Here is a 123,000-nt window from a genome sequence, read left to right on the forward strand (position 1 = left end):
TTGATCTGTGAGTGCCTTGGGTGGGGCCTGGATGAGGCTGGTTGACCTATTTGGAAATGTCTTTTGTGTGAAATGTATCATTGGGCATGTGGTGGTATTATTGATATGAGAAAATGCTAAGTAACTGATTTACTATCTGAAAAGGGATTTACTATCGGGGAAAGGGAGGGAGGAAGAGACTGAACATAAACTGCACCTATGAATGAGGACAATGGGGGAGGGGGAGGGGGCGGAGGGTGGGCTGGGAACCTGGTGGAGGGGGGAAGAAATGAGGAACCTTTGTGACAATATGAACAATAAAGATTGATTTAAAAAAATAAATAAGTAAATAAATAAATAAATAAAAAAATAAATAAATAAATAAAAGTAACTGACAGGGATACATATATACAAGGAGAAGAGGTGGAAGTTGTAGTCAATTTTCCCAAAGGCCAATGATAACTAGAAGGATTCTACTTTGCATGTGGATCTGAGGGTGAGCATTAAGGCATTATCTCCCTTCTATGCCATGGATCAGGTATACTCTCTCAAGAGTGCAAGTGCTGAATTGGCCAAAATTGGGGAGGAGCAGTTTAGAATGAAAGGGGACAGAAAACAATGAAGGGAGGAGAGGAAAGTAGCATGTGGTTAAGTGTCTGCCTTGGGCCAGTTACTGGAGTAGCATTTTAGAGATGTATTCTCATTGACTCCTTGCAAAGAACCTATGAGGTTAGTTGAGTTCTCATGTCTACAGAGTTTCAGAGATACCAAGTAACTTGTCCTACATCATTCAGTTGGTGAGGGATGGACCTAGGAGTGTGACATGGATCTGTCTCACTTCCACATCCATGCTCTTTCCCAGCCACAGTGAAAAGGCCAGGGAAACCTGAGCTATGCACTGTGGCCTGCACAGAAGAGTCAGGTGAAATGGTGAAAGGTCCCATCATCACCACCCTGACTAGATATCATTTCACACCTATAGATTGACTACAATCTAAAAGTCAGATAACAACAACTGTTGGTGAAGATGTAGACAAACTGGAACCTTCATACACTGCTGGTAAGAATGTAAAATTATGTTTGGAAAACAATCTGGCAGTTCCTCTCAAACTTAAACATAGTTACATGTGACCCAGCCATTTCACTACCAAGTATATACCTAAAAGAATAAATATATACACCCATGCAAAAAGTATGCACATAAATGTTTATACCAATTTTATTCATAGTAACCAAAAGTGGAAACAACTCAGATGTCAATCAACTGATGAATGGATAAACAAAATGAGGTATATTTATACAGTGGAATATTATTTGGCAATAGATAGGAATTAAGACTTGATACACACTGTAACATAGATGAACCTGGAAAACATTATGCTAAGTGATACCAAAAACATGTTGTATTATTCTATTCGTATAAATCACAAAAAAATACTCACTAATGTACATAATAATACATGCATCTATATTTTTACATGTTTTCACTGGGATAGAGAAAAATTAGCACAGAAGGGTAAATATCTGGTTTATTCTAGGAGGGAGAGGAAGGTGCGCATTGGGAAATGGTTATTAACGTTTGTTTATATATCTCTACATTGTTTCATTTGTGACAACAATTGTGCATTACTTTCATAAATAAGAAGGATAATTGAAAATTATAAATAAGAAAGAGCACAGTAGGGCGGTATCTATGGCAATGAATCCATGCTTCAGATGCATGGTTCTTTGTGTTCCCGTTTAGTTCCATGTTCAGAGTTATGGGCTGACTGTCTAGACATGAACGCCCACCAATATACTGAGGAAGTTGCATAGAAATGGGAATTAGCTGTGGATGTGGAACTCTCAATAGCTGCTCAAAAGAAAACACAATAAAAATAGTTTTGTAACACTTGTGATAAGACAACTGTACAAAGATTGATCACTTGACGTCATTAAATCAAGCGCCCTTTGTGTGAGTTTCTGAGGACAAAGAAGTCCAGAGGTATTTTATGTGCAACATGGAAATTGAGATAAGAAATCAGCAAAGATAAGATTTTAGTACTTTGATGGATTTTACTTATCCTCCCTAATTCCTAACCCAAATCCCAAGCATTTGCTTCAATCTGGAAGAGACTTGGAGCTAAAAGCCTTTTTTTTTTTTTTCTTTTAATGAATTGCACTTTATGTTTGCTGTTTTCCTGGGCTCTCACAAATGTCGGCAGTATCAGAGCTTGAAAGATAGTGTGGGATTGTGGTTAAAGGCGCACAATGCCTCGTTTCAAACCTCAGCTCTGCCACTTACTGGCGTGGACAACTCACTCAGCCTTCACATGTGTCCAGTTTCCCATCCATAAGGTAAGCATGACAATGCAAAGCAACCCACAGGACAGTTGATGGCAGTAAGTGTACTAATATAAGTAAAGCATGTAAAATTGTGTCTGCCATCAAACCATATATTTTGTGCCTTAACAACTTCTTGCCACTTTGGTACAGTTTTCAAAAACTGTTTATGCCCTGGCTGGTTTTGCTCGATGGATAGAGCATCAGACTGCGGACTGAAGGGTTCCAGGTTCGATTCCAGTCAAGGGCACATGCCCGGGTTGCAGGCTCGATCCCCACTGTGGGGTGTACAGGAGGCAGCCAATCAATGATTCTCTCATCACTGATGTTTCCATCTCTCTCTCCTTCTCCCTTTCTCTCTGAAATCAATAAAAATGTATTTTTTTAAATAACTGTTTATAATGTGCTATTTTCTCTCCTCCACTCACACACATGCACTGATTGCCTCTTGCCTGCCAGGCATAGTGCTAGGCATTCAGAATAATAAACAAATGAATAAATTTCAAAGTCGGTGTTAAATTGCACATTTCCAACTGTACATATAATAACCTTCTTAATCACTGTATGTGTTCAAAGCAGAAAACAAACAGAAGGTATTACTTTATAATTAGTGGTCAAAGAATACACAAGTGAGGAATAGGACAGCACTAACACTAATATGAGTCTCGCCACAGGGCTTAACACTCCAACTCAGCATCTGTGGTGTGACTGTAAATTATTGAGGCTAGATCCACAATCCGGAGCAGAAACTTGATCCTGTTACCAAAAGAGTGTGGTGAGTTACCCCAATGTTTGGTCAAGTTCTGAGCACTGTGTTCGCAGGTAATAGCCAAATTCACACTGGCCACTTGCACGGGTCTGAGAGAAAGCAAGGCTGACCTAGCAAGAACTAGAAAGTGGGTCAAACAACAAAAAAAAAAAGCTAAATCATATGACCCTCTTTCTACATCTTTTCCTCCTGGGTTTCATAAAACAAGGGGAGAACAAAGAAAGAGATGGTCGTGGGAAAGCCCACTGACCACTGGGAATGCTATGGCAGCAGCAGCATTTTTTGTGGCTCAATGATTTCTCAGAACCAGCGACTTGACAGCAATGCAGCAGCAGACCCCGTACAGTAAAATGCTTAGTGTACCTGAAAGTGCTGGTGGTCATTCCAGTAAGTCACCTGCTTATTCATTCTGCAGATATAACCCTTTCTATGTGCCTGATGGTGTGCTAAGAACTGGGATCACAAAGACTTTCTTTTCATTCAGAGCAAAAATCAGGTACAAATCTTCGAAGTTTATAAAGCTTCAATCAGAAGAAAAAAAAAATAAAGTCTTAACAAAACAAAAATACAACTTGGTGGTGCTTTTATGTGGGCAACCATTGGCCTAATATGTCATTATGTCAATTGACCGTGGTCAAGTGCTAATTTCTCAGGAGCCGGTGCAACGCAGAAGGCTCTGAAAGCCAGTAGAAAAGTGAACTTTCCTAGCGTTGCTCCTGAAGGAACACTAGTCAAAATGATGTTTAGAAATGGTATTCCAATTGAGAATTAAAAGGAAAACATAATACCTACCTGGAAATACTGCCATAATGATGTGCATCTTTCTACTATTTACAATGCAAAGTTCAGATTTAGGTAACATATTTCTCAGGAGAACACCCCTCTCAGCAACTCATCTGAAGACATTCTTGTATGCTAGACTTCTCTTGGGGTCCCAGAGTCATATTATCACAAGACAACTATAAAATCTTTACAGCAGCAAGAATCTATTAACCAGTAGGTAAATCGTGCATGCAGTAAAAATTCTGTGTGACAGAATTCAGAAGCCAGGACAGAGTGAGTCATCTTGTTGCTTGGCTGCTGGTGTGAGTTTCTTAAATCAGAGAAGCCTTTTATGAGTATATTCCCACCTGTTCGCTCACCTCCTCCCAGAAAAAAAATAATAATAATAATACATCAACAACTTAGAAATTAAATCGATGCAACCAGTTTAAAATTTTTCACTCAAAATACAAAAATTAAAACAAAAGAGAAGTCATATTGATTTGAGGACTTAAAGAATCCAGCTAAAGAAGTCATGTTTATTTGAGGACTTAAAGAATCCACATGGCAGATGTGGCTCAGTGGTTGAGCACTGATCTACTCACCAAGAGGTCAAGGCATATGTCCAGGTTGCAGACTCAATCCCCAGTAGGGGACATGCAAGAGGCAACCAATTAATGATGTTCCACTCTCATTAATGTTTCTATCTCTCTATACCTCTCCCTTCCCTTCTCTCTAAAAATTAAGAACATTTTTTTTAATCCAAATATAATCCTTGAATTGAAAAAAAAAAAAAAAAGACATGAAAATTGAGGAATTTGGGACATGGAAGGAAAAAATAATTCAAAATGGTTACAAGACTTTGTTGAGTGAGAAGGAATTGGGGTCTCTTTTTCAATAATTGCATTGTCATAGCTCATGCCCTATCTTAACAAAGCTGGGCATTATCAACAACCTCTAGGTATTAATCAAGATCCTACACTGACATGCCCAGCTAGGTTGGTGTAATAAAAGATGCAGGAGGGCCAAAACCGGTTTGGCTCAGTGGATACAGCATTGGCCTGTGGACTGAAAGGTCCCAGGTTTGATTCCGGTCAAGGAGGCAGCTGATCGATGATTCTCTCTCATCAATGTTTCTAACTCTGTATCCCTCTCTCTTCCTCTCCATAAAAAAAAATAAAAAATAAAAAAATGAAATATATATATATTTTTTTAAATGCAGGAGGAAGGAAAGATACTGTTCCACCTTCAATTTTTCCATTGATTATAACTCTAAAATAAGGAACCCCTCAGGCTTGATGCTCTCCATCCCATCTGAGAGCATGCTGACAGGTGCTTTTCAAGCCCTTGAACACAAGAATCCATTTTCTCTCACTGCTACTGAGCAATCTCTCTTACCCCTGATAGAAGGAAAGAAGATCTACCTCCCTGAGGGCTCACAATCAGTAAGCTCTATAGCTAAACCCAACTCTGTCTAATAGAAGAAGCTCAGCCACACCCTCTTCTCCATGACTCCTAGGGTATGGAGAGAAGAGATCTGTTGGTGATTACCCCTTCCCAGGCCCCTATGTGAGGTGTGCACTTCCTTAGAGATATGAGGTCACTCCAAAGAAATGATAAGTGGTCTCACTTGTATTCCTCTTATTCATAAGTGTTGGGAACAAATAGTTTCAAAGGAAATTAACATGCTTAGGAAGAAGAGGCACTCAACCGAGAGCCATGCCTAACATCCAACCTCTACCTCTGCTTCAAACATGCCCTTACAGGGAGTTCCATGGCCACAGTGATGCAATGGTGCAGGGCGACCCAGCCCATGGGATGGGATGCCTAACCTAATCCACTGAACAAACACTCATTTACACTTCTGCCAGAGATATGACAGTCAGATGCCAATAGCCTGTAGTAGCTCATGATCAACTCTCCCCCTGACAGATGCCCTAAGAATGAATGAATTGCTTCACTGGTTATTGCCTCAGTCTCTCCAACTGCAAAACAGTGACAGTAACGCTTCTCCTTGTTCTCTGCCTCGATATAGTCATTATAAGGAACAGGCTGAGCTCACGAAAGAGAGATTGTAATATTTACACTAAAGGTTGTAATATTTATATTAAACATTAGACTTCATTTCTTCACTTTTGTCCTAAGAAAGTGTTACTTACTAGCTATGCATTATTCTATAACCAAAAAGAAAAAGAAAACTTTGTAGTCCTTGCCAAGGAAAATTAATGGAAGCTCACTTCACGAGCTACACAGTGGTCATGAGAAAAGCCTAGTTAGGCACTAGCTACACAGCTAAATGCCTAATCAGGGACCCAACAAAAGCTTCAGATCAATTCTTCATCAACTGTGCTCTCAAGTTTTATGTGGAAACAAAGGTCATAAACATGGCTACAATTTTTGCAAAGAGACAGAGAAGAAAGAACTTTCTTTCCTTGAGGGCAGACAATGTGCCTTTCTCAGCCTTGAGTTTTCAGGGCCTGAATTCAATAGCGGTTGCTCAATCAATATTTGTTGATACTTGTGCTGAGTGGCCCAATGCAGGCTTCCAAGTGCCTGATCCTCCCCTTCAGGGGAAAGATGTAAATCCGGATACAGAATTAGGGTGGTCTTGAATAATTCATATAAATATAGACCATTTGGAAAGTCCTTCAGAAAAGAGACTTCTATTCCCATGTTTAGAAACTTCCTGTATTCAGTCTAAATCTCGCCTGTCCCTCTTATTCCAGCATTAATGGAATCAGAAAACATGGCAATGAAGTCATCACTCCGATTCTCCTTATCAAGACAAAAATATTGACATATTTTAAAAGTTCAAATTTAACTGACTTAATATGCACTTCTGAATTACAGATGGGTGTATCTTCCTAGGTAAAAAATTTAAACAAATAACTGCTAGTGTCCTTAATTAGGTCATTCTATGACCACTCTCGCTAAGCGCAGTGCTTCCGAATTTCTTTCTCTCCAATTTGTGGTTCAGACTGTACTTTTAGCCTTGAAAGGCAATAGATGGCTTGCTTATTCTCTAACTTCACAAAAACCTCAAGACTGTAGTTAAGAGAAAGCAAGTCCTGTGGACTCCAGCTAGAGACCCATCCAGTTCTGATGGGTAGCAGAACCTGGTGGACTGAGGTCAAACTGCACTGCTGTTGTTCTTTTGCTTGTATTTCCCTCCTGAGAGTTAAAGAAGCAGTTTGCAGAGGGAGAGCCTCACAGCACTCACCCAGACTTCCAATGTGTTTACTCTGCTTTCGATAGCATTGATTCCTACAGCACACACATTAAAGAACACTTTGCCATTTAGTGGCTTCATTCTTTCCATGAGCTGATGGCTGCTTAGGAATGTATTTACCGCCACCTTGTGGGACAGAAACAAACTTATTTGTGAAAGGCCTGTTCTGTACAATGTTTTTTGGTCACAGTTGAAATATCTTCCTGGTTTTTGATCATTTTTTCTTCTCTAGACTCAGTGCAGATCCTGCTACTGGAGAACCTCGTACCTGGAAGGAGGGTGGGGAGGTAAACAAACCCTGCTTGCTTCGTGTGCTGTCTTTCTCCGTCAAAGGCAGCTATGACATAAAGAGAGCAAAAACTTCCATTCCCTGGAAAGCTCCTAAACCTCAATGACAGTGCCAGGAATTGAACCATAATCCCAGATAATTATATTTACAAGAAAGAGCCTACCCATAATCTCTCCAAAAAATAATGTTATTCACATGTGTTTTATATAGAAATCCACATACATTGGCTTAGCCATGTTTGCATTCTGATCTAAGACTAGAAAATTAGCCTGACCTAACAGAAGTGTTTAAAATTGCCTGCCCTACAATATATCACATAAATGCAAGGCATGGTCTGGTGTGCTTTTTCATTACATGTTCCTGTTGCCAAGACATTTCTATAGCTGTATATATCTCTGTAGATGGCTCAGAGGGAAGGGCTGAGAAGTAAAACTATACCCATGTTTGGATAAACATATCTATCTGTTTTACCTCAGAGTGAACTATCTCATCGTGGGAAAGTTTATGTCTGTTAAATATACACCAAAAAATTTAAGGGTTTGATTATAAGGAATGTCTGTTTTTAAAAAATACATAAATTTTTCACTTGGAAAAGGCTTAGTTTTTTTTGTGTGTGGTTTTTTGTGTTTTTTTTTTTCCAGTTCTTCTTAGCAGCTACTATTTCTAATACCTGAGTAGATAACTCACAATTCTGCAACTTTGGCCTGATCCACCACAATGGTGACTAAAATTATACATGGACATTAAATCTGAACAGAAAAAATGTAGGAAGCAGCTTGAATCATCTTGCAACAGTTTCTTCTTTCATGAAACTTACTTTTTTTATTTTTTATTTTATTTTTTTACTGGAAAAGAGAATTGATTCTAACTAGAGTTGTGATTTTCACAACACAATTCCCTTTCCATGGCCTAAGAGATTCTGGGATTGAAAGTTCAGGAGAGGAGGGAGGGAGGCTCCCTCAGGAATGCGCAGGAATGTGGTAACAGTAATGTATGAATATTGGGAGGGAGAAATGTTACACAAGGCAGGACCCAGAAAGGGAGCCAAGCTGAATGCTTTTTCCCAGTGTTGCTCAAGAGCCCCGTAAATGCCAGGGTCAGGTTTTCAGAGAATTGTCAAAGATAGAAGGGGACATAGCAGGTCAAACGTCGCAGAAGTGAAAACAGCAATGCAAGGAAAATAAAGTTGAAAGTCAATTGAAAAAATGAAATATATTCTTAATACTATATTTTAGTATTAAGGTCCTATTTTTTTTATTTCTAATTCCTCAAAAAGAGCGGGGGGGGGGGGGGGATTAAATCCAACTGGAAGTAAAAAAAAGACCCATAACTCTTTCTGAGAAAGGAAGGGAAATTAGTCACCAAATATTATTCACAAGGTTATGCTGTTCACCAGAGCGGCCAGTCTCCCAGGATTAGGAAAGAATTGTACTTTCTTGCTCCCAGGTGGTTGGGTGAGGCATGTGACTAGTTTGGGTCAGTGAGTAGAGAGCAGCAATGGCATCTGCTACTTTCAGGATAGAACACTGAATTGTTGATGCCATACCATAAGATGGCTAGTCCCTATGGCACAGTGACCTGTAATTCAATATGGTGGCTGCTTTGCCATCCTGGGTCCCTGGGAGAATGCCATGAGCACAGCCCCTTGGTCTATCTGCACTAAACATGCAATGAGAAGAACATGTCATGTAGGTGAGAAACAAACTGTTATGGGTTGGGCCACCAACATTTTTGGAGATGTTTGTTACTGCAGCATGACAAAGCCAATCCTGGCTGATACATACCTGCAGTTAGAGGCAGTGTCCTTGTCTCTGAAGTAAACAGAAGTGTGTGACATGGTCCTTATGTTTAAGCAATGAGTGCCTGAAGCTTATAGTGGAAAGGTAAGGAGGTTATTGGCTGGTGTGAAAAAATATGTATTCGATTTCAAAGCAGTTTTCAGTCTTCTCAAAAGAAGATTGAATTCATCTTCCAGGCTATTGTTACTTTAGAAAACATACTTACACACACACACATACACACACACACACACACAAATGTGCCCTTTGGTCACACTAATGCAAATAATAAACACTCCCAATGGTTGTTTGGGAAGAAAAAAAAAAACCCTCTTATTTAACTCACCTTTTCTAGAAGAGGAAGTTAAGCTTTGATTTGGAAATGTCGGTTGTCACAGAGTTGAGTCAGAGTTGTGACTCAGAGGCTTTCTTGATTTCCTGAGTGACAGAAATTTAATTCCCACTTTTTATCTCATCCAACCATGTTCTAGAGGTGGAGGTGAGCCCACGACTGTTCCCTAAGGACAGGAGTGAAGACCCTAGGGAGTGTCTGCGTCCCTAGGCTTGTAAGAGAACCACTTCTAGCAGCCACATGACTCACTTTCTCTGTTGTTCTTCACTTCAGTTATTCCCAGGCCTAAATAAGAGCCTATCAAACTTGCTTCCCAGTGAGAGTTTAGGTCTATGCTCCCCACAAGGGAGACCCTCAAAGGGGGACTGAGAGGTGATATAAGGCCCCTCAAAAGCCACAGATAGATACTATGCCACGCTCATTTTTTTCAATACACACTACACATAAAATACACATTCATAGAAATGTCACTGAATTTACTGTATCTTTGTGCCATTTTGTATCTTCACAAGTAACAGACATTGAAAGTACAAGCCACAAGCACATGAGATTCATTAAATGGCCTGACATTTAAAAGGAGTGCTTGGCCCAACTGATGTGGCTTAGTAGTGGTTCCATTCCCCAATAGGGGGCATGCAGGAGGCAGCCAATTGATGACTCTCTCTCTTTGATGTTTCTATCTCTTCTCCCTCTCCTTTTCTCTCTGAAATCAATAAAAATGTTTGGGTTTTTTTTTTAATAAATAAAAGGAATTCCACTCTACGATCACCGAGGAACCACTAATTTTAAACAATCAATTCCTGTTTCGTTTTCTAAGAAGCCTGGAACTCATAGCACAGTCAGTGTCCTGGATGCAGGAGAGGGTGAAACCTCCTCCATAGAGCCCCACTCCTGCTTCATGCACAGCTGCCGTTCTGCTACCCCTATCAATACAAGCCAGCCCATCTTTGAATTTCCTGTTCTCATACTGCTTAATACCGACATATACATACACTCAGGGCCCTCCCTACACATTCATCCCAGAGCTAGATTGTGAGGTGATCAGAAATGAGCCATATTTGAAAGACCATAGATAGACCTGCCCATGACAGGTAAGGCGCCACTTCAGTCTGATCCTTATTTCATGGAATTCAACACCGAAAGGCAATGCCTTCGGTCCTAACTCCCAACAGGTCACGTGTAAGTGAACAAAGGCAAGATGCTGGCCTTCCACACTGAGTGAATGTGTTTGGAGCTTGGCACTAGCCAATTTCTGCTCTATTTTTCTAACCCAGTTTGTAAAACAGACCCTCCACTTGACCCAGGGTATAATAATATCTATAGCCAAAACTGCCCATCAGAGGAAGGTTCAAGGATTTCAGATCTAAGCAACCTATCATTTCGTTGGTTTTCTAAATTCACTGCTTGCTGTGTTGAGTGTCTTTCTCATAAGAGGCACTACATTTGACTCCTAAAAGTGTCTTTATTATACACAACAATGCCTGTGAAGATATTACTGTACCCATTTGAAAAAAAATGAGGCTTAAAGAGGTTAAGTAAACTGCCCCCTGCATATCCCCTATCAGGGATCGAATCTACAACCCAGGCAGATGTCCTGATGGGGAAAGGAGTCTCACAGGATGATGCCCAACCAACTGAGCCACACTGACCAGGTCTAGGGTGTTCCTTTTTTAAAGCCAACCACTTTACTATATCATCACACCTTGCATATGCATTACAGTCAATTAATCCATTATTACTGCTATAGAACACTCTTCATTGTTGTCCTATATTCATCTTATATATGTAAATAAACAAAGCATTAAGTCTTTCAATATTGACTTCTGTATTTACATGTATTTATTTTATGAATGTTTCATTTGGTACATTTTTTTGTATTTTTAGTGATGAAGTCAATTTTTAAAATCAACAGTCTCTGTTTATCTTCAAAGATGCCAGACAGCCCCCACACACTTGTCGTTCCTCATGTGCTGAGATAGTTTGGTACTCAGTTGTTCATGGTGACATTGGTACTCCACCACAGTGTGCACAGCTTTACCTTCCCATCCATTGGAATCGTCAAGTTTAGTAGATTTTCAGTTTAAAATAAATGTTGATATTCTGCCCTTTTAAAAACAGTTATTTGCTTTGAATGAATCAGGTAATTCATTTATTTTATTCTTACCCAAATAATTTTTAAAAATATAATCCACTTAATATTTGTGATAAAATCTGATAATCATGTTTTTAGTTTCTTTTATTTTGTTAAATCTTCGCCCAAGGATGTTTATTTGTTTCAGAGAGTGAAAGAGAGAAACACTGATGGGATCTGTAACCTAGGTATGTGCCCTGGCCCAGAATCAAATCAAACCGGCAACCTTTGGTGTTCAGGATGATGCTCCAACCAATTGAGACACATGGCTAGGGCTGCTAATGCATTGTTTAATGTAGTCCCCACTGAGAAGTAAAATATCACTCAGTATATGAACAAATAATTACAGCCAAATTTCATGTTCAAAGTATTTGGTTAGGAACCAATAATAAGATACTAACCATCACCTTAAGCTTAAATAGATACCTTAATTTTATAGATTAAAATTCTATAGTAATAAATGCATATTATATGAATATAGGTCAAGTTTTTTACTTTCTTAAATTTCTCTCTTGAAACTTTCTAAATTTAAGATATTTGTTAAAGTATGTTAAAACATGCTATTTTTCTCTTCTCTTGCAAATTATATTCAAATATATCATGTAAAAGAAAAAGTGCACAGACCATAATAGATGCCTCAATGAATTTTCATAAAAGGAAGACATCCATATAACTGGCACACAGATCAAAAAACAGAGAAAGACTAGCACCCCAAAGACCTCATCCTGGCCCTCCCAGTCACAATCTTTCAAGAGTAACCACTAGGCTGGTTTAACCCCATAGTTTAGTTTTATCACTTTTTAAACTGCATAAAAACAAAATGATATAGTATGTAGTCTTTGTAACTAATGCCTTCCTTCAATTTCTGAAGTTTGTCCCTGTGGTTGCATGTAGCTGCATTTTTTTAATTCTCATTGCTGAATGGTAGTCAATTGTAGGGATATACAATAGTATAATTTCTTTATCCACTATACGTTGCATGGGACTTGTGTACACTAAAACATTATTCCTTATTTATCTGAAATTCACATTTATCTGAGGCTCTTATGTTTTGTCTGGCTACCCTAATCTTTGCCACCACTTACCATTGTCAGTAGAAGTGCCTATTTTATTTAAAAAACAAAAACAAACAAACAAACCAAAACCATTTGCTACCCTTGTAGAGTTGATCTATAAAATAAGTGACAATTTAACAGTCATTCAGTTCATCAAAATACCAAGAACAAGAAACTGGTTTATTCAAGATTACCTCCTCCTCCAGGGGGGGAAAAAAGTCCACTTTATGTAATTAAGAATGTCTTTCAGCTATGTACATTTATTAAATCAACTGGAACATGGCCAAGTCTTCACTTTATTTTTGATGTATAAACAGCCTCAGTTGTGTTGACAGTTCGCTTACAAACACAGAAGTTGTAGTTATAACAGTGTTTATTATTTCTATGAAGTCCTTTTATTCTTCAAAGCATATTACAAATTATAAGTTAATTAAGCTCTACAATGGCCCTCCACACCCTCCACAGGAGAGAAGGGAATGACTGTGCTTATTTTAACACTTCCAATCTCAAATTCAACTGGTCACAGAGTAAATTTCGCCCTAAAACCAAAGATCTTAGCTCCATGTTCCAAACACTAAGCTTATGTCAATCAAAGGGAAACATTAATATTCTAGCTAACAAAAATGATTGCCATTCTGCTTTCCCATCTTGAAACAGGAAAGAGTTGATCAGGAAATGCTGATTTACCAAACAGTGCTTATCTTCGTTCTTAGATATGAGCCTCATCAGCAAAGTTCTGACTTGTTTTGGGGGTTATAGATAGATAGATAGATAGATAGATAGATAGATAGATACAATTAATTCAGAAAGGAAAGGAAAAGGAGAAATAGAAACAATCAATGATGAAAGAGAATCATTGATTGGCGCTGCCTCCTGCACACCCCCTATTGGGGATGGAGCCAGCAACCCAGGCATGTGTCCTTGGCCAGAATCGAACCTGTGACTCCTCAGTCTGCAGGCTAATGCTTTATTCACTGAGCCAAGCCAGCTAGGGCTTGGCTTGTTTTTTTTTCTAAAAATGGGTATTCATCAAGAATACAAAGGTCAGCGACAGAAAGGGGGAAGAGGACAATGTAGATTTTGGAAAATCCAGTGCGGTTCAGAGGAAATTCTAAGATTATTCTGTTATTATCTCCCAGTGTCATTACTGAACAAGCACCGAAATTTACTGAGCTAGAACAATAAAAAAATTTTAAAAAGTTGTCTCAATTTCTCTCTTGACTTTTCCAGCCACAAAAATCTTGGCATAAGGGAACATTTGTCATAAAATGACTATTGTTCTATCCAGATCCTCAATGAAAGTGAGACTCTGAGGTCCTGTTGGGAACAGCTGGGATAATTCTGGGGGAAACATTTTCATTTAATTCCATATTTGTCTGCAAGTATTAGCCAATAATTTATGAAACTTTCCTTGACAACTAGTATTTAAAGAAGCAGAAATTGTGTGTTTTTCAGAGCAATTTTTCCCCTGAATTATTCCTTTAGTTCCTCCTGAAAATATCTCCATCAAATTGCTTAAACATTTTTGTCTCTTTTTGTGCACTTCTTTTCTAATGGATGAAGAAAATGCTAATTGAAAGCATAAAATGCACTTATAACTATGATGGGTGGCTATGTACTAACAAACAAAAGTGTGAGATCTAGAAAACATACTATTTATTGGTGATGATAAAAGATAAAGTTTAGTTCACAAGTGCAAGAAGTTAAACAAAATACATTATTTAATTTGAGTGTGCCCAAGATATACTATTGGAAGCACAAATCCTTAATAGGTAAGAAAGAAAGCTGGAAAACAGTCACAAAGGAGAGATTTTTCAAATGAGTATCTTTCTACAATAATCAACTATGAACCAATATGAACATAGAAAAATAAGTTTATCTCACTAAATAGAGTTGTTTAGCTGAAAAGGGAATTTTTTAAAGAGGTGAATTAGTCCATGAAAGGTTTAGAAGTTTCCTATTTACCCCACAAACCTGGTCATCTTCCCAAGACCCCTTCCCCTGCCATCTTCCTCATCTCATGACATAAACTTAGGAATCATTATTAACTCTTCCTCACTCGTCTTTTTATTTGCTATCTCCAAATATATGGTTAATTCATCCACTCCTTCTCATCCTGACTGACATCACCTCTTGTTCAGACCCACAAGGATGGGGCAGTAGGCTCATGGGTGTTCTACCTGATTCACTCCTGCCATCTACAGTCCATTCTCCAGGCAGCAGACAGGGGAAGTCTTTTTTTAGTCTCTTTATAATTAAGGTATTACATATATGTCCTTATCCTCCCATAACACCCTTTCAGTCCCCCATTCACGCCTTCACCCCTGTGGTCTGTGTGCATTGGTTAGGCTTATATGCATGCATACAGGTCCTTTGGTTGATCTCTCCTCCTTACCCCCACCTTCCCCTACCTTCCTTTTGAGATTTAACAGCCTGATTGATACTTCTCTGTCTCTGGATCTGTTTTTGTTCATCAGTTTATATTGTTCATTATATTCTATAAATGAGTGAGAAAATGTGATATTTACCTTTCTCTGACTGGCTTATTTCACTTAGCATAATGCTCTCCAGTTCCATCCATGCTGTTGCAAATGGTAAGGACTCCTTTTTTATCGCAGCACAGTATTCCATTGTGTAGATGTGCCACAGTTTTCTGATCCACTCATCTGCTTGGATAGGCACTTAGGCTGTTTCCAAATCTTAACTATGGTGAATTGTGCTGCTATGAACATAGGGGTGCATATATCCTTTCTGATTGATATTTCCAGTTTCTTGGGATATATTTCTAAAAGTGTGATCACTGGGTCAAATGGGAGTTCCATTTTTAGTTTTTTGAGGAAACTCAATACTGTTCTCCACAGTGGCTGCACCAGTCTGCATTCCCACCAGCAGTGCATGAGGGTTCCTTTTTCTCCAGCACTTGTTTGTTGATTTGTTGGTATAGCCATTCTGACAGGTGTGAGTAACTCTTATTTCTAAGTTATATCACTTCCTATTTTTTTAATTAAAAAAACACACTCTTCAATCAAACTTCTTAGTACGGCCCATAAGGAACTGCAACTTGCATCATCTGGGCACATAAAAACTGTTCAAGAAATAATTGTTAAACAAACAATTTAAAAAACAAACAAACAAAAAACACTTTTAAGGGAATCTCCCAAGGAAAGAAGTAGCCCCAGCAAAGTATTATAACAGTGAAGGAAGGACAGTGGGGCAAGAAAGATGATGGTTCAAGCAGTCAGGACTCCACAGTAGCAGTTGGTTGGTCTTTGTGAACCCTCTCCAAAGAAGCCCCTAAAACTCTTCTACCGTTGACGATGCATCTGCTTGCTTCCCCCATCTCACCTTCCAGCTTCCATACAGTCTCATTATTTCAAGGCAACCACTGAGGAAGCCAGAGTCTCCTGGGGTCTTGTCAGCCAGTTCCCTGAGTACCGGGGTCTCTCTCTGCTGGTTGGCATCCAGCAAAGAGGTTCCTTGGTCCGTGGGGACGGCAACCACTGGGCAGGGCAAGGCTCCTGCTGGTGATAGCATGATCCTTCACAGGGCTGCAAGTAGATGAGGTAGAGTCAAGTGGGTCTTGAAAATTATAAAAACTTGGCCCATAAAAAACATAAAGAAGAGTCATAGAAGAATGGGATGATAAAGAACAGAATCAAGAGATGTCAAGCTGACTTTTCGCTCAGCTACACCTTCACCAATTCACACTGAAACAGGATTAGACAGTACCAGAACCACATCATCTATTATTTGTCACCTATTATTTATAATACACTTCCCATTTCTGACTGCATGTTTAATTATTCTCAATTATCTCTTTGTTTCAGCTGAAAGATCCCTTCAAGTAAGTCACTACAGATAGATATCTGAATTGGGAAAACACCAATTTCAGTTAAATTTTGGGCAGTATCGGGTCAACAATAAACTTCACAGAATGGTGCCTTGACAAGGTTTATTTCTATGTGAGTATACTATGTATTTTTTAATGCCATCCAAGCAGCAGAAATATGACATATAGATAGGACTAATAAACATAACTTGAGCAATGGGGAAGTGTATAACAATTATATAATTTATTCATTGACTACTACAGAAAGGCCTATTTCAGTTAAGAAAACAAAAGCTGAACAGCAGGATCATTAGAACTAATGGAAAATTCCAAAACTAAAGAAAGACATTGCAGGAAGAACTGATTGATAATCCCTAGTGCCAATTTGAAAATGTGTTTTCAATTCCAGGATGATCTCATAGAGACTACGTAAGACCAACAACAAAATGAAGTAAATAGTTTTCAAGGTGATACTAATAAGGTATGACATTGCCAGATATATTTTAAGTACTGTCAGAGAAAAGGACAATCTAATGATATTTATTTAAAATCAAATGTTGCAACTTGAAATAATTGTATAACTATTATATTGAAATAGCAGGAATCATAGGGTTTAATCACCTTATTTCCTTTTCCTACTGTTCCTTTAAATGTGTTAAAGGGCTATTTCTTCCCATGACAGAAGAAAGATGAAAACTTGGTCAACCCCTTTATTTTTCTCGTCCCTTTTCCTTAATACAAACAATGTGCGTTTGAAGTCACACAGTACAGCCCCAGTTTCAGACTTGAAATGCCCAGCATCATGTAACAGATAAAGCTTGCATCTTGTTTTAAATTGTAAAGAATATTTCACAGTCCCCAAGTCTGGTCTAGTACAGAGAGGAAGCTCACCATTGGGCACATTCTCTCTTTCCCCCATCTTGATCTTCCATTCCTCTTCCCTGTTAGTCATGCTCTCTGGCCCTTCCAGGGTTGGAGTAGAAGGAAGAGAAGAGGAAAGGAGGCAGGGACTCTCTTCCTTGACTGCTACTGTCCTGTTGTGTGACTGTGGTGACCTCTAGACTTGACAGGTGCTTAAAAGCTGACTTTCTCTTGAATGCTTTGGTGGGTTCTTCAGACACCCTTCCCTTCTAGTGCTAGGGACTACATCCTTTGACCTGGGCAAATGATTCTCTGGTGCACCTGCTGGCTGCAGCCTTTTCCTGCAGCAAGTAGACTTCCAGGGGCACTCCTCTAGTGTCTTTCTTTCTCTCATGAGAAAGCCTGGCCCCTAGGAAACACTTGTGTGTCTACAAACTCTGGGGCACAGGCTGATGATCCTAAGGGAGCAGGAAGCCCTCCTGTGGTCCACCATCACAGCGGCAGGCCAGCCGGTCACTCATCCTATAGATTTCTAAGTTTCAGTCCATCACCACTGCACTCTATCTACTGAACTGCAAGGGTTGCATAGTAAGTTCTCTAGTGCCCCTGGGCTTTAGGTAAGAGGCAGCACAGCTCTCCCCCACAGTTGAAGAGGACTTGCAGAACATAGACAGATGGCTCCAAAAATCCTCTCGTCTAATCTCCAGAGTCTGCCTGTCATAACCTCAATGAGGGTGAGAAAGACAGAGAAATAATGAGACTGGGTTTTGCCCATATCCTTGAACGATTCTGCAATCTGGTCTCCATCCTCGCTTCAGGATGATTGATGTGGAAATATATAAAATATATTAATAAATATATATATTATATGTAGTATAATATGGACTGAACATTAACCCAGGATTTCCATTTTAATAACCTGTTGCATTAATTTCTTTTAAGCATCCACTGCCAAGGCTGGTTTGACTTGATAGGTGAGTCAGCTACTAAATATGCCTGGAAGGAAATATGCTACAATAACGTACGGGTCTAGTAATAATTAATGTCGTTTTCAACATTCGTTTAAAATCTTGCTTGGCGTTGGCTTGTATTGACATAACCTTCAAACACGTGGTATCTACAGAACGTGTGAAGTGCAATTAACAAGTTTTGCTTGAAAAAGTTTGTGTTTGGTTTGGTTTTTGTTGCAAAACTAGGGCTAAGAAGATGGCGGATGAAGAGCATATTTGGCACTGCATGCTTTACGAGTTCCAATTAGGAAGAAAAGCAAGTGAGGCTGCAAAAAACATCTGTAGTGCTCTTGGTCAAGATGCAGTTAGCGCCAGAAAATGCCAGCGTTGGTTTGAGAAATTTCGCGAGGGAAATTTTTCGTTAGATGACAAGAGTGGTCGAGGCCGTGTGTCCAATTTTGATCAAGAAGCTCTTCAAGCTCTTTTGGTGCAAAATCCTCAAATTACCCAACAAGAGCTTGCGACAACTTTAAATTGTTCACAAAAAACAATTCCCAATCAATTGCGTGCACTTGGCAAAGTCCAAAAGTTTGGAAAATGGGTTCCTCATGAGTTGACCCACAACAACCATAATCAAAGAGTCACAATTTGCAGTTCGCTCCTCTCTCGTCAAAACCGTTTGCCGTTTTTAGAGCAAATTGTTACCGGAGATGAACAATGGGTGCTGTATGTTAATTTGAAAAGGCGGCCTCAATGGCTGGACAAAAATGAGGCTCCGCAGCCCACGCCAAAACCTGACTTGCATGCAAAAAAAGTGATGTTGTGTGTTTGGTGGCATTTTAAAGGAATTCTTCATTATGAACTTTTACCATCTAACCAAACCATTACAAGTGCAGTGTATAGTGCCCAATTGGAAAGGTTAGCCCAAGCTTTAAGAGAAAAAGAACCCGTGCTGATTAATCGGAAGGGCGTAATTCTTCACCACGATAACGCACGACCGCATACTGCAAGAATCCCTCCTGAAAAACTGCGCCAGTTGGAATGGGAAGTTCTCCCTCAACCTGCATATTCTCCTGATATTGCCCCTTCCAATTACCATTTGTTTTGTTCTTTGCAAAACTTTCTTCTTGGAAAAAAATTTAATAATGAAGAATGCCTCAAAAATGCATTGACCGAATTTTTTGCATCAAAATCACAAGAATTTTACAACAGAGGGATTAAAATGCTTCCTGAGCATTGGGCACAAGTAGTAGAAAACAACGGCAACTATATTGTTGATTAAATTTTGTGACTGTTGCTAATGCAAACAAAAGGATAGCATTAGCAACAGTCACAAAAACTGGGAAACAGTAAATATTCTTATAGCCCTGATACCCTCCTCAGGAGGCAAATGGAAATTCTAGTTTATCTGAGACCCGACTTACGTTTCTAAGAATAAGACTCTTTAAACATTTGGTGCTCATGTAATTTATCATCCACCCTAGCAGTTCTGGCATTAAAGCTATGCCAATAATCATTATGCTGGGACAGAAATTTACACACCTTCTTCTCCTTCTCTCCTTCCTGACAAAGTCTGTGCAGACAGGTCACGTCCCCACAAGCCATACACAAGCATGAACACATGCCCACACTTGTCTTAGCTGCCATTTTGGTGCTTTAGTTTCCACTGGGGATTTGCCCAATAAATTCGATTTTAAAAAGTATTAGAAAACGACATTAATTATTACTAGACCTAATAGAACAAGATTCCATAGGCCATCAAAATGTCAGCATATGTCTACTTGAGGCAAAAGGAGAAACTAGATTCTTAAACCACTCCCAACTCTAAAATGCTATAATCATGAACATGTAATTAATAAAACGCTGTTGAAGAGCTCAGGAGGCCTCTCTGTAACAGCACCATGTACATCCCGATTCTATTCTTGACTGCTCTTTTCCCCTAACACTGGCAGCTTCCCCAGTATCTTTCTCACCCACCTCTTTGCTGACCCTGAAGACAAGTTCACAAGCTGTGTCAGAATACTAAACATCTGAGCAAACAAAAGGATAGCATTAGCAACAGTCACAAAAACTGGGAAACAGTAAATATTCTTATAGCCCTGATACCCTCCTCAGGAGGCAAATGGAAATTCTAGTTTATCTGAGACCCGACTTACGTTTCTAAGAATAAGACTCTTTAAACATTTGGTGCTCATGTAATTTATCATCCACCCTAGCAGTTCTGGCATTAAAGCTATGCCAATAATCATTATGCTGGGACAGAAATTTACACACCTTCTTCTCCTTCTCTCCTTCCTGACAAAGTCTGTGCAGACAGGTCACGTCCCCACAAGCCATACACAAGCATGAACACATGCCCACACTTGTCTTAGCTGCCATTTTGGTGCTTTAGTTTCCACTGGGGATTTGCCCAATGAGAAGACTGATCACTTAGAGCATCTCTGTATAGGTCAAGTCTTGCCCTTAAAAAAAAACAGTTCCTGAATTTTTAGTATCTCCCATGGTTTAGAATTTAAATGGTGACACTGTAGAGCAAATAGTGAACCTTCTCAGTGTTTTTAAGTCATTTTACAGAATCTCCAAAGCATGCAAGTATTCATCATTCTTCATATGAAAACCCTCTATCCAATGAAAAAGAACAAAGGAAAAGAACCAAAGCCTAGTCCTTTAATGAAGCATCTGCCATGAAAATATGGGTGCAAGTGGTTTTACAGTCTGCATAATTCACTGCCAAACTCAATAAGAAAACTCATGACTAAAAATGTCAATGTGAAAACCCTCACTGAATTTTTACACAGAACCACATGATTATAGGATTCCTTCCTCTTTGGAAAATATTAACTCTTTCTAATTGATCTTTTTCTTCTAATGTAGAGAATTAGCGCTGTTTTAAGTCTTCCACTTTTAGCTGTTAGAACTTTTATTAAAGAATTTAAGCCTGTGCTATTAACTCTGGCTACAGAACATCAGCCTAAGAGATGGCAAGCAGAATATGCTTTATGTAATATCTCTAGTACATCAGAAAAAAACAGTTCAAACACAATACCCACCATAGTTAGCTCATTCATTTCCTAAGCCTTATCACACTTTGACAATCACCTCAAAAAAAGCTGTGGTGTTATATTCTTCATCATTATTTTCTTAAAATAAATATTCCATGAATCATCTATTCCAGATGACCTCTAGCATCAAGTTACTTTTTGCAATGCAATGTATGAATATCATTTAACTTTCAAATTAAATTGGAGCGTTTTGATGAAGGGACTTAAATAGGAAATGTTTTGTCCTTTGAAAATGAAGATAGTTTATTAATATCAGTGGCTTACACTATTAGTATAAAATAGTGTGAATATTTCATATATGCAGATTATCAAATAAATTAGCCTAATCACCATTCCATATTAAAGTAGCAAAAGGTTGCCAAAAAATAAAGTCATTTCCTCACTTATTTTCTTCCTTATCCTTTGTCTTTCAACTCTGCACATACCTTCCTGTAACTTTGTTCTCCAGCATTAAGTTCCATTTCTTTCTCACACATGAGAAGAAAAAGTACCTTTACACTTAATTTCAACTAAAAAATTTACATTATACTTTACAATTTACAGAACATTGTTCATGGGAGTTTGCCTCACTTAAAATAGTTGTTTGTGAAGGTCAACAACAGTTGAATATTGGCAGTTTCTTATGGCTCAAGGTAGTAGATCTCATTGGTTCCTCACCATCTTGTGAGAAAGGTATTATTATTATTATTCCTGTTTTATTGTTAAGCTGAAATTCAAAAGATTAAGAAATTGGCACAAAATCTTTCAATTAGAGCATGATTAATATATCTTCTGATTCCAAATTTTTTTCCTACCATCATATGTTAAATGCAATACATAGCTCAAGGCCTTTATAAGATGTCTTGTGTAGGATATTCAGGAGCTAAACAATTTATTTTTCCTCTACCCTCTGAGGTGTACTAAGGAGAAGATTCGAGCTCAAGAATGACTGAGATTGCCTTTATGTTTCAAAGGCAATTTATAAGGACAAGGGAAAGAGAAGTAGAGGAATATGTATAAAAGGCCCTATTGTAATCTTGATTGGCTGGGCCTCTCAATCCCTCCTTTATGGGTGCAATGAACACATGAAACTACATGGTTTCCCAGACCATCTGCTTTCCCTTTAATTTAAAGTGTTTCCATTTTTTACTTGTATGCATGCATATAAGCATAACCAGTGGACACAGACACTAGGGGGTGGCAGGGGAGAGGTCAATGGAGGAGAAAGGAGACATATGTAATACTTTAAACTATAAAGAATTTTTTTAAAGGACATGTAGAAATAGATTTATAGCAGTTGCAATTTAGCTTTACAATTTCTTATAAAATAGAACTTTATAATAACACAAAACAAATAAATAACTAAAGTATTTCCCTTTTCCATAATGGATTTTTTTTTCTGATATAAAATGGGGGTCAGTTCTTCATAGAAAGAAAGAAGGAAAAAAAGCCAGCATCCTCTGATTCATAAACTGGATCGAGCCACTGCAAGTTTCGTTCAATTGGGGGCGAGGGGGTGGGGGAGGGCATGTGACAGGGGGTAGGGGCAGCTGGAGGAAGGTCAAGGGGAAAAAAGGAGATATATGTACTACTGCATGTAATACTTTAAACAATTATATATATATATATATATATATATATATATATATATATATATATATATATATATATTACAAAAGATATTCTCACAGATCCTGACCCACACAAATCGCTGGTCCTATCAACACACCAGTGGTTACCGAGTAGAACCAGTATTGATAACCTGGAAGGCAGACTTCCCTGCATTTTTAGGCTGTTTCCCAAGAATTCAGACTCACAGGTAGCTAGAAGCACATAAAATCTGAGCATTCAGGGATTGAGAAATAGCAGATCTGAATCAATGTGACACCTTCATCTAACCTCCTCCAAACTCTAAACCTCCTCCATGACATCTCCTGTAACAGAAATTCATGAAGTGAAATGAAACCTCAGGTACATCTTGTCTAGCCTAACAAAAGGCATCCTTGACTAACCTGGCATTGTATGAATTATAGAGATTCCATGAAGAGATCCATACTCTGAAGAAATTCTAAAAGTGGCTTAAGCTTTCACATCTGGACAGCACATCTTGGAAATGCAACGTGAGAGAATGTTCCCAAGGAGATGGAAGCATATTTATGATCCCACCTTATAGGTGAGGAAATCTGGAGAGCAAAGACCTGAATTCTCTTTGTAAACTAAATTGGTAAAATATGTTATCTAGCAGGGAATGGTGGTATATACACACACTCATGAAACCTTGGACTTTCTAGGATTGTTAACGTGATAGACTCAAGATTCAGAGAAAGCTGATGAGGGAGACTGTAAGCACAATGCATTGTGTTTCTAATTTTTATTTTTTAAAATATGCTTGTTCTGAGTTTTTTCAGACCTGTCTAAATTTCTCTTTGCGTCTGGAGCCTGGGGATGAGTACCAAATGTTGGTGGCTGGCTAAGGGACTCTCTCCATGGAGGATGTTTTCCTGTTTCTTATTTAAGGCACTAGTAATTCATCTGAACTGTCTTTTCAGACATAGAAGAACCAGATTCTAAAATTCTCTCTTTTCCTTCCTGTCCCCTCCCCACCCTTTCAGGAGAAATGGAAAACATTTTTCCTGTCATCCTAACCCTCTTGCATTTTTGAATTGCATTTTCTGTTAAGCTTCAGGCAGCTTGAGCTCTGAGGTATCTGAATGGCAGGAAGTGATTTACTAAAATTCATCCCCAGAGAACAAAGATTGGAACACAATAGTGATTTTGTTAATAATATGAAAAGAGATTTTCTACATATAAATCACATTGGCATATGTTTCTAGGTTCAATGTCCATAAGGTTCCAATTTAGGCTAGAAAAGGGGGAGGGGGGGAAATCACATGCAACAATCTCATATTGTAGTTTTGATATGGAGCTAGTGAATTACATTCAACAAAACCATTCGCTTCTAGGGGGGAAAAACTAATACAGTAATTGACTAAAAATATTCTTATGGCAATTGTTAAAATATTTTCAGAGAGAAAAAAATCATGAGAAAAAAAAAAACATAAGAATTCTTCCATAAAACAGAAGTCTTAGATTCATGCTAACTTGTAGTGAGTTCGACATTTAATAGGGCATTTCTCATTAGTTGCTTTACCAAAATCTCCCTTGGGCCAAATGTCTGCAGAGAATGCATTCTTGCTTTTCAGTCAAATAAGTGTGGAAAAGGGGGATGGGGAGGGTGGGATGGTGAAGATAGTCTGGCACTGAAATTCCTTCAAATTTTTTCTGAAAAATTCTTTTTCCCCCCTTTATTGATTAAGTTATTACATGTGTGTCCTTATCCTCTCATTGGCCCCCATCCCCCACTCATGCCCTCACCCCACTGGTATCTGTGTCCATTGGTTAGGCTTATATGAATGGTTGATTTTTCCCCTTTATTCCCACCCTCCCCTACCTTCCCTCTGAGGTTTGACGATCTGATCAATGTAGCAACTCTGAAGGTAGGAGAGCTGAGTTCATTCATTCATTTACTTAGACACATATAACATGTATCGGGAGCCTAGTAAATGTTGGAGATCACTAGAGGCCAGCTTGCCTTTAAGAAATTCAGTCTAAGGAGAAGATTTGACTTTGGGTGGTGAGCACACGTTACAATATAGTAGAAACCCACACCTGAAACCTATATATTCATGTTGACCAATGTCATCCCAATCAATTTAATAAATAAACAAAAATAGATGATAGATAGATAGATAGACAGACAGACAGACAGACAGACAGACAGACATCCAGTCTAGTGGAGGAAAACAGCCTGTAAACACTTAGAGTATAATGTGTGAGTACTAGCTCCAGAACCAAGCACTCCACAAACAACTCTGTGCATGACTGTCCTTGTCACTTCTGGGGATAATGGGATGAATCTCTGCACACAGGAAGCACGGGAATCTAACATGAACACTTTGTGGGCATTATATTAAGCCTCTCCTCGGCAATCCAGCTGGGTATCATTGTTCTATTTCATAAATAAGAAACACAGAGCCTCACCTAGTACACTGCTTGTGTGGATGGTAAATTGGTACAACCACTAGGGAAAACAGTATGGCATTACCTCAAAAACTTAAAAGTAGAACCACCGTATGACCCAGCAATTCCACTTCTGGGTATTTATCCGAAGGATAAAATTATTATCTTGAAGCAATATCTGCACCCCATGATCACTGAAGCATTATTCACAATAGCCAAGACATGGAAACAACCTAAGGGTCCATCCACCAAAAAATGGACAAAGAAGATGTGAGATATATATCAGGGAATATTATTCAGTCATTAAAAAGAAAGAAATCTTGCCTTTTGCAAAGCTATGGATGGACCTTGCAGGTATTAAGCTAAGTGGAATAGTCAGAGAACTACAAATACAATAGTTACATCTTACCTCTATGTGAATCTTTAAAAAAAAAAAAAAAAAAAAAAGCAAACTACAGCAGCAGAGAGAAGAATGATGGTTGCCAGGGGCGTGGAGTTGGGTGAATGCAGAGATGTTGGTCAAACAGTACAAACTTTTAGTTATATAATGAATAAATTCCAGGGATCTAAAGTATAATATGACAACTACAGTTAACAATACTGTATTATATATTTGCAAGTTGCTAAAAGAGTACATCTTAAATGTTCTCACCACCAAAAAAAAAAAAAAATAGTAATTATGTTAAATGATGGAGGTGTTAACTAACCTTATTGTGGTAATCATTTTACAACTTTATACATGTATCAAATCTCATGTTGTACACCTTAAATCTACAGAGTGCTATATATCAATTATATCTCAATAAAGCTGGGGAGGGGCAATCATAGATAATACATAAAAACAGCCATTCTAGCTAATAAAAGAATAATATGCAAGTTGACCATATTTCTGCTACTTCCTCAAGCCATGCCCACCAGCCAATCAGGAGTGGGTATGCAAATTAACACAACCAAGATGGCTGTGGCCATGGAGCGAGCAGGAAGCTTGGATTTTCCTGGCGATGGAGGAAGCCAAACTTCCTGGGTGGCCCTGGCCTCTGCTCAATGCTTCAAAGTTTCAATTATAGAAGATAAATGAAGCCCAGATACCAGGGCCTCCCCTTGGGTCATCAGGGGGCAGGGAGGGTGGCGGGCCTGCAAACCATCGCAGGCCCCTCTCGCAGGCTGCCCAATGCTCCAAGGGAATCCCCACCCTGATCAATGGGTTTCTCAGAACAACCTCTGTGCAGAGGTGAACACCCTGAGTAAAAACTACTCACAGTCTTGACATCAACATTGCTGACACCTCACGCTTTCAATAGGCATCCCATTTGGCAGTGGTGTCTCGACAGGTGAGGACATCAACACTGATGCTCAAAACACAGACCCAAAGCATCAATACCAGGTTCAGGGTCATCAGGGAAAAACACACAAAACAGTAGTCTTATGGGAAGACAGCAGTCCTGGGCACCAGGGAAGGGAGGAAATAGCAGGTGATAACACTCTGAGCATTTATGAAGTTATTCAAAGGGACCTCTCAGAAGTTATTTAGGAAGAATTTGAGAATCTGGAGTTTCTAGAGTTTGTAGAGGCAGAACCAGAGATATACTATTTTGTGACTGATTTTCATCTTAATTTTATCCCTAATCCAGTGTGACTTCAGAAATACAAGTAATGCTGAACAACAGGGTTATAAAAGCAGAGTTTAAAAAAAACATTTTTATATTTCCCACCATTTCCCCATGCATGAAGAATTATCTATATTCAATCACCCCTCACAATGCAGAAGTTTCTGATTTTTTTTTCCTGGTGTTGCTCAGTGGTTGATCATCGATCTATGAACCAGGAAGTGAGAGTTTGATTCCTGGTCAGGGCATATGTCTGGGTTGTGGACTGAATCCCCAGTAGGGGGCGTGCAGGAGGCAACCGATCAATGATTCTCATCATTGATGTTTCTTTTTCTCTCTCACTCTCCCTTTCTCTCTGAAATCAATAAAAATATTTCTAAATAAATAAATACAATTACAGCACAGTTCCCTTTTCAGCCCCTGGCAATGAGATTCTCACAGCAACTGCTTGTCTCTCAACCTCTCTTGTGGTCATTTGGGCCTCTTTTGCTTTAAGACAGGAAAGAAGAATCTTGTGGGATCTTACTTTTTAATTAATACTCATAGTGATCAAAAAAGACAGTTTTCTTGGAGAATTCAAGGTAAACCTGAGACACAATAGCGGGCACTGTTCCTACAGCTAATTGGGGGAACCTGGATGGTGCCCAGGTTTGAATCACAAAGAAGTAATTATTCTTTTCCCCTCACAGATAACTTTAGAAGCAGTCCCTGACATTCATGAACTTTTCCCACCGGCTTGAGAAATGCAGAAATGTGGCTCTGCCTGCCTTGCCTAGAGGAAGATCTGTTTCCCCAAAACTGAGTGCATTCCTTTAACCCCATTTTTTAAAAAGTTGAAAGTTTAGCTCAAGATTTGCTTTTGGGAGTAGAGGAGTGGAATTTTATCAGATTGCTGGGAAAGTAATGGTATCTGCCAAAGAATCGTATTGCTTTCCTTTTCTTTAAAAGAAAGAAAAATGTATGCTGATTTTGCAGCAGGAAGCCTGCCCCTATGACAAATTAATCAAGATGAAATGCAGTGGCTTGGCCCTTCTGGAAATTTAGTTCTAAGGTTTTGAAAAATCTAGGGAAAACAAGAAATCTTATTGTTAAAGGAGAGAGTAAGTTAGAACAGTGGCAGCGACCCATTTATAAGAAAAGCTCATTTGCAAACAGAAGAAAGTTTTAAAACAGGTTGCCTGTAAAACAGCCATTTGAAATACCTACAGGGAGATCATCTAAAGTAGGGGTGTCGAACTCAATCAGAGAAGGGGCCAAAATCTAAAATCCAGCCTAAATCGCGGGCCGAATGGTTTACTGAACAGTCATAAACTGTCATTGTGATGGAAACACAGTGGAGTGCAGTGATGACAGCGCGGTGCGGGCCACATTGCAAGGCCTGGCGGGACGGATTTGGCCCGCGGGCCTTGTGTTTGACACATGTGACCTAAAGCCTGGAGAGAAAGAAAAGGCACAAGAATAAAGGCCCCCTGGCAGGAATGAAGACAGCGCAAGGAGCAAAGGGTCCTGTGCGGGTTTTACCCTCAGCTTCATTTCACCCCAATGTCAGACGGAAGGGACACAGGGGCCTGTAGCTGAGATAGTAAACAGAATCCCTACATCAGACCAGGATTAAAAACCTAGAGAGAAAAAGTAGAAGCAGAAGAGAATCGGAAACGAGAAAGCCAGGTCAAGAATACAAGCGATGAGAACCAGGTCACCAAGCCAAGATCAGGAATACTGAACGTCAGAGGGAAAGGACAGAAAACCACCAAGTCCAAGCCACTGACTAAAAGAGGACGAGCCCAAAGAGACCAAGGAGTGACTTAACACTAGGTTTCCAGACTTTTCCAAGAAACCCTAATGATAGAACAGAGTAGATTCATATTCACAAAGATTCTGGATGCATGGTGGGGGCAGCATTTGTAAATATCAGATAACTTAACAAATTAATGGAAAATGTGCATTTTGCCCTATAGGTAGCTTTTTTCTTTTCTGTGTAAAGTTAATATAACATCAGTTTCTCACCACTGAGTACTAGTAAAATAGACTGCTTAAGAGGGCACATCAGAATCAACATAGGAATATGGAGTATCATTTTCTCTCTCAAAAGTAAGTCTTTGCCCTGGCCAGTTTGGCTCAGTGGATAGAACATCGGCCTGCAGACTCAAGGGTACCAGATTCAATTCTGGTCAAGGGCATGTACCTTGGTTGTGGGCACATCTCTCATCGATGTTTCTAACTCTCTATCTCTCTCCCTTCCTCTCTGTAAAAAATTAATAAATATATATATATTTTTTTTTTAAAGTAAGTCTTTTATTAAGTGCAGGAGTAAACAAGATTTCATATTGCATCAGAAAAAAAGTCAATAAGCAATCATTTAATGCCCACAGTATACACAGCACTTAGGAGATTATAACTTAGAATTCATGATATAATGAATTCTTTATGAGGTTTTGTTTTACTTTTTGCTTCCTCCCTCCTCACACTAGAGTTCCACCAGGTAGTTCTCCTCATTCTTCATCAATAGGTAAATTGCAAGAAGAAGAAAAACCTAACTGGAAAAAACCTACATAACCAAGAACTGGGATGAAAGGCAATATGTGGCATTTAGCTCCTTGTGTTCCAAATTGAGAAACATCTGTTCTTGCCATTGTGTCCATCTGATTTGTCTTCTAGAACTGCAAGTCCCATCCATCTCTTTTACTTAAATCAGAGAAAATGGGGCAAAGTCTGGGCAGGAGATAAAGGGGACCTGTGATTGGACTGTATACCATTTCCAAATTCTCATCTCAAGAACAAATTAAGTCCAGGTGGGAATAATTTAAACTATTTATTTATATCATACTTTAAAATATGGAGCCAGCTGGAAAGAGGGCAGCGTGAAGTCAGCATGCCCCCTAATGTCACCTTCCAAAGCTGTATAACAATGTGAGCAGACAAGGCAATATGAATTGCTATAACTCTTAGGGAAGGCAATCTGCCACTCTCTATTAAAAAGTAAAATGTGCCTGCACTGAACTAAGTAACTCCGCTTGGAGTAATGCAGCAGTCCATAAAGATATACGTGCTCGTGCTTTGATTGCTGATTATTTGTAATGGTTTACATATTGGGAAAAGAAAAGCAAACTAAAGACCCATGCATTGTGTTTAGATTGATGGGAAGCGATGCTTTTTAAGAAAAATCCACTACAAGTAAGAAGGTATCTAACTTGCATTTTTCATTTAACACCCCCAAGGCAAAATGGGCGTCAATAGATATTAAGTATAATGGACCTTTTTAAAATGTTTAATAAGCTTGCTGATGAATCACTCACATTAGCTGTTACATTTTAAAAATCATCATTAGTTTTCACAACAGCCACTGTTTTATGACTCATGTAATTATCTAAGCATTGTTTCTGAAACATTTGAAATAACTGAGCTCTATAAAGTGTCTATGTGTGTGTAGAAAAGTCTAGTTTATTAGCCCTAGAAAGATTCTTGCCTTTTTCACCTTCCATGCCACCAGCTTGAGAACAAAGCTGAAATGCACTTGTTTTTTAGATTCTCCTTAGCCTTGAAAATCTACCTACACAGAACCTTATGGTTTAGAGCTTACATTTCATTCTCAAAAATAAATCCATATTTCTGATCTCATATTTCTTCTAAGATGAGATATGGGTATGCACTTCTTGTATAGTGTCTATAGACATCTTGTGTGATGTCTATTATAAATAAATTGTGATACCTAATTAATATGAAATATTGCAAAGATTTATTTTTTAAATGTTTGATCTATATTTATCATCCTGAAAAGAAACCTACATTATACAAAATGAGAAATTTGCTGAACGTCTTTAGCAAAGAAAAATAAGCCTCAAAACAATATAAGTTCCAATATAATATATAATCTGTACATTGTAGTCCTAGTTTAAAAAAAAATGTGTGTGTAGGTGTGTGTGTGTGTGTGTGTGTGTGTGTGTGTGAGAGAGAGAGAGAGAAAAAGAAAGAAATGGAAACATTTATTCTAGGTCATTAAGGGGGTAGGTATCATGAAATTTTTCTTTATATGTTTTAGATTGTTTAAATAGCCATAATGATCATAAATTACCCTTGTTAATAACAACAGAATCAAGAGGAAATAAAAGTAAAAAAGGAAATTGGATGAGGGGGAAGTATAGATGGTACTAATAGGTTCTTTCAGTTTTAAACGCTAATAATTTATTTCTAATAACCTAAATTGTTTCCTTGTTTTAGTCCTCCCTCCCCATTTGGTTAATTCTTTCTACCTTCAATTCACCTTCCAGGGAATATTTTTGATAAATTAGAGTTATCTAATTTAACTAGCAGTTATAGTTTTATAAATTGTTTCTATATATAGTCAGAAATAATCATAAGGTTTTTTTTACTGTTAGGGTTTTGTTTTTTTGTGTTTTTTTTGTATTTTTGTTTGTTTTTGCTTAATCCCTTCACCTAATTCACCCAGTCTTCCAAACTGCCCCCTCCCCCAACAACTGTCAGTCTGTTCTCTTATCTATGTCTGTTTCTATTTTGTTTGTTTTGTTTTGTTCTTTAGATTCCACACAGAAGTGAAATCATAGCACAGTTTTGACTGCTGATGCTAATTTTTGAGCTAACTCAAATCATCCCATTGTCCCTAGTGCTTCCCACTTTGCAATGCTGCCATCATCCCCTTATACAATTGTATTTTTTGTTCAGGTTCACCACTCCAACTTCCAGTTGGGGTAGGAAAGTTCTCATACAATCACACATCCCTGTCCCCATAAAGTGTTCAGACTCTGACAACTCAGGATGCATGTCAGGGGATTCAGGAAATATCCCATGGCCCCATTAACCTCCACCCTACAGTAGCCATAACTAGTTTCCAGGGAAGTGCATGAGGAGGAGCACCCTAAGCCCCCACAGTTGGGTTACAGAAACCACCGAAGAGCTATCCCACCACCAATACATAACTGTTATAAAAAGTGGCTTGAGATAAATGTGGTGACCTGACCTACGCTCCATTTACTCATTAAAATGAGTTCTTCCATTTGATAAGCAACCACCCTAACAACTCAAGTTTGGAAAGTGCTTGCTAGTCCACTTCTTCTCTTTGGTAACGAGACGCTGGCTTGAGTTTTTACTTCAACTTTCCATGGACAGCAAACATCTTGAGCTGTTTCTATACTACGGAAGGGATGATGTTGGTTTTGATTTCCTGCCTCATACTTTGTGACATTCCCCAAGAATATGTGTGAATATTCACAACTGACAAATTTGGCATATATAAAATCCTTGCCCATGTGTAGTTCATACTTTCCTCTCCTCTGCAATGGGAGCTGTCAAAAACAAATTAAGTAATTAAATAATGTTGCTGCAGCTGTGTGTATCCTTCATTACATTATATGACTGTAGCTAAAGGATGACTCTCTCCTGCCTAGCTGTTAAAATATTTATAATGGAAAGTGTGCTGTCAGGGCATGTTCTACTGTTGCCAGAAAAAACAAAAAAGTAAATGAAAATGACGTTGATGGCATGGCATGACTGCGCAGAGCTCGTGTGTGTGTGTGTGTGTGTGTGTGTGTGTGTGTGTGCGTGGTACATGCTCTGTTGTAAAAGTTACTCTGCTTACCTGGTTTTTTAAATTAAGTTTTTAAAAGGCCATAAAAATAGAAACAGAGGATTTGTCAATTTTCTAATGATTCAATAAATAAAATATCCTTAGAACAAACAGTAGGATTTACTGACTATAATTTATCATTTTTTTTAATTAGTACTCTCCATTGAAAAAATTGTATAACTAAATAACAACTATTTATCCAAGAAAATAACACCTTCAAGAAAATAACATCACCAAGGTGAGTGTTTGGTTACCTTTTGTTGTTGATGTATGTATGAAAGAAAAGAGTAAAGAACAAAAAAGGAATTAAAAATGGTTGATCATTCTAGAATGTCTTGGTTTAAAAATCTCACTTTAGCCTTTGGACACCGGTATCCTCAAAATCCTTAATTTTAGCTATATTAATAAGAATGAGGGAAGAAAACTTATCATTTCAAAGTTTGTGCCTACTTCGTTAGGGAAATATTTCTTTCTTAAAGTAGGTAATTTTCAACACATTGGAATCCATATGTTTAATGGAAATGCCAGGCAAAGACATCTGAATAAAAGAGAAGTTGTTATATATGTATCATATATAAACCTTATATTAAATGTTTAACATAATACACTAGTAGCTTATTTTAAAAAATATATTATATTTAGAATGTTAGAGCTTCAACTGAAAGCAACAAAAATTTAAGCCAAACAAAGAATTAAAGGACAACAAAGAAACACAAAGATACACCAAGAAACAGGGCAGAGCCGAAACCGGTTTGGCTTAATGGACAGAGGGTCAGCCTGCGGACTGAAAGGTCCCAGGTTCGATTCTGGTCAAGGGCATGTATCATGGTTGTGGGCACATCCCCAGTAGGGGGTGTGCAAGAGGCAGCTGGTCGATGTTTCTCTCTCATCGATGTTTCTAACTCTCTATCCCTCTCTCTTCCTCTCTGTAAAAAATTAATAAATTTTTTTTTAAGAAAAGAAAAAGAAATAGGGCAGAGCCAAATGAGTATAAACAAAAAAATCTCTAAGACCAATAAGACATTCAAGAACAGGAATTTCTTTTGTTGTCATGGAGGAGTCATATTCTCATTATAAACATTTAGAAGTAATAAGTGAATCTTAGCCAAATGAACAACAAAAAATTTAACAGATACCTATTCTGAGGGGAAAAAGAAAATCCTCATGTGCCAGATAAACAGAGAAATCAAGAGTAGAGAGGTGACCCAACAGAACTTCCCACCTCAATCACAGGTACTTGAGGTTCAGGACCAGATTCTAATGCCTCTGTGAGGACAGAACATAGAGTGTCTGCAAAGGTCCAGAGAGCTGTAATTGAATGTCCCATGCAAAGCATGGAGCCATGAAAAATTATGTCCTCCATGAAAAAACTAATATACTCCTCCTACCTGATTGTGGAAGCACTTAATAACCTCGTCACCTCTCCAGGTCCTTGGGTTAAAAATAAATCACCTGTGAGAAATCAAAACTCCCAGTACCCTTTACCATAGGTATAGAGTTTAAGTGTGTAACACTTCCATGATTAAGATACCACAAACCATGAAGTTGATATAAAATGTATTCTGAAAGTACTCTTAGCATTTAAGAAAATGTGAAACTGCTCTTTGGAGATACTTTAAAAAGGAAGGAGGAGCAAGGACTTGAGAAACTTACAAGGGAGCTGGGGTGGGACTGGGGGAGCCCCATTGTTGAAAATCATTTATAAACCCAATAAGAAATCAAGATACTGTAAAAAAAAAAAAAAAAAAAAAAAAAAAAAAAAAAAAAAAAATTCAGAAAATTCAATCAACAGGAAAATTCTCACTCCCAAAATCTGGGTTATGCACAGTATAAAAGAGACTACATGTAAATTTATTTTAAATTACTGAGATAGATGGTGAAGTAGGTAAATGTAGTACTTGAATCCTCGCACAACCACGTCAAAATTACAACTCAAGTACAAGCATTACCATCATTCAAAACCACTTGAAACCTACCTGAACACAAGTCCTACAACTAAGAATATAAAGAAGCAGCCACATTGAAACTGGTAGGAGGAGCAAAGACAGGGAATGGGCTGGTCCTACACTCATGTGGGGTGGATAAAAATTGAAGGGATATATGGGCTATGGAGATCCCCTTTGAGAAGCAAGGGGTTCAAGCCTCACTCCAGGACCTCCAGTCTGGGGTTCCATGGCCAGGAAGTGAAGTCCCCATACTTCTTGTTGTAAAAACTAGTGGGAATTGTGGCTGAGTGAGACAGAGGGAAGCTTAAGTCCCTGGTGTTTTTCTTGAAGGGCTTGCCCTCACACTCATTCACTTTGAGCTTGAGCACTAGGGCAGCAGTTCAAAGGGTGCCAGAGACATATGAGGAGGAACTGAATTGTCTGGCATCAAGATGAGAAGTGGAGAAGCAACTTTCTCCCAGACAGAAGTACCAGCAGAGACCATTGTTCCTTTTAACTCTGCACTCCCCCCACCCCCACCCAAGCCACCAGGAGGGTGCAATATTCAAGTCTCCATCAACTTGGCTACCAATGTTCACCCCTCCCTGGTGATTCCCTGAGATCCCCATCCCACCCAGTTCTGGGGACTCACCCAAGCTATTTCCAGTGGTTTTTCCATATGAATGCCTGTCTTGGCTCATGCTTCAGACTTCCCTAAAATCTCTCAAACAAGCAGCTTCTGGCCTTTGCATGCCCATACCTCTTGCTAAATAGCCCCAGGCCAAGCACTAGCTACAGCTAGCTTTGGTTCGCAGCTTAGCCTCTTCTGGGCACCTCCAAGCCCAACACAAGTTGCAGCCATCTGCAGATCACTTTATAGCTCATGCAGGGTGGCCCCAGGCAGCAGCTGACCTTGGCCTGCCCCTCCTGGGAGGCCCCAGAGCCAGCATGCCTTGTGGACAGCTATAGCCCATGTAGAAGTACCAACCACCTCCACAGAGACCCACTCCAAGGGCAGGCTCGTCCATCTCTATCACAATAGTCTTTCCCTCTGACCTTCTTCCTTTCTCCAAACCTTCTCTATTTCCTCAGACCTTTAAAACTCAACCTTTTCCATCGCTCAGCCCGCAGCCCTGTTGCTAAGGAAGAATCATACTGTGGGAGAGAGTCAGGACGGACAGGAGAGAACAGGAGGCATCCTACCTCTGCTAAGACATCTGTGGAGACAGCTGAGGACAGACATTGGCAACTCTGGAATGGGAGCTGCTGGGAAGAAGAATGCATCCCAGCTCCCACTCTGCCACATTAAATGTTTCAAGGATTAGCAAACATGTCCAACCCATTGTTCAAGTAATTCTGGATATCCAAATCTACACTAGTTGATGAGTTCATTCAGGCCAGTGTTTTGTGGACTTGATACAAAATTCACATGTGATTTTTTGTCAGGGAAGAAAAACAATAGTCCTTATGCAGCACCCTAGTCAACATTTCCCAATGGCAGTAAACCAATTCTGTAACTCTGCTAATTCCTTAACATAAAATCATAATTGTCAAAACCAAATCACAGTCCCAGAATTCTTTCTTTCCAGATAATATCAAATATTGGTTATATGTACTGTAATATCCAGCCTATGCACTTATTTGCAATCCTAGAAATCAAAGCATAGATGCACTGCTCCCTCTACTGGCTTTGCAACTGCAGTTAAGGATGAGTTCAGGAAGCCCCTTAGCTAGATTCCTTTCTCCAATGAATGAAAAATATAACAGTGCAAGTTTCTTAAAGTAAACTTTAACCAAAGATTTACAAAACCTTTAGCAAGCATCACATTAAAGAGTTAACATAAACATGTTTAAATGTTTATAAATAAACGTTATTCTTTATTTTTGTTGACCTTTGCTGGAACTATTGAAATTTTCTGATCTTGACTACCCTGAGAATTAATGACTAGAAAGGAATTTTTAAAAGGAAAATAATAATGAAGCCATTTTAGATGTTTTAAAGCAACATTTTCATGCATTTCCTATTATCTCTCTTCTCAGTACTTGGAGAACCTTTGCCACCCATTCTTCCATAATTGAAATGCAATAAAGCATATAGTGTCCTTATACGTCTATTTTCTCTGAACTTCCAGAAGAAAATACAGCTATATAGATTTTATTAGGTAAAATTGAAAACCATGTGGTATTTCTTGGTTCTTGAAAATTAATAAAAATAATGGCAATGATCTATACCAGCAGTTGAAATAACCTTACTAGAGCCAATTGTTACTCAGATGGCTGGCTTAATGGCTCTATTTCCTCCTCACTAATAAGCTAGCAAATGGTACAAATTTGACATTCTTGAATCTCTCTTCCAAGTTCCCAATTCCATCCTGAACTGTTTATTAAACCAAATTCACTCTTTTGGTTATTTGATAAGTATTTATAATGTAAGGATAAAGAGAGTTGGAGTCCTATATTAACATCAGACAAAATAGATGTTAAGACAGAGAAGATTTTTTGATGCTCAACATACAAAAATAAATTAAAATTTTAATTTTTGATAGTATCAAAAGAATAAAATACTTAAGAATAAATTTAATAAAATAAGTGTAAGAATTACACACTGAAAACTACAAAGCATCATTTAACAAACTTAAAGAAGACCTAAAATAATTGAAACACATCCTACTAGTATATTCATGTAGGATGGGATAGGGACACAGAACATCAGGAAAGGTATAATAAAAGTATCACTACAAGAGAGTACTCATTTAAGTTTTCCTTCCCTAGGTTGAGGGGAATTGGGAAATAGGACATTCCAAGTGGAGGAGGCAATAACAGAAAAGCATCATTTGTTCGAGGAGTTGTGATCAGCTCAGTGTGACAGGAAGGCATCCAAGGTGAAAGGCAGTCAGAAAGAGGCTAGCAGTGCAGGAGCCAGATCACAGAAGGCCTAGTCTTCCCCCACGAGGAAGGCAGCTGAATCTTCTGGCAAATGTCAATCCCCCTCCCCTCTCTAACAGAGGCATTTTCTTTGGTTAGTTTTCTTTCCAAAAACCACAAACCAAAACAGAGGAAGGATTGAACCTTTGAGACTGCCTATTTCTGAAGTGTTCTAGTAATTTTAATGCTGAATGACAGACATTCATTGGTCACTCACGGCAGAGCGCTCAGAGGCTGTAGGACAATTATGAGTGGCAGGTATCCTGGACACGTGCATCTGCGCTGTGTCTATACCCAACGTCCCTTGCTTGCTCCCAGCATGCACTGTCCCCACACTTCGAACCAGAAGGGCTGAAGCAAGATGGCCACTCCTGGAGGAGGGCCCTCAATTACCCACAACAAGCATCTGCGCACAAGCCCTCATCATAGGTGATTATGGCCACGCGTTAATCTAGCGGTTCCTCCTAATTAATGGCCTGGAGGATTGAAGAAGCCAGAAGCAACCACAACACTCCCAGTTTTTGGAAAAGCCCAGCTGGCTGAGTGTCAGCCTCCGTTAGAACAAACCTTGGTGTGTTGTTTAACCGCATCACCCTTTCCTGGAATCCAGCCCTTTGGCTGACACTCTCCTGTGGAGACAGAGTGTCCCTCTTGTGGCTCCAAAATGCCATTTAGGCTTTTCTTCTGCCTCAGCATTCCTCATTCTCTCAGCTTCTTCCGGCCCCTTCTTCTCTGGAAAATACTGTCTTTCCTCATTCATTTCTTTTTCTCCACAGTTGGTTTATTTTTTTCTTTTCCTTCCAGAGATCTGATGGCCCTTTCTTTCCTATTCTTGATTTCTCTCTTTCCTCCATTCTTCCTCCCTCTTTTCCCCATTCCCTGTCTTTTTAATTGACCTAGACAAAAATAAATTAATCATATTGTATTACATGACACGCTCAGCAGATTCCATGCATAGCTGTCTTTGATTTGGTTCCTTTCATTTCTTTCTAACTACTTGTTTTAATAATGCGATAAGCACCAATGACTTTGACAACCATTGAAACTAAAAAGGGGGGAGAGGGGGTCACAACAATATCCTCCAGCAAACCATTGGTAGCACCAGACCTCACTCAGGGTAGTTACCATGCTGAATCCCGGCCATCCTTCCTTCCTTTCTTTTTATACAGATTAATTGTGTCGATATGTAGTTCTGAAAAAATTATTTGTACTCTTTTAAGTCTATGAAAAGGTATTAACTTTGTTTTTACTTTGTTTTACCTATATTTTTACAGTTTTTTTATTTTTTGTCTTGAAATAAATTCAAACTTTTAGAAATGTTTCAAGAATAATACATACATTGAACTCTCATATAACCTCCCTTTTTATTATATTTTTATATAAAGAAAGTTATTTATCCATATCATTTGAAAATGGGGTGCATATCTCTTTACTCCTTAATACATCACTGTGTATTTTCTAAGAATAAGTAACCACAAGTAAGAAAATTTAATATTAATACCATACATATATGCTTATATCTTATCAATAGTCCATTTTTAAGTTGTTTCAATTGTCACAATAATATCATTTATAGCAATTTTTTTCAAGTCCAGAATTTGGTCCAATATTGCATGTTGCATTCCATTGTTGTGTCTCTTTAGTCTTCTTTAATCTGAAATTCAGTCTTATTTTCACCCTATGACCTTAACATTCATGTAATATTTTGTTAGTGGTCCTGAATTTAGGTTCTCCTGATACTTGCTTTTGATTGCATCAAGGTTATACATTTTTGGCAAGAATATCACAGAAGCAATAGCATGTACTGTGTCCTCAGTAAATCATACCCAGAGGTGCGCTGTTGGTGACATTATCTTTGGTCCCTTGCTAATAGTGCTGCTCAGCTTGTACAGATTATATCTTTGCATATAATTTCACTTAATATTACATTGCTAAGATTTATCCATATTGTTGCCCCTCACCCCTCTCTACCTCATCCCCCATTTATCTTTCTCTCTCCCACACCCACTCACAGAACACACACATCCATCTACACACCCACATACACATATTTTCTTATCTTTTTTACTTACCTGTTTCATTTTCCAGCCACATTCTTACTTGAAATCAATTTGGACGTACACAACTCCTTGTTCCATTATTACAGACCAAATCTCCAAAGATTTGTAATTAGCATGCCAAAAATATGTGACTTAAACAAACAAAAATAGGTGACTTAACAAACAAGCATATACCAAAAAGATTTTTTTTTAAAGGGCTGAGGGGGGGGGGGGGGAGGATGCTTCACTATTCACTCAGCTAACCAACCTGTCAACATTTATTAACTGAGTAACTATTATTTTACTAGAACCATGATTGACTAGATGGGGACATATAAAGTACAAAACTATAAAGGCTTTTGAAGCGTGATGCTTCCCCAACCAGCAGTGTACCTACCCTTGGACACTAGCCTCAGAACTCAGCTCAAATTTCACCTCCTCTGTAAAGCTACCCCTGCCTGCTCCTGCTCAAGCACATTTCTAAATACCTACTGTTTTCCAAACACAGTATTAGAAGATGTCTTCACAGTAGTTCTGGAAAGAAGGTGTTACCACCTTCATTTGTTCAATGAGTAGACAAAGACCCAATTTTTTAAAGGACTTTGCTGTCACTCAGCTGTTTCAAGGCATAGCCAGAATTGGTGACCAGGCTTGACTTCAAAGTTGAGTAGTCCTCTCACTATTCCAAAATGAATCCTAAGAAAGATAGTGCTTTTTCTTTAAAACTCTGATAACATCTTACTTATAGTTCAATTTCAGTAGTTATTGCCTAAGATTGATTTTGACTATTCAAACATACGAAGTAATACAGTCCCCAGAAGTCAGTAAAGTAACTGCAAATACTGTCAATCCTCATTATTCACAGGTTCCATATTTGAGAATTTGCTAAAATTTGTCATCCCAAAACCAATATTAGGGGCACTTTTGAGGACATGAGTATGTGCAGAGAGTGAAAACTTTGAATCACCCAACCGCACAAGCTGAGGTCCAACAAGGCAACACTCTGCCTTCTTATTTCAGTTCTCAAACTATTAAAAAAAAAAAGTGTCCTCTACGTGGTCTGTTTAGTGCCATATTTTTCACAACTTTGTGCTTCTTTTGTGATTTCACTATTTGAAATGACTCCCAAACCCTTAAACACTATTGTTGGGATTATAAATTGGTGCAGCCAATATGGAAAACAGTACAGATGTTCCTAAAAACATTAAGTAAAGGGCTAGCAAGTGGTCCAGCAATTCTTATTGTGGGTATTTATATGAAAATACTAATTCAAAAAGATGTGTACATCCCTATGCTCATTGCAGAATTATTTACAATAGCCAAGATATGAAAACAAACTAAGTGTTCAACAACAAATGAGTGAATAAAGAAGATGTGGAATATATATACAATTGAATACTACTCAATCATTAAAAGATGAAATATTGCTATTTCCAACAATATGGATGGACCAGGAAGGTATTATGCTAAGTGCAATAAAACAGATGAAAAAGAATAAAAACCTTATAATTTCACTTATGTGTGGAAACAGACTGCCATATAATAAGGAGAAAAAAGGAAATGAACAAACAAAACAAAAACAAATTCATGGACACAAACATCAGATTTGTGGTTACCAGAGAGATGAGGAGTAGGCTAGAGGGAAAAATGGTTAACGGGGTCAAATGTATAGTGACAGGTGGAAACTAGACTTTTGGTGGTGAGCACATAATAATATATAGAGTTACTGGATTATAATGTTGTACACCTGAAAGTTATACAAAGTTATTAACCAACGTTACCTCAATTTAAAAAAAAAATGTTTTTAGTTAAATAAAATTATTTCCAACCATTATACTGAAGTGCTGTCTAGTATTCCTAGGTGCATGAAGGCTGTGATGTGCCTTACTGAGAAAATGTGTGCCCTTGATAAGTTTTTTTTTAATATATTTTATTGATTTTTCACAAAGAGGAGGAGAGAGGGATAGAGAGCTAGAAACGTCGATGAGAGAGAAACATCAACCAACTGTCTCTTGCACACCCCCTACCGGGGATGTGCCCGCAACCAATGTAAATGCCCTTGACCGGAATTGAACCTGGGACCTTTCAGTCCGCAGACCGACGCTCTACCACTGAGCCAAACTGGTTTCCGCAAGAGCTCCAACCTTTGATAAGTTTTAGCATGAGTTATAGTGCTGTTGGTTGTGAGTACAATGTGAATAAATCAGTAATATATAATAGGTGTTCTTAAATGAAAACATCCATAAAATAAGGTTATGTACTAACTCATTTACAAAATCATTGTGACCACAGACTGGTAGGAACCAAAGCCTGTATTTTCCCCTAGGAACAATGTTTCAGTATTGCTAATGCAGTGTTCCCACTGTCTTTGTAAAACATAACTATTGTGAATAGCAAGAATCAACTTCGTCAGTGGTAGAGAAGTGTATGATGAAAGAATAAAGAACCGAAGACATCTGGTTGGAAAAAATGACATTAACAAATGAAAAGCTGCTTCATGAATACACATGAAGACAAACATATACAAAGATAATTTTATGTTGATACTAGAGGCCCAGTACAAAAAATTCATGCACTCAGGGGGGGTCCCTCAGCCTGATTTGCACCTTCTCACAGTCCAGGAGCCCTCGAGGGATGTCCACCTACAGATCCTACAGGGAATGGGCCTAAGCCAGCAGTCAGACATCCTTAGTGCTGCCATAGAGGCAGGAGAGACTCCCACCACTACTGCTGCACTCACTAGCAGTGAGCTGAGCTTCTGGCTGAGCAGCACTCCTCTTGTGGGAGCGCAATGACCACTAGGGGGCAGCTCCTGCATTGAGCATCTGCCCCCTGGTGGTCAATACACATCATAGTGAGCAACTGAGTGGCCTTAGCATATCATTAGCATATTATACTTTGATTGGTTGAATGGCCAAGTGGATGACCAGACACTTAGCATAGTAGGCTTTTATTATATAGGATAATAAAAAGGTGCCAGATTATGTAATTTAAGCAGAAACAGATTGCCATATAATAAGGAGAACATACAGAAAGGATAGGTGATAAATGTATATTTTTTATTTAATGGAAAGCAAATGTTCTGTGATAATTTTTTTCCAAATGAATGAATATTATTATGCAAATTCAGCATATCTGACTGCCCTGAATTTAGCACTCCATAATAACTTGACTCTTTGTATCTCATTGAGCACATCAAAAATCTGCATGTCTTATATTGGCAAAAAATATAGAATAGTACCACATTTTTTAACCATAGGAGTTTTCAAGAGATCATTACAACTCTTTTCCAAATTTTTTATTAAAACTTTTATTATCAAATAACACAGTATTATTGTGTCCACTTTTAAATAAAAATGCACTGGAATATTTATCTGTGAGCTCTTCATAAAGCAAGGAAGAAGAATTTGTTTAATCTTCTGACTGACTTTACTAGTATACAACAGTTTCTACTCTGTTGCATGATGGGAAGGGGCCTGACCTGCCAGTTCTTTATCCATATGATTGTGGTAAAAGCAGACATAACATTATGGCTCAACAGAACAAAGATGAGCATACAAAGTACATGGTTTAAATCATTCCAGAGCTTTTGGACACAGATCTCTTTTTTCAAGACACGAATCTCATGTAACCATAATCATGATTGGTGGTGGAGAATTTTAAAAACAGAATCTCCCCTAAACCCTCCAGACTTAGTTATACCACAGCTAAATCAGGTGATTCCAACACATGATTCACATCCCACAAAAAAATGGAATGTTTACAAAAGCAAGGCTCCCAAAGGACAAAGTAGCTTTTTCTCAAAAATCCATCCAAATTTTAAAACAATCTTTCTATGTTTTGACATAAGTACCATGATTCCTATTCTAAAATAAAAGGTTCATATAAACACACAATTTTCACATCTAATTTTCAGGGTTCTGACATACATTAAATGCAACTTTGCCTTAGTAGATTAGGTCATGAATCAAGTCTATTACTATAGAGATGTGTACATACATATAATTTTTTTATTATGGAAATTTTTAATTATATGCAAAAATGTCAGGAGAAATAGTATAACAAACTCCTATGTACCAATCACCCAGCTCCAAAATTAATAGAGATATTAGGGATTATGCTTTCAAATACAAAGAAAAGATTACATACCATCCTGCCTTGTCCTACCTACACCTGCAGCAAACAATAAACATCACCATCCACACTGCATGCTTTGCAGGACATGAGCTATTTGATCTGCAAACATATTTAATTCCAACTTAAGATGACCTAGCTAGTAGCTGCTCAGAACAATTCTTCTAACTCCCTTGTATAATATAATTGATGCTAAAAATTCATGTTGACTATTTAAAAATCTGATTTTTAAGTGTTTTATTTTACTATTACAAAGCTAATACATTTTGATTTTGTAAAATTGGCAAATATAATCATAAATTTGCATATAGATAGATATTTTATGATATTATAAAATAATTGCTTATTTTCTTTATTGTGATAATAGCCTTTGGATAAGTAGGAATATTACTTTATTTTTAGAAGACACATAATGAAGTATTTGAGGGAGAAATATTATAATGTCTGCAATTTGCTTTCAAATGGTTCAGTAACATTGTGTGTGTCTGTGTGTGTCTGTGTGTATATGTGTGTGTGTGTGTGTGTGTGTGTGTGTGTGTGTGTGTGTGTAGATCCTGGGTTGGCAAACTATTTTCTGCAAAGAGTCAGCTAGTAAATATTTTACACTTTGCAAACCAAAAGACAAAAATCAAAAATATTCTTTAGATAGCTGTATAACCAGTTAAAATGTTGTTGTTTAAAAATTTTTAAACTCTTCTTAATTGGGTCTGTACAATAACAGGTGATGGGGCGCTGGCCAGGTAGCTCAGTTGGATAGAGCATCTTCCCAAAATGCCAAGTCAAGGGTTTGATCACCACCTGGTTAGGGCATATATAAGAATCAGCCAATGAATGCATAAATAAGTGGAACAACAAATCAATGTTTCTCTCTCTCTTTCCTCCAAATAATTTTTAAAAAATAAAATTTTTATAAAAAACAGGTGATGGCCCAGATTTGGCCTTGGTGATAATTTGCCAACTACCAATGTAAACAAATGGATAGACGGACCATCCTCATCCCAGTTCTGTGGGAAATTAACCAAAGTTGCTTTGGATATTTTCCTTTAATTCTACTGCCCTCTAGTGTGGAGGGGAAAAAATTCTGTACTCCATAAAAGAGAGAGAGAGAGAGAGAGAGAGAGAGAGAGAGAGAGAGAGAGAGAGAGAGAGAGAAATGTACTATTTGCTTATTTACCTGGATTCAAAGTCTGTTTTGCTGCAGAATAAACTTTTGAAAACTCTATCTACTATGATATTCTTGCTTTACTTTGGATGAAGTAAAAATTGTAATAAAAACGATATTTTTATCAGTATTCACCTGGAGACTATTATGCTAAGTGAAATAAGCCAGAGATATCACATGATCTCACTTATTTGTGGAATTTAACAAAATAAACTGATGAATAAAATAGGATCAGTGACATGGAAACATGGAATCTCAGAGAGAAGTGGGGGGTGATTAAGAAGAAATTGATCAAAGAACTTTTATGTATATATGCATTGCCCATAGACACAGACAATAGGGTGATAAAGACCTGGGGGCTGGAGGTGGGAATTGAGTGGAGGAGAACAATAGGGGGAAGTAAAGGGTGACATCTATAATATTTGCAAAGATAAATATTTTTTTAATACTTCAAAAAGTAAACTGTGTATCACATTACTCTGAAAATAAGCTAGGTGATAAGGCTTGGCTTTCCCAGGAACCCTCTCACAAAGGATTCCTCCAGCTGCTCCTTTCTCTACAGTTGAGTACTCGGGTCTTTGGCAGTGTGACAGGTTAGTAAGAGGGGGGCAAAAAGAGATAAAGGAGAAAGTCAAAGGAAAGAGGAAGAGAATAAGACAGGTGTGTCTGTGTGGATGAAAGAAAAAAATAATAGACCAAAAAAGTGGAGTACAGAACAAGAAAAAAAAGTGAAGAAGAAAACCACTCAATGTTAGAATAGGAAATCTAGGAGTCAAGAAAGAGAAAAAACAAGTTGGGGGATGTCAAGGATCCAAGATAAAAAGAGGAAAGGAAAGAAATGAGAAGGCAATGAGTTGTGCTGGTCAGTTGGTTGTACATTGATTCACCTGAGGAGGAACCACCAGGCCAGGCCTACACACCTTGGGCAGTTTGCTCAACCCTTCCAGCCCCCACATCCCACTCCACCCACACAGCCACTGCTCCTCACCCTATTGTATTCTTTCCCTGATGCTCATTGTCTCCTTTTTCACAGGATAATTGGCTTAATCCGTTATATAAAAATGTAAGCTCCAAGAGGACAGAGAATTTTGCTTTTTTTCCCGTTTTGTGCACTGGTGTATTCCAAATGTCCAGAGCAATATCTTGGACATATATGACATGCATTTAATAAATATTTATTTAATAAATGAAGAAATGGTGAGGGTACCTCTAGAAATAGATGTATTTGCAATGTTTGTTTTGGTGTGTGGTAGGGTCACCGAAGAGGGATCACACGAGGCCAAACGGAGTAAAAAATTATAAGTTTGCTAGAGGCCTGGTGCACGGAATAAGTGGGGATCCCCTCATATCGACTTGCACCCTCTCACAATCCGGGACCCCTTGGGGGATGTCCCACTGGCAGGGTGTCTTTCTTTCTTTCTATTGCCTTTTCTGTTTTCCATCTCAAATGATGTTCTACTCAATCTTCAACATTACTCACCAGATATTTTACAATGAATATCCAATGACAGTCTAAAATACTTCAAATAATGCAAAGGCAGCAAAACAAAAATGCCCAAATTTTAACATGATCTCACCTCCATGATTACATTTCCAAAGACAGGCTGAAATCCTTTGGTCAATTGACGTAGGAAGACATTAAAATTTAACATTTTCTCCTCAGATTTGCTGTATCAGAGGAATCTTCTTCTCAAGTACATAATCCTGAAAGCAGATAGACAGTGGATTGTGGATCCAGTAGCACAAAAAGAACTTTTAGGAACAAGCCAGAGGTTTGAGGCACCGTCAACAAGCAATGCTTCCAATGGAGGAGCCATTAAAATTGTGCCCAGTGACTGACAAGCACTCTGGTATCTCCTTCTTGAATGCTATCACTCTGCTTCTCACCTAAATTTATTCTATATTTTCCACTCCCCAGCTCTGTGCTCAGGAAGATGCTAGGACTGTCTATGCATCTTCAGGCCATTCCCAGCACTATTGGTGCAACAGGTACCAGCTGCCACATTGAGGCTCTAAAGTTACCATAAAGAACAATCAGTTCAGGAGAACCATGATGGCCGTGTTGTCAAACACCTGAACTCCCACAACCACACCAAAGTTATAACTAAAATACAGAACAACCATCATACAGAACAACCATGTTACAGAACAACCATCATCCAGAACTGGCTGAATGGAAGTCCTATAGCTAGAGAAGTAAAGAAGAAAGCACACTGAGACTGGGAGGAGAGGCAGGAGCATGGAATGGGAGGGAGATTTTTTAATTGGGAGGGATATTGCCTCTGCAGAGGGCACCTGGAGGAGCAAGTGGTCCCAGCCCCCCACCAGACGCCCAGCCCAGGGTCCCAGAGCTGGGAAAAGAAGTTCCTATGGGCAATAAGAACTACAAGCTGTAAAAACCAGTGTGGATTGGGGCTCAGTGACATCAAGGCTGCTGGAGACCCAGCTGCTCCTCTTAAAAGGGAAAGAAAGGAAAGGAAAACCAGACTAACAAGAAAAAACAACCACCATGCAATAACGCATCACATCAGTGAGAGAAATCTAAATGAAAAGTAACTTAAACAGTGGCTTAGAATTCTAACTTATACCAGTATAGCATTTTCAACCAAAAACAATGAATTTCTATATAAATGAAAGAGCAGCCGAAGCCAGTTTGGCTCAGTGGTAGAGCTTCGGTCTGCAGACTGAAAGGTCCCGGGTTTGATTCCGGTCAAGGGCATGTACATTGGTTGCGGGCACATCCCCAGTAGGGAGTGTGCAGGAGGCAGCTGGTCGATGTTTCTCTCTCATCGACGTTTCTAGCTCTGTCTCTCTCCCTTCCTCTCTGTAAAAAAATCAATAAAATATATTTTAAAAAAAGAAAGAAAGAAAGAAAGAAAGAAAGAAAGAAAGAAAGAAAGAAAGAAAGAAAGAAAGAAAGAAAGAAAGAACGAGCAAAGGAAAGCAGTTTTAGGCTTCCAATGATTTCAAACTGTGGGGAGGTATATCTATGAGAGGAAACTAATGAAGTAAGGTTTGCTTGCAGATTCCTCTTGTATCTCTGGGATAATAAGACTATTTCCAGTAAAAAGAAAAATTACACTATGCTTTTAGGTTAAAAAGGGGGGAGGGAAGCTTTTCCTTCATTTTCTTCTTCTTGATTGTTTTCAAAATATTTTTTTTCTGTCAAAGAGGCATAATTTGGAGTAATATATTCTGCTCTTCTTCACAGAAAAAGGGGTCGCAAAGAAAGGATTGAGGATAAGGGTTTCACTCCCCACAAATTGAATACATTTTCTTTGTATAACATTCACTTCCCTCTTTGTTTTTCACTTTATCTAAACTGATGAACATTTCCTATCACCAATCCAGAAACTTGCATGGGAGGAACATTTGAGGAGTATTCCTTCAAAGTCCTTTTTTGCTCTAAAATTTCATGTTGCTAATACTGTTTTATGTGCTTCTGTTTCCACTTCTCTCAGAATCCCAGGAATTTAAAAGCTAATAGAAGACTGGAGTGAATGCTTTGTGCAGATAAAAACTTGACAAATTAAAAAAAAAGGGGGGGGGGGCTTTTCTCCTGTGCCAGGTTATCCAGGAACTCATCTGACCTGAAGTTCCATCTGTTTACCTGAATTTGTCTGCCTGGACTGTGATATTCCTATGTGGAGGGGGGTGGGGGGGGCGCGAAATACAAGGAGTGACACAGCCCAGGAACACGCTGCACCAATAATAATTTTATAACGAGCTACCCAGATTGTTTTTACTTCATGAGTCTGCCTGCAAATTCAGGTTTCTCTGGTTCATCTCCTTTGTGTTAGTATTTATTTATTAAAGTGAAATGATCACATCTTCATTCCTTTCATACCAGGATTAAAACTCAAAGTTACATTGAATTGTCTTCACTTTATGTTGTTCTCCAGGTATCTGGGTTCATCAGAACTCAAATATTTCCCTGAGACTCATTAGCTCACTCTCTCTACCACACTCCCAAGCAGAGAGAGAAAGAGAACTCTGTGTCCCCACCCCTACATAAAAAGCCATTTTCTCTTTGCAAGCAAATGCTGAATTTTTCAGCTGGCATGTCCTAGATTATTCTAAAAAGAGCAGCAGCATGAGAAATATAAGAACAGATCATTCAAAGACTCCCTGACAATGCACAGCACACAATTACAAATGCAGGAGTAGGCGGAACATCTGTATTCTGAGTCATTCCAATTTTCTACAAGGGAGAAGGCCTTAACCCTCCTTCTGCATAAGCTTTTATAGTTTATAAGCAGACTCGAGAACTGGTTCACTGTGTGCTGCCTTTCTTTTTTTTTTTTTTTTTAATTCTCACCTGAGGCTATTTTCCATTGATTTTTGGAGGGAGGGGGAGAGATAAAGAAAGAAACATCAATGTGAGAGAGATGCATCATAGATTGGTTGCCTTCCACAGGTGCCCCGACCAGGACTGGGAACCATGCCTGTAACTGAGGTATTTGCCCTTGACCAGAATTGAACCTGGGACCCTTCAGTACTTAGGCCAACACCCTATCCAGTGAGCCAAGCCAGCTAGGGCAGGTGTGCTCTATCTTGAGACCGCAATAGACTCCCTTCTCTACTCTCACACAAACTCAATGTATTTTGAAGTCATCTTGAATATGAATTGCCTGCAGCCAAGAGTTTTAAAGTACATATTTTAAGTAATGAATGTCTATGCAAAAGCAATGTGTGTGTGTGTGTGTGTGTGTGTGTGTGTGTGTGTGTGTTTGAGGAAAAAGAAGTAAATAACCTTAAAAATCCTTTATTGGTTTATGACCTTAGTTCTTTCAGGCCTGGAATGATACAAATTTAAGAGATATTCCCTTTTGTTGGAAAAGATCCTAGGAAAAGTGAAAAGGGAAGAAGATATTTTTTCTAGAAAACAGTAAAAACAGCTCTTACAAAAAGAGAGCTGGTTGATTAATGAGTAACAAAAAAATGCTGACAAAAGAACAGTAAGACATTGATGAGTAAAATCAAGAGCTCACAGCAGTTAAGGCAGATCCAAGTTCACCAATGGGTTTTTAGGAGTTACTGTTTCTTCTTGTGTAATTCCAATTCCACTGTTTATACAGAGACATGTCAACATATCTGTTGACTTAGCAAAACACAGATTTTCATTCCTCCCACTTTCCCCCCCTACCAACCATGGTACACAGTCTGACATTTAGGCTCATGGGCTTTGGTGTTGAGTCATAGGTTCAAATATTGCTCTTTATAGCTGTGTGTCTCAAGACAAGCTTTTTACCCTTAGTCCCAGTTTCTGCACCTGTATGATGGGGATGGTATATCTGTCAATCTGTGTCAAAGGGCATTTTTAAGTAATGACGAAATAATGCAGGTAACCACCACACAACAGCTCTTGGCACACAAAACATGCTCAGTGACTGCTGGGGTGGAGTGGGATGGCAGGCTCACACTTATGAACACCTGGTACAGAAACTAAAGCTCTCAGGGTATGGACACTAAAACCTCAAACTCTAAGGTGACAACATCATCATGTGAAATTTGTACAATATTTCTTTGGGTAGAAAAATATAACAAAGCCTGAAAAGAACTAAGGATGGCAGAAATACCCACTCTGAAAACTTAAGACACACGTAACTGCTTGTGAAAGAAAAGATGACATATTAAGGTCAGGACTCCTTGAATTGATCCTACCTGGTAATTCCAGAAATTCAAATGCCCTGCCCTGAATCTGATTTTGTCCAAGTGTCCTGAGAGGAACTCTTGGGAATGGTGTAATTGTTTCTGTTATTTTGCCTAAGGGTAGAAATGGGGAAAGAAGGGAGTATCTGGAAAGTAATTTTAGGAAGGACGTATGCTAGGACTGCAGTAGGAGAAATGCATCTCTGAGGATAGAAAGCATTTCATTACTCACACTTCCTCTCACCCTCCCTTCCACCAATTTCTCTCAGAACAACATGGGCCAGGGCACTGTACATCCTTCAAACTTGACCAGAAATGATCTCACTCTAAGATAAGATAATGAAACTGTATCCTTTTAGTATTACTTACTTTAGGAACTGGCACTGGAATTCTTCTTGCACAGGATCTATCCTCATTGGGAAAAGACCTGGGTAAGGACCACTTGGGAAAGGGGAATACCTGTGGGGTCATGGGTGTTAGCTGGCACCATGGATTCTACAAAATCACCCAGTGTAGGATGAATTGCCTGTGGCACTCCTGAGGAAGAGGAGGAAGAAGAGTCAGGAGGGAGAAAGAGAGAAGAAAGAAGAGCACACGAAATGCTGGGTGGCTGTGTTGTGATGGAGGAGACAACTCCTCAACTTCTCACCAAAAACCCCTAAACCCATGAAGATTAGAAGTGGATTGCAAGTATGTGTGGGGTTTGTGTCTGAGTTGACAGGTTACAAAACAGAGGAGATATATATATACATACATACACACACACAGACCAAGGAGCTAGAGAGCAATGCAATCAAACATGCATCTACTAAAGGCTCCAAATACCATAAGCAGATACAGAAAGGTGGAGGGAAAAAACAAACCCAGAGAAGATGCTAAGGATGAAAGTGGCCTGCTGAGCATAGGAAACTGCCTGTGCTCAGGCATGCATGCAACCACACACACCAACACTCGTTATAAATATTGGCTGAACTCTTACAATGTGTCAGGCACTGTACTAGGCTGTGGAACACCGTGGTGAGCAAAGCCAAAGTGTAGAAGAGACAGACATGGATCAAGTGCACAAATATTTGTAAAGGTGCAATTGTGAGGAGTGCTATGAAGAAGGAGTACACGGTATTTTAAGAGAATATAAGAGAGCCCTAACCAGTCTGGCTCAGTGGATAGAGCATCAGCCGGAGAACCGAAAGTCCCCGATTCAATTCCGGTCAAGGGCATGTACCTCAATTGCAGGCACCTCCCCAGCGCTGGCCCTCCCTGGTCAGGGCTCATACAGGAGACAACCGAACAATGTATTTCTCTCACTTTCCCTCTCTCTTCTACTCTCCCTAAAAATCAATGGAAAAATATCCTCAGGTGAGGATTAAAAATACTAATAATGAGGAGGAGGAAGAAGAGGAGGAAGAGAGATTGGCCCAGGCAGAGAGACCAGAGCTTCCCCAATAAGTGATGCCTGAGCTCAGCCCTGAGAGATGAGAAAGGAAAAAAAAAACAACACACAGACAAAACACACACACACACACACACACACACACACACACACACAAAAGAAGAGAAAAGCAGAAAGAATGTGTGTAACAGCCCGGGATGACAGGTTTGAGGACTGAACGGAGGCAAAGTGTGGCTAAGGCAGACAGCCTGGGGAGAATGGGCAACATGAAGGTGGAAGGCAGGGAGGAACCAGGCTTCTTAGAGACTGTGGACCCCAAGATGGAATCAGTCATTATCTCAACAGCAGCAGGAAGTCATTGAAGGGAGACTGACAGGAACCCCATCCCCACTCCCCCGCCGCCAAATGCCTGAAAATGGTAAATGAAACCGCTATTTACACTTGATCCCCACATTTCTAGGCATCTCCATTGACTATCCATCTGGCTTAGCCTGAGTAACTAAGCCCAAAATCAGGGGAAAAACAACCCACAACAAACCAACATTTAACTGTTAACTCAGTTATTTTATTTAAATATCAGTATTTTAAAATGAATTTTTCATCAGCATACAAGAAAACACACACACACACACACACACACACACACCAATTCAGACCCACCATTGAAACACAAATGCCCAGTGTATACTAGTAAATTCATATTAGTTCAGTATTTAATCTTTAGCTACTTAAAAAAAATACTGGATTAGGAGTCAAATAGCCTGAGATGTAATTCTGACTCAGCCACTTGCTAGTCACATGATCTTGGATAAGTCTCCAAACTTTAGTCTCATGTATAAAAAGGGGTAACAACTTTTGCCCAACAGACCCTACAGAATTAAAATGAGAGCCTTGCCCAGCTGGCCTGGTTCAGTGGTTGAGCATCAACCTATGAACCTGAAGGTTACTCTTCGATTCCTGGTCAGGGCACATGCCCAGGTTGTGGGCTCAATCTCCAGTGTGAGGCATGCAGGAGGCAGTCAGTCAATGACTCTCTCTCATCATTGATGTTTTTCTCTCTCTCTCCCTCTCCTTTCTTCTCTGAAATAAATAAAAATATTTTTTAAATGAGGTGAGGAAAAAATAGAGTGAGAACCTTTTATAAGAGAGCAAACAGCAAATAAAGATATTATTATTAACTTTCCTCTAAATTGCAAAGGAAAAGACACAACATATTCCATTCAGCTAATGTTTCTTTTAACATCACATATCTGTTTTTGAAATATTGTTACAAAATAATGCTTTATCTTGAAGTCATTGCCCTCTAATCCTATCTAATAAAAGAATAATATGCAAATTGACCATCACTCCAACACACAAGATGGCCGCTACAAGATGGCCAATAGGGGACGGCAGTTGGGAGGGACCAGGCCAGCAGGGGAGGGCAGTTAGGGATGACCAGGCTTGCAAGGGAGGGCAGTTGGGGGCAATCAAGCCTGCAGGAGAGAGCAGTTAGGGATGACCAGGCAAGCAGAGGAGGGAAGTTGGGGGCAACTGGTCCTGCAGGGAAGGGCAGTTGGGGGGAACTCAGGCCTGCAGGGGAGAGCAGTTAGGGTGACCAGGCCTGCAGGGGAGGGCAGTTAGGAGCAAACAGGCTGGCAGGGGAGCAGTTAGGCATCTATCAGGCTGGCAGGGAAGTGGTTAGGGGGTGATCAGGCTGGCAGGCAGAAGTGGTTGGGGCAATCAGGAAGGCAGCCAGATGAGCAGTTTGGAGCCAGCAGTCCTGGATTCTAAGAGGGATGTCCGACTACCCGGTTAGGCCCGATCCCGGTAGGGGCAATCGGACATCGCTCATGGGGTCCCAGATTGGAGAGGGTGCAGTTTGGGCTGAGGGATATACACCTCCATGCACAAATTTTGTGCACCAGGCCTCTAGTCCATTATAAAACTACTTTTTGTGTAAATGAAACCACCCAGAGGGAGATTCCTTTAAAAAAAAAAAAATTTTTTTTGTTTCATTTATTTTAGCACAGATAAAAGATTCAGTTCAAGTATTATCACCAAAGTTTTATATTTACTTTTTAAAGGAAAAGGATATATGAATATACTCAATTCATAAAAAGAGAAGATAATGTTAAAACAATATGAAGTGCTATTTTTCACCCATCACATTAGCAAAATGTAAACTCTTGTAGAAACAACCTGTTGAACAGATTTTTGGGAAACAAACATTCTCATTCACTACTGGTGAGTACAAAATGGAGAAAAATTGGGCTATATCGAGCAAAACTACATGTGCATTTCCCCTTTGGCCTAGAAACCCCACTTGCAGGAATTTACCCTAAAAATACACCTCTGGCAATATAAGAAAGCACAAGCATAAGGTTATTCATTGCAGCATTATTTATAATTGCAAATATTGAAACATTCTAAAGGCCCATACATAAGACTTTGGTTGAATAAATTATGATACATTTATTTAATAAAGTATTAAACAGCTGGAAAACTAAAAAACAAAAAACATTTCCATGAAATTACAAATTGATTTCCAGAATATATTATTAAGTGGGGGGAAACAAGATACTACAGATTATATGTAGCATGCTAGATTTTGTATATATTTACATAACTATATAAATATATATATATATATATTTATATTTACAAAACACAGAAAAGATAAACATAAGACAAATGAATCTGATTACCTAAGGGGGTTGGGGAAATGGAATAGAAGACATAGAAAGGGGAACTGTTTGAATATAATGTTCTATATAGCTTTGGATTTTGAACCATGTTAGCATTTTACATATTCAAAAAATTAAATTAAATCAACATTGGGGGTAGGGGTGGAAAGACCTACAATTGCAAAGAAAAAAAGTATCCAAAAAAAACCCTTTTGAACGTAAAGTATTCTGACTATATACTTTCAGTGGAATATATTCTAAGGACAAAAAATACCTTGAACTTTACTTGGTAGGCTTGTTTTGGGTAGTAATGTGGTAAGGCAATTGTGAAACTTTTGTGTATATTGCAGGATTGAGCAAATGAGTAGATACAGTGACGTTTTGAGGAAGCAGAGTTCATTGAGAGAGGACAAAGACACAAATATGGAATGGTGCAAGGAAAGGAAGAATCCTCTCTTACTGAACTGGGTATCAGTTAGAGCTATCATTATGAATTAATGGTTTTTTAAAATATGTTTCCTAGCTCTGTCCATTGAGAGAACCTAAGAGCAATTTTAGCCTAGAACAATGAGTACACATGGAACCCAGGTTCCACTTTCCAAACAGTATTGGGAAAATGCCTATTTTAAGGTAAACCTGGGACATCTTGTGCCAGAAATTAGGGAAGTGCTTAAAACTGAGGAAGATCTGTCAAGGAGATGTAAGAACCGGTTAAGGGGCTGCCACTTGCCAAATTTGAAACAATTTGAGCATCAAAATAGATACTGACCGGAATGGATAACACACTTAATAAAACAGAATCCATGAACTCACAATGGCCCTAGAGAGAAACTTTAAAGAAAAAGGGAGATGCCCTAACTGAGAGTCCCAGGTTCGATTCCGGTTAAGGGCATGTACCGTGGTTGCAGGCACATCCCCAGTAGGGGGTGTGCAGGAGGCAGCTAATAGATGTTTCTCTCTCATGGATGTTTCTAACTCTTTATCCCTCTCCCTTCCTCTCTGTAAAAAATCAATTTTTTTTTAATGGGAGAAAGTTAAAGTCCTCCTTTATATAAGAATGCCAAATAATAAACACAGGAGGGATGATAAAAATAGAAAATCACCATTTCACAACTAAATAGCAATATTTGATTTCAGGAGTTAATCATTAATGGATGCTAAAACCATTGGGAGAAATATGGGGGAACAAAATATTCACACAGCCCAAAGTATCACAAGTTATTTATTAATTTCAAATGAAAAAATGAGTGTTTATAATGGAGAAATATGGTAGATATTTTCTTAACCAAGTGAACAAACTTATCATTAAAAAGCACTATCACCTCATATGTCCTCTGCTGTGCTACACTGAGATGTGTGATACAACATCACCTATTTAGTATTCCTGTCCCCCCCGCCCCCCAAAAAAAGATGTTTAATGAAGTCAAACCATAGGGAACAATCAACTGCAAAAGAATGGGCCCAGACTCTTCCAAAATGTCAACATCATGAATGGGAAAAAATTGGCAAGCTGTGCTACATTAAAGAACACTAAAAAAAAAAAAAGCAATGTATTAATTTTGTTCAAATTTTCAGTAAAAGTGTTAAATTTAAAAATATACCATTATTGGAACAATTGCAGAACTGCATGTTAGAAAATAACACTGTGTCATGTCCAAATGTCCTGAGTGTGATAATTATAATACATTTGTGGTTATGTAGGAAAATATTCTGTTTTGAGAGATATACACTAAAGGTTGGGGGTGTAGCTATCTAGATGTCTGCAACTCTCAAGTGTTTCAGCCAAAAAATACACACATGCACAAAGGAAGAAATGTGACAAAATGTTTAAATTGGTGAATTACATAAATAGTATATGGATGTTCATTGTATATTTCTTGAAATTTTTCTGTAGGTCTGATGTTTTTCCAAATACAACATGGGCGGGGGGAGGAGAAGAGGGAGCTGTTTACCAGTATACAGTCACTTCAAGAAGACAGCATAGACAATCTGACAAGCAGCCAATATAGCTGTTGGGTGAATCCTCACCAAGAGTGCAAGCTCCAGCAGAAAGGTTCCAGGAGATACTGCAGATAGCCAATTTGGGCAACATTATTCATTCATTCATTCATTCATTTCAGGGTGCCTGGTTGAATTTGCATTTCAGATAAACAACAAACAGTTTTTTAATATGTATTCCACTGAGAGGCACTATGGTCTGTTCCATACCCATGGACAAGGGACAACAGGACAGTTTAAGATTAGAGCCATTTATATTCCTACTTACTATTTTTATTTAATCAAATTCCACTCTATTTTTTTAAATATATTTTATTAATTTTTCACAGAGAGGGAGAGGAATAGATAGCTAGAAACATCGATGAGAAAGAATCATCGACCAGCTGCCTCCTGCACACCCCCTACCGGGGATGTGCCCGCAACCAATGTACATGCCCTTGACCAGAATCGAACCCGGGACCTTCCAGTCCGCAGACCGACGCTCTCCACTGAGCCAAACCGGTTTCAGCCCACTCTATTTTTTTAATCTTTATTTTTCAAAGTATTACAGATGTTCCATTTCTCCCCCCATTGACCTCTTTTAGTCTGCATCCCACATCTCTCCCAAGCCCCCATCCCAAGGACAGTTGGCAATACCTAGGAAATTTTTTTTTTGGGGGGGTGGTATTATAAGTGAGAAGGATGGGATATAGAATAAAATTTAGGTCCCTTTTAGGGAGGACAAAGGTTGAGAACGAATAGCAGCCAACAACATTCATTCCACATCTATTAGGTTTTATATCAAACTTAAAAATGTACGCAACCTAACTGATTCAAGGAAGTATTCTAACTCAATTATTTGAGAATTTGGTGGGGTCGGGGAGAGATTGGGGAGAAGAAAGCCATTATGAGGATTTTGAAAACTTTAGGCAGATATGAAAGGGAAGAAGGGAAGAACATTTTAAAGCTTCTGAGTTTATTTTTCATATATATATATATATATATATATATGTGTGTGTGTGTGTGTGTGTGTGTGTGTGTGTGTGTGTATATATATATATATATATATATATATATATATATATAAAAGTCAAATATATATATAGAAGCCAAGTGATGTGAACGACAGAACCAGAATGACTGGTCGCTATGATGCGCACTGCAGCAGCCAACTGTCCCATTGGGGTCCTGATCAGGCCCCCCTAACTTCCCTCTGCTCCTCCCCCTATCAGCCCCCATCAGGGCGAGCCAGCCCCCATCAGGGCGAGCCAGCCCCAATTGGGCAGGCTGGCTGGACCTCATTCGTGCATGAATTCGTGCACGGGGCCTCTAGTCCTATTATAAAATTAGACCTCTGTCAGAGTACTAATACACCGTAAGAAGAGAGGGGAATCAAATGTTAATGACAAACTACTGCTGTGGAGCCTAGTTTGTCCTCCTGGATAAAAATCTAACCTGTAATAAACCTAACCAAAGGAACCTCACAGGATAATCTGATCACAAGTTCCTAATTGAGCAGGTCATGTAGTTAATCACATCCCAGGCCCATAAAGGGTTTATCTTTGCCTTAAGCAAGCCCTGTTCATTGTTTTTATGCATCTATAATAGATTAACACACTTGAAAAGCCTCTTTCTTAGACCCCTGTGAAGCATAACCACCCTGAAGAGAGAACATATTCTTATTAACTATTCTGTAATCCAATCGTAGAGATTTCCATACCTTACTTTTCTTCCACATTAATGTACTAATCTTCTTTACCCTCCCTCTTTAATTCCAAATGTATAAAAGGAACTGCAAACTGTCATCCTGGGAAGCATTTTTCTCACTCTGAGAAGAGCTTGCATCCAGATGTGTCCTCTGCTTGGTTCAAATAAACTGTTACAAAAATTCTCCAAAAGTTTGGATGTTCTTGCACTGACATCCTGAATCTTTCATTCACTCCACAAATATTTCTAGAGAGTCTACCATGAGCCAGGTAACGTTCTAGGTCCTAGAGAATATACTGAGAAAATTGGCAAGTCTCTGCCCTTGTTGAACTTTTCTTATGGAGTAATACAGGCGAGAAACAAATAATTATGACAAATACAGACCAAGTGAGGGGAAGGCAGAGGAGAGGGCAATAGACAAGCAACTTAAATGTGTTAAGAATTGCTCTCATTGAGAATGTGAGCAAAGGTTTGAAGGAGATGGAGGTGCGACCAATACAGACACCGAAGGGAGGGAAAGCTTTCTAGGCAGAGGAAATAGCCGGTGCAAAGCCCTGGCATGATGAAGGAAGTGCAAAAAGGCTAGTATAGCTTGGGTGGGGTGAGTCAGAGGAATAAAGAGTGTGATCAGAAATAAAAGGAGGGGCTTTTTTAGCCACTTTAAGAACTTTGGCTTTTACTCCCAGAGAACTGAAGAGCCACTGAGGGATTTTGAGTGGGAAACAGTAATCTGGCTCAGATTTGAACATGACTTTTCTGGCTACGGGGTAGATGAGGAGGGCAGGGGAGAAAGCTGATGATTGCAACAATGCATCAGAGCCATGGGGGTCACTAACATCAGATTGGGAGCAGTAGAAGTGGTGAGGAGTCAATGGACTATGGACATAGTTAAAGGGGGAGCCAATATAATTCACTTAAAAAGTGAATAAAAAGCACTAAGGGAAAAAAACTGGCTCACAAAGCTATGAACACAACCTCTGCACTTCTGATTCCATGCCCTACAGGAAAAACAGCACTGGCACAGTGTTAGTTAAAGGTTAACTTGTCAAGAGGTGCCACCATGTTAAGCTTCTGGTTCAAAAGAGAAGACACGTTATAACATATGGAGCAATATTAATGTCCTCTGAACCAAACAGGCCCAAATTTCTGCTCCAAGTTGTTGAAAAAATGTCTAGACTGTGACTCAACCATACAAAGAATCGGAGAAACTCAATTCCCCCCAGTAATATTAAATAAAAACAAAAATTCTTTAACCAAACTTTTCATCTTAATTATAGGAGTCCCACAACCAATTTAAATTGCCATTGCAGTATAATATAGGCAGAGGTATATTAATTGTCAATAACCTTTGGTTAATATTGCATCTTTAGAGAGCCTCATTCATCCTGAAGATGACGCTTGTTAAAGAACAAAATTCAACTGAATAAATCTGAAGGTCTAATTGGTTTATTAATTGATTCATCATTCATTCAGCATCCCATGTAGAAGGGCACTACAAGGAGTTGTGGTAGGTAGGATAAGAAAGGGAAAAGAGTGGATTATTTCAGGCAATCTCATCTTCCCTTAGGGAAGGGCAAAGGGGTCTTACTGGGCATATTACCTCCTTAGTGCTAATCAGGAAACTTCAAATTGAATTAAAATTCCTCTCCTGGAAGAGGCTGAAACTGTAATTAGTTTAGGTATTAAGCCTTGGTGGGGCTTACCACAGTGACTGCATTTTGGGGCTGCTGTTTCTTTTTAACAAACTTAAAGCAAGTTTAGAATAAAAGTTAGGTTTTTGAAGATGCACTGAAGAAAATGCAAGCAAAAAAATATTTTAAAAATCCTTAAAAAGATGTATCTTCTATTGCTCCTCTAGAACTTTTCCTAAACCAGATCTTGTGTGCAAGAATTACTCCACTGGGTGAGGCATCGCTACTGTCCCTTAATAAATGAAGTCATGTATTACCAAGCTCCCTTTGGATTATATTAAAGGCACTGTCTGCCTGTCAACAGATTACTGGCTTGATTCCCATGCGTTTTTCAGAACCAAAGCATGGATTAAATGACTTAAAGCCCCAGACCAGTTCCTGGCAGTAGCCAGCACGTATGAGTTCATAATCACTTTAAGACCAATGCCTCACAGGATCTCGTGGATTTAAGTTTAAATGTTTTTAAAGCAGAGCAATCAAAACAATTACATTTTTCTCAACGCTCTGGGGGTGTTTGCTATTTCCGGGTGTGCAATTTCCGTTCAAAAAATTCGAGTACATCTCTTGGGGCATCTTTTCGGATTACACATATTCTTTAAAAAAAACACCGTTGTGTATTGTTTTTGTTTAAGTAGAACTAATACGTACCCAATCTAAGAAAAAAAAGCAAAGCATTTCCCCTGACCGTACTGAGAGCTAGCTGGGTGAACAGCAGATGCTTAAACAGGATAGGCATTTGGATAAGGCCGGCAGCTAAGACCTCCGGAGACGTGACATCACTTGGAATGACCGGGAAAACATCAAGACCCAGCAGCCAGGAGCCTCCAGGGGCCTGGAGCCTCCCGGGGCCAGCCGAGCTTCGAGACTACCCGGTCCTTCCTAAGCTCCCGCGGTAGAGAGGAGACCAGGGGCGAGGAGGGACGGCACGTTCTCCCGAGAGTCAGCGCGCGGCAGCGGCTACGGGGCGGAAGTGGGCGGGGCGCGCGGCGGCGGTGGCGGAAGTGGGCGGGGCGCCGCGGAGGCGGGAGAGGCGGGGCTGGAGGCGGGCGGGCCTTCGGAAGGGCGCGCGTTTCCGGCGTGAGCGGCGGTGCTCTCCGGCGGGGGCGGCCCCCGTCTCCCAATCGCGCACAATGAGCCAGCGCTGAGCGCCGGAAGTGGGGCCGAAAGAAAACACAGAGAGGGAGCCCAGCCAGGGCCGAAGGAGGCGGGGGAGCGCCGCCGCCGCGGAGGTGGTGAGTGTTCCGAGCGCCTTCTCTTCGCGTCCCTCCCGGACTCGCCTCCGGGGTGAACCTCCGCCAGGTTCTCCGGCGCCCAGACTGGAGGGCGCGCTCCGCCCCGGAGTTACGTTGGCGGCTTCATCCTCCGCTGGCCTCGGTCCCGGTTGCCAGGCCAGCGGGGACTGAGCGCTCAGGTTCGAGCCCGTCCCTTCGCCTTCTGTCAGACCCTGCAGCGGGGGCCGAAGGAGAAGGGGTTTCGGTGGAAGCGCTCGGCCTCGGCCCCCTGGCCGACCTGGGGGACCTCGGAACCCATCGGGAAGGTAGGTCACTTCCTGCTTCCTGGGACCCGCGGTGGCTTCGTGGCCGGGAGGAGTGGGGGGACGCTTCCCCGTTCTCCGCCTCCGGCCCCAGAGGGTGGAAACTGAGGCAGATGGGGGGGGGGGGAAGGGACGGGGGGCGATCAGATGGGGATCGTAGAGGGGGAAAGTGCAATTTGTGACCAAAACACAAACTTGTTTGGGGTGGAGAAGCAGGTCGGGGAAGAGTAGCTGGAGTTGTGTCTTGGTTGGAAGCCCAGCCCCTTTGACTGGAGCGGAGCCTCGGAGGGGCCTCCGTCACCCCAGCGATCGAAGCCATCGTTCTAAAGAGGGGCGGGGAGGTGAGCCGTGGTCCCGGGGCGCGGAGGAGGGACGGAAACGTGGAGTTTTAAAGACTTGTTTCGGGAGTTTTCTAACAGTGTGGGCTTGGGATAAAGGGTTTTGTTTTTGTTGTTTTAAGAAAAGCGCTTTTGTCCTATAGGTAAAGTTTGATATGAGTAACATTTTTTAAAAATATATTTTATTGATTTTTTTTTTTTTTTTTTTTTTTTTTTTACAGAGAGGGATAGAGAGTTAGAAACATCGATGAGAGAGAATCATCGATCAGCTGCCTCTTCCACACCCCCCCACCGGGGATGTGCCCGAAACACATCCCCATGTACATGCCCTTGACCGGAATCAAGAACCTGGGACCTTCCAGTCCACAGGCCGTCGCTCTAGCCATTGAGCCAAACCGGTTTCGGCTGAGTAACATTTTTTAATACCACAGTTCTCAAGACTATATAGGCAGCTTCCCTTAGTCACAGGTTTAACCTTCATGTTACATAGTAGGTACTAATTTTCATGATGAATATCATAGGATAAGCCTCCTAACTTCTAGTGTAATACACTGGTTATTGGAATGTGGTGGAAATTAGGTGGGTCTCTTATGGGCTTTTGAGCATCCGTGCAATATATGGGGTATTTTGTACTCTAGGCATGATATCTTGTTATAGTTTGATTTTCCCCAAAAAATGCTTTCTTTCCAGGTGCAAAGTAAGAAAAGTGAAGTGGAAGACCATGGGAGATGCAGCCAAACCTTATTTTGTGAAGCGTGCTAAGGACCGGGGAGCTGCGGAAGATGAGGATTTCAGAAGGGGTCACCCTCAACAAGATTATTTAGTAACGGATGATTGTGCTAAAGGCCATAGCAATAAAATGGAAAAAGGCCTTCCCAAGAGAAAAGTAACGCCGGGGAACTATGGGAACACTCCTAGAAAAGGACCGTATGCCGTTTCCAGCAATCCTTACGCATTTAAAAACCCAATTTACAGTCCACCCCTTTGGGTAAACGACAACCACAGAGATCAGAGTAAGAGATGGCTGTCAGATGAACTCGCTGGTAATTCGGAGAGTTGGCGAGAATACAAACTAGGACCTAGAATTCCTGTGATGAACCGACCGAGAAGAGAGCCCTTTCAAGAAAGTGAAGATGGATATCGGTGGCAAGACGGAAGAGGCTGCAGAACTGTAAGGCGGCTGTTTCATAAAGACCCAACAAGCCCGGAAACCATGTCAGAAGTGGAAGCAGGAAGCCACGGTAATGTGTTGCAATTTGTCGAGCTAACAACCCAAAGTCAGCGAAGTCTTTTCTTTTTCATCCAAATGAGTTTTGTTATTTTCAGCAATGCAGTTCAAGTTTTTCATAGTTTCTGCTTATTTAATATAATTATTTTAAGGATCGCAGTTGTGATATGTGTATATATTGGTCCCTTTAAAAGTTTCCTTTGCCATAATGCTCATTTTACTTTAGTCAACATATTTCCTGTTGGTGCTTTTTACATAAGAGGGTAGTCATATCCTCCGGGAGACTATATCATAATTTCTGGGTAGGTATGTATATAATTTCTAAATCATGTATCACAGTTTTGTATTTGAATAATGTAAATGACAGACTGATATAAAAGCACAATATAGACTCATATATTTCCTGCCACAGAGGGATTGGAGGGTAGTCCAAGATTTATTTATTTTTTTCCTCAAAAGTGAGCATTAGCCCTGGCTGGTTTGGCTCAGTGGATAGAGCATTGGCCTGCAGACTCAAGGGTCCCAGGTTTGATGCTGGTCAAGGGCATGTATCTTGGTTGTGGGCACATCCCCACTAGTGGATGTGCAGGAGGCAGCTGATTGATGTCTCTCTCTCTCCCTCTCCCTTCCTCTCTGTAAAAAAATCAATAAAATATTTTTTAAACAAAGTGAGTTTTATAAACATATTGAGACTTAATAAGTTTAGAAGTAAGAAATACACATAAAAGCTTTTAGTTTCAAACCAGAAGCCTATTCTGAGTGCCCTACGTGTTAGATAATGCCCCAAAGTAATTATACAGTTTTCTAAAAGGTGAGTAGGTTTTGTCCATGTATCTATGATATCTGTAAACAAGAAAACTTTTTATTTAAGGGATAGTAATTACTAAAATGAAGTAAAGCCATACATTTGTAGAAAAAAAATAAAACTAATATTTAGTCTGAAAATGCAAAGTATGCTCAGAAAATTATTCGTTGAAAAATGGGCTATTAGGTTTGTTGACTTCAATGTTAATGTTAATCCTCACCAAGGATATTTTTCCCATTGATTTTAAAGATAGTAGGAAGAGGAGAGACAGAAACATTGATGCAAAAGAGATACATCGATTGGTTGCTTCCCACATGAGCCCTACCACGCTCAGGCCAGGGATCAAGCCTGCAACCAAGACGCATGCCCTTGACTGGAATAGAACCTGAATCCCTTCCATCTGAAGGCCAACTCTAACTACTGAGCAAATTGGCCGGGCTGCCTTTTTTTTTTTTTTTTTTTTTTTTTTTTTTTTTTTTTAAAGCAACTTAGTTATGTTCTTTTTCCCCTTCCTTCCCCTTTTTTTTCCCCTTCCCCTTTTGAATAAGTTATGACCTACTAATTTTACCACCAAATTTATTCCTGTTAATTTTCCTACTGAAATCTGTCTTTATATTCCCAGTCTGTAGTTCTTCCTCATCTCTACTACCAAATCTACTAGCTAAACACTCTGCTCCATCATCACTACTTGTTTGCTTCCTATTAAAAAATATGTACTCTACTATGCCAATTTCTTCCTAAAAAGTTAAAGCACTTCCTGACTGGCTATAAAATAATGAAAGAAATGGAGTGCTGGGCCTATGGCGTAAGGGAGAGGCAGTTGACAGTTTTTAAATAGACTGATCAAGATAGCCCTCACTGAGGTAGTGAGAGGGCCACCACTGGGAATTTTTGAGGAAAATGTCCTCCACTCCCACCCCTATGAAAAGGCTATGACAGAGCATGTACATTCCAGGAAGAGCAAGGAAGCCAGTTGTGGCTGAAGGAAAGGGCCATATAGAGTGAGTTGGAAACTAGCTAGCACATTCAGAAGTCTTAGTAGGAAAAACATCGTGTTCTATCTTTAGAGGGTCTTATGAAAGTATAAAATGGGAGAAAATATGTTATTTTATATTTTTTTTAATAGGAAGAGCAAAAGAAAATGCTTTGAATCAAATAGCCAAAACAGAAAGAGGTATTAGGAATCAAATGGATGGGAGAGATCCAACCTTAGCCTCGGAAACCTTGAAGCTGTAAAGAACTTGAAGGAATTGTCTGTGATGTTATACCAAAGGTAGAATCACAGTTTTACAAAGCAGGAAGTTGTGGCTCAGAGGAGTTAAAATTATCCAGACATGTTTATGTAGAATGGTAGATGAGGAAATGAAACTGAAATCGTGTACTGTGCTGCTCTGGCTGCTAACTCAGCATCGCTGGACCGGAAATCTGGCAGAGGCAAACTGAACACGCATTGATGATTTCTGGACTTGCAATTTGTGTTTTTCTTTTTAAAAGTTTGTGTGATTTTAAGTATTTGTGTATTACTGTGTCTGTGGGACATGGACATTTTAATTTAGTTAGCCAGTAGTTGGCTTTTTAGAAAAGAAAATTTGATGTTGAGCAGCATTATGAAAAGAAAGACTTATAGATCAATAGTTTGCAACCAGAAAGATATTAAAAGGGATTATTTACATACCAAAAACCTCTTAGATTGTATTTGTGTTTCATTTTAAAATAAGTTGGTTTGATTTTAAGAGGTTTTGAACAGGAAATATGTCTTCACTGTCTTTTTATTGAAAGCTCCCGTGTTTTCTTTCTGTGAAATGCAGGTGTATTCTTTCACAAATGCTAATTAAAGGTCTTTTCAGTCTCTATTTCTTGAAAATCTTCATACAGGAAATATTAAACTTCGGTATAACATTGCTCACTATAGAGAGAAATTTAAACTTTGTATTACACTCAAAGATTCCTAAAAAGGATTTCATTAAAGGAATTTAAATTTTCCTGAAATCAAAATTGTCTTGATAAGGAAGGGTCTTATTAAATGATGTGAGAAAATGTAGTGAAATTATCTCGAGTTGCTTTGTTTTTAATACTATTTTTCAGTTCTCCATTACCACTCACATTTCATCTCTCAAATATCCTATGTTGCCAATTTATCATATTTGGGACAGTTCCATTAATAATCTTAGCTGGAAAGCATCCACTCAAATATACATGTTCTTTGTGAATGGAATAATGGTTCATATGCAAGTAAAATATGGGAAACTTAGAATACTGTATATAGAGAATTCATTCATATTACCAAAAAACTTGGGATAAGCCAGGTAGTCTAAGTAATTATGGAAATTTTTTTTAGCAAAACCTAGCTTTGCTTTCCTGATTCCCAACAGCTAGATTTTATTTGATCATTTTTACTATGCAGGCCTGTGAGGTTCATAAGGTTACATTACCTTATCAGTACTGGTCTGTTCCAGTTATGAATGAATTTGCTTCAAGAAGAGATTTTAATTAGTTCTTTTTAGAACTATTGTATATTGTTACAAGGCTGAATTTTAGGATTTCACCTATGCTTTAATCTGTTTCAAATCCCTTTCCTTTGACTTAGTTATGTGTCTCTGCACAAGTCACATTTTCCTGGACCAGCATTTCCCTACTCCACATGTGTCAAACACAAGGCCCGCGGGCCAAATCCGTCCCGCCAGGCCTTGCAATGTGGCCCGCACCGCGCTGTCATCACTGCACTCCGCTGCGTTTCCATCACAATGACAGTTCAGTAAACCATTCGGCCTGCGATTTAGGCTGGATTTTAGATTTTGGCCCCTTCTCTGATTGAGTTCGACACCCCTACCCTACTCTGTACAATAGGAGTAATTTTTAGCATCCATGACAGGATCAATGTAGGGATTAAATGAGGCAATGCCATATAAACTGCTTTTTATTGCATCTGTTGCGTAATAAAATATTCTGTAATGGTAGCTGCTGTTATCATCAGCATCAGAATTTCTGTAGCCACTTCTCTGTATAAAAACAATAAGGAGTTAATTGTGTTCTCTGGAGGGAAATTGAAGTCATTCTTTCTAGAAAATGACAGCAAATATAGTTATATTTAAGCAGTCTTTGTGAGTGGGAAAGAGAAGAGGGATTAAAAAAAGGAATTTGGTTCTATATCACTTTGTGTTTTCGACTAATAAGGACTTTCCTAATGGGTATTGCACATATTGGTATAAATCTCTAATGAGTGTTTGTCTAAGTGAGAAATGAGAAAGTTCTGTCCTGAATACTGAAATCAGATGCAGTTTTTTAAAGTTCGTAATGACAAGCAAATTAAATGAAAATAGACATACCTTTAAAAGAAGTGCCTATCTCAGAAGTTTAGGGCAGACCAAGAGTACTGTCGTTAAAAGATTTATATTTTAATTGGGAGTAGAGGGAGTATTTAAAAGCAGGTATTAAGGTGTAGACTGATTTTTTTTTTCTTCCAATGACTACTTTTTACTATTTTGTTTGGTCTGTGTTGATTGCTTTTTAAAAAAACTGTATTTGTCCTAATTCTTCTTTAATTTTGTTTAATTGCCTCTTACTGTAGTACAGAAACTGTTGGCAGAATTTCACTATATTCATCTTATGGTAGTTTGAACACAGTGCTTGCTGATTTCCCTTTAGAACTATTGGCAGATAGCTTTTGTAAAGTAAAGGTCCTACGTCTCCCTTTTCTGACAATTTTTTCCCCAATTAACTGACTTATTGTACCTGCTATACAAGTAATAAGTTCCAATGGAAACTTAATAGGAATTGCCTTATGCAGGGCATTGCAGGTTTCTATTTTCAGACTAGTTATTGATAAGCCATTTAGAAGCTCTGTTTCCATTCAGGTCATTCAGTCCATTTACCACAATTTTAATTGGAGAAATGAATTTAACTTTAATTGCATGTGTTACTAATAGTTTCATTTTTCAGGACTTAAGGGAAGTTATCAAAGTTATTTAAGACAAATTTTTTATAAAGCAATCTCACAATTACCTTTAGTTTCAAAAGTTAAAAGTTACATTTTTTTTTTAAGAAGTGACAGATTCATTTATTATAAGGATTGTAGAACAGCATAGTCTATAAACAAGTGAGAATTAGTGTATACTCACAGAAAATTTTTAGTTCAGCTGCTAATTGTTTCTTCCTTTGAAATATATTCAGTGTGCATGCCATTGAAGAAGTGAAAATGAAAGTAAAGATAAAATGGAAAATGGTTGTCCTCAGTAAATAAAATTTTGGCTTAAACTTCTTGATATTAATGTGGGGGGACAATAATGTGAAGACTGAATTTTCACTTTAGATAAGAATGTAGTAAATTTCTGAGATCTTTGGAAATACATTGTCCATCTGTGCTATTGATATTGTTCACTTATGAAAGTGAAAGTAAATGTGGGTAGTTTTAATTAGGATAACAGGTATATTTACAAGAATCCTATATAATGAAGAGCTAATATGCAAATGGTCATCGCGCCTTCATGCTGGGGCCCCTGGCGCCAGGGCAGGGGGAGAGGGGGGCACGGAATCAGAGGTCACGCCCGGGCACCAGGCTGAGGGACCTGAGGTTGTGCCCCCCTCCCGGCAGAGCTTGATGTGGGGGAGCTGAGGCCCCACCCCTAAGGCTGTGCCGCGCCGCCCCAACTGGCAGGGCTTGACAGAGGAACCTGAGGCTGTGACTCGACTCCCGGGGCCAAGGAACCTGAGGCCTATCCCAGGGTCAGGGTACCTGAGACTGCGCCTCCCAGCCCTGCGGGGCTGGCCAGGTCTGAGTCTCGTGCAATTTTGAGGTGCGAGCAATGTGTGGGGGACTTGACTCTGGGTCCCGAGGCACAACTCAGACTCTTGACAGAAAGGAGATTTTCATATACATTTTACTAATTTCTTTTATCTCTGTCACTTCCACTATGGGGAAAGGGCAAATAGCAATATTAAAATATTCCCTCTAATTAATTCCCTTTTAATGTGCACAAATTTCATGCACCAGGCCCCTGATATTAGAATATAGTAGATACATGTATATTATAGATTATGATGATATATTAGGTATATTAGAACAAGTATACTCGCCTACAGAGGATACTTTCAGCAATATACCAAAAAGATGATACAATCAAATTATATGATTGAAGTAGAATTCCTTTTACGTTTAAAAAGCACCTATTTCTATGTATTAATGTATCTAGATGAGGTGCTTAATGAGTATTCAGGCATTCTATCCATGCCTGTCTCTTTCCTTATGCTCAGTGTTCAGTTGTCATTCAGATATTACACGATTTCCTTAATACCTAAATTCTGCTTTTTAGTCAGTTCTGTTATTTAATATCACCAATAATATTTCTTTCTTAACTTAAGAAGACAAGAGGCAGAAGTCCAGACCTAGGAAGCCACGGAGGACTAGAAATGGGGACAGTGACCTGGACGGGGAGTTGGAAGGCCCTGTGATCGACGAGTCTGTGCTTTCAGCAAAGGAGCTCCTGGGTTTACAGCAGGCTGAGGAGCGATTGAAAAGGGACTGCATTGACAGGCTGAAAAGGGTAACTAACATCTTTTATTTGTTAGTTAAAATCCTTGTTTTGTTCAAACTGTGTTAGTGTAACCAAAACAAATGTTTATCTGTCAGTTATTTCTTGTCTTCAAAGTTAGGATAGTAATAAAGTGACAGTAACAAAGTAACAATTTTTAAAATGGAGGGGAAATCATTTTCTGCCTAATTTTTGTTGACCTATAGTTTTGAGGATATATATCTATAAATCTCTTTAAATTATAGCGACCAAGAAACTACCCTACAGCAAAGTATACCTGCAAACTTTGTGATGTTTTCATTGAATCTATTCCATTTGCCCATAAGCATATCAAAGAGAAGAGGCACAAGAAAAACATTAAGGTAAGTTTAGTGTAACCAAAACAAATGTTTATCTGTCAGTTATTTCTTGTCTTCGTAACTTTCTTCTCCTGAATTCTATATTATTGAATTTACTCAAAATACTTGATGCTGCTCAGACATGTTTTGTTGGGTAGTCTTATGAACTTCCTTAAGGAGATGAAGATGAACAAAGTCATTGATAGAATTAAGTATATGTCATTATGCCAGTAAAAAAATAACTTGTCATTGCTGTTTTTAATATTCTTCTTTAGCACTTTTTTCTTATTCCTGTCTTCCCTTTATTATCACTTTATATGCATGAAGAAATGTTTGATAACATGAAAACTAACATAGCTAAAGTAAAAGGGAAGGCTAAGAATATACTATAATGTTGTCTTGGTAAGTGGTAGAAGGTTAAAAATGTGTGTCATTTTTTAATCTCATCATTGATCTTAAAAGGAGAAGCAGGAGGAAGAGTTGCTCACTACATTACCACCGCCTACACCCTCCCAGATAAATGCAATTGGCATTGCCATTGACAAAGTTGTACAGGAGTTTGGGTTACTCAATGAGAACTTGGAACAGAGACTAGAAATTAAACGTATCATGGAAAATGTGTTTCAACACAAGTTACCAGGTATTTTCTAGATTTGTTTTTCTATTTAGCTAGCTAAACGTACTTCAATCATCTTTCCTAGTAGTAAATAATTTTCACCTAATAGAAATTGATTTGCCACATCTTTACTTTTTGCCCGTTTTTGTTTTTCCTGACTTCCCCTGAGGAAGCAATGACTTTTACATGTATTGTCATTAAACCTGTTTTCATTATGAATTTTATTATGTGCATGTACTTGAAATTAAATACCCCATCTTAGTGGGGCACTATGAGACTCTTATGTATATATTTGATTACCATTCTACCTATTTAAATTGACAAAATATTTTGAGTTAAAATAAAAAGTATATTGGAGTCAGCTTCACATATCTGTAAAAGGTTCTAAAATAAAAAGAAAAAGAAAAAAGGTTCTATTTAACCACACTTAAAAGACTTATAATATCTAAAATGAGTTTTGCAAACTAATATGTAATAGATTTTGTGTACTGGTGAATTCATTCTCCATATTATGTCTGTGGAACCATGGGAAACTATTTTTTAGAATGTTCCTCAAGTGATTCTAAAATATAGCTAGGGTTGAAATCACTGTTTTAATTATTACCTCAGTACCCATAGAACCATTAGTTCCACAGTAAGATCATTACATATAGTATATCACTCATATTCATACATGCTTTCATAAAAATAAAGGGTGGAATCTGCTCATTTCATTATATAGGGACCTCATTATGTTGTAGATAGTTCCCAAAAAGTCACTTATAATTTTGGTGTTTTTTGCCATAGACTTCCATTGTAAAATTGAATGTATTTTTTCCATGAGAAACTTTTAAAGCCCAAAGAAATCACTTGACTTAATCTGGGTTGGGGGGTGGGTGGAGGAGAGGTACCCACAAAGTTTCCTGATGAGAAAGGATAAAAATTTGGCACAATAGTGGTAAAACATTGAGTGGTTAATACAGGCCATATAATCACATGTTGCCTAGTGTTTTGTATCAGTTATATAATTATTTTTTAAAAGTTTTCCTAAAGGGATTATATTATGTTAAATGCTGCTTGTTTATAATATGAGTATTACTATTAAAAACTTTTAAGCTGAAGGTCATTTTTATGATTATTGGTGTATAGAAACACAATCTTTATAGTAAATTACACCTATGTGGCCTTTCTAAAAGGTGAAGTGTTTGCGTTAACTCTTTAGTATACCACCAGGTTTATAAATATAAAACAAAGCTAGCCATTTCTTTTTCACTTTCACATTTAAACATGTAAAAAATGATAGCAAGTATTATTTTTTGCACAAAATGTGAAATAATTTAGGAATTTTTAAAATATGTTTTACAACTGAAAAGAGTTGCCCTTATGCTAAATCACTGTCAATGCAGTCTTCCCTATTACATAACATTACATAACACAACACAACACAACACAAGGGAAGAGCAAAGAGTCACCCTTGCTATCCTTTGTTTATGCCAGACTTGAATAGTGTTTTGCTTTTGTGTATAGTTTTAATTGATGATTCTATTTCTGAAATAACAGTGCTTTGTTATAACTTGCAAGAAATTTTACCTTATTTATGACTTTTATTTATTTACTTTTTTCTTTTTTTTTTTTTTTTTTTAGAATGTTCTCTAAGATTATATGGGTCATCCTGTAGCCAATTGGGTTTCAAAAATTCGGATGTAAACATTGACATTCAATTTCCAGCCATTGTAAGTACAAAATTAAATGTTGGAATTTTCATAGAGTGGTATGGAAATTCTTTTTTTCAAATGTGAGCTATATTTCAAATATAAATATAGTTTAGAGATTTTCAGATTTGTTTAAGTATAATTGGTGGCAGCTTTTTTTCAGAAAATTTCTATTTTTATGTTCTTTTGCCTGTCTTCAGTTTTAGGGCATTATTTCAAATACTCTATAGCTTTTCATACTTACTTTACTCTTTAAATCTCTCATACATCAAATACTGGTATTCTTACCATGTGAATCTTATGGGACTATTTAGGTTCAGGTAACTTGAAATGATTAAATTACCTTGGCAAAGTCAACTTTCCAGCGCTGGAAAGAATTTTAGATGTTAAGCAATGTTGATAAATAGCTTTTATGACCTGAAAGCTTAATTTGCTTCTGGGTTTCCTCTTTTATACACCTATTTTATTAAAATAATTATGCTCTTTTTTTAAAATTATTATTATTCCATCCTATTATCCCCAGCCACTCAGAAATAATTATGCTTTTGAAGAACCACACTTGACCTAGCTTTCTGGTTTAAATATGACTCAAAAAACTTTTGATGAATCAGAATGTTAAAACTGGAAGGCGCTTTAGTAAATTATACATTTATCTACTGGTGGTTACCATAGTCCAGTGTGTAGATGGTTTGTGTCAATTTAATTGACCTGGTTTGCTAGTTCAAATACAAATCCACCCACAGATGTTCTATTTCATGGCCTCATTCTTTGCTGTCCCATACTATTGCTCCATGGTCAGCTGATCAATAGATTTTACCATTCTTTTAACCTTAAATTATGATTAGTAATTTATCAGCACAGAATTTATTTTGATTCATTCATTCATTTAGCAAATATTCACTGAGTCTCTTAGAGTGAGAGAGGTAATATTGTTTACAGTATGTCAACTTCTAGCCACAACTTTTGAGATTTGCTGAGAGGCTAAGTAACTCAGAAATTAATTTGGAGTTAACTGTGTAGTAGGTCTCCTTTGCCCGTATTCATCCTCGTTTGGTGCTCATTTCTTTGTCCCTGACCAACGTAGTGATTAATTTCTTTACTCTGGTCGTAATGTGCTATCTAGTTTGGATAATTTCAGATGACTGTATATCATCTCAGCGAAAAGTACTTACAGATAATTTGACATATTCATTGATCTATTTTTCTAGATGTCCCAGCCAGATGTTCTCCTACTTGTTCAGGAATGTTTAAAGAACAGTGGTAAAACCAGATTCTTTCTTCATTTTGCTTTTAAATGTTTCTTTTGTTTATAATTTGAATATATCATTTCTGAAACTTTGAAAACCGGAAGTCATTATTTAGCTTGATAATAATGTCACAATTTGTAAAGATTAAATGAGCCTTAGACCAAGTCTAAGAAGACACAAAATATGTAAAATTTACTCACGAGGGTAAATCTGAAGGATAATCTGCTTTATACGGTGGTTTAAATTAATACTTTCTAATGGCAAATAGGTGTGACCCAACCCTGATTAATGAATCAACAAATGTTTGTTCCCAGATAGATTTGACAGTTGTCCACATTTTAGAAGCTTTTGCAGCAATTTTGCTTGAATAGCCTACCATATTTCTAATAATGTTATTCATATAACATTTAAACAGTCTAATTCAATAATATAGTCATTTTCACTCAAACATAGTTTTACAAAATAGGGGTTTTAAATTAGCAAGATTACTTAATTCTTGAATATAATACTTTCTCCTTTTCAAGTCATCTTGGAGCTTTACTTAATAATGGTTTTGAAAAAGGCTGAGCAGATAAATCACAACTGGAACTTGTACTTTATCTAGTTCTCTAAACAAAAATATAATTAACATACTTAACATCTTTGTCTTCTTTCCTCAGATTCTTTTATTGATGTTAATGCAGATTTTCATGCTAGGGTGCCAATGGTGGTGTGCAAAGAAAAGAAAAGGTCTGTTTCTTTAAGCTGTTCATACATTAACTATCAACTTGCCAAGAGCACGTGTATTTCACTAAACCTTTTTTTTTCTATGCTTCTAAATCTTATGTCTAATTTCTAGAGTGATGGAGTTCTTATGTGGTTAATTTCATAGGCTTACTACTAGCTTTCTCCCTATAGTTTTGGTAATTGATGCAAAGGAAACTAATTTTGAAAAGAATAAAAAATTTTTAAATGAAAAAATAGAGGAAGGAAGCTTTTTGACCCATTTCAACATGGTAAAAAACAACTTCATCAGTTACTTGCTCAAATCACCTTTTGCCATCTTTTTTAGCAGCATTTTTAGCACTGCTAAATAGCAATTAGATGACTACTCTCCCTCCATCTGGAAGTACTATCAGTACTGTACGTGGGTGGTTTATAAGCTGTAATGATTGTTTACTAGGCAGATTTCTCCAACTCTTGAGAGAACACTTCTATACTTACAAATAGGAATTCATGCTCTCATTTAACATATTTTATAGTGTTCCCTTATTTTAATTTCCACACAAAATAGTTTTAATCTATGAAAGTACATAATTTTTAGTTCTGAAAATAAAATTTACTCAGAAAATGGCTGCCCTATTTTTTTTATTATTAAAAAACAACAATAAAAATACTTTCTTAAGTGACCCATAAAGATTTAGTAAGTTTTGGGCTTTTTTTTTTTTTTACTTTATTTTCACTTTTAAAGTCCTCATTATCAATGTAAATTAGTTGTTGGCATAAAATATACCTAATACCTATATAACACTTTTTATCTTTTTCTTTTTCCTTCCCATCCTTACCCCTCACCCCCACCAGTGGTCTTATTTGTAAAGTGAGTGCAGGAAATGAACATGCTTGTCTGACAACAAATCACTTATCTGCCCTTGGAAAACTAGAACCAAAACTGGTTCCTTTGGTGATTGCATTTAGGTACTGGGCAAAGGTAGGTCAAGTGCTTAAGTTTGTGAATACATTCTGTGTATGCATAGGCAGTATGCTTTGATTTTTGTATGGTTAATTTAATCTTAACGTTTGGATGCATATTTATAAATACGAAGAGAGTAGGCATCTGAATATTGCGACAGAAATTTTTAAAAATATATATTTTATTGATCTTAGAGAGGAAAAGAGAGGGAGAGGTAGAAACATCGATGATGAGAAAGAATCATCAATCGGCTGCCTCCTACTGGAGATCAAGCCTACAATTTGGGCATGTGCCCTTGACCAGAATCAAACCTGGTACCCTCCAGTCCACAGGCCAATGCTCTGTCCACTGAGCCAAACCAGCTAGGGCGGAACAGAAATTTTAATGTGCACAGAAAGGGAAATTCATTGTTTCTGTTTCACTGTGTAGTAGTATTGCTCAAAAGATTTATAGTGCATATTATAAATAAGACTTGCGCGTCAAATCCTAGAAGATAATGGCCCAAGAATTTGCATTTTAACTAGTTTTATCAGGTGATTATAAGGCACCAGAAAGTTTGAGATAAAGCTTCATTTCCAGTAATATACCAGAGACTCCAAAAAACGAAAGCCACTGTCTGGCCTTGCTTACATTTTCATAATGTTTTAAATGCAGTATCTCAATTAAAATGCCAGTAGAGAATTTAACATCACCCCAAAATGTAAGGTCTCATCATGACTACAAAAATGAGTTGCTCTGCAAATGCTTTATAGAGAAAAACCCAAAGCTTTACTGATTAATATATAGCAGTAACAATGCATACAGCCCTAACTGGTTTAGCTCAGTGGATAGAGCGTCAGCCTGCAGATGACAGTCAAGGGCATGTACTTTGGTTTCAGGCACATCCCCAGTGTGGGGAGGGGGGTGTACAGGAGGGAGCTGATCAATGTTTCTAATTCTCTATCCCTCTCCCTTCCTCTCTGTAAAAAATCAGTAAAATATATATTTTTTTAAAAAAACAAACTGTGCATATAGTTCCTATGGCTTATGTCAAGGCTAACCAGAGAATACCCCACTCTTAACTGGGTAAGTTGATAATTGCAGTATGCCTTTTTTGAAAACTGCCTCCTGCTTTATCACAAAATAGTCCATTCTTTTTATTTTAATCCTCACCCAATTATACACATAGAGGGAGGAAATATAGAGAAACATCAATCAGTTGCCTTCTGTATGTGACTCACTGGGAATTGAACCAGCAACCTTTTGGTGCACAGAACAACGCTCAACCATTTGAGCCATTCTTGCCAGGCTAGACCGTTACTTTTAAGTTGTTTTGTTAGTGTTAATGAATCTGCCCACATTCTCTCCCCTGATCACTTATGTGGTCAAAGCTTGCATTTTCAAGGCAGTAGGTTTACTGTGGATGTGAAAAAAATGAAACAGCAAGTGGTATTTTAGGATCCTTTACAAATATGTGTTGTTAACAAGATTTAAATGTTGAAATTAAAGCTGTTACTCAAAACCACAGTATGTGGTTGCTCCAAAAGTATAGGACATTTTACATTTTGTCACTGTGGTGTTTTATTTAATGAGTAAATCATGTGATACAAGGAAAAGAAGTGACAGGTTTTAGACCAAATTATATAACAAGTTGGTACAAATGAAAGCTTATCCTCTTTTTCTCTCATTTGTAGCTTTGCAGCATAGATCGCCCTGAAGAAGGAGGTTTGCCACCATATGTGTTTGCCCTGATGACTGTTTTCTTTCTTCAGCAGAGGAAAGAGCCCCTTCTGCCTGTTTATCTAGGATCATGGGTATAAAACTTCAGTATTCAATATTGATTTTTTTTTTTTTTACAGGACCACACAATACCTGTGCATAATTTCAAAATCTAAAATCCTACTCAGAATTGACATGAATTTATCCTATTGTGAATACTCATATATTTAACTGCTGAAATGTTAATGTATTTGTTTACAAAATGTTTTTCTGGGAGAACTATTCTAAATTGAAGAAAACACTTGTGAAACACATGATCCTGAGGGTTTCAAACAAGAGAATGTGAACCTGTAATATATTTATCATTTGGTACACACTGTATCAGGGTATAGTTTTATAATTTGATATAAGAACTGCTACTAATGCAGAATTTAGTAATCACCTCTTGAATAATATTTTGTACTATCTTTAAGAACAATTAAACTCTCTTTAAATGCCGAGGTATTTATCTTAATAAAATCTGTGTACACTTATTTTATAGAAAGTCTCAGGGAAAAGCTAACTTTGGAACATTTGGATATTTTAACTACCTTTCTTCTTACCACATGTAGAATTCTCAATATTTAAGGAACATTTATCAGAGTAGTAGTTACTTACTGTGGATGCATAGAGGGATGGGGATAGTTTTTTCTTTACTTAATATATTAAGAATTAAGCAACATCCTTTATCTGCCAAGACCCAAGAATAAAGACTTTAGTCTTTATCTTAGCAAGATAAGCCCCTTATAAACTCTGTCCTGGAATAATAGGAGTTTCAGTCCACTCTGTGTCAGGTTGCTGAAGGGAGCTCTTTGTGTTTCTAGAACTAAAATGAAAGAATTCAGGGCCTTGAGAAGGTATCTTTGCTAGACTGCTCTTCTCTGGTGGGAAAAAAGAATGAGAGAACAAAGTCAACTGTTAGTGGATAATGCTTTCTGTCACATCCAGGTCTGAAATTCGAATGACTTGCCCCAATTAAGCAGTTTGCCCCAATTAAGCAATTCATTGGAGGAAAGGAAATCTTTTCAACAATTGATCTTGGAAAAACTAGATATCCGAAAATGAACATTAAATCTTTGCCCTACAGCATACCCTGAAATTAACTCAAAATGAATCAGAGACATGCATGACATGGTTAAAACTATAAAATGCCCAGAAGAAAGCCTAGGAGAAAAATCTTTGCAGCCTGGGGATAAGCAAGGATTTCTTAGGTAGAAAACTAAAAGTGCAAGCCACATCAATAGAGAAAAATATTGATAAGCTCTTTAGAAATGTTTTACTCTTTAAAACGCAACCAAAAAAAAAATAAGCTACATAATTAAAGAAAAATATTGAATATATAAATCTAACAGTCACCGCACCTCATATTTTCTGTAAGAGCAATTTGTTCTTTGAGTCACTTAGCAAGTCTTTATTGAGCATTTACCTGTGCTGGGCACTGTTCTAGATGCTAGAGTTAGAGCAGTGAACAAAACAACATCCTTGTCCTCAAATTTCTATATACAGAGAGGTGAGAAAGGTAAATATCAAGTGGCAGTAATTTGAGGAAAAATAAAACGGAGGAAGGACAGAATGTGAAAGGGAAGGATCTATTTAGAGAAAAAGATATTTGAGCAGAGCCTGAGTGCGTTGAAGGAGAGTGGGCTACCTGATTGTTGGGGGAAAGAACCTTCCGAGCAGAAGAAGTAGCGGGTATCAACTGTGAGTCAGGAAGATGGGTCAGAGGAGAAACAAAGAGCCAGATTATGTGGACCCTCTCTTGGCCCTGGAAAGGGCTGTGAATTTCATTCTGAGTTTGAAAGAAACTGTTATAACTGAGAGCAACATGATATCTCTCTCTCTCTCTCTCTCTGTCTGGAATGATTACGTACTCTGCTAAATCAAAGTAGTAGTCCATTTGATAGGGAAATATATTTGGGAAATAGTATACCATATCACCCAATCCACATTCATTGTATACCTGTTTCAAGGCTTATGATAAATCACATTGAACACTCAAGAAACCTATTCATATTTGCCCACGTTTCTTAGACCTTTTGAGTCCAGACTTTTTTTTTTTTTTTTTAGCAATTTGTATTTCAGCAACATCAGTAGAAATAATTTATTACATTTATTGGCATTTACTCCATCCCATACCTGTATCTGAATCCTTTATTTCCATTATTTCATGTCACAACTATCCTTGAAGGAGGTTCTAGTGTTATCTCTTTTAACAGAAGCCTGAGACCTAAAGAAAGTCATGAGGGAGCTGAGGTTTGTTTTTCACTTTTTTTTTAATTGGACTTATTGGGGTGACATTGGTTAATAAAATTATGTGAGTTTCAGGTGTATAGTTATATCATACATCACCTGTATGTTGTGTGTTCATACCCCAGGTCAAGTCTCCTTCCATCACCATTTATCACACTCATAGCCTCTTCTACCCTAGGAGCTGAGATTTTATCCCAAACAGATTTACTGCAGAACTTGTGGCCATTTTGCCTTCTCTTATTTACTAAAGAGTTATTTCACAAATTATTTATTTTGCAAATCGAAACTTTATTTTTTACTTCAAAAAAATATTTTAAAAAATTTATAAATATCTCAGAAAAATTTCATAGCTGATACCTTTTACATACCATAGTATGTTATCTTCTCATTCCTCTCAGGATTAATGTGTTCTGATTGATATAAAATTGTTTCTATCTTATAATAATGTATGTCTAATTTTTCTCTAGATTGAAGGATTCTCATTAAATAAACTAGGCAACTTCAACCTAAAAGATATTCAGAAAGACGTCGTGGTCTGGGAATACACTGATAATGCCACAGGGGATGCAGGCACAACAAAAGAAGAGGCACAAAAAAAAATACCTGTTAAAACAGGACAGGTGTGTTTTCTCTTATTTTTAATTTTACCATCTATTTTTAATTCTGTCATTAATTGTAGAGTTCATTAATTAATCAGTCCTCTCTTCTTTCCTCACTTATCTTAACTGTTTCATTGATGTTTCATTTCCTAGTCTGTGCAGTCCTTTGAGTAGATAGTAATGAGAAAAGGTAAAATTCACAACATTAGATTTACAGTTATTGATGTACGTAGTTCTGTGTGCAGGGTACTATGGAAGATACTGAGAATTCAAAGCTAAAGCCTACCTATTCTCCAAGTACTTAGATCATAGATGGTATTATGAGGTTTAAACAGATAAAACGTTAACCTCAGATTATTAAAATAACAATGAATAATTATAGGAACTTGTTTCCATACTATTAGGGGTGGGCAGGGACGTTTATGCACAAAGAAAGAATTGCCATTTAAATTACAAACAAAAATCTAAACAGTATAACTAAATTAGTAATAAGAATAGGATTTCAGCCTTTGCCGGTTTGGCTCAGTGGATAGAGCATCAGCCTGTGGACTTAAGGGTCCCAGGTTTGATTCCTGTCAAGGACACATGCCTGGGATGTGGGCTTGATCCCATTGGGGAACATGCAAGAGGCAGTGAATCAGTGGTTCTCTCTCATTTTTTTAAAAATATATTTTATTGATTTTTTTACAGAGAGGAAGAGAGAGAGGGATAGAGAGTTAGAAACATCGATGAGAGAGAAACATCGATCAGCTGCCTCTTGCACATCCCCCACTGGTATTGTGCCATCAACCAAGGTACATGCCCTTCACTGGAATCGAACCTGGGACTTTTCAGTCTGCAGGCCAACATTCTATCCACTGAGTCAAATTGGTTTCGGCCTCTCATTATTGATGTTTCTATCTCTCTCTCCCTCTCCTTTCCTCTCTGAAATCAATAAAAATATACTTTAAAATTGGGGCAGACCCCACAACCTTATAACCCTTGGGGGTGACATGATAATAATATCCTCAAATTACTTCTGAGACCAGGATTTTAATCCCAGCTTTACACCAGTAAGTCATGTCACTCTTCTAGTCCATGCCTAGAAAGAGGAGGTAATGGTGAATCATAGATACTTCAGTTTGCTTTCTATAATCCTGAAGGGGTGAAGGGGAGGGGGAACCTGTCTTTCTCTGCTGCCACCAGCACAGCAACAAACACTTTTGTCCTATTTATGGTTCCAGTTGTAGATAAGCGCACAGTCTGTGGAGCCAGAATATGTGTATTTGTATCCCAGCTCTCCCACTTCCTAGCTTGTGTGTCCTTGAGCAAGTGATGTAATCTTTCTGTGGGCTCCAGTTTCCTCACCTAAAAATGGGGATGATATTGGTACCCTCTCATAGGGTCATTGATTTATAGAATGCTTAACTCAGTGCCAAAACAAAAGTGTTCTCTACTTTAAAAAAACAACAACACTGAAGTACTACTAGTTTGGATAGATGAAAGGTCTATCTAAGTTCCATAGTACAGTATTAACAAGTCATTTCAGTGAGATGCTTAAAAATCCTTAGTAATGCTGAATAAACCATCTGGATGAAGATGTAAAATTTTATAAGGGTTTCAGTTTCTGGGGGTTTTCTTTGTGTCCTCAACTATATAGAGTTTGGGACCTAGACAACTTCCTTTTTTCGACCAGGTCTGCTTTGTAAATCCACTGGGTGACTTTGTCTTATTAGATAGATCCTGTGTGGTTGAGATGTGGTAGTTATAAAAATACTCTACCACTTGTTTTGAAGTGTGATATAATAAAGTGCAATCGGGAACAAATTTATTCCTTAGAAGGAAAAGCTAATACTGTAAGTCCAATTAAAGACTGTATCGTTATTTGGAGAGAGTAATCATGCTGCCACTTCTGAAAGGGATATCTAAACTTAAAATTGCTTGGTGTGATTGAAATAGCGCTGTACTCGGATGGGAGACTGTTCTCATTCTGCCACTGATAAGCAGTGGGACCTTTGACAAGTCACGTAAACTCTCTGGCTTCAGTTTCTTCTCTTGTAACATACGGGAGTTGAACTAGATTACTTCTTAACAGCATCTTACAGTTGTAACTCTATGTTTCCGTGATAAATGGATTTCTTGTTCTTAAAGATTTTATCTAAGTGAAAAAATACAGAGAGCAACCTCGTCTGCTTTCCCTTGTTTCTGATTTAATCCTCATAACTATCCTGTGTTATAGGTGGTATCATCCCTACTCTGCAGATAATGATAGCGACCATTTTTTGAACATGTGTGCCAGGCACTGTGCTAAGCTCTTTTCAGACACTCTCTCACTCAATCCTCCCAACAACCCTATGAGGTGGGTACTGTGATCCCCATTGTTCACATGAGGAAACTGAGGCTTGGACAGCTTATATACCTTGACTAGGATCATGCACATGGCAGAATGGGATTGCAAACCTAAGTGTGTCTCATTCCAAAGCCAGTTCTCTTAGCCACTGTGCTATACTGCCAAATGGGAATGAAGAAGCTAAGTCACAGAGCAGTTAAGAACTATGAAGTGGCAGAATTAGAATTGGACACTTTTTTTTCCTATTCTAAGTCCTGTGTGCTTTCCAATTAATTACATTACGGCATATTTCAACTTGTCAAGAGTCTGTAAATGTAAAACTAACAATAATAGCTGATATAGAGAGTTATTTGACTTTCAAATTAATTTAAAATCACTTAACATTCAGTGAGCTTAAGTAGCTTCTCAGAGCAAATGAGGGGAGCATTTTTCCTTTTGCTCTCTGCTTTAGCTGCCTCCCATTTCTGTGTGTAACATTGTAAAGGTGTCCTCCAGAAGCAGAAACAGGGAGAGCTCAATGAAATAGATGCACAGTTCTCTCCATCTATCATTAAAACTTCAAAACTAGGAGTACTGTCTGATTACATACAACTAACTGCCTGTCTATTCCTATGATTCTGACAAGGTTTTAAAATACTCTAATCCCAGCAGTGTAGTGAAAGAATGCTATTTTTCTACAAGCAAAATTAAAACTAGAATGTGATTTATCTAAATGGTTGTCAAATTCATATCTTTGCTAAGGTTTTTAAGGTTTTTAAAAATTTCATGCTTTTGAATGCTAATTATTCAAATTGTGCTAAAATCTGAAATACCTGTGTTTTCTCTTTGCGATTAATAGGTATCATTAATTGATTTAAAACACCAGCCTTCAGTGCCAGTTGGGCAGCTCTGGGTGGAATTGCTTCGATTCTATGCTTTAGAATTTAATTTGGCTGATTTAGTGATAAGTATCCGAGTCAAAGAAATGATATCTCGTGAATCAAAGGATTGGCCCAAAAAGCGCATTGCCATCGAAGGTATCCCAAAATGTTTATCTTTAAATCCTTTTTTATATTTTAAGGTATCTGTCTAACAGCATGTTTTTTATTTCAGCCTCTTTTCAGTTCCTACATGTAAGGTAGGCCTGACCCCAAACGTGAAACAGATAGGATCTTGTATGCATTACAGTGGTCATTACAAGTAACCAAACTTTTTGTTTTGAAATGTATTTTTTAAATGCAGCAATAAATGCATCTTACTTACTCAAGCAACTAAAATAAAGCTAAGTCCTTGCTTTCTTTGTACATTGCTTAAAAACTTGAACCCTTAAGTTTTCTCCCAGTGATATACAAATCCCCTTTCTTCTTTTAATGTCTTCATTTCTGTATTTTTTAATTGAGTCATTTCATGAATTGTTGGTGTTGTTTAGTTTTACAGAGGTTGAGGATAATACTTTTTCTCGTGCAAAATAACATTCTTTGTTAGATTCCTTACCATGGAAAAGATATTTTTGGAATATCTGCAGAAACATTTAGAACTTACTAATGAAAACACTTTTTCTAGTGAGACTCATTTAATTAAAAACATTCTTTAAAAGACGTACTGATGTGGCCCTGGTTGGGTGGCTCAGTTGGTTAGAGTGTCATCCCATACACCAAAAGGTTTTAGGTTCAATTCCCAGTCAGGGCACATACCTAGATGCAGGTTCAGTCCCTGGTCAGAAGCAACCAATCAATGTTTCTCTCTCACCTTGATGGTTTTCTCTCTTTCTCTCGCTCTCCCTGTCTCTCTGTCTCTTCTGTCTTCCCTTACCTCCCTCCTTTTCTACTTTCCTCCCCTTCTCCCTCCCACTCTCTAAAACATCCTCAGGTGAGAATTAAAAATAAATAAATTTTTAAAAAAAATTTTTATTTATTTTATTTTATGACGATGTGCCCCATAGACTTCATTAAATGGACTAGCTCCTAGCTTTTCAAAGTCAGGTAATTGAAACCTCTCTAGAAATCTTACTTCTCCTTGTTTAAATATTTTAAAGAATCTCCTAAATGGATTATTTTTTCTTGATTTTTTTCAAGCTTTATATTGCATTAGAGGGTGGTTTTTATTTTTTGTTTTTTGCATTTTGCATAAATTCTTTGTACAGTCATAGGGATCTCACCTTTTTAAACCCTCCCTGCAGTTTCTCTGGCTCAGCTCTTCTGGCCAATTGCCTAACCTGCTGGAGTCTAGGGGAGGAGAAAAGATTGAGAGAAGTGGTGTCTCCTGGTGCCTCCCTCTCACCCCTGAATTCAGCTCAGCCAGTTCAGTGATGGGGCTTCCCAGGGCAGAAGAGTGGAGGTAAGCTGTACAGACCACACAGCCTGGCTGAGTGGGGAGGCAGAGCACTCAGCGGAACCTGGTAGAAAGCCCTCACTTCCCCAGGCACAAGAGCCACACTCAGGACATATTTTTTACCTCCATAGTCATAGAACAAAATAGGGAAGGGGTACTGGTTCAGAACAGAATGGGTTCTCTTCCTAGAGCAGATATTTTAAGGAAACATTTCTTTTTGTTCTTAAACTCTAATCTTCATACTCCCATCTCCAAGTTTTTAAAAGCATAGAAAAGATACATGCTGAATTTTATAGTTATTCGTTTGTTGTCTATTTTTATCTAGAGCAGGCTAATTTTAAAAATATGTAATACAAATGTATGCAGTGGATTTTTTTTTCTCATTCCAGATCCCTACTCTGTTAAAAGGAATGTGGCAAGAACCCTAAATAGTCAACCTGTATTTGAATACATACTTCATTGTTTAAGAACAACCTATAAATATTTTGCTCTTCCACGCAAAATTACAAAATCTAGCCTTCCGAAGCCTGTGAGTACTGTTACATGTTCAGGACATTCTAAAGAAGTAGCAAAGCATGATCCAGATTTACAAGCAAAAAATGATAAACTCAAAAACTCAGTTGTTGTTCAAAGTCCCAGTGCTCCCAGTTCAACTGCAACTACCTGCAAGGCACAGCCAGTTACTCTTAAAGACACTGCTGAAAGCTTTGGAAGCCCGCCAGCAAAGGGAACAGGAAGCAGAGACATCAATGTTCAGCTGGAAAACAAAGATTGTATCAAGGTAGAAGTTACTTGTGATGATCATGAGGATGTTAATGTACACCATGGAGAAACTGGAAGTAAAGCTGAGAAAGAAAAAATTGGAAGGGAGGGCAAGCATCCTTTGACGGCTGATGCTCAAGATTTAAACAGTAGCAAACATGGAGAGCCTCTCACCTCTGGTAGCACAGGAAATACTGAGACAGATTGCACTTTGGATGTAGAAGGTTCCCAAAGCTCTACAGCTAAAGAATGCGATGGATTTGCTACTTTAGGTAATAACGTAGATGTTGATGGACTAGAAGACTCTCCAAGCCACTTTGCCCCTTTAAAAGGGGGCCAGACATCAGGAGTCATTCACTCCGGTGAAGAGGAGAAGGGCGTTGCCCGAAAAGAAGATGAGAAGGATGGTGCTAATGTAGATGGGTTAGACAATGCCTACACCAGATCAGGGGATGAGGATGAGGAGGTAGGCGAGTCTAAGTGTGAAGACTCGGAAGAATGTGGGAAAGATGTGGATGGAGCTCTACTAACAGAACTTAATAAAATCAGTCTTAAGGAGGAAAATGTATGTGAAGAAAATTCAACCATGGATCCATCTAACTTCTTCTATGAATTTAGTAAGCTCACCTTCACCAAAGGCAAGGTAGGTAATCAGTGCCAGTCTGGGAGACTGGAAAGAGTTGTAATGCGTGTGATTACAGTTTTATATACTAGAACAGGGGGCTCCCCATTTTGGTAGTGGTTAATGAGTTGGTCTACAACTCCAGTACTGGTCCACTTGCCTCCTTCGTTTCATGGAAATCTGCACAGGAGAAAGGGAATACTGTTGGTAGTGAAAATAATTGCCTTTTCCTCTTGAGTATGCCGTCCAGGTGTCCCCATCCCAGATAGTATGGAATGGCTCCACTTTTTATTTTCACTAGAGGCCCGATGCGTGAATTCATGCACCAGTGGGGTCCCTTGGCCTGGCCTGTGGGATTGGGCCGAAACCAGCTCCACAACATCCCCCAAAGGGTCCTGGATTGTGAGAGTGCAGACCAGGCTGAGGGGCCCCACCGGTGTACTCTCAGGGCCGGGGATGGACCGCAGGAGTTTGGCCAGCCAGTGGGGGGGACTGCAGGAGGGCATGTCTGGCCCATCTCCCTCAGTCCCTATTAGCTGGACCCCAACCGCAAGCTAACCTACCGACCAGAGCATCTGTCCCCTGGTGGTCTGTGTACATCATACCGAATGGTTGAGTTGCCTTACCATACCATTAGCATATTAGGCTTTTATTATATAGGATTCCTGTGGAATTTGAAGAGTAGACTGTGTACTTAAAAAAAAAAAAAAAAAAAGATGTAGGGCTTCTTTACTTGGCAAATAAACTTTTACCTTAAGTCTTGTTTTGCTTTGCCTTCCTCCTGTAGTCCCCTACAGTAGTGTGCAGTTTATGCAAGCGAGAGGGTCATCTAAAGAGGGAATGTCCTGATGACTTCAAAAGAATCCAGTTGGAACCTTTGCCACCATTGACACCCAAATTTACAGCTATCCTAGATCAAGTTTGTATCCAGTGTTATAGTAAGTTGTTAACTTTTGATTTGTTAAATTGGTGTTTTCTCAAGAGTCACCTGAATCACTAACCTTCTAGCTTCTTTTAGGGACTTAGTCTGTTTCGTTCCCCATTGTGTCCAATGTTCTTTGTCTCCTGTTCCATTTGGGATACATAATAAATAATTGTTAAAGACGGGAAGGAGGATCTTTAAAGGCTTAAGATTAGAGTACCATCGTTTCCCAAGTGGTGTTTCTTGAAACGTGTTTCTCGGTACAGTTAATAGTGTTTTGTGATAAGAAGTATTCACGGGTCAAGTAGGGAATAACTTACTGTTCCCTCATAGAGCACAGGCACGGTAGCTTAATAAAGACTTTTGATAAACGTTATGGTAAAGAATTTATTTAACTCTTTAATCCCACATTTCCAAAATTGAGCATAGAATACTTTTGGTTAACAGTAATTAATAGCCTACATAACAGCACTTTAAGAAGCATTGGTTTTTGGGAAGCACTGCTAAGTAGAGGTTTAAATTTCTAATAAGAAGACTATTTAAAAGAATGGGATGCAGCTCCTTAGAAAAGAACTGGATGTATCACTGTGCTACATCTTGAGGTGTCTGTGCTAAAAGATGACCATTCTTAACAAGTGATTTACTATTTAAGCCTTTTTGGAGTTTATAACCTATGAAAGGAAATTGTAGGTCCTCCTTCATTCAAGGAGGACCTACAATTTGAGAAGTACCAAATCCCTACTCTTTACTTATATATTTATATATATATATATATATATATATATATATATATATACATACATATACACACACACACACACACACACACACACATCCTCACAAACTTTTGTGTACGCCCTCTGGAAGAGTTCCCTGAAGGCTGCCCTTTAGAGAATGCTGGGACCCTGAAATGCAGTACTTCTCAGATTACTTTCTATTTCAGAAGCAGTTCTTGGGGGTAGAATCTTTTTTTAAAGGCATCCTCATTATTTTACATGCTTTCTACTGAAAAGACACAAAATTTAGGTTTTTTTCTGTAAACCTGTTTTCAGAGAATATGAACATCATTTTTTCTGAATGTTTCTCTTTATTTTAAACAGAGGATTTTTCTCCGACTATTTTAGAAGATCAAGCTCGTGAACATATTCGGCAAAACCTAGAAAGTTTCATAAGACAGGAGTTTCCAGGTAACTGACTTTTTACCTTTAAGAAAAGAAAGGTAGCGTGACCTTCCTTCATAAAGTGTCCATGTGTTACAATCACGTTAATTTTGAGAAAGAGAACGTAATCTCTCAGTGATGGGGACAGGGCTTCAGTGTGTGGCATGCCTAGGATGGCCATTGGTCAGCTCAGTCCTAGCTTCCCAACAGAGAAGACAGCTGCCTGTAGGATTTCTCTTAGCAGATTCCTCGAAGTGAATTTCATTGAGGACTATGTTTAGAGTCAAAGTTCACACCTCTAAAAAGTCTATTTAGAAAGTAGTAAGCTTACAGTATTAAATATTAGGAGATCCACATTTCCCTCAAAATGTTCTTACATTTTTTATTTATTTATTTTTTATTTTATTGATTTCAAAGAGGAAAGGAGAGGGGGAGAGAGAGAGAAACGTCAGTGATGAGAGAGAATCCTTGATTGCTTCCTCCTGCAGAGCCCATATTGGGGATCGAGCCTGCAATGTGGGCATGTGCCCTGACAGGGAATTGGACCATGGTTTATAAATCAACATTCAGTGATAGCCATGCTGACCAGGCAATATCCTTACATTTAAGAATAAAGTGGTACTTGGTAATCTTTCATGCCATGTAGAACTTGTATTTATTTAAAGGTAAATTTTATTTTTTGAGAGAAAAACATAATAAATGACTAATTAGTAAAGGACATTACTAGGTGATTAAAACAGGATAATTAACTGGGTATTTTGATTTATGAGAGGGACCTTTTGATCCAAAAATTAAATGTAATAGGTAATTAGTTATTACTTTTCATTATATCCCTAACAGGAACTAAATTGAGCTTGTTTGGCTCCTCCAAAAATGGATTTGGGTTCAAACAGAGTGATCTTGACGTCTGTATGACAATTAATGGACTTGAAACTGCTGAGGTACAGTGACCACATAAACTTCCATTTGCTGTGGCAGTGTGATTTGATAACTTTGACTGACAGTATAGTTCAGTGTTTTCCAAATTTTCAGCACACAGTCTGTCTGACCAAATATAGTAAGAAGTTTAGAGTGGGTGTAAGGGTTAGAAAATCTTATTCTTTCAACCTGGAGTACAAAGGGAATTTGAAACCAACTTCTGGAAATTCTAGAAAGCCAACCCAACCTCTCCAGGCTCCCATTTGCATAGCAGCTAGGCTTAGATTAGGAAGCAGAAATGTGGTATAATGATAAGAGTACTGAATTTGTAATCCAGTGACCTGGATTCAAGACAAATTTGGTTTTACCAGCTCCTATACATGTGGTCTTTGGTTGATAATCTACAAAATGGAAATGGTAATTCTGGTCCTTTTGCTTCAGGAGATTGTTATGCACATCAGCTTAGATCATGTATGTCAAGAGTCAGCAAACACTGTGGTCCATGGGCTAAATTCTGCCCACTGCCTGTTTCGTAAATACAGTTTCATTAGAACATAGCCACACCCCTTCAGTTATGTATACTCTACTGCCACTTTCACTCTAACTGCAGGAACTGAGTGGATGCAACAGACTATAATCCATAAAATGAAAGGTTTGCCAGCTCTAGTAAAGATGAAATAAAAATACTGTGAAAAGGTATAAAATTTGAGAAGTACCAAATCCCTACTCTTTTTTTTGTTTGTTTGTTTTGTTTTGTTTTGTTTTAGAAATGTATTTCTTTAATTTCCATGTACATAGGGACTTTTCTGTTATATTTGTATTATTAATTTCTAACTTAATTTAATTGCGGTTAGGAACATGCTTGGCATAACTTGGTCTTATTTTTTAAATTGAAGTATAACTTACATACACCAAATTATACAGCTTTCAATGTAGTTTGACAAGTTGGGCAAAAGTCTACATCCATATAACTGGTAATTCAATGAACATATAGAACATTTATATCTCTTCAGTGAGTTCTTTTAAAAATATATATATATATATTCTATTGATTTTTTTTTTTTTTTTTACAGAGAAGAAGGGAGTTGGTTTTTTTTAAAATATATTTTATTGATTTTTTTACAGAGAGGAAGAGAGAGGGATAGAGAGTTAGAAACATTGATGAGAGAAAATCATCAATCAGCTGCCTCTTGCACACCCCCTACTGGGGATATGCCCACAACCAAGGTACATGCCCTTGACCGAAACCGAACCCAGGACCTTTCAGTCCACAGGCTGACGCTCTCCACTGAGCCAAACCGGTTTTGGCCCAAATCCCTACTCTTAAAAAGATATTTACTAACAGTCCAAATACTGTATATCCACATGAGTGATGCTGCTGGTGCCCAAGATCTTTTTATGCCTTTTCTTAGTTTCAAGTCTGTCTTTGAGGATGTATCTGATTTGGGGAAATAGCCAAGTTATCTAGCCCAACTTTAGAGAATAAGGTAGATAAATAATACTGGGATCGATACATAGAATGACCTTAATGTATATCATCAGTATGGAATTTTTACATGATTTATAAACTAGTTTTGAAGGCATTTCTAAAATAAAATTTCAGTGGATTGTGGGACATATATAACTTTCAAAAAAGAAACACCTATATTGGAAAGGGTCAGCCGAAATATTTTTAAGTATGATCTATTAGAAATATTCATACTTGCTGTATGACTTTCATTTTGTACATATTTGCTGTATGACTTTCATTTTTATCTAGTTCTATGGTAAAATAATCTGAGTTTAATCACTCTCCACAGCAGTTCATCAGCTCTTAATGAAACTAAAATGAAGAGCTACCCAGAATGAATTAGGGCATAGAAACTTCCTCTTATTTATGCTGGCACATAGGGTACTTCTTGTTGACATAATTACCTAGAGGGGAAAATGGAGGTCCTTACTGGTTCAGAGACTTTTCTGGAGGCTCCAATTTCAGACTCTATTGAGTCTCCAAAAGCAATTAGTAAGTAGGCTGTATTTGGGGGAGGGGTGGTTTCTTTAGGATATTTGCTATGTATACTAATTCTCACCTAAAAGGGGGGGTGGGGAAGAGTTGGAATTAATTTCATTATTTCTGAAGGTAATAGAAACTATATATAACCGGATTAAAAACCTATGTTCCATTTTTGGTTCAGTATTTTATGCCATTTTTGTTACAGGGATTGGACTGTGTAAGAACTATTGAAGAATTGGCCAGAGTTCTCAAAAAACATTCAGGTATCTCTATAAATTTTTTCTAATTATAAATATAGATCTAGAAATAGATTGATTTATTTACAAGCAAAAGTTTATTTAGAAAATCACAGAGGTGGAAGTGAGCTAGCTGGGCTGCCTGGGCTCAGGAAACAAGCTACAGACGCAAAAGAATGGCCGTTGGAGCTTAGGAAAAGGAAAGAAAGAGACACACCTAAAGGAAGAGGGTGCAGGCTGAGAGAGAGGAAGAGAGTCCTAAAAATATTTTCTTTTTCTGCCGAAACCGGTTTGGTTCAGTGGTAGAGCGTCAGCCTGCGGACTGAAAGGTCCTGGGTTCGATTCCGGTCAAGGGCATGTACCTTGGTTGCAGGCACATCCCCAGTGGGGGGTGTGCAAGAGGCAGCAGTTCGATGTTTCTCTCTCATCGACGTTGCTAGCTCTCTCTCTCCCTTCCTCTCTGTAAAAAAAATCAATAAAATATATATTTTTTTTTAAATGTTTTCTTTTTCTGTTTTAAAGAAACCCCCCCCACTTTTTTTTTTTTTTTTTTTTTTTTTAATTCAGAGAGGAAGGGAGAGAGAGAGAAACATCAATGATGAGAGAGAATCACTGATTGGTTGCCTCCTGCATGCCCCCTACTGGGGATGGAGCCTGCAACCTGGGCATGTGCCCTTGACTGGAATCGAACTTGGGCCCCTTTATCTGCAGACCTATCTATGCTCTATCCACTGAGCCAAATCAGTATTTTGCATAGTTAGAATATACTAATGCCAAAAATCGTGGCTTATTTATATATTTGCAGAATTGGTGTCTCATTAATATTAGTAAATATTAAATAACTTCTGAGGAGAAAGTGGGAAATTGTTGTATAGAAGAGATTTGTGGAAAAGATGGGCTTGTTCTGATCTCAAATGATGACGAATATGATTTGAAAAGAGTAGGAAGAGAAGTCTTTCCTTAAAATGGAATATAGTATATTTTGGAGAACAGTGAGAAGATTGATACATATAGAGAGGAGTTTCAAGTGGAAACTATGAGGAGGTAAGGTAAAGTCTGTAGATATTAAGAAGCCATTGAAGTTTCTGCAGGAGAGGAAGAACCAGGAAAAGCATATTAGCTTTTTAGGCAACTAGCATTGTCTCTTTTGGAGGGTATAACCTAAGTGACAAAGCAGAAAGACCTTATCCAGGTCTAAGTGGTCAGAAAGGAAAAAAAGATCAGAGATTCCAAAGGAAAATGTCTTAGATTGGTACCTATAAATAGGAAATAAGGGTTTAGGCTGATGTCTGGGTATTGGGAAATGGGAATATTTGCAGAAAACACCAGTGTGAAGGCATTTAGTTTGCCATGAACGTATACTCTTCAAGAGGTAGCACTCTAGTAAGAAACTAAAAATATGGAGTTGTCAAATCAGGATTGTAGAACAAAATAGAAGTTTTGCATTGAAAACCTTAATGAGAGAGAAGTAGAGAAGCCAAGAAAGAGAAAAGTGGAGAGGCCAAGGGAATTGTTGTTTAGAGGAATTGAGGACTGCACTTTAATTTCTGTGTGTAGAAATTAAGGAAGGACACTGAAAAAGGAGCCATTGGTATAAAATAAACCAGGATGATGTGCTGTGAATAAGTTCTAGAGGATGGGCTTTTAAGTGTCCTTAACATTTACAGTGTCAAGTTCTAAAATGGAAAATAGGTGGAGAAAAGGCTGTCTACGTTGGAGGCAATATAGTAAAGTAGTTGAGGGGTCTAGAATCTACTTTCTGGTTTTAAATCTTGGCTTCCCCACTTGCTGGCTATGTGATCTCAGAAAGTCACTCAACCTTATTATTAGCACTCAGTTACTCATCTGTAAAGTGGAATAACAATAGTTAAGTTTACATCCATATTATATTGATATCCTATCTAATAAAAGGGTAATATGCAAATTAACCATCTCTCCAACATACAAGATGGCTGCCCCCATGTGGACACAAAATAGCTGCCAAGAGATGGCCAGCAGGGGAGGGCATTTGGGGGCAATCAGGCCTGCAGAGGAAGGTGGTTTGGGGGTAACCAGGCTTGCAGGGGAGGGCAGTTGGGGAACCCAGGCCTGCAGGGGAGGGAAGTTGGGGGCAACCAGGCTGTCAGGGTAAGGCAGTTAGAGGTAAGCAGGCCTGCAGGGGAGAGCATTTACAGGCAATCAGGCTGGCAAGGGAGCAATTGAGCATCAATCAGGCTGGCAGGGGAGTGGTTAGAGAGTGATCAGGCTGGCAGGCAGAAGCAGTTAGGGGCAATCTGGCAGGCAGGCAGGCAGGTGAGTGGTTTGGAGCCAGCAGTCCTGGATTGTGAGAGGGATATCTGACTGCCTGTTTAGGCCCAATCCCAGTGGGTAGTCGGGCATCTCTCGAGGGGTCCCAGATTGGAGGTGGTACAGGCTGCACTGAGGGACACCCCTCCCCCATGCACAAATTTCATGCACCAGGCCTCTAGTATATATATAAAAGCCTATGGTTACTATGATTCGCACTGATACCAGAGGGCAGACATCCAACACAGGATCTGCCCCCTCATGGTCAGTGTGCTTTCACAGCAGGAGTGTCACTCTGCCAGAAGCTGGGCTCATGACTGGTGAGCACGGATATGGGCGTCAGATTGCTATTTCGGCCCGATCCCCTCAGGCCCCATAGATCTGACATCCCCCGAGGATTCCTGGATCGCGAGAGGGAGCAGGTCAGGCTGAGGGACCTCACGAGTACACAAATCCATGCATCGAGCCTCTAGTGTTCACATAAAAGCTTCCATGCCCAGCTGTATTTAATGATATTCTCTTGTTTCAACCTAGGTCTGAGAAACATCTTGCCTATTACAACAGCAAAGGTGCCAATTGTAAAGTTCTACCATTTGAGAAGTGGTCTGGAAGTGGACATCAGTTTGTATAACACATTGGTAAGATATACTTTCTAAATGGTTTCTCTAGAGAGATTAATGGAAACAGATGTCTCTTAAGCCATTCATTCCATTGCATTTATTCTTTCAGTAGTTATTAGTGCTTGCTCTGTGCCTGGCAGTGATCTGAGGCTGGGGGTATAACAGAGAATTTAGTTAATATTAATATTCATTTAAAATTAGGTCAGAGTGACAGGCACTTTTGTTTGGCTTGAACTTTTTTGGAGTGTGTGTGTGTATGTGTGTGTTTCACACTTGGTTTGTTTCAGGGCTTTCTGGTTCCTCTCTGGCCGTAAGGGCAGTGCCAGGACAGGTTGGGGGAATCATCCATCTATTTACAGGAAACTGATTTTTTTTATTTTATTTAAATTTTTATTGTTGCAATATTACAAATGTCTCCTTTTTCCCCCCATTGACTCTCCCCAGCTGCTCCCACCCCTTTGCACATGACCTCACCCTCTCCCCTACTATCTGTGTTCATTGGTTATGCTTCTGTGCATACATATAAATAAGTCCTTTGGTTGATCTCTTAAACACATACACACACACACACACCTTCCCTCTGAGGTTTCACTGGTCTGTTCAATGTTTCTGTATCTGGATTTATTTTTGTTCATCAGTTTAAGTTGTTCATTATATTCAGGAAACTGATTATTTTAAAGCCCTTATTTTTTAGGAATGTTCACACTAAGGACATCCTATCTAATAAAAGGGTAATATGCAAATTAACTGTCACTCATCACAAAGACGGCAGCCCCCAATCCTCTCAGCCCTGTCAGAGTTCCCAAGTCCAGGTAGGTGGCGGGGGCAGGCAGCCACTGAGAGTAGGCAGTGTGAGCGGCCTGGCAGAATGCTTGCTTCATCAACACAGCAACGAGGCAAGCGTTCCTTGGATAGGCCTGTGAGCCCTTGAGAGCCTCTGGGTAGCAGGTGCAGAGTGGCCAGGCCCCACAAAGAGGTACTGGTGCACGAATTCTAATGCAGGACATGTATATAAAACTCTAAGCGACTGTTTGACCAGTCGCTATGATGCGCACTGACCACCAGGGAGCAAATGCTCAACGTGGGAGCTGTCCCCTGGTAGTCAGTGCGCACCCACAGCAGGAGTGCCACTCAGCTGGCCAACAGGTGCCAGATGCCGGGCTTATGGCTGGCGAGCACAGCTTCGGCAGTGCAAGCCTCTCCGGCGGCGGTGGCGGCGGCGGGTACAGTGGGGTCAGGATGAGCGGGAGCAGTGCAGCGCCCGGCCTGGACTTGGACTCAGAGTCCTCCCCGGTCCCCAGTCGCTTCTGGCACTACTGTATCCCTCAGGGGATATTGGACTGCTGGTTTCGGCCCGATCCTCGCAACCAGCACTTCAACATCCCCGAGGGTCCCAGATTGCAAGAGGGCACATGCCAGGCTAAGGGACCCCACTGATGCACACTGGGTCCTCTAGTATTAACTTAATGGAAATCATGAAATCAAATGTCATTTACAATTCTTCATTATTATCTCTTAAATTATTGAAGCTTATTTGGGGGAAAGAAATACTAGTTTTAGTCTAAGTATGTTTATTCTAAAATGAATTACATTATAAGTCTTTTCAGAATATTCTAGCTTAAAATTTTTCTTCTAAAATAGCCTTATAGCCGGGACCGGTTTGGCTCAATGGATAGAGCGTCGGTTTGGGGACTGAAAGGTCCCAGGTTCGATTCTGGTCAAGGGCATGTACCTTGATTGCGGGCATATCCCCAGTGGGGAGTGTGCAAGAAGCAGCTGATTGGTGACTCTCTCATTGATGTTTCTGGCTCTCTATCCCTCTCTCTTCCTCTCTGTACAAAATCAATCAATAAATAAATAAAATAAAATAGCCTTATAGTATAATTTCCTTTTTAACAGGCCCTTCATAACACAAGGCTCTTATCTGCTTATTCAGCCATTGATCAAAGAGTGAAATATTTATGCTATACCATGAAAGTTTTTACAAAGGTGAGTGTGCTTTCAGTTTTACCTTATCAGGAAATATTGCATCTTCAGACCTTGTTGAAAACATGTCTCTCTTTTTTTTTTTTTTTAAAGACTAGCCATGTCATACACTTCTTTTAACTATTTGGGAAGCCATACTCAGCAAGTTAAAATTTTGTCTTAAATTTTACATGATTATCTGATCTTGCTATGACTGATTGTTCCAATGCTTTGTTGGGTCCTTTGTTTTATTTGGGGTTGTTTTTGTTGTTTTTTTCTTATTTGGTTTTGTTGGAATATTTTAGCATTTGAAAATGTGATTATTCTATTAATGCCCTGTAAAAGCACTTACTTTTAGTGATAATAGAATAGCTACAAGCAGAAAACATTGGTAATCTTTCCTTTGTGTTCCTTGTTTTCCTTCCCTCCAGATGTGTGATATTGGTGATGCATCCAGAGGCAGCTTATCATCATATGCATACACACTTATGGTGCTATATTTTCTCCAGCAGAGGAATCCACCAGTCATTCCTGTCCTTCAAGAGGTATTAATATAAAGTAAATTCTAGCCCTACCCAGTTTGGCTCAGTGGATAGAGCATCGGACTGTGGACTGAAAGGTCCCAGGTTCGATTCCAGTCAAGGGCATGTACCTTGGTTGCGGGCACATCCCCAGTGGGCGGTGTGCAGCAGGCAGCTGATCAGTGTTTCTCTCTCATCAGTGTTTCTAGCTCTCTCTCTCTCTCTCTCTCTCCCTCTCTCTCTCTCTCTCTCTCTCTCTCTTCCTCCCTCCCTCCCTCCCTCCCTCCCTCTTTGTAAAAAATCAGTAAAATATATTTTAAAAAATAAAGTAATTCTATTTCTTACCTGTAAAGCTGGGTGATATTTTGAGCCTTCTCAAAAATTCTTTGGTTGTAGCCCATCCAGCATGGTTCAGTGCTTGAGCATCGACCTATGAATCAGAATCAGGTCATGGTTTGATTCCTAGTCAGGGCACATGCCCAGGGTATGGGCTCAATTCCCAGTGAGGGGGTGTGCAGGAGGCAGCCAATCAATGATTCTCTGTCATCATTAATGTTTCTATCTCTCTCTCTTCCCCTCTCTATTTCTCTCTGAAATCAATTAAAATATTTTTTTAAAGTTCTCTAGTTTTGTAGTTAAAATTTTAACAATTTTTCTAAAATTTTTGAATCAGTGCATTAAGTTTGTAATCCATACTAATAATTTAAAAATTAATTGCAGATATACAAAGGTGAAAAGAAACCTGAAATATTTGTTGATGGCTGGAATATTTATTTTTTTGATCAAATAGATGAACTGGTACGTATTTTAATAGTAAAGATTTTTTTTCTTACACCCTTGACTAAAAGTTAGCTATACTATGCTGTAGTATAGAAAGATAGTCAAAAACTGAATTGTCATTTGCTATATTTATATTATGATAGTTAAAACACACACACACACACACACACACAACAAAAACTAACATATACAGATGCTTTGAAGTTGAAAACATTTTTAAGCCAGTTGAGCTTTTAGGGACTATATCCAGGTTTTTTAATGCCTAATAATTTCAAATAATTTGGTATTTTTTTCCAAATAAACGAATATTTGTTCTGTGATTTTTGTACACAGCTTGGAAAGATTTTTAATTATCAGCAGGCTCTTAAAGTTTATTTCAAGATTCTTCCACTAACATGCATTCTGAGTTTTGATATTAAAACCCTGAGCTCTCCCTATCTCCAAGTCATAGGATGAAGATTAATAAACTCATGTAGGTGGTATTTTAAAATGTATTTAAACTCTAGTTAATTAGAAATAAGTCCATATTTACTTCATAAGATACAAGTGAATATTGACATTAACACTTCACTATAGGGCATGATATCCCTTGTTTTCTTCTGTTTCTAGCCCACCTATTGGCCCGAATATGGAAAAAATAAAGAAAGTGTTGGGCAGCTCTGGTTGGGACTTCTTCGTTTCTACACAGAGGACTTCGATTTTAAAGAACATGTTATTAGCATCAGAAGAAAAAGTCTGGTTACAACTTTTAAGAAACAGTGGACCTCAAAATACATTGTTATTGAAGGTACAAATAAAATTAAAACTTAAAGTTACATAGAATATAGAGTTTGAATTAGGAGGGCATCATTCTTCATCTCTCCAGGAGGGCAGCCCGGAGCCACTGGTTGGGGTGCACAGTGCACACCCCGTTACTGCCTGCATCCAGTGGAGGCATCTGCTTCCCACCTAATCACTTATTTTTAAATGATTGGTGCCTTTATGTGGAGCCTCCCACATTACATCTTTGGTCACCATGACAGATCTTTTACTATCATTGAACACTTAGTGGAGAATAAGGTAAATAAATAAGCTGTTATTTATTTCAGCTAAATAAGTGGGACTTTTAGAACCTTCCTAATAAGAGTGCATTTTCTTTATTTGCTATTAATGGGGGGCTTTTACCTATCAGGAGTCATAACACCTAAATAATGTGTTACTCTAGGTCAGCGATTTTCAACCTTTTTCATCTCATGGCACACATAAGCTAATTACTAAAATTCTGCAGCACTCCAAAAAATATATTTTTGTTGTCAATTTAGCAAAAAATAAATAGGTATAATTTTGACTCATTCACATTGAATGGCTATTGTTGTGTAGGCTGTTGTCATATTTTTATTTGACAGTCTCAGGGAAAAGAGATCAGTCCCCCTGACTAAGACAGGTATTGCATGTTTTAAAGCTCACATGGCAACTCACGGGTTGAAAATCGCTGCTCTATGTTAAACTTTCATCTACCTATTGATACTCTTATAATGTAAAAATATGTAAAATGAAAATCAAATCACAATGGGTTGATTCCTCCCCCGCCCCCCAGGAAAAAAAAAAAAAAAGATTTTGGGGTGGATTTTGTTTTGTTGTGTTTTTTGCTTTCTTGAAAATGTTTTTAAACATTTACAGGAAATAATTAAATATCTACACGTTAGGTTTCACTTATGAATTATGTGTATAAATTTATTGTAAATCATAAAGTATTTTGATTTAGAAAATGATTTATTCCCATTTATTTTATGAACAGTTTATTCAGATCCCACATATATCTTTGACATCAGCAGCTTTCTATCCTTCCTACCACTTTCTGGATCATCTAACAAATAGTGTTCTAGGACCCAACAGATATCCACTCATCTAAGATGTTTGAGTGGAAATATTTAAGATCGTATGGGAATGCTTAACTGAAGCCTTTACTAGAAATTGAGATCCAAGTAGCTGTTGCCTGTGTGTGTTTTAATTTATCACGTGAATTCATTCTGTGATATCCATGAAGAATTATTTTCTAAAGTGATATTTTAAAAGCTTGTTAATTGGCAGGAACATTTAATTCTAAAATGTTTTAAATATATTTGTGACCTCTATATGCCTTCAAAAACTAGTATTAAATAATGTCAGCTAATGTTAGTCTTCTCCACATAGTATTTTCTTGTTCAAAATAAAGCAACTCCTCATAATGTGAAAGATTTTATAAGAATTCAAATATAAAGCAACATCCTCTTTTCTGATGGACACTTTTGAGAAAAAACTTGCCTTACAGTTAGGAATATATGTCACCTAACTATATAACAAATTTGAAGGTCATTAAAAAGGTAGTTATTTAATAATATAAATTATGTAACACTTTTAATAATGATAAATTATGTAACACTTTCTTGTTATATAAACCATTTATTGTATGAATATTGGCATTTTCTTTTTGATTATCTTATTCTCATTTTTTTTTTTTTACTTAGATCCCTTTGATTTGAATCATAATCTTGGAGCTGGATTATCAAGGAAAAGTAAGTTAACTTTGTTTATAAATATTCATGTGATCTCTTTTTAATTCACCTACTTGAGCTCTTATTCTTTGCTTTTTAGTGACCAATTTTATAATGAAAGCATTTATTAATGGTAGAAGAGTATTTGGTATTCCAGTCAAAGGATTACCAAAGGACTACGCCTCAAAAATGGTAAGCATCTGTTGGACATAAAAAAAAATAAAAACAATTCTGAAAGCCCATATTAAGCATTTAATTTGTACACATTACTTCAGTGATAACTTAAATACTTGGAATATCTGGTGAGTCTAGCCACCAAGATGAACAATTACAACACAAATCCCTAAAAATCCTTTCTAAAACATCCCAGCTCTGAGACAGTTCATCAGGAGTATGGGAGAAATAGCCAGAGCTGGAGGTTGGTTGAGAAGATTTATAATTTTGGTGCTGCTTTTCCTTGGTTACACGTATAGGTGGCATTGCTGTGCCACCAAAATTGAGCTCCAGGCCAGCCTCAGCCAAACCATTTGCACATGCCTAAGGGCATTCATATGAAGTCTAGACTTTCTTTGTTTATTACTGTACTTGCAAAAAGTAATACATCCCTTAATGGGATAGTGCTGCCTGTACTACCCTGTTTCCCCGAAAATAAGACAATGTCTTACATTAATTTTTTCTCCCAAGTTGTGCTAGGTCTTATTTTCGGAGGATGTCTTATTTTCGGGGAAACACGGTAGAACTGTCTGTTCTCATATAATGCTCAGATTTCTATTGAGCCGCATTCGTTAAAAACAAAACAAAATTGCATTATAAAGATAACGTATATCAGTGAGAAAAAAGAGGGTTAGAAGCTACATGGTTTTTTAATTAATATTATTCTCATCCAAGGATATATTTTACTGATTTAAGAGAGGAGGACAAGAGAAACATATATGAGAAAAACATCAATCAGTTGCCTCCTGTCTGAGTATCAAACCTGAAACCCAGGTATGTGACCTGATCAGGAATCGAACTGTCAACCCTTCAGCGCATGGGATGAGGCTCCAACCAACTGAGCCACACCGGCTAGAGAAGAACTAGAGGGTTTTATGTTTAAAATAAAGTTATTATTTTTATGCATTAATCTTCTGAATACACTTTTAATGAACCTTAACTGTTTGGTGTGCAGCCATATTCAGCATTTGATTACATGTGTGCATCTCATTATAGATATTGCTGTGGTAGTCTGTCAGTGCTTCTGAAACTTGTCCAAACATATCACTTAGGGATTTTGTTAAATGCAGATTCTGATTCAGGAGGACTTTGCATTTCTTACAAGCTCTCAGGTGATGCTGGTGCTGCTGGTCCCCCACCTTAATTTCACTGGTAAAGAGGCTCAAGCCCAGACCATTGTCTTTCCTTTCTTCTGATATTTCCCTTCAGAATCCACTATGAAATAAAGCAATAGCATATAGCCTTTTTTTTCTCTCTGTAACCTGTATATGCAAATCATGTTCCTCAATTCATAAGGTGTTAGCTTTTCTTTTTTTTAGAGCATAGAAGCCTTTGTACCTGGACTCAGCTCCCCCCAGGGGTAGCTGACTTCTGGGAAATGTGATGCTTTTATTTAGAAGTACGGGGGCGGGGTAAGCTACCTTTGTGGTTAAGGATAAACAGTGCTGAGGGGTGGAAAGGACTACATAAAATTGGAATTTAGGTAAAATTATTTTGATTTGACTTCATAATGGTTTTAGATTTGAAATTACTCAGTATAAATAATATTTATTAAGTTTATGATAATGTTGATGTTCAGGTATAAAATACCTGATTGCTTTCGGGTTAGTTTTTGTGTTTTGATCTCATAGTAATAGTTGACGTTTGTATATATTTATGTTTTTCTAGGAATACTTTTTCGATCCAGATGTGCTAACTGAAGGAGAGCTGGCCCCAAATGACAGATGTTGCCGAATTTGTGGGAAAATTGGACACTTCATGAAAGACTGCCCTTTGAGGAGAAGGTAAGTAAATGTTCAAAAGAGGTGGTTTTGATTTTATGCTCTTAACATACCACTTTTTAAATGAAGTTCTGTTGAAACAGAAAATAAAGTCATAGGAAATTCAGTGTTCTCACGTAAATTTTAGGTTTTTTATAATGAAAATGAGGTGATTTAAAATATGGCCTTACAGCCAAAACCGGTTTGGCTCAGTGGATAGAGCGTTGGCCTGCGGACTGAAGTGTCCCAGGTTCGATTCCAGTTAAGGGCATGTACCTTGTTTGCTGGCACATCCGCAGTGAGGGGTGTGCAGGGAGGTAGCTGATCGATGTTTCTCTCTCATCAGTGTTTCTAACTTTCTATCCCTCTCCCTTCCTCTCTCTGAAAAATCAATAAAATATTTTAAACATATATATATATATATATATATGGCTTTATATACAGATAATGAGAATTGACGCCATTGTAACAGTGACAATATCTCAGGCTTGGTCCCTTTTCCTAAATTTGGTCATGGCACTAATCATTTGGTTATCGGCCTCTCCAGCTGGGATGGAAGAAAAAAGAGAACAAAATGCTTCCCTTTTTACAGCAGTGAGAAGTTCAGAATGATTTCAGTCAGTGAAAAGTACAATTGGTTCCTTCAGGATGCCAATTACACTTCTGATGTACAATAACTGAGGTGTGCTACGTTGAGATTGGGACTCACTGACAGTGTCTCAGACTCCAAGACCCTTTCACTTGTACACAGTTTCACTTGTACACCTTAATATTGCTATGGTGACCTACTCAGCTTGGTGACCATGCTTGCTTCTGTTTGCAGGAGGACTGAGGGACAAAGTATATGTTCACTTTGAACATATTGTTTGGGATGCTTTTACTTGAATGATAATATGCTCATTTAAAAACAGGTTATCATTTCCCTGGCTGGTGTTAATCGGTAGTTAGAGCATCAGCCCTGGCACCAAAGGGTCATGGGTTTGATGCCCGGTCCAGTTTACGTACCTGGGTAGCAGGTGGGATCCTTGCCCCTTGTCAGGATGCGTAGGGGAGGCAACCAATAATGTGTCTCTTTCACATCGATGTTTCTCTCTCCCCCCTCTTTCCTCTCTCTCTAAAAATCAATGGGAAAAATATATTCTGGTAAGGATTAACAAAAAACAACAAAAAAAATAAAACCGGTCAAGAGGTAGAAAATGGTGGTGGAATAGATAGGCATGTTCCAGAGTCTTGTCCCAGAGCAGAAAGAAAGAACAGCCAAGGGTCACACAGGTAGTGTTTGTTGGCAAGTTAAGAAGAAGAAGAGAGACTCAGGCCCTAACCGGTTTGACTCTGGATAGAGCGTCGGTCTGTGGACAGAAGGGTCCTGGGTTCGGTTCTGGCCAAGGGCATGTACCTTGTTGTGGGCACATCCCTAGTGGGGGCCGTGCAGGAGGGAACTGATCGATGTTTCTCTCTCATCGATGTTTCTGACTATCCCTCTCCCTTCCTCTCTGTAAAAAATCAATAAAAGATATTTAAAAAAAAAAAAAGTTAAGGGACAGCTAAACTCCAGGAGAAGGTGGGGGACTGCTGGACAGGGTTCCCTGACCTGGCAGCTGCTGGGTCCCCTCCCGGAGCTATGGGCTCAGATGGGGAGACCAAGCCATCTTGAAGGGGAAAGTGGATCTCATCTGAAGCCTGAAAATCCACAATGCAGTGATCACTGAACAGCTGTGAACCCCAGAACACCAGTTCCCAGTTGGCACAAACATGCAGATTCAAAGGAGTTCTTCATTCCACCACAGGAAGGTCAGATTTCACCTGGGATAAGGTGAGGTCTCTGGTGGTCTCGGTGGGAGAGAAATGAGTGCTTTGTGGGAGCTGGAGGACAGGGGAAGTCTGTGCCTAGAAAAATCCATGGCTGTTGGGGCTGGCGTGGGATCCGTGAATGTGTAAGGGGGTCTCAGAGCTGCAAACAGAAGGGATCTCTAAAAAGCAACCCATTTTGATCTGACATGGAGGGACAGCCTAAAAATTCCAAAGGTTGTGCCAGCTGCTTTGACTTACTTGCATACTCATTGTTCGCATACTTGGGCTTTTTTCTCTTCAAATCCTTGCTTCTGATTACTAAGCTCAATACATAGTATCACCCAGTTGGGGACACCTTGGGAGACTACAGGGGAAAGTTGTTTTTCTGGAACCTGGAGATTGGAGCGGGGAGTGACCATCGGAGAACCAGCTCTGAGGCAGCCCACTCCGACAAACCGGTATTGAGTGCCACAGGGAAAGCAGGATCACAGTACAGGCTAGAGAGGCCAAATAGATTCAAAGTCAATCCAGAAACATTGCCACCCAGGGGCTGAATCACAAACTGATTCTTGTGTATACAAAAATAAAGGAATATAAGAAATTAAGGCAAGGCCTGCTTAAAAATCAGGGCTGACCTACAACACTGAGGAGCAGTGGAATGCAGGGAACTGCAATACTGTCTGGACTGAGAAACAGGCTTGCCAAACCAAACAATACAAGGAAGTAAATGACCTTCACTACATATTTTATTTTATTTTTTATTTTTTGCATTTTCACTTAATTTTTTTCTTTTTTCCTCACTTGATTTTACCTTTTAATTATTACATTTTTCTTTTTAATCAGTATTATTACTACTATTTTACTTTTGTGTGTGTGTGTGTGTGACCTTTTATTGTATATTCTCTTTATTTTACTTTGGGATTAGTGTTCTCCATGCTATTTTCATCTTTCCTTTAGCATCATCTTATTCTATATCAACTCTACTGTTATACCATCACTCTCTTCCTAACTTTTCCCCTTTTGGTGTCATGTTTATCTTACCCCTTTTCTACTTTAGATTTTCCCTATTCTTTCTGTTTACCCCTGTTAAAATTTTCACCCTACTTATATATCTAATTTCCAATCTCCTACTCCCAAGTTCATACACATTTCTCTCTTCGCTGTCTTAACTATCCAAAAAATTGTTTTTCTCTCAGTCCTTTTGTTGTTATTTGCTTGAATGTTGATTATATCGAATTTTTATGCTTTTTTGTGAGATTGTTTTACTTCTTTTTTTTGCTTAGTTTTTTTATTGTTTTTTTGCTTCTGTTTTCCCTTGCCTCGCTTGATATTAGTTGGTGTTGTAGTTTGTATTAATCTCCAGGTACTTGTTGCTGGCATTTGCTGGGATTAGTGGTTTTTCTATTGGAGTTTTCATATATATAGTTTGTTCCCATTTTCTTTCTTTGTCTCTTGTCTCTTTTTTTCTTTTTTCCTTTTTCTAATTTCATTTTGGCACTCCTTTTTTTTGTCTTTCTTATTTCTCATCTTTCTCTCCTATTCCCTAATTTGTCTTTCTCTTCATTGGAGGTTATTAATATTGTGAATACATTTCTGTTCAGTGCATTGTGTGTTGTGCCTGATTGTGTTGTATTTTGTGCCTTTAAATCAACACAAGAGAGAACTAGACATCCAGAGAAGAGAAACCATGTGGAGACAAAGAAACAGCCCACATGTGAAAGAAAAGTAGGCATCATCAGAACAGGAAGTAAATGAAATAGAGGCAAGCAATCTATCAGAGAAAGAATTCAGAGAAATGGTCATAAGGTGGCTGAAAAGAATGGAAGATAAATTTGACAATATGAGTAAGAACCAAGAGGAGCTGAAACCAGTTTGGCTCAGTGAATAGAGCATCGGCCTGCAGACTCAAGGGTCCCAGGTTCGATTCTGCTCAAGGGCATGAACCTTGGTTGCAGGCACATCCCCAGTGGGGTGTGTGCAGGAGGCAGCTGATCAATATTTCTCTCTCGTAGATGTTTCTAGCTCTCTATTTCTTTCCCTTCCTCTCTGTAAAAAATCAATAAAATATATATTTTTTTTAAAAAGAAGAACCAAGATGAAGAACCAAGAAGAAATGAAAAATGACATCGCTGCTGTAAAGAACTCAATAGAAAGCATCAAGAGTAGACTAGATGAAGCAGAGGACCACATCAGTGAGCTAGAAGACAAGGTGGAAAAAAAATACCCAATTAGAGCACCTTCTAGGGGGAAAAAAAAAAATTAAAAAGCAGGAGGAGAGCTTAAGGGAACTTTGGGACAACACGAAACAAAATAACATCTGCATAATAGGGATTCCAGAAGGAGAAGAAATTGAGGAAGGAATAGAAAACCTGTTTGAAGAAATAATGACAGAAAACTTACCTGATACAGGGAAGAAAAAACTTGCACAAATCCAAGAAGCTTACAGAGTCCCAAGCAAAATGAACCCCAAAAGACCGAACCCAAGACACATTATAGTTAAATTGGCAAACACCAACAAAGTAATAATCTTAAAAGCGGCCAGAGAGAGACCAAAAGTTACATATAAAGGAACCCCCATCAGACTAGCAACTGATTTCTCAACAGAAACTCATCAGGCCAGAAGGGAATGGAATGAAATATACAAAGTCATGCAAAGGAAAGGTCTGAATCCAATAATACTGTACCCAGCAAGGCTATCAATCAAAATTGAAGGGGAAATCAGGAGCTTCACAGACAAAAAGAGGACTAAGGGAATTTATTACCACCAAACCAGCAATGCAATAAATTCTAAAGGATCTGCTGTAAAAAAAGAAAAGAAATAGGAAGCGAAGAAGGAACACAGGGGTAAAGAATAAAAATGGCAACAAATAAGTACCTATCAATAATAACTTTAAGTGTAAATGGATTAAATGCCCCAATCAAAAGACATAGGGTAACGGATTGGATAAGAAAACAAGACCAAGAAACCCACCTCAGAAAAAAAGATGCACACAAATGAGGGTGAAGGGATGGAAAAAGGTCTTCCAGGCAAATGGAAATGGAAAAAAAAGTTGGGGTAGAATACTTATATCCGACAAATTATATCTCAAAGTGAAGGTCATAACAAGGGATAAGGAAGCCCACTTCATAATACTAAAGGAAGCAATCCAACAAGAAGAAATAACTCTGGTAAACATGTGGGCACCTAATACAGGAGCACCCAAATACATAAGAACAATCTCCTGGAGGATATCAAGGGAGAGATTGACAGCAATACAATCATAGTAGGAAATTTTAATACCCCACTGTCAACTTTGGACAGATCCTCTAAACAAAATATCAGCCAAGAAATATCAATCCTAAATGACTTAATAGACCAAATGAATTAATTGACATCTTCAGAACATTTCATCCCAAAGCCACAGAATATACATTCTTTGCAAGTGCACATGGGTCATTTTCAAAGATAGGCTATATATTTGGTCACAGGCAAAGTCTCTACAAATTCAAGAAGATAGAAATCATATCAAGCATCTTCTCAGACCACAGTGGCATAAAACTGGAAATCAACTATGATAAAAACAATCCAAGGAAATTAAACACATGGAGACTAAACAGCATGCCATTAAACAATGACTGGGTTACCAGAGCGATCAAAGAAGAAATAAAAAACATCACGACAATGAAAACACAACAATCCAATATCTATGCGACACAGCAAAAAATAAAATAGGTCATCATGTGGAATTTAAGGCTCTTATTTAATACATACTTGTTTTTTACTCAAGTATTAATAGTCACTGGTCATGGGCAAGGAAGAAATGATTTTAATATTTTTTAAGACCCTAAGTCTCCTTATATAATCATCACTTGCTTGTGGACTTATTTCCTTCTAGTCCCCTTTTTGGGCATGTGAATGAATGTATTTAAACTTTCACATCTCAAATTCCCAGTGTCTAGTAAAGAATGCTAAGCAGGCAGAAAGGTTCTAAAAAATCACCCCAAGGATAAGTTTCATGGCATCAATATCAAGAAGTTCCACTAATTGTAAAACTGGTTTTAGAGCACCGGAGTAATTGTGAAAAGGAAAAGGAAAAACACCCTTAAGCCCTTGAGGTTGCTTCTTAGTAGAAAAAAATAGATTTAAGTTTGTTAAATTCCGTGGGTGCCCTCTAATGCCCTCCATCTCTCGTGATTTCCTAAACCTGGAGTTGTCTGATTTTGTTAGAATTCTGTTTGGATTTTTTTCCTACCAGTATTATATCATTTTCTACAGAGCGAGGCGACGGCGAGATCAGGAAGATACCCTAAACCAAAGATACCCTGAGAACAAAGACAAAAGAAGCAAAGATGACAAAGAGGTTCAAAACAAGTGTGCAGAGAGGGAGGTCTCATCAAAAGAGGAGAGGCCCGTGCAGAACACGCCTCAGAAAGCCAAGCTGGTGAAGGCACTTGTCGATCTGGGGAGAGAGAAGATGCTCAGGTCACCAGTGGAAAAGTGGAAGAGACAGGATGACAAAGACTTGAGAGAAAAACGTTGTTTTATTTGTGGACGAGAGGGGCACATTAAAAAGGAATGCCCGCAGTTCAAAGGCTCTTCAGGTATGCACACCAGTCACACTTTGATGGTCCCAATCACATCTCAAGGGAAATCTCCTTTTTAGAGTTCTGTACTATTTATTTCTTCAACAAATCGAATGACTCAGAAAGGTTTTTTTAAGAATGTGAGATTCCATCCCCTCCTTTAATTCTGATCTTTTATAAGTCTTAAATATGTAATTCCTGGTTTTGTTTAGCAGCTTATGAAGGTAATTTGGTTGACTCTTTAAATAAGATTATCAATAAAATGAAAATCTGGTCATCCCCAGTACCTAAAAAATGTAGCCTAAGTGACCATAAAACAAACGAACTTGAGCGTCGCTACTCAGTGTGGTTGAAGTACTGTCCAGCCGTGCGGAGGCATCAGGTTATCTCAGGATGCCAAACTGTGTTCACTGAGCCACATGTATTTTTATTTAAATACATGACATGCACATGCGTGGGAAAGAGACTAGAAGGAAATAGGTTATATAGTTAATAGTGGTTCTAACTGCAGAGGAAAATTATGGAGGAGTTTCTCTTTGGATTTTATCGTTAAATATTTTTCTGCAATAAGTTAGATGATTATTAAGATGAGGGAAAATCATAAGTCAGTAGTTCAAAACCATCCATTATCTTGCCTCTTCAAGTTGTTGGATCTGAATTAACATTATCTTAAATGGCTCAAATATCCATTGAAGGTACCTTTTTAACATACTGGTAAGAGTAAGGATGCCTTTGTGTCTGCATAAGCAGTTTATACACTCACTTTTTTAGAAAAATCTGTGAATGTGGATGAAATATGGTTAGTTTAGAAAAGAAACTCTGAGACCATTTTTTTAATTAAAATAGTGCCCTATTTCTGTCCTCAATTGTATATGTTTATGAACAGCATACAAAGTTAGCACTGCTGATGGTTTCCTTAGTGTTCATTCCAGTGTTCATTGTTCCCGGAACACTGATAACCTCTTCCCCATTTCATTAAATCAGCAGCATGGTGTCTCTTTTTTGTTTCTTTCTTTTTAAGACAAAGTTATAGATCACTTGTACTTTCTTTTTCCAAAAAGAAGCTTTATATGCAGAGGAGTGTATTTTTAAATTAATTATTGATTTTAAAACAAGGTTTAAAACATTTATGAAAGATACATCTTGCCCTACTTCTAAAGAACTCAAACTCAAGCTCTTTTGCCCTAATGTGGGACAAATGCCAGAATAAAATGATTTTCTCTTATGATTATATGAGATAAATGTAATTAAAAGAATTTAAAATAATAGCAATAACTAACATTCATTGAGTGCCTAGTATAGACCAGGCACTATTTTAACTACATGGGTAATTGCATGTAATTTTCACCACAGCCCCATCAAATGTGGTATTATTGATATCCCCAGATTACGGATGAGGAAACTGTAAACAGTATAGATAAGATGTAATAAAGTTTAACCATGGTTATTTTTGTACAATGCAGTGATGAAGGAATGCCCCTCTGGTCCCCAGCATGGATGGATTGCTTCCTTCTAGCTAGTAGCAAGTTTTAAGTTACCTACTAGTGAAGCTTTCCAAACAGCTAGAGCAGTGATTCTGTCAAGCTGGGACAGCAGCAAATCAGAGGGAGAAGGGACATCCTGGGGGGAGGTGGGTATAATCCAACCAAAGCAAAGCTTTATAGTCTTTACTTCAGAATGTAGTATGTACAGTTTAAGTCAAGTAGTCATATTATAAAAGTAAAATAAGAAGGGAAGGGTGGGGCTGGAGTGTGAATTTCCTCCTGTAGGAAGGAAAAATAATTAGCTAAGAGTTATGCTGCTCCCTCTCATTTCTGCAAATACATTATTATTTTGTCCACACAATATATTCAGAGGAACTTCTGTCATATCAACAGATAGTCTTTCTGTGCAAGTTTGGAAACAGGGCTACTGCTTTCAGTTTAAGGGAGGAACAGAAAGTGCCGATTTCTCTCTTAGGTATGTTTAAATCACAGTGGGTATGTGGATCCCCTTCTTCGCCTAGTACTTTGAGACCACCTGACATATTTGTTCAGGTAAACCTAGCTCAAAACAGCAGGAAGGCCTGGCAGCATCTGTCTATCCAGCAAACTTTACTGGGTGCTAGAAGCTCTGTGCTGGGTCCTCGAGGTGCTGGGCAGGCCCAGGCCCTGACTCCTTCATTCTGGCTAACCTGCCGGCTCCCTCCTCCTGCCCTCAGCACAGTGTTGCGGAGGCTTGCTGTGTCAGGGCTGGCAGGGCATGCTTTAAGGATCCCTGCATGTGTGTCTTGCTTTTCAGTAACTTGCAAAGTCCTGCCTCCCACATGCCTAATTTCAACTCTCCTTGGGTATGGTTGCACTTTTAAAGCTCTTTCAGATGCTATTCCCTTCAATTTTGTAAACCAGTGTATTTCATTTTTTAGGCAGTGCTTTTAGATGAAGACAAAAAGCAACTATATTTTTGAGTCCCCAGTCAGGTATGTGGGTTAAAAACAACAAATGTGTGTTATTTTACTTACTGCATAGTTACCACATGCCTTTTGAGATACTTCTTTTGAATAAGCGGTTTTAACAAGGATTGGACAGCAGAATCAGCTGGGGAACTTACCCTGCCCCAGCTTCATCTCCTAAATCAGATTCTTCAAGGGTTAGGCTTGGACCTGTATATTTTTTTAATTTATAGGTGACTAGAGAGGCCTGGTGCACGAAATTCGTGCACTCGGTGGGGGGGGGGGTCCCATAGCCCAAACTGTGCCCTCTTGTAGTGTAAGACCTCTCAGGGGATGTCCATCTGCTGGAGATCAGGCCTAAGCCAGCAGTCAGACATCCCTCTCACAGTGTTGGGCTCTCGCAGTCCGGGACCCCTTGCTTCTTACCACCCACCTGCAGCAGAGGTGGGAGAGGCTCCTCCCACCGCTGTTGTTCTCATCAGCCGTAACCCCGGCTTCTGGATGAGTGGTTTTACCCCTGTGGGAATGCATTGACCACCAAGGGGCAGCTCCTGTGTTGAGTGCACATCATAGCAAGTGGTCGTTCCACTGTTCATTAGATTTGCATGTTAGGGTTTTATTATATAGGATTTTTATACCATCCCTGAGAAGTCTTGAATTATTTGTTCCTCTTCCATGCTTTTTGTTTCTGCTTTGAAATTGCCATTGTGTTGTCAACAGTGTAATCCCTTCATGGAGATTATTCACTGCACCAAAGTAAGGAAAGAAAGTGTTGGTCTGAACTCCACTCTTTCACTAAGTCATTTGTTCATTCCTTTAAAACAAATATTTACGGCCCATACCCACCACCTGCTAAGTGCAGGACATGGGTCTAAACACTGAGGATACAGCATTGAACCTGCACAGCCCCTTCTCTCATTCTCGTCAGAGGAGATACATAAACATTTTGTGTGGTGACAGGTGCTAAGAAATATAAAGCAGGAAAAGGGAAGCAGAGAATGTTAGAGAGGGAGGCGGCCTTTCTTATTAAGTGACTTCTAAATTTAAGCAAAGAATTCAAGAAGGGGCAAGTCATGTGAAATTGGAGTTCCGACTATTACAGCAGAATTAAAAACGTTTTTTGTCCTCCAGGGTCACTGAGTGGAATGAGCAGGAAAGGGTGGTAAGAGGTGAGGTCAGGGTAGATGGTCTGGATCAGGGAGCACCTATCAATGATATTAAGTGAGGACTTTTGCCAGATTTTGAAGGTAGCATCTTCAAACATTATTTTTGAAGGTTGGATAACAAAGTACAAATTAAGAGATGACACTATATTTGGCCTGAGCAACCAGAAGAATAGAGGTTGACTTTTCTCTGCTGAAGAGCATATTGTGGGGGTGGGGGAGGTGTAGAGGTTAGTTTTAGAAACCTAAGTTTATGAAACTGGCTAGATATCTGTGTAGAAGGGCCAAGTAGCCAAATGGATATACTATCGATACAAGCCTGGCCTTTAGAGCAGAGGTCCAGGCTGGAGATACAAATTTGCATATTATCAGTGTGTAATAGTACTTAAAAGCCTGGGTCTGAGTGAGATCGCCTAGAAAGGAAATTTGGATAGAAAAGAGAAAATCATTTAGAGACTCGGGTAGAAAATAAAGGAGAGAGGGCAGAAGCAGCAAGAGAGCTGGGTCCTGGAATTCAAATGGAGGAAGTTCCTCAAAGGGAAGGGAATTGCGTGAATTGCTGCTCATGGGTCTGCTGCAGCTGTAGACTGAGAATTAAGCACTGGACTTGGCAATGCAGAAGTCACTGGTTTCTTTGGCATGCAAAGGAGAAAAACGTGATTACAGGGAGTTCTGGTGAGAAAAGCTGGGAAAGGAATTAGAGGCAACATGACTTCAGCAAAGGGCACGAAGTGTCAGGGCCCAGGTCTGCAGACAGTGGAAGCCTCTGCAGGCCTTTTGCTCGAGTTTCACCAGTCTTTTGGGTCTTGAAATGGAAGGGAGGAAATTGAGACAGAAAAGAAAAATAAAATAACATTAACATACTAACTTTTTCACTTTTTTGGGTATGAAGGGATGAAACTGTAAATGTGATGCAAACATTCTGACTTCTGACCTGTTGATATCCTTAGTAACTTTGCTTAAAAGTACCTGTCAGTCTTATCTGCTCCCCTTCCTCTCTCATCTTGTTCAGTAAAATCTTTTTAAAGGAGGGAAACTATATGAGCATGTGTAGTCTTTTGAACTTGATTGTCTACTTTATGAGAAACGTTTTTGAAATTTTAAAACTTCACTGAGGTAACCTGACATTTTTGTACATGATGTCAACCCACATTTTGTATGCTCAGTTTGCATGTGTCATATTATTGCTAACGCACAAACAACTGTTTGCCGGTACATTGGAGAGATGCCTGTGTGAGTTAGAGTGTGAAGAGTCTAAGCTACCTCCCATAAATGTCAGTGACTGGGAGGTAGCACTCCCGGGTCCTCAGCGGCCTCCTAAGCCCTGCCATAAAGAGAGCTCTCCCCTGCTTCACCAGCCGGGTACCAGGCGCAGTGATCTCCCCTGGGAAGGCTGAGAAAGCTCCAGTGAGGAATGTTTGGTTGACTGTTAACAGGAGAAAAGTAAATGGAATTGTTATGTTACTTAACTATTTCCACTTCTGCCGGGGCCAAGGTCAATTATCTCATATAAAATAATCTAAAAAGAAATAGGCATTTATTTTTATGATCGTGAACTTTAAAGGTGGTGGGTTTTTTAATAGCATCAGAACTTTTTACAATCAAAATGTCAAAGGCATGGGGATTGAGGTTGGTATACAGAGTGAGGTCAGAGGATTCAAAGGGAAGCACAAAGCTTCAAAGAATTGCCACCCTTACCCAAAAGAGGACTGGACTGCATGAAAGGTAAAGACACAGGAGGCTCAGGGAGAAAATTCAGGAGCAGCTGTTAGCTGGGAAGGTTTTGTAATTGTTCTCAGTAGAATGCTTGGACTTATAAACCAAAAAAGGGCTACTGGGGAAACCCCCAAAATCAAATAGACAGAAGTGAAATGAGAATGGAGCCTATTAATATTATGAGATGATTTGATTGACAACGAGAGCAGCCATGAAAGAAGGATAAGGAAGTTGACAGGCTGCCCCTGGAAACAACTTTGATTCAACAAATGAAAGCCTGTGGGAAACAGACTCCACCGCAGTTTATGGGTTGTTTCTCAAAGATCCTCGGAGTTTGAGGGTCACAACGTTAACATATGTAAACAAGCCAAGAGTTGGTTTTACAAGGGTCAGCCTTGAACAGACATGTCCAAAACATGTTTACATAAGAAAAATACTGATTCTTGCTTAGGTTAGATGTTCATTTGGCCAAAAATGAAATGTCTTAAGAACATCAGCTCTGCAGTAAGGTTGCATGGTATATTTTCTAGTTTTATAATGGTGAAAGGCCTACTTAGCCTCCACTTGCCTCGGTTTCCTCATCTGTTCTAAGGACTAATAAGAGAAATACCTGACCTGTAAGGATGTTGAGAAATCCGTGTCAAAGCACTTATAACAGCGCCTGCATGCAGTAAGAACAGAGCAGAGGTTTGTGGTGGGTGGTGATTCATTGGTGTTTCTACAGGGCTAGGTCAACATTTTACACATTTTGAAAGTAGAATTTTATTATAATTTTTTTAAATGCTGGAGGAATACAGATGTTAGACATTGTAAAATGGCATTACCATTGACAATAAGTTAGGATTTCTGTAATTATTTTCTAAGCAAGAAACTGACACTTATAAATCTTGAGCAACTGTGCTAGTAAAACTTAAATTTACTACAGAAAAAAAAAAAAGAGTGTGATACCAGAAAAATACAAATAATTGTTACAGGTAGCCAAAATCTATCCTTTGTAATAAATTAAAACTCTTCAAGTAAGTACATAACAGCTGTTAAGACTGCCAAATTTATCTATGATAAACTTACCCAAATTATATATGTTGTTCTGAATGTGAAATGTCTCAATTATAAGTAGTGTTAAATTTCCCCAAAACTCTTTCTTCTCACCAGAGCCTGTTGATATGGACAGCTCTTGCACATTAGCTGTGTTGACCTTAGGCAATAGGTTAACTTCTTTGAGCTCCGGATGTCTCATGTATAAAAATTGCAATAGCACCATTTATCTGGCTGGATGCTGAGAAAATGCACCCAGATTATAGTAAGCACTCAGCCACATTCCCTGTCCTCTCCTAACACCTGTCTCCATCCTTTTTTTCTTCTTTTTTTTTTTTTTTTTAATTTCAGAGAGGAAGGGAGAGAGAGAAACATCAATGATGAGACTCATTGATCGACTGCCTCCTACACACCCCACACTGGGGATCAAGCCCACAACCTGGGCATGTGCTCTGACCAAGAATCGAACCATGACCTCCTGGTTCATAGGTTGACGCTTAACCACTAAGCCTTGCCAGCCAGACAATTCTTTTCCACTAGGCTATATATAGTTCTTAATCTCCTAAACGAGATAGTATTAAATAAAAAATTTCATGAATTTTCTTGCTCTTGCTTGTTATTTCCCTCCCCTACATACACACAGCCAACACAGTGCCTTAGATGGTCTGTAAATTATATTGTTTAGAGGTATACTTTGAAGGAACAATAGAGTGCGAATGGATAAGAACATGAGCTTTTGAAGTCAGACATACTTAAGTTTGAAATCCAGCCCACCTTTTTACTGGCTGTGTCACCTCAGCAACTTTGAACCTCTCTGCCGCAGTTTCCTTATCAGTTAATTGGGACTAACACCTTACAGGGCAGTAAGGATTAATTTCATATATGTAAAGCCCATAGTACAGTATCAGGCACATACCACTCAATAAATTATCACGGTTCTTATTACTGTAATTAACAGGAGGTATCAAACTTGCTGTAATTTATCTTACAGGACAAATTTCTTAATAAGATAGGAGTATTTGGAGATTAGAGAATTGCAGTTATAAACTGACTTTTTTGCATAAATTAACTACTCTAGCATAATTACATATAACAGTTTATTCAGTCTGTGAATCTCAAGAACTAACATATTTCTGATCCTTAATCCTCCCCCATTTTTTAAAGGAAATTACTTTTCTAAAGGTACTGCCTGTTTCTTCATTTATTCCACTTTAATTCCATGGTTTGAAATCTTAAAAATTAAAGATGCTGTACTACTAAATAGATTAATGGATATCTTTTCTCCCTCATGATGATGTGTACTTACACAATTTTTTTTCTTTTTAATATATTTTTATTGATTTTAGAAAAGGGAGAGGAAGAGAGAGAGACAGGAACATCAATAATGAGAATCATTAATGAGCTGCCTCCTGCACACCCCACACAGGGGATCGAGCCTGCAACCCAGGCAGGTGCCCTGACCAGGAATCAAACCATGACCTCCTAGTTCATAGGTCGACATTCAACCTCTGAGCCATGCCAATATTTTTTGAAACAGTGTGGAGAGATCTTATTATCTATGAATGTAAATCATCCTTTTAGATATCCAGTATTCTTGCTGTTCCAGGGTGTCACTATATTATTATTTCTTTAATCATTCCTGATTAAGTGACTGTTTTAAATATATATCAATGTCTTCAAAACGTTTTATATCTCTTAAGTTGATGTCTAAATTTTTCATCATAGTTGCAAAGCTTTTGTAATTTATGGGGGTGTGGGGGATTATAAATACTGGCATTGTAAAATACAACTTTTAAATCAGCCTTAAATTTATCAAATGAAATATAAATATTATTGCAGAAACTTTACATCATTTCATTTTTTTCCTTGACTACCTTTGTTTCACTTCCACAGAATTTTATATTAAGACTGAAGGCCTAGTGCCATGGTTGGCAAACTGCAGCTCTCGAGCCACATGCAGCTCTTTGGTCCCTTGAGTGTGGCTCTTCCACAAAATACCACAGCCTGGGAGAATCTATTTTGAAGAAGTTGTGTTAGAAGAAGTTTAAGTTTTAAAAATTAGGCTCTCAAAAGAAATTTCAATCATTGTACTGTTCATATTTAACTCTGTTGACTAATGAGTTTGCCTACTGACCACGGCCTAGTGCATGAATTTGTGCACCAGGTGGGGTCTGGCTGGCCTACCCTGTTGGAAGGGAAGGGGGCAATTAGGGGAGGAGCTGTAGGTGGTTGACCCCACCCCCAATGAAAGGGGGCAGTGTTCAGGGACAGGGCTTGCCTGCCCTGCCCCCTGGTCAAACTACTGGTCAAGAGGACAATTTGCATATTAGGCTTTTATTATATAGGATGATATATTTTTACCATATAATTCAAGCATTTTTTGATCACTTTATCATACTTATCTGAAATAAAAATACTTATGTAAATTGGAATTTTAAGCTTTTTCTTAAATCTCAAAGTATAAAATTTTCTTCTAAGTTTTTTTTTTTTAATTCTTTATTGTTTAAAGTATTGCATTAGTCTCCTTTTTCCCCCATTGATCTCTCCCCTGCCATTTCTAAGTTGTTTTTACAACCATTAGAACAATGTGATTGATCAAAGCAAACGTTACAAATTTGGATTTAAAATTACTTTTTATGTTTACGTAGTAAAAATGACTCATTTAATGAGCAAATGGGATTTTTCCCAGTGCATTTATCTGTCTATGGACTAATACTACTTATTGCAGGAATGAAAACAGTGTTATTATCTCTAATTTTTGTTTTTTTGTTTTCATGGTTGGTAAATATTGAAAAAAATTAGTGGTCTTTATGATAGCAAATTTAAAATAATACAAATTCTTTTGATAGTTTGGTAATGGAAAATGTATTATAACAATGACTCTTAATTATTTTTCATTCTTTAAATGACCAAACACCACTTAGTAATGTAATATCGAAATTATTCATCATGATCATCAGCTATTGTAATTTTACAAAAAAACTAAAACTGGGGTTTTATTAGAGGCGTTTACGTTTATCACAAACCATAATTTTCTTTGCCTCCTTGCATCTCGGTTTTTCCACTCCAGGGCAGCATACCACATTAAGATTTGGATGGTTAGGAGATATGCCTGTCTTTTGTATTGTGGTGAAAATAGGAAAAGAATTGTGAAAAGGGAGTTGGAAAGAAAAATAACCTTTCTGAGAATGCCTTCAAAGCCTTAGCCATGAAGGCATTCTCAGGAAGAATTCAGATAGAAATTGAGAGGCTGCAAGCAATTCTCTTAACACCCCTTCCCCTCTTGTCTTGTTAAGTCAGCTCAGAAATACATACACCCAAGTTTGTATATAAAACCCTATAAAGGATATTTGTCTAGGTATATATCCTCAGGATAAATTTCCAGTTAGAATGATGGGTTGAAAAGTATGTACCTTTCGACAGTGGTACCAGTAATGCCAATTTAAGATTGGCAATCCCAGGGAGTCATTCACAACCTGTTTCCCACACCCTCACTTCATTGAGATACTCTTTTTTGTCAGTCTGCTTGAATTTCTATTATACCATTGAACTCAACATTTTTGTACATGCTTTCATTTGAATTTCTTCATGTTATATCTTTGCACTTTTTATTATAGTAGTCATCTTTGTTTTTACTTCTTTCTACATAGAAATTCATTCATGCTTTGTCAGAAGTGTTACAACATGCTTCACCACCTCCACCCCCAGTTTATTATTCTTTCAGCCTCATTTATGATTTGTTTTGCCATACAGACATTAGTTTGCTTACTTGTTTCTTTTTGTAGTTTGATTTCAAGCCAACTTTCCCATAGTTTCAAGTCATGCTTATACAATTTATGAATTTCATGGTGTTCATTTATATTTTACTTCTATTAGTTTTAAAGTATCTTCAGGTATGCTGAGATTTATGTTTATACTAGAGGCTAAGTGCACAAAATCGTGCACAGGTCTGGTCCCCAGCAGCTGCCTTTCATTCTGTGCTGCCCCCTGGTGGTCAGAGCGCATCATAGCAAGCAAGCAAGCCTACTCCCAGTCAGTCAGATTCCCAAGGAGACACTTTGCATATTAGGCTTTTATAGAGAGAGAGAGAGAAGGTTACATGTTTAGGTAATACATTAATAAAACTATTAGTACTATTAGAAAAGAATGGTTCTTTAACACTTTGAGAAAAATATAAAAAGATACACATAATATAACAACTACCAATCTCCTAGAGAAGTAGCATCATTTTATTTTCCATCCTTTTTTTGGTTAATCCTCAGCCAAGGATACTTTTCCATCGATTTTTCTCCCCCCTTCCCCCCAGGAATTGAACCTGCAACCCAAGTACGTGTCCTGGACTGGGAATTGAATCTATGAACCTAGGTGCTCAGGCCAGCATTCTAACCACTTAACTACACTGGCCAGGGCACATTTACAATCTTTTTTTAAATAAAAGAGTAAAATAGTGAAAGTACCCTTTTATTACCACCCTCAGGAACATTCTGTAAGTCATATCCCCCTCCTCCTGGAGGCATCTGTTACTATGAGTTGAGGGCTCCTTCAGTTCTTCATGAAAGGTCATACATATGTATCCTTTAACATATTACCCCTGGTGAATTTTTAAATTTACATGACATCATGCTGTATAAAGTGTTCTACAACCTGCTTTTTCATATCTAACAAAATGATTTTTAAATTTTAAACATTGCTGTATTTTTAAACATATTGCTGTATATAAATTTATGGTATTTTTAAATAGTATTCCATCATATGAATACAGAATATTGAATGTATCCATTACCTAGTACATGAACATTAAATTGAGTCTGATTTTTTGCTTTTACAACGTTGTGCACATTCTTGTGTGAATGTCCTTGAGTATAGGTGAGAGGTTCTACTGGTGTGCATGCTCAGAAGTCAAATTGTTTAGGTTACAGCATATATTATTAACTGATCTGTGGTGTGGTTTTAATTAGTAATCCTCCTTTCTGAAACTGTATTAAAATGATGTCACTCTAGCGACTTGTCTGCATTTAAAAAGACTTTGACTTGGCTTATGTTTAATAGATCACGTTTCATATATCTAGTGCCTAATTACTTAATTTCAAAACAAGTGACCATTTCCAGTGTGAAACGTTTCTGTGAATAATTGACAATAAGTAGCAGATTTCTTGATGAAATGAGACTTGTTTCATTTATGTTGGGTTTTGTTTCTTCCCCTCCTCTAGGTAGCCTTTCCAGTAAATATATGACTCAGGGAAAAGCCTCAGTGAAGAGGACCCAGCAGGAATCATGAGGGAAGGAAAATGCAGCGCTCTAAATGGCCACTCAGGCATTCCTAATCACTCTGAAAATTAGGTTCATTTTACAGGACTCAGCAGCATAGATCAGGCTTCAACTTAACATTTAAGGGAAATGTCAGATTTTTTTTTTAACTGAATGAAATTCATAATAAGGAAAAAAAATTTTAATGTAGTCTTACCTACCACAAATCCTCATAGATTTAAGGATTTTAATAGAAAGCCATGGTGTATTTATAAAGCCAGGTTTAAAAAAAAAAAAAATAGTAACGATGGGCCAGTATTCAGTGAATACATTTTCATGGTTTTTAATTCTTTCCAATCACACTAAAATGGTGTGCTGATAAACCCCAAAAAATTAATCCTTTCTTTCCTATAGATCCCTTTTTTGTTTTGAAGAGGGGAAATTATATTTATTGTTGTTTACTGAATTCCTGTGTGAAAGTGTGTCAAATACGTGTGAACTGCTACTACTGTGTTTACCATTTGCAAACCTTACGTTATTGATATTTGTAAAAGAAGTGATAACATGAACGTGATCACCTGTTTATGTGAGTCTTCCATGGATGAGCAATGCCCATGAGGGGCTTCTTGGTATTTTCCCTCTCTAATTTTAATTAAGTTGACAAATATCTACTATGCTCCTAAAAATGAAGTGAGGAAAACAAGTAGTCTTGTTTGCTGCTAAAAACATTTTCAAAGAAAAAATGACAAATAAAATTGGTTTTTACTTTTTATGATATTCAGAAATTAGGGTGGAGAACTTAAAAAAAAAAAAAAAAATCCCTGCAAATTAAGAAGCCATCTCTGCCAATTGTAAATTTGCTTGGTATCATTTTGGGTCTGACTGGAACTCTCATGGAACTTTCTGTAACATCACAAGCCTTTCAGAAGTACTACATGGTCACCACTGTTTCAGCTTGATTTTGAAATAAAAGCAAAATTTTGATCTGTAATTTTATCCACATCCCTTTCTAGTGAGAGTCCTAACTTCAATGAGGAAACTAGAATGGAAGGAAGGACAGTACAGATCTGTGCCTCTTTATCTCGTGCTCCCTTTACTTGTGCTTATGCTCGACTGCTGTTCCTTGATAGCCGCTGGGTGGCAAGCACTAGGGATGCACAACGAGGCACAGATTTAGGAGAACAAATACGGAGAGGGAGGTACCAGAGGGTTTTGCTGGGTAAGCATTCCTAGATAGGAGAGAACTCAAAACATATACCCATAGCCCTTCTTTTAAACAAATTACTTGAAAACATATTCCAGCTAAAGGAGAATCATGTAAAAATTAACTTCAGAATTGTGATAGAATTAGTGATCATTCCTTGCTCAATCTGATCAATACAATCTCTTAAATTAAGTGAATTATGCAACCTGAGCTGAAACTGCTCTGCATGACTTTGCTCGGCTGCTGCTCTTCGAGTTCCTCTCTTGCCTTCGTGCATGAAAGTCGACCTGACTGGGCACACAGTTCTTGTCAGACTTCCTGTGGAAAGCCTATAGATGCCGCCGTTTTCTGGCATTACAGCAGAAGTCTGAGGCCAGCCTGATTGGTATTCCCTTGCAGGTTTTATTTTTCTACTTTGAAGCTTGTGTGTTCATTCCTGTATCTTTTGTGTCAGTGACTTTTTTTCTCAACAAAACTGAATCCAATGTATCTCCCTACCCAAGTTTTTTTTTATTGTTGTTGTTTTTATCCTCACCCAAGGGTATTTTTTTGTATTGACTTGAAAGAGAGAGAAAAACATCCAGCTTCTGTACATGCCCCAAACTGAGATCCAAACCCACAACCTAGGTTTGTTCACTGACCAAGAGTTGAACCCGCAACTTTTTGGTGTACGGAATGACACTCCAACCGAGTGAGCAACCTAGCCAGGGCTTTTATATATTATATATTGATTTCAGAGAGAGGGGGAGAGAGAGAGAGTCATTGATCAGCTGCCTCTTGCATTCCCTCTACTGGGAATCGAGCCTGCAACTCGGACATGTGCCTTTGACTGGAATCGAACCCAGAACCTTTCAGTCTGCAGACTGACACTATCCATTGAGCCAACCCAGCTAGGGCTTAATCAATTTGAAAAAGTTTCTATATTTTTTTTCCCCTCAAAAATCCTTTTGTCTTAATATTCCTCTCATCTTTTTTCTTCCTGCTAGGAAAACTTCTCAACTTTAACCTCCCCATGACTAGCTTGATTTTTTAGTGTCATTCTGCTGTTTGCTGTTATTCTAATTAAATTTTTTCATCATTTCACTTCTAATTTTCTTCACTTATTCTCACCCACTTTCTTTTCCTCTCATTTTAGCTTAATTTCATTATCTTCCTTTTCATAGAAACCATGTTTTCTTCCTTTTAGGGATGTTGAAAGATTCCTGCATTCTGTTCTAATTTCCAGAGTAGATTCTACCCTGTGTACTCTGCTTTTAGTCTGACTTTGAGCCTTCCTTGGGGGTCAGTGGGACAGTGGCCAGCATTTGCCAGCAGACCTGGAAAGTGGGTTGCTCTTAGCTTTTTGCTCCCTTTGGATGCCAGTGATAGCCCCTTCTCAGCGCCCCTCGGGGACAGATACATCTGCCCCGTATCATGGTCAGTTCCCTGAGGGTGGCTATCTTTTGGATGCAGCTGGCCTCTCTCTTAACAGGCTCTACAAATGCCCCACTAGGGTTCTTTTCTCTTTCAGGAACAAACAAAAATATGAAATCCATTTTTTATAACCCCATTCAATAACAAATACCTTGCTCGGTGTGTACAGTATCAACAATGTGCCCGAAGATATTATTTAGTTGTTCTGAGATCACTTCAGTTTATTTTTTAATCTTAAAATGTATTTCACAAATGGTTCTGGGTGGTTGTTTTTTTATATTTCTCAAGTGGGAACATTTGTGAGTAGATAGGTCAAAAGGGTTCATAGTGTTTCAGGCCAAAAAAAAATTTTTTTTTTCGAAAAGCAAATAGAGAATTTAATAACCCCCCCCCCCCCAATAAAACTGTAAAAATGTGCTCCTTCTTACTTTGAAAGCAGGTGTGAAGACTTGAGCAGACTTCACTATGTGAAGTGACAGGCTTAAAGGGGGTCTGGCTCTACCAGTTTTCCAGCGAAGAGTGTGGCACTCCTCCAAACCTTTTGGCAGTTCCATTTCCCTGCATATAAAGTGGAAATCTTACCTGCCCTTCCACTGTGTAATGAGGATCAAGCGAGGTCTTATTAGGAAAAGACATTTTTAAATGTCTAGAACCCTGAAACTAAATCCTGGGGTGCAATATTGAGCATTTTCCTATTGAAAGTTCTTAACCTACTAGTAGACATCTAAAAATGGTTACAGCTTGCTATCTCCTTTAACAGTTTCCACCCTTCACACCACCCCCACCCACCCCCGCTCATTTCCACATCACAGGACAGCTCCTGCTCTGAGATAAAGGAGTGCACATATTTCTTACTCATGAAAACTCTTTTAAATCCAATTTAGGGGACTGCACCAGTTTCAAATAACATTAGGTATCACTAAACCACTGACAAGTAGATTTTGTCACTTAACATGCAAAACGCGTAACCAAGTTAAAAACTAAATAATGTGTCTTAAAGGAAAGAAGGCTGTTCAATATACACAGGGTCCTGAATCAGAAGACTTAGAGCTAAAATTTTAAAATAGCATCTGGTGAATTATATTAAAAGACTTGGAGTTTAAAGCATTGCTTGTAAAAATCTC

General features: G+C 38.4%; 1 protein-coding gene and 1 long non-coding RNA gene across 10 annotated transcripts; one reads left to right on the forward strand and one right to left on the reverse strand.

Annotated features, from left to right (window-relative positions):
* The first annotated feature begins 60,883 nt into the window (after positions 1-60,883).
* Positions 60,884-119,985, forward strand: TUT7 (terminal uridylyl transferase 7). Of its 9 annotated transcripts, none has more exons than XM_036433609.2 (29): positions 60,884-61,360; positions 62,386-62,936; positions 69,087-69,268; positions 69,502-69,618; positions 70,057-70,234; positions 71,834-71,922; positions 73,110-73,161; positions 73,808-73,877; positions 74,709-74,835; positions 76,491-76,610; positions 79,272-79,424; positions 82,571-82,748; positions 84,432-85,447; positions 86,214-86,364; positions 87,449-87,535; positions 88,349-88,449; positions 90,625-90,682; positions 93,476-93,579; positions 95,461-95,550; positions 95,958-96,071; positions 96,768-96,845; positions 97,437-97,614; positions 99,314-99,361; positions 99,441-99,532; positions 101,222-101,337; positions 107,360-107,685; positions 109,627-109,703; positions 110,072-110,125; positions 119,223-119,985. In XM_036433609.2, the coding sequence occupies exons 2-28, from the start codon at positions 62,417-62,419 to the stop codon at positions 110,111-110,113; spliced, it is 4,464 nt and encodes a 1,487-aa protein (XP_036289502.1). In that variant the 5' UTR covers positions 60,884-61,360; positions 62,386-62,416; the 3' UTR covers positions 110,114-110,125; positions 119,223-119,985. The 9 variants fall into 9 exon arrangements, with proteins under 9 accessions (XP_036289502.1, XP_036289506.1, XP_036289505.1 ...); XM_036433613.2 differs by having other exon boundaries at positions 69,090-69,268; XM_036433612.2 differs by having other exon boundaries at positions 60,884-61,107.
* LOC118716432 lies at positions 67,171-78,937 on the reverse strand. The gene is made up of 3 exons (XR_004987147.1): positions 78,821-78,937; positions 76,992-77,002; positions 67,171-67,185 (listed from the first exon to the last, which is right to left on the reverse strand). It is a non-coding gene; the product is annotated as an uncharacterized LOC118716432 (long non-coding RNA).
* Positions 119,986-123,000: the final 3,015 nt, after the last annotated feature.

This window comes from Pipistrellus kuhlii, unplaced genomic scaffold (assembly GCF_014108245.1).
Source record: "Pipistrellus kuhlii isolate mPipKuh1 unplaced genomic scaffold, mPipKuh1.p scaffold_m20_p_12, whole genome shotgun sequence".
Taxonomy (NCBI): Eukaryota; Metazoa; Chordata; class Mammalia; order Chiroptera; family Vespertilionidae; genus Pipistrellus; species Pipistrellus kuhlii.

Excerpts from the sequence above, each read along its gene's own strand:
- TUT7 (XM_036433609.2), top strand. The coding sequence starts at position 62,417 with ATGGGAGATGCAGCCAAACCTTATTTTGTGAAGCGTGCTAAGGACCGG. Across the intron at positions 93,580-95,460 it reads TCAGTTTGTATAACACATTG|GCCCTTCATAACACAAGGCT; the intron begins GTAAGATATACT and ends CCTTTTTAACAG. Across the intron at positions 96,072-96,767 it reads TCATTCCTGTCCTTCAAGAG|ATATACAAAGGTGAAAAGAA; the intron begins GTATTAATATAA and ends AATTAATTGCAG.